We start from the raw sequence: 133,981 nt of genomic DNA on the forward strand, positions 1-133,981 counted from the left end.
ACTAACAAACGTAGTAAGGTAGATAGCTGGGGGGAAGCAGCCGCAAGGCACAGGGATATTAGCTCGGTGCTTTGTGACAGCCTGGAAGTGTGGGATGGGGAGTGTGGGAGGGAGGGAGACGCAAGAGGGAAGACATATGGGAACATATGTATATGTATAGCTGATTTACTTTGTTATAAAGCAGAAACTAACACACCATTGTAAAGCAATTATACCCCAATAAAGATGTTTAAAAAAAAAAAAAAACAATGGGACTTTGGTATCAGCTTTTTGAGTCTGGGTGTTTGGGGAATTTTATTTTCAATGGTTCTCTTTTGACTGTCATAGTCTACATCAAGGCTGACTTTACCTGAGTCTAAATCCCTTAAAATATGTGACTTGTGATGTCAAAAATTTGATTTTTAATATTAATGAGAAAATTCTTCATTTTTTTAAATTGGAGATACTATAAATCCATTGCAAATTTTATAAATAATATTAAACATGACTCACTCTTGTGTGTATTTGGTGCAAAATTTAAAATTAATATTAAAGTAATTGCTCAAACTTCAAATAATGTTCAAAATGTTTAAAAATTCAATATCATTAACAAAATATGAATAGGAAGGAACTTCCTCAATCTTATAAAGGGCAACTATGAAAAACCTACAGCTAACATCATATTTAATAGTAAATATTGAATGCTTTTCCCCTAATATTGGAAGTGAGGCAAGGATATCTGTTCTTACTACTTCTATTCAAGATTGTACTGAAGGTCCTTCGCTGTGCAATAAAGCCAAAACAAGAAATAAAAGGCACATTGATTGGAAAGGAAGAAGTAAAGCTGTTTTTATTTGCAGGAAACACGATCACCTATAGGAAATCCTACAGAATTACAAAAAAGCCACTAGAACTAATTATTGAATGTAGTAATATTGTAGGATACAAGACCAATATAAAAATCAATTATATTTCTACATTCTAGTGAAGAACAATCTCATCTTGAAATTTATAAAAGTGGGCTTCCCTAGTGGTGCAGTGGTTAAGAATCTGCCTGCCAGTGCAGGGGACACAGGTTCGAGCCCTGGTCCGGGAAGATCTCACATGCTGCAGAGCAACTAAGCTTATGCACCACAACTACTGAGCCTGTGCTCTAGAGCCTGTGAGCCACAACTACTGAGTCAGCGTGCCACAACTACTGAAGCTCGTGCACCTAGAGCCCATGCTCTGCAACAAGAGAAGCCACCGCAATGAGAAACCCATGCACTGCAACGAAGAGTAGCCCCAGCTCACCGCAACTAGAGGAAGCCTGCGTGCAGCAACAAAGACCCACTGCAGCAAAAAATAAATTTATTTTGAAAAAAAAAGAAATGTATAAAATCAATACCATTTATAATAGCACCAAAAAATATTTAGGAATAAATTTGACCAAACATGTTAAGACCTATACATTGAAAACTATAAAACATTTCTGAGACTCAAATTAATGGAGACATGCAGTGTGTTCCTAAATTGGAAGACTCAGTATTGTTAAAATATCAATTCTTCCCAAATTGATCTGTAGATTCAGTGAAATTCCAGTCAAAATATTAGCATTATTTTTTCTATAGTAATTCATAAACGGATTCTAAAATCTGTATGAAAATGCAGCATACTTGGAATAGTCAAAACAATTTTAAAAACAAAGAATAAAGTTAATAGATATACACTACCTGGTTTCAAAATTACTATAAATCTACAGCAATCAAAATTGTGAGGAATTGTCATAAAACAGACATTTAGATCAATGTAATGAAAGAGAGAGTCCAGAAATAGATTCAATTGGTTTTCCACAAAGGTACCGAGGCAATTTAATGAGGAAGGGAAAATGTTTTCAATAAATAGTGCTAAAAAAATAACCCCTAAAATGAACCTCAAAACCTACTTCACATCATGTGCAAAAATTAACTTGAAATGTGTTACAGACCTAAATATAAATGTTAAAACTATAATAGTTCTAGAAGAAAACATAGGAGAAAAATCTTAATGACATTTAGTTTGTTAAAGAGCTCTTAAATATGACACAAAAAGCATGAACCAGAAAAGAAAAAAATTAGTAAATGGACTTCTTCAAAATAAAAAGCTTTTGCTCTTTCGACACTGGTATGAAAATGAAACAGCAGGTCACAGACTGGGAGAAAATCGTTGCAAAACTTTTATCATGCATGGGACTTTAGAATTTTAAAATACCTCATAAACCAATCAAATGGAAACTTTTGTTAAAAATGGGCAAAATAATTGAACAGACACTTTAGCATAGAAAATATATGAGTGAAAAGAACATGAAAATCTCATCATGAGTCATTAGAGAAATACAAATTAAAATCACAATGCAGTATCACTACACATCCACTAAAATGGCTAAAATTAAAGAGACTGACAATATCAAATGTTGGTGAAAATATAAAGCAACTGGAATTCTTATACACTGCTGGTGGAAATGTGAAGTGGTGCCACCACTTTGAAACCAGTTTGGCAGTTTCTTAAAAAGTTATACATATACCTACAATTTGACCCAAACATCCCACTCCTGGGTATTTACTCAAGAGAAATGAAAATATATTCCATATAAAACTTATATACAAATGTTTATGGCAGCTTTATCTGTAACAGCTCCAAACTGGAAACAACTCAAACGTTCATCAACAATTGAATGGAAAAACAAATTACAATACATCCACACAATGAAATACTATTCAATAATGAAAAGCAACAAACCATTGATACATGCAATGGCATGAATAAATCTCAAAATAATTATTCTAAGGTGAAAGAAACATGACCAAAAAAAAAAAAAAAAAACACACTGAATGATTCCATTTATATAAACTTCTAGGAACTGCAAACTATAGCAACAAAGATCTGATTCAGTAGTTGCCTGGGTCTGGGTTGGGAAAAGAGAGGAATGGATGGAAAAAACGGCACATGAAACTTTTGGGGATGGTATGTATTCATTATCTGGACTGTGGTGATGGTGATGGATTGTGAGGCTCAATATGTCAAAACTCATCAAATTTCATACATTAAATATGTGCAATTTATTGTACAGAAAGTATAGCTCAATAAAGCTGGGGGGGAAATGCTTTGTAAACATTGCTCTTTTTACCCCTTTGTTTGTGAATTTTGTAATGTTAGCAACCCAAGCGCATGTGCTTGACCCAACATTTCAAAATTCATACTTAAAGTCTTTGTTATATTTACATAGTTAAGCTAAAGTTATATTTAAGTGTCTAAACATGGTTTAATAACATTTTATTACTAAAAGTTACTTTAGAAAATGTGGAAAATAGAAAGAAATATTAAATATATTTCTGACCACTCAGGAATAACAGCTGTTATTTTGTTTTCAGACTTTTTCATGCATATATGAAAATAATAATTTTTTTAAAAATTGGGATTATGTTATACGTAATGTTTTGTATATTGAATTTAATTTAACATTACATTAAAAGCATTTTACATGTAATTATATAATTTCAAAAAATGCAATTTTTCTATTGTATAATAAATGTTACATTGTATGGATATACCATGATTTATTTAACTTTTCTTGCATAGGGACATTTAGGTTGTTCTCAAATTTGCACTAATTTATATAATGCTGTGTTGAACATCTTTGTATGTGTGTGTGTTAAACCGTGTCCTAATTTTTAAGTATAGATTCTTAGAAATGGATTAATGATCAAAGTGCATGAATATTTTTAGGACTCCTGAACCATGGTGCCAAACTGTTTTTCAGGAATATTGTACCAACTCACATCCCACTGGAAGTATATTAAAGTATATGAAAGAGCTGATCTTACAATATTCTCCAAAGTATTGAATCTTACAGAGCTTTTAAAAATTTTTTTTTTTTCCCGCACTTGGGCCCCTCACTGACGTGGCCTCTCCCGTCGCGGAGCACAGGCTCCGGACGCGCAGGCCCAGCCCGCCATGGCTCACAGGCCCAGCCGCTCCGCGGCATGTGGGATCTTCCCGGACCGGGGCACGAACCAGCGTCCCCAGCATCGGCAGGCGGACTCTCAACTGCGCCACCTGGGAAGCCTAGAGCTTTTAAATTTTAACACTATCCGCCCCCTACCCATTGTCTAAGGAAACAAGGAGATTCCTTCAAGGAAATTATTATTTTGATATGACATCCTACTTAAAAGACATGAGTCAGTTTTGCAGAAAAGTAAAAACCAAAGCATTACATTTATGAGACAAGTAGTGTCAAATTCATCAACACTGCATTGCATTGTAACTCATATATCTATAGTTTCTGATTCTGATACACAAATAAGTAAAAATTTAAGGCATAATTTGTGAAATGATAAATTTATTTTTCTTTTTCTTAATGTTTTATTATTTTCCAGCAGAGAATTGTCACTTGGCGAGAAGTAACAATTACTTAGCTATAGATATCAAGTATAAATTTTATGGACTATGAATATGAATATAGACTATGAATAGGTAAAGCCATGAAGAGTCATTCTAGGATCTGCAATCTAGAAATATTTCCTGTTTTTTTCTTAAACTGCGTTATATCAGGAAGAAAACTAAGACAAAGATCAAGTGCTAGGGCATTTTCATTTTTTGCATTCTATAGAATGCTGAGTCTTTTGGGTCTTTGACAGCTCTGACCTTCACCCAAATGATTGTCCTTGCTGGTCCAGCACTCAGCAAATGGTGTAGGCTCAGTCTGTGGTGCTGGTGGGCAAGCACTACAGAGAGAATCCAGGCTGGGCCAAGGTCCATGGGTCCAGTGTCAGTTTTTGGTGGGGTATTCAGAAAGAAAAATGGTAAAGAAGCAGACAAAAAGTTATACTATTTGAGGCCAAAGAATAAATAAATATACTCTGAATGAGGTCTACAGAAACATGCTTAGAGAAATTATCTAAAATGTGATTTAAAAGTAAATAATGTGTATATTCATCAGAAATTGCAGTATGTTATAAAAGTATGTTGAAATGATGAAGGGTAGTATTGAAATGATAGGTGCAAGTAACTTACCCCTGATGCCTTTCATGGTGCTTGGTGCTTTGCAGGTTCTTTACAAAAGTTTGCTGGATGAACAAATGATTGTTATCTCAGAGTCAAGAAAAAAGGTGGAGAATAAAACAACAATAAAGGAGATTGACACCTTGGGTTTGGATGTTATGCTCAGAATAGCCCTAGATGATTTTCTGTGTGAAGAAAGAAGAGATGAATGTGAAGATGAGCAGTCTGAATTTTCTTTGAAGTTTAAATAAATCACACTTGAGCCTTTGTCAACCTCATCCCTTCCTCAGTATTTCTGTTCTTTTCCATACAGATTTATAGAGGAGATTTGGTTGAGTGGAAAGAATGATGTCTTCCTTAGCCAAGGAAGGAGGCCTCAGAGGCTCCAGTGCTGAGGGTAGATAAGAGATCAAGGAACTGGATTGTCTAGATCCAATTTTTACCAAAATGTTGGGCCAGAAAAGAGAAGAAACCTTAGACAGTCTGACCTAGTTAGGTTTACATTCTAAGGAAAAATGAGTGAGTAGTATAAATATCAAGTTTTAAGGCTGCTTATAAGTTTGAAATTTCTCTGTGATGCTATTTTAACCACCTCCCCCCCAGATTCTTTTCTTCTTTTGAAAGCTGTAAAACTCCTTAGAAACACTTTTCTGAGTCATTTGCTGGCATATAGACAAGGAAGGGAGGAAATAAACAATTATATTGTTTTCAGAGTCAAAGAGGGAAGAAAATTCAGGCTGGGGAATGAGGGGTGTTGCCAGAAGAAAGCTATGGTCAGACTTGGATCATCGGGGAGAAAAGAATGAATAAAGGACCAGGCCTGGAGAAGAGACATGTCCTCAGGCATTATCACTAGCATGGAACTTTGCTACCAAAGGCACTGCTAGTTTCCGGGTAGGAATAGATGGATGTACTCTACAGCACAGAAGAAAAAATCATTAGTTTTTTTTTTCTATCATCAGATACTGACATGTGTTTTAAGATCATAAAGTTTCCTTTCCTGAAAATATCTTCTTTTAATCCCTCACTGATTTTGCAACTTTCTCATTATTAATGCTCTGCCTCAGAGAAGCCCTGCCTCAGGAGATCACCCAAATAAGCCTTGGATGATTTCCTGTGTGTAAATCCCGGCCCCACCAATTACTAGCTATGTTAATATGTCCATTCATTTCCTCATATAGAAAATTAAGAGCAAAAAAAAAAAATAGTAAAAGAAAAAGAATACTACTTTACATCTGGGTTTGTTGTGAGGATTCAATGAAATAGTACATACGAACCTCTTAGCAGACTACCTGGTCTAGAGCAGGTGGTTGCTAAATGTTATTGTTGTTACAAATTCAGTTGTATAAGTATTTCATTTTGGGGCATGTGTACCAGGGACTTACTGGCTTTGTCAGTGAGAGGTTAACCCCAATTTAAAGTAGTGCGGCAGAGAGACTGTTGGATGTTTGTTGCATCAGATGCCCCTTGAGATCTGTCAGTCTCACTTGTCTACAGGGTTTCGACTTCTTGTTTGGCCCCAGCTCTTGCTGCAGTACCAGCTCTGCATGTACTCTGACTTTATGCAGATGCCGTGTGATGGTGACTCCCTTCATGCCCATGCACACGCCTACTGACTCTCTTGCTGAAGCTCCACTATTGATGCTGAAGCATGAGATGTCATGGGACCCATACAGCACGCAGGCAAACAGCTGGAATTGCAAGGAGGTTAATACCTGATGGGATGAATCTCAGATGACAGGAGATAGGAACCGGAGGTTGAATTTCTCCTTCTTTCTCACCTCGACACACTGTTCTGAGATGTGGTCATTCACACTCTTCTCTGAGGGCTACCATATAAGATCAAGTGGTTAGTTATGCTTGATACAAAGTGATGGCCAATTCAATAAGGACTCTGACATTGGCTCTCCCTCCTTCCCTGCCTCACTCACCCTCTTTTCACTCCTTCTCTCCTGGCTTTGTCCTCCACGGTAAATGGGAGCCCATTCACTTTGTCTCAGCCTCTGCTTTCTGGGGAACCCATGTTAAGACACTTATCATATCCATTGTTACTTCCTTTATATAAGATAGTATTTTTAATTTGTAGCTAAATACATGGTTGCCCAGAGTAAACCCCGTAGTATGCAACTTCTCTTGCAGCTATACTTGGTCATATGACTAAGTTCTGACCAATGAATATTATTATTTATATATAAATATAATAATAATAACATATATTACATTATAATAATATGTAATGTATATAATAAGATCTAATAAGATGCACACACACATACACTTTGGAAAATGCCTTTAAAAGAATGGGAGTGGCTTTCTCCTTTCCTCCTGGCTTTAATGTAAATATGATGGCTGGAGCTGGGGCAGCCATCTTTTGCCAAGAGTTGGAAGCCACATGTTGAAGATGGTGGAGCATGAAGATAACAAGGCTGGGGTTGGGGCTCCTGGTGATTGGGAAGACACCACATCAGCTTTAGAACGCCTACCTGGATATCATTTTAAGAGAGACGTTTCTATCTTTTTAAAACCACTGTTATTTGGGGCTTTTAGTCAGTTTCTGCTGAGCTTAATCCTAACTGGTCCAGTAGAAAATTGACTTTCTTTGGAATAAAAAAAAGAAAAAGGAAGAAAAAATAGCATCAAGTGTCATTTTATATTCCTTACATGGCAGCACTGGACTCAAAGGCCAAAATTTTTACCGTTACATTATACTACCTCTCGCAAATTTAGATTATATAAGCCAGATATCCAGTGACCCGATCACCTTTGAGTTACCAGAATGTTGACATTCCAGACTAACATAAAACAAATAGAATGCTATCCATTCAGAAACCTGGCCTGTCAATGCTTCTCATCTGCATGAATACATGACATTAATTACAATAGTACTTACTGTGGGTCAGGCCCTGTGCTAAGCTCTCTAGTTAGAAAACGTAAGAAATAGCACTCTATGAAAGATATGTTTGAGAAAGAACCCTAGTCTGGGATTTTAGTTGGGAGGCTTGCCAGTATCCTGGATTCAGACAGTGGTAGGTAGCAGAGTTAGAGAGGAAGAGTGGGCTAGAAGACTCTTTAAAAGATAATGTTAGTAAGACTTGATGACTGATGGAATGTGGGGGTTGAGTGAATTCAGGATTATTCTCAGGCTTCTATGATGGATGTCTCATCGGAAGATAGTTTCACAAATTGAGATGAACATATACAGAAGGAGGAAGAGGAAAAGAGGGAGGAGGAGGGGGAAGGGAAAGAGGAAAAGGAAGTTTAATGAAGAAGATGATGGGTTCAGCTCTGGGCATGTTGAGTTTGAGAGATTCCTGAATACCAAGTAGAGCTGTTAAGCGGGAAATGAATATATAAGCCTGGGAAGAGGGCTTAGCTAGAGTAATTTTCAAATTATTTTGTAATTTTCTGCTTTGACATTACCCCTTCCAGTAGACTGACTTTCTTGGGGGTAAAGTAGTCTTGTTAATCTTGGGTTCCCAGCACCTAGAACAGAGCCTGCAGCATAGCCAATGCTCAATAAATGTTTGTTCAGTGATTGAGCGACAGATTAAATAAATGAATGAATGAATTTCAATCTGTCAAAAAAGGGACATGTTTTTTTCATCTCAAGTTGAAACTCCAATATACATTCCAATGGAAACATGATTACAAACCTCAGTTGGTTGCACATTACTGTGGGTCCAGTTACATTACGTTTTAATAAGCTTCTGCAGACTAGCCTCAGAATTGAACCACCCTTCAAAATCATTTCCATGGGGGTGGGGTGAGGGACATTTTTCAAATTCCAAATTAGTTACACCATACTTTTGAACCAAAGGTCCTTCACTAGTTGGGAATGTCATTCTGTTATGTTTCCCATGAAGAACTTACATAATGCCCTGTACCTGCACCCTGGAAGCCATCATGTTTACCCTACAACTGAGAGTCGGTCAGAGTGTGGAGTGGTCACTACCTCAGTGCTTCAGTGCCACCCTAGGTACCCTTTTTTGGAATCAGGTCACTACAATGCCTATAGAAGGTGTCTTGAGGAAGGGAACAGAGGCACAATCCAGTGACTTGAAAAGCACTCCAGAGACTAATAATTGGACTAGATCAAGGACTTAAGTGGATTTGCAGAGGGCCTAGAGTTTGTCCCTTTTCTTCACACATAATTATCATAACAGCTAGATATTTATCAGCAATAGCCAACTCTGATTCAGACAGTCCCTCCAACTTTTCTGTAATCATTAAACTTATATTGTATGTTAGCTTCTTGCGTAAAAAAAGTGTTCATACATTCAATTACTAACTTAATAAATCTCATATTGTGTAAAGCAATTTGTAGTACAAGTTGTGCTTTAGTTACTTTAAGTAATGGTTGTTGTATTGCTCACTCAACGTTCTCAGAGAAACAGAACCAATAGGATATATAGAGATATGTATAAGAGCAGGGTTTTTTTGTTTGTTTTTAATAGGAATTGGCTCACATGTGATTATGGAGATGAAGAATTCCCACGATCTGCCACCTGGAGAGCCAGGAAACCCAGTGTTGTAATATGGTCTGAGTCTGAAGGCCTGGGGACCAGGGGACTGCTGGCAAAAGTCCCAGAATCTAAAGGCCTGAGAACCAGGAGCTCCGACATCCAAGAGCAGAAGATGCACCTCCAGCTAAAAAAAAAAAAAAAGAGAGAGAGAGAGAGAGAGTTCACCCTTCGCTCACCTTTTTGTTCTATTTGGACCCCCAATGGATTGGATGATTCACCCACATTGGTGAGGGCAGATCTCTTCACTCAGTCTATCCAATCAAATGTTAACCTCTTCCAGAAACATGCTCAGAGACACACCTAGAAACAATTTTTTACCAGCTATCTAGACTCAAGTTAACACATAAAATTAACCATCACAGTTGTATTTCAGGAAATAAGTGGCAAAGTCACAAAGTAAATAAGTCTACATGACAGCTTTGTCATTATAATACAGTAACTATGCCTAGATATTGTATACCACTAGTGTTGCCAAAAACAATATTTGAAGAATGTCAATGATTTTCTTTGCACTTAATAAATGTATTGTATTGGTACTTAGAGTTGAATACGTCAAATTGAGAGCAGCAGGTGTTGTAAATAACATTAAACCTTGGAGTCAGGAAACCTGGATTTTAGTCCCACACTAACTTCTTGGGTGATTTCATTCATTCATTCAACAAATATTTCTTGGCCACCTTATAATGTTCTGGACATCATGCTAAGTGCTAGGATACAAGAGTAAAAAGAAATTGACATTGTATCTACATTTTTAGACTGGTAGTTTAAGAGGACAGACGTCAAGTTTGAAAAAAATCTATGTGTTAACAATGTACCTGCTATTAAACACTGTGAAGAAAAGTTACGTGGAGATTGGACCAGGGTAGTAGGGTGGTCAGTACAGGCTTGATTGTGATGGACATCTAAAAGATGGTTAGGTGTCAACTAGGTGACTGGGGCAGAAGGAACTGCGTATGCAAAGTCTCAGTACCCTGGGTGGGACATCAGGCATATTCTAGGAATTATAGGCCAGAGTGGCTTGAGCTCAGAGAACAAGTGCAAACCAATGACCAGCAATAGGAATCAACAAATGAGTGTGGGGTAGGGAGGGGCAGGGAGATGGGAAGAAGTGAGATAATCATAATTTTTTCAACAAATTAACTCTGGATTCAGTACTGAGAACTAATTGTAGGAGGCACAAGTAGACGTGAGAAGACCAGTTAGGGGGCTACTGCTGGAGTCCAGAAGAGATAACTGTTGTGTGACCCGATTGGGAGTGGGATAGATATAAAAAGGTGGACAGACACAAGAGGAGGTAAAAGCAACAGGATTAAATAGTAACAGGCTGGGTATGAAGGAGGTGAGGAAAGTGTTAGGACGGCTCCTGCATTTCTAGCTGAGATAGGGAATAATGGAAGCATACCAGACTTGAGTGAGACAAACTCTGCAGAGCTTAATTTCTGTTTCTGCAAAATAAGAGGCAAACTTTAAAGTCCTGTCCAGTTCTACTGTAAAATTGTGTGATTGTGTTATGTAATTCAATCATTTTTTGAAAATAAGGAGTGGCCTAATTAGAGTAGAAATTCCTTATAGGTAAATACATTAGTTATCTGTTGTTGATCAAAAAAATTATCCCAAACTTCAGTGACTTAAAACAACAGACATTATCTCACAATTTCTGTGGGTCAGAGATTCAGGAGCAGCTTAGCTGGTGGTTCTTGCTCAGGGTCTCTCAGGTGGTGGCATTCAGAATGTCGGTAGTAGCTACAGTCATCTGAAGGCTTGACTGGGGCTCGAAGATTCATCTGCTCCCACAGTGGCTCACTCACAGGGCTGTAAGCAGAAGCCCTTACTTCCTCATGGGATCCTGGCAGGAGGCTCCATTTCTCACCACATGGGCCTCTCCACAAGGCTGCTTGAGTGTCCTCATGACATGGTGTCTGGTTTGCCCCAAAGCAAGTGATCCCACAGAGAACCAGCCAGAATGAAGCTGCAGTGCCTTTTATAATGTAGTCTTGGAAGTCACATGCCATCAATTCCACTTTATTCTTTTGTTAGAAGCAAGTCACTAAGTCCAGCCCACATTCCTGGGAAGGGAAATTAGGCCCCATCTCTTGATGGGTATCAAATAATTTGTGGTTATATTTGAAAACTACCACAGAAAAGTTTAAATCTTGACACTTTGCAAAGTGCTGGGTACCTTTCCTTGACAGTAAATAACACTGTTGTATAGGTTTAAATTAAAATAAAACTACTGTGTTATAAACTAGAAAACAGCTGCCTAGAATACTCAATGCTAAGTTAAGGGCGAATATTTATCATTTATTTATTTATAGCTCTGTAATGAGGCAAGGAAAGTCTAACAATGTACAAAGCTTAATGGGTCATAAACTAATGGATATTTGAGTCAAAAACTGTGAAATATCATGGTAAGTGATCCTCCATGTAAATGCTTTATGTTGTAAAATACATAATGAATTCTAGAAATTACTCATTGTTATGTATGAGAATCAAATATTTTATATGTGAATCACAGTAAGAACTGAAGGATTTTAGAGCTTGAAGAAAGCTTACAGATTGTCTGTCTAATCCAGCTCCCTTATTTAGTAGATGAGAAAACTGAGTCCATTAAAAAAAAGAAAAAGAAAAAAAGAAAAAGATGTTCCTATAGTCTCACATAGTCAGTGGCAGGAAGCCACTGCTGATGGGATGGATTGGCCATTTCACAGTAATACCGGGGAGGGGATTTAGTGCTTTTTGAGCTCCTTGTCTAGTTCTGAAAATCTACAATGCCTTAAAACAATCTCTGGGACAGGCCCAAAAGGTGTATGTAACATTCTCCCTCTTTTAACATTGTTTGCAAGTAAAGTACAGACTAGTCCATTGGCTCTTTCAAGGTCACTTAGCAACTTGTTGGTAGGAATTGGGAATAAAGCCAAGGTTATAGATTTCCTCACTTGGACACTTTCCACTCCATTTATTACTTACCTCTGAAATGTTATTGCTGTTTATCATGAACTAAATTGGCTTTATTACCTAAGCAGAGAGGATTAAGCAATAACTTTTACCTTGTCTTTGTTGAAGACTACATGCTCATATCTGTAATCACATTATGAATTATGTACCTATGTAATTTAATCTTAGATAGGGAGAGAATAAAGGTAGGAATCCACCTGTGGTTTCTTGACTCTTAGTTTGGGTACATTGGACATGAAACCTCTATTGACTGTACTGAAATTTTATAGCTTATATCAGCAGTTAAATTTGTATGGCTTACTAGGCATACAAAGCAGATGATAAGATAGTTTTATTTACTTTGCCTGTTTTTACTGAGGTCTGTTATATTGGTGAACACATTGTGAATATGTACTTAAATATGCAAGATAGTGTGAATAGTATGAAATACCACAGTTTACAACAGAAGATTCACATTTGTATTTTTTCTATGTATAGGTTTTAAAAATAGTGATCTTACATTGCTGTAGCTTTTAAAAAATAGTGAATACATTTTTAAATTAATTAATTAATTAATTTGGCTGTGTTGGGTCTTTGTTGCTGCACGTGGGCTTTCTCCAGTTGTGGTGAGCAGGGGCTACTCTTCCTTGCGGTGTGCGGGCTTCTCATTGAGGTGGCTTCTCTTGTGGAGCACGGGCACAGATGCTTCAGTAGTTGTGGCACGTGGGCTCAGTAGTTGTGGCACACGGGCTTAGTTGCTCTGCGGCATGTGGGATCTTCCTGGACCAGGGAAACCCATGTCCCCTGCCTTGGCACGAGGATTCTTAACCACTGTGCCACCAGGGAATTCCTGTGAATAAAACTTTTTGATGGAAAAATATTTTAGTATGTTATGGTGCTCCAGATTAATTTAATTCTAAACTGTAGTAAAATCCTTGGCTTGAACGAAACTATATTTTCCAAAGAAATAGTTGGAAATGAAAGGCCTATTTTAGCATGTTATCTATGTTCATTTCATTAACAAGTATTTATTGGATATCACATTTGCTGTACTTATAGTTCATATATTTCCAGTTACTGAGTCCTAGAGTGCCCGTAGACACTTAAAAGTCAGCATCTTCCTAACCTGCCTAATTATCTTCATCTCTCAGTTCTACTTTTTTTACAATCCGCATTTATCTTAATGGTACCCATCAGAAACCCTGAAAACATTTTCACTTCTCCTTTTCTCTTACCTCTCAAATCTTTTGAAAGATTCTATTTCCTCTTTTTTCATCCTCACAAACCTCCCAAGTTCAGACCCTCATCCTCTTGTGCTAGAGGCAAAACTGTCTACATAAGGCATCCCTCAGAATCTCAACATCCACTTTCACTGTCATTGAACCTCTCTCCCAAGCAATCCACACGGCTGCCAGTTACTTTGCTAACATAAATCAGATCACATTATTCCTCTTCTTAATACCTATTATGGAAATTCCCTGGTGGTCTAGTGGTTAGGACTCTGTGTTTTCACTGCCGAGGGCCCAGGTTCGATCCCTAGTCTGGGAAATAAGATCCCACAAGCTGCATGGCATGGCCAACAAACCAACAAACAAACTAAAAACAAACAAACAAAAAAAGAATACCTGTTATGGACTCCTATTTCTTCAAGGATGAAGGACAAATTCTGAACTTCTCGAACGGACCTCAACTTACCTTTCTGAAGTCTCTGGTAAATATGCTTATGTCTAAATATCAATGCCATCTTTCCACTGTGTCTCCCAAGCTAATTGCCTTTCCCCTCACTTCTTTTAGGGAACTTCTACTCATTCTTTTACTCTCCCCTTCTCTGCTTATCTTTCTCTTCTCTATGCAGAGTTAATTACTCTCTCTTCTGTCTCCTTGACAATAATGTGTTTATCTTTATTATGGTGCATATTACACAGCATTGTTTGTTTGTCTTTCCCATTACTGAATCTAGAGGGAGATGAACAAGTGTTATTCAAACTAGTAAAGGCCTGGAACTCAATGTTAGTTCTAGATAAAAAACAAAACAAAACAAAAACTTCCATTTATAAACCATACTTGCAAAAATGAATTTTCTTCATTTTTAAGAAAGACTTATACGTGCTAGTGAGACAAATGCTTTATAACTAATCATTGGAATCCCAGAATTCAGAATTAGCCAATATATTGTGGTGGAGTAGAGCAGGATTCTAGCATGGAAGACTTAGTAATAGCTTGTTCATCAGATTTTTTCTAAAAAAAAGTAGTTTTAGCAAATGTGATTTTACCCCTTAAAATCTGAAGTGTTGGAATTAAACTGAGAAAGAAAAATTTCAATTAAGCCTTATATATATATTTTTTTCCACTGCAAAAGTAATACAGAAAATACTGAAGAATAGAATAAGGGGTGGGGGGGAGGGGTGCCCATAGAAACATCATCCTGAGACAACTCTGGGTTTCAATTTTTCCTTTTTTCTAACACTTCATAGTTTTGTTTTGTTGTTTTTAAACATAGATGTGATCATACTACATGGTTAGTTTCATAACTTGTGGGGTTTTTCTTCACTTAATACTATACTTTTTAAATTGTTACCTAAAATGCTACAAAGTACTTATGGTTACTTTTAAGACATTTAGTTTCCATAATCTTTATTTTTGCATCTTATAAATAATATTGTGACATACAGCTTATGAACAAAACTTTTGCTCTATTTCAGATTATTTCATTCAGATAAAATCTCAGGTACAGAGTATGAATATTTTTTTAGGTTGAATCACAGCACCAAACTGTTTCTAAATAGGTTGTTTCAGTTTACACTCCCACTCACAATGTCTGGGAGCACCCTTTTAATCTCACCAGCACTGAATATTATCCTTTACTTAAATGTTTACTAATATGATAGCTGACTGAAGTATTACAATTTTTGGTCTGCTTGCTGTTGAAGAGTATAGGATAAAATCAAGGCTTTGGAGTCAAATAATACTGGGTTTGGTCACAGCTCTGCAACTTCCTAGCTGTGTTATAATACATCAAGCAAATTACTTAATTCCTTTTTAAAAATAAATTTATTTATTTATTTATTTTGGCTGTGTTGGGTCTTTGTTGCTGCCCGTGGTCTTTCTCTAGTTGCGGCAAGCAGGGGCTACTCTTTGTTGTGGTTCCCGGGCTTCTCATTGCGGTGGCTTCACCTGTTGCGGAGCATGGGCTCTAGGCACGTGGGCTTCAGTAGTTGTGGCTCGCGGACTTTAGAGCTCAGGCTCAGTAGTCGTGGCACACTTCCCAGACCAGGGCTCAAACCTGTGTCCCCTGCACTGGCAGGCAGATTCTTAACCAGTGTGCCAACAGGGAAGTCCCTACTTAACTACTTTGAGGCTCTCTTTATTCATCGGTTTTTTAAAAAGGTCAATAATAATATTTACCCCAAACTCAGGGTTGTTGTAATTATTAAAAGAAATAGTCATGTAAAGCATTTCACACCAGTGCCTGGCATGTGACAAACGATAATGAATGCTTCATTTTCTGTTGCAAAAGTATGTTTGATTAGTGTACTATCTAGGAATTCACACAATACTTTGACTATCTTTATCCACGCAGCTTGTTGTGGAAGGCTGGACAATCACCTGGATAATTCTTGCACTCCAGGGAGGTCAGGGAGTAATCTTATAGTTAAAAAAAAAGTACACACCTGGTTCCCATTCTTGAGGAATCTAAAGGCCTTTGAGTTAACTCTTGGGGCTTTTAATTGTTCAGAGAGGTCTCAAAGGGCAATGGTGGAAACTCACTAAAGAGTAAATTTAGTGAAAGTAATCAGGGGAGAGAGTTCCTGGAAAAGCTATTGTCTCAGGGAAGGCAAATGCTAAGGCAGGAAGTATATGAATTATTTGTTCTATAGAAGTTAAGTACACTCGTGAGGTTTTATTTGAATCTAAAGTTTATTAATAAAAAGTATATAAAGCACTGCAAACAGAGCAAGCTCGGCGAATCTGATTTTGTGCTCTTTCTGTTTCTATACTCAGAGCAAGTTTTGCTCTTTGAATCCCAGCAGAAAATACCAGGGGCTTGGAAGTAGATGACAGAACATCGACCAGAAGTCTATCTAGTACCGACCACTAAAGTCAGTGGGCTAGAGTCACACCATGATCAAATGCCTAACTTTCACAAAGTCTAGGATAATTCAGGTTTGGCTGCTCTTTGGGGTCCCACTTGCAACATTTTCCTTTTAACCGACTTCTTCCAACTGCAGAAGAATGCCAGAGATAATAAAAATTTATCAAATATCCTTGCCTGGATAAAAATCTGCACTCTCGATTGGGGCCATATCCATTGAGGTTTCGGTGGCGGTTTAAAAATTGCCCCTGAAAAAGCAAGTTTTTCTAGTTGGGTAAATTCTGCAAAAATAATGTAAAGTTCTTTATTGCATGCATAAATTCCTCTAAGGCAGGTCTTTTGCTCTCTCCAGGTCCAGGATTTTCAAGCTGAACAGCCAAGTAACACGCTCGACTCGGTTCTGGATTCCCTCGGGGAAGAATTCCTCTTTGGGGGCGATAGAAACGCCCTCGGTGAGTTTTCTGGCACCAGCGGGAGTTTCAAGTTTCCACCCATCGAAGGGAGGCGGCGGGCCCACTCACAGCTCCGGGTTGGGCGGCTCTTCTTCCCTGAGCATCGGGCTTAGCTCAAGCCCAGTCCTCCCCGGAAGGAGTCCCCCACCCCCGCGCTCTCCCTCTTTCCCTCGGGGCTCCGGAGCCGCAGCCCCGCCCTCGCGCGTCCCCGCCCGGGACAGGGACCCCCGGCGACGCTCCGCGCGGCGGGCGGCCGCGAGCCCGCTGGGCTGGGAGGGGCGGGGGCGGGGGCGGGGCGTGGGAGGTCTGGCGGCGGCGGCGGCGGCGGCGGCGACTGCGGCGTTGCTGCTCGGGACGCAGCGCGAGGCCGACCGGCCGGCAGGGGGAGGCGGGGGGCGTGGGGCAGCCCCGCCTTTCCCCCGAGGAGCCGCCAGGCAGCCATATTGCGGAGCTGTCTGCGGTGGCGGCGGCGCCTCTCGTCTCTCGCGGCCCATCGCTGCCTCCACCGCCTCTCCCTCCCTGCCGCAGCCGCGACACCCGGCGCCGCCGCGCAGCGCCCCGGCCACACTCAGGGCGGGAAGGAGCCGCCCACTCTCGGGGTAAGCCGCCGGCGCCCTACCTTCCCCCACTCCCGTTCCCGGGCTTCGCCGGAGACGCTGAGGTGGCGGCGAGAAGTTTCGGGGCCCAGTGCTGCCCGGCGGCCGCGCCGCGAGGGCCGCGGTGTCGCTGCCCTAACAGCCCGGCTGGCCAGGCCGCATCCGGGGCCGCGGGAGCCGCGAGGCTCTGCCCGAGTCGTGGCTGCGGCCTGAACACGCCGGTGCGCGCTTCTTCTCCCTTCGGGCGTGGGTCCGCCTTCAGCGTCCGCCCCGGACCCCCTCCGCCTCGAGCTCGGTCGGGTTCCCGCTGATCGGGTGCGGCCCCGGGCTCGGCCTGGCTCGTCCCTTCTAGGCAGTTTGAGAATACAGATTTAAGCCTAGGAAAAATTACGTTTTGCCATGTAGGGAAGGAATTTATTACAACTTCTTCTCCCCGGCCTCCAGTTTGAAAGTAAGGGTGTTGAATTACTAGAGAACGTGTGTTCCGCCCTGGTGGCAAAGGGATGTAGCATTACGGGGTTTGGGGCGCGAACCGCCCTTAGCCACCCGCACCCGCGCGGCGAGGGCCGCAGTTCTGGCCCCGGCCCTACCTGCTGCTTCTACTGCTGAAGGCGGCCTCCGAGCCCCATAACTTTCTTCGGCCTTTGAGGCAGCCCAGTTTAGTATCTTAGACCCCAGTAGACTAGTTGAGGACATTACAGTCCCCCCTTCCTTTAAACGGTTGTAAACTTAATTCCCGGGCTAACTTTGAAAGCGGGGGTGGGGGGCACTGCATTATTGCAGTTTAAATAGAGCACTTCACTTTTTATACAGATGTGGCATGGTTCTTTAACCATTCACAACATGTATTTAGCGTTCTTTACCATTAAGGAGTGGTTATTAATGAGGCTGGAAGTAGGTTAAAAGTCAACTTCATCAAAGATACATTTTAAAATACAGTTGAGATTTGTGTAGAAGACATTTTAATGAGTTCTGTGGCACTAAGGACGGGCATGATGTAAATGTAAAAACCCAAGATAATAAGGATTTATTTGATAAACGAGCACTTGGACTTAGACATTGCAATCTATTGTTTATGGAGCATACATTTTTTAGAACACTAAATACTCTCTTATATTTCGGACAGAGCTCTGAATGAACAATTGCCCCGTTCATTTTTCTGGATAAATAATGGCTTAATCCATTTGCCATAACAGCATTATTATCGATGTATTTAAGAAGAGGGACTAATATTCAGGATTGCATTTAAAAAAAAAAATTTCAGTATTACATTACTTTAACCAGTGGGCTTTATCTTCCAGAGACTAATTACCTCAAATGTGGTAAAATGTATTGAATAAAACATATTGAAGTTAATGGTATCCTGTAAAGTTGATTGCACTGACTTTGTTTCTTTTGCTAAACCACTTTTTTAAATATATGATGGGATTTAATAAACAGTACATTATTAGTGAGGAATGAATAGACATGCATTGGAATTCTTTACAGTTTTATTTAAATGAGACAAAATTTGTGGCATTTAGGAATGTTAAATTCTTGCCCTAGTGGATTATACATTGTTTTGTTCACTCCTGTATTCCCAAGCATGGCAGAGCATGTAGGAGAGGCTCAGAAGTTAAATGTAATTAATTTCAGCATGGGGAAAGTATGTTTAGTCTATCCTTTGTTTTGGACATTTGTATTAACTGGAAATTAAACTGATATCCTTTTTTCTGTGGCGGTGAGAAATGACAGATTCTGCTGTTCTTTCTCTCTTTTGTTAAAACTCGGTCTCAGGGAGAGAACAAGGCTTATTTCTTCTTTTTTTGCTTCACTATTCCCAAGAGCAGAATTGGATTTTATTATTCATTTTTATCTTTGGCAGGCAGTTGAAATGAAAGTCTTTATGTACTTTTATCTTAATTTCAGTTCTCAATCTTCTAATGTAATCTGTGTATAGTCTAATACAATGGAGCCTAAAATCTTGAATGATGATTGGAGTCTTGTTTTTTCTTCCATTTTTAACTTGATTCAGTTCAACTTGTACAATTTAAAAATGGCAAATTTTAACCAATATTTCCCAAAGACCAAAGCCTAAAAAAATGTGTTCTATTAAGATTGTGAAGATAGCCATGTTGGTGAACATAACTTGATAGGGTAGAGTTAATATCATATCGTGCTATTGCTGTGAATCTGGGAAGTTGAGGAAGTCACCGTTTCTTGGATGGCTTGGACCTCCTGCAGACCAGGAGCTAGTGGGCACTTCTCACGACCCTGATATTATCCTTGGGGTACTGGATTTAGTGGAACTGGATTGGGTTGCTGTAGACTTCAGCTTTACAAGGTTATTTTAAACCTCATGGTGTTAAAAGGCCTTCAGGGAACTTCCCTAACTTATGCAGCAAGTATATCCTCACCTGTTGCGTGATGGAATGGCCAGTCTGACCCCAGAGAGTTCCTGAATTTCTAGCCTCTTTCAGAAGAATCCTGCCTTTACTGTTCATATTAGTTCCTGGTATATTTTTCAGTATTAATTTATAATGAACATATTTTAAACCATTTTTAAAGACTATAATAAATTTTATGACAAAGTTAAAAAAAACCAGAAATATGTTAAGGAAAAAGTAAAAGTTCTCCCCAGCTTCCCAGAACCCTCCCCCCACCACCTCTCCCAGTCCCGGTCCCTGTTTTTCAGAGGTAATTACTATTAGCTATTCCTTGTAGTATATAGAAAATGCCAATATTTATGCAAGGGTAAACATATACTTTATATATATCCCTTATTTGCAATTTTAAAGTCTTTGAAAATAAGGTTATTTTGTAACAAACATTGAAAGGGTGTTTATTACTGTGTTGAGCATTAAGTAATTAGTATTTCTCGGATTTTCATCATTTGAATGAAATAAAAATGGAATTTCTGGTAATCTCAAGTGTTCTGTACATGTGCAAATTTTCTTGATTAATGATTGAAGATGAATTCACTTTTTTTTTTTTCTTCTACGGTATGGTATATAACTGACAGTGAAAAGTGGTGTCCCTTAAAAAAGGGTTTATGATTTTGGGTAGTGAAATGTCCCTATTATATATGTAGCTTTTTACCTGGGAACTGTTTGGAAAGGAAATATGGTCCATATGATTCAGTTCTTTGTTTCTTTGTTCCATTTAATGGTGAATCCTAGCTTTAACTTCCTGGAAGAGAGGGGTTCTTTCAGGTTAGTAGTTGTATAGGTTTTTTTTTTTTCTTTGAATAACCAGTATGTATAGAAACTCTTGCAAATTCACAAAGTTATTTTTTTCCTATTGCAGTATCAGTTACCTTTTAGAAGAATTCTAAAGTACATTTTATAGAGGCTAGTTATATATGTAAATACGGTATGCATATGAATAGGATGCTCTAGTAACACTGGTTCCTTTTCTGCTTTTCTACATAATTTACAAACATTTGAAATAAGAAACTTTTGGGTTCTAGTAAAGTTGATTTATTTGAAAATGATATTCTCTTTACTGTTAACCATTTGGAGAAGAGGTCAGCAAACTGGTTTGAAGGCCACATTCAGCCTACTACCTTTTTTGTAAACAAAGTTTTATGTGAACACATGATGGCTCATTGGTTTACATATTATCTATGGTTGCTGTTGTGCTACAACAACAGAGTAGTTGCGACAGAGGCTGTATGAGCCACAAAACCTAAAACGTTTACTTAACTTGGCCCTTTACAGAAAATATTTGCTGACCCCTGCTTTAAGGTATTATTCATACATTCAGACATTTATAATCATATGCCAGATATTCTTTGCATTTGTTCAGTAAGATAATGAGAACATCACACTCTAATGGGAATATACTTGTGCCATTTTGTATACCATAATCTGTTTTTGCTTAAGTGCTCTTTGTGTGTATAAACTGGAGTTCATATTCAGTGTAACCGTGTTGTAAGCATAGTCTTCTGTGATGTGAATTCTGGGTGTTTCTTGTTTTGTACTTTAAAAAAAACCCCAAAACTTCTTGTTGTTTCTGTAAATTAACTAATAACCTTTTGATAAATTAAATTGTAACTGAAAATCCTGTTAGTACTCAGAATGATGTGGGTACGAGTATAATAGAGGGACCATTAATAAAAGGGAGAATGGGGACATAGGAAATCTCAGCCATGGTTAATTGAATCTAATCACCCTTTGGCTTTTATTGAGTGTGTGGGATGGACTAAACTTTGTTAGACATCATGAGCGCTCTTGATATTTAAGCTGTCTCTAGAATCTAGACTTAAGGAAACTATAAAAACCTAGTTTGGTTATTAAGCAAAGTTGGTACATACAGTTGACACTCCACGTCTGTGGGTTCTGCCAACCTTGGATTGAAAATATTTGGAAAAAAATATTCCAGAAAGTTCTGAAAAGTAAAACTTGAATTTGCCACATGCTGGCAAGTATTTACATAGCATTTACATTGTATTTACGATTGTTTACATAGCATTTATATTGTATTAGGTATTGTAAGCAATCTAGAGATAATTTAAAGTATATGAGAGGATGTGTGTAAGTTATATGCAAGTATAATATTTTATATTTATATATATGTATGTATGTATATAAATGTACATATATTTTGTGTAAGGGATTTGAGCATCCCTAGATTTTGGTATCTGCCGAGGGGTCCTGGAACCAATCCCCTGTGGATACCAAGGGATGACTATATACCTAAAGTGCTTACTATTTACATCTAATCATCAAGCAGCATGATAATTATAGATATTATTAAATGTGTCAAATTAGGTGGCCTTTAAATTTAATTTGATTGTCAAAGTATTATTTTTAATTTTTTAATTTTTATTTTTTACGGTACGCGGGCCTCTCACTGCTGTGGCCTCTCCCGTTGCGGAGCACAGGCTCCGGACGCGCAGGCTCAGCGGCCATGGCCCACGGGCCCAGCCGCTCTGTGGCATGTGAGATCCTCCCGGACTGGGGCACGATCCCGTGTCCCCTGCATCGGCAGGCGGACTCTCAACCACTGCGCCACCAGGGGAGCCCTGATTGTCAAATTAAATGAGATTATTGAAAGAGACTTAGGTAGAGACGATAAAGGCCTGTATTTGGGAGACCTCATTGGGAGTTGTTTTTGTTTTTCCTACCACGTTCATGGTTGCTGTCTCTTATAGCCTATTGCTTTCTAGTTTGCTCACTTTACAATGTAAAAGATGAGAGGAAAGTATTACCCTTGATAATAATCAAGTGAGTATTATATATGAACTTAATTTACCAACAAAATCAACAAACATCTGAGGCCTTACTGTGAGCCAGACACCATTCCAATTTCTCAAAAGGGGGATTGGATATCTCAAAAGTTAGAAACTTAATGATAGAACTGCCATATAGCCTTATTGACTGCATGAGCGAATACTATCTAATTTTAAAGATATTTAAGAAACATATTAACTTTATTCTGTTTTGAAAATAAGCTACTGTAGTATCTAGTGTTTCAAAACATATATAGAATTGTGAGAATTCCTCAGGTCAGTTTGAGACTTTTCTTCTTTCCTTCTACCTAAGTGACTTACATGAACCTATCTTTGTTTTTCCATTTTTAATCATTTCTTATATGAATTTTTGATGTTTCCTTAACTGTAAGATGAAGAAATTGGACTGGATTTAGCTTTCTTACCTTTTAGCATTTAAACTTAATTTTTGCAAATGATAATGTATTGTTTTTATACCCTCCTAGGAAGCAATACAGGTATAGTGTTTCTTTTAAGTTTACAAAATTCATTTAGAAAAGAATTTAAATTCAGCATAAAACTTTGTGCCTTATATTTGTTTTAAGTGCTGGAAATTTGCTTTGCATTTCCAGTAACGTGTGTATTGCTTTTAAATGTTGAATATGGGCTTCCCTGGTGGCGCAGTGGTTGAGAGTCTGCCTGCTGATGCAGGGGACACAGGTTCGTGCCCCGGTCCGGGAAGATCCCACATGCTGCGGAGAGGCTGGGCGCGTGAGCCATGGCCGCTGAGCCTGTGCATCCGGAGCCTGTGCTCCGCAACGGGAGAGGCCACAACAGTGAGAGGCCCGTGTACCGCAAAAAAAAAAAAAAAGAAAGTTGAATATTTTATTTCCTTGAACAAAAGTCAGTTCCTACAAAAGCAAGCACTTAATACCTTATTTAGAACTGCATGTCACCCTTACAGGATATTAATTTACAGAGGTGACTATACCAGTATTAATGGGCACTTACAAGAAGTCTTTAGAGGTAGTCTTTTTGACCTGAAAACAACAGAGGATAGAGCTTTAACTTCTTGAAAAGCTCTGGTAATTGGAATGAGCTTGTCTAAAATGATGTCAGAGGAAGGCAGAGTAGGATAGCCAAAAGAGCACAGGACTTGAATTTAGAAGGACCTATGACTTTGTTGACTAGCCTTATTACTTTGGGCAAGTGACTTATCTGAATCTTAATTTCCTTGATTAGAAGAACAAGGGATTGTGATACTTATCTTGGGCAGAGGGAGGAAGGGCAGTTATTAGGAAGATTAGATAATGTAGGTAGAGTGGCTGAAGAGTGAGCATTCTACAAATAATTCCATTTACTACCCTTATCCTTGCTTTTGGCCTTATTTCTTTTTTGCAAAATGGAACTAAAAATTCTTGTCCTCTGCTTCACTTGTAGAGTCACATGGCATTATATAGGTAAAAGTACATTATTATTGCTATTAAATTGAGTACTTAACAGAGCTAAAAAATTTAATAAGCATAATTCTTTGTATATTCGAGGTCTTAAAACTGCGGGTCTGTGAACTTGAATAGTGAAAAAATTGCATCTTTATTTACACGTTTTCTTCTATTACGAATGTGGGCAGCAGTAGCAGATACTGTTTCTAATAGAAATTGCAGGTATTTTCATGATGCATAACTGTTATTGCAGATCTCAAATTGACATTTAATACTCATTATTACTTAAAGTTTAATTATTAGATACACTGGTAGATATTGTGATTTAAAGGTTAACAAAGAAGCATATATATTACTGTATTATAAATTTGTGCTTTTTATATTTTTGATATTATAATTCAGTATGATTGATTTTTTTAATGTAATATTGTATATTTTATTTTGTGCATTTAAAAATACTTTTCTAGGAAGGGGTTCATAGGCTTTACCAGAGGGGCCCATGTTGGAGAAAATAATGATTAAGAACTTTTTTTTGTAGATGCCATTATTTTGTTAATTTGACCGCCAGAATTACCTTATTAATTCAGTTTATACTTCTCTTTGTTACCCTGCTTCCCAAACCCACAGTAAGTTGGCAGAGGACTGCAGAGAGACCACTATTATGTTCAGAGAAAGTGTCTCAAAAGACAGAAAAATAAGTACAGTTAGGCTTGGGGAAAAGAAATTCTTAAGAGTAAAATTAGGCAGCCTGGTATAAATTATTGAAGCATCACTGTAGGCCCAGTATGGACAGACTTAACACCTGTTTTACCACCTGACAGGTGGGGAGAGTCTGTTGTTGTGTCACTGACTAATAGAGCTCAAGGTGTTAAGCGTGAGGCTGTTTTTTTCCATTGTACTGCAGAAAAGAGGCTGTTTTAGGGTCACCCTTAGAGTTAAAGGACAAAGAGAGTGTTTTATGTGAATATTTCGTCTGAGAAATGTGGCACTGTGTTTAAGTACGTATTCATACGTTTTCTGGAAATGGGATATATATATGCTGGTGGCATCTCTTAATACTGCTTGCCGTGACTGTGCTTCATTGGTTGTGCGGGAGTCAGTGTGGAAAAGAGGTAGGGTAAGACCACTTTAAGAAATTTAGGAAGAGTGGGGAGGAAGGAGTAAATTTTGTTTCAATAATTATTTATTATGAGGGTAGAGGGGAGAAGAGTTGATATTTATTATATATGTTTGATATACAGCAGTTTAGGTGATTATGGTGTCATTTCTTTAGAGAAGAAAAGAAGGCACAGAAACACAGTTTTCAAGATGAACCAGTTAGAGGTACAAACTCAGGACATATACCTAGGTACCTTGGCTTTTCATGTGACATTTTATTAAATTGTCCATTCTACTACTAACAGATGCCATTTTCAAGGAAAATAATATGCTAATACAATCAAAGGAGGACTAGAAATGTACTATTGAGGTTAAATAATATTATCGTGATATAAATATTTTTTAATGATCACTAAATTGGCTAAAAACTTAGGTTTTAACTACATTTATACACAGCTTCATCCTAAAAAATTTAAGGTAGAATTCTTACGTATGTCATGAGATCTTATGCATAAACTGATATATAGACAATTTAGTGAAATACATTTTTAAAATTCTTACCTGATTTTTAAAATTAGTAACTTAACAAAAATAAGACCCTGATTAGTATTAAGTGCTCAGTTCTGTATATCCAAATATCCTTTGTAAGGGTACCTGTTTTTTTACTTTTCACTTATCCTTATGTAAATGTTGACACAGTTTGTCCCCCTTGTTATCACATAATTTCAGCATTAATTGTGATTTTGATTTTAATCATTGGCTGTTATAATATCTTTGTACTGCTGAGAACATCTTGGTACAGATTACTTTGTTTTATATTTATTTATTTGTGGTATATTTAGGAGAGAACACTGGTCTGAAAATACACATTTTTAGAAGCTTCTTTTTGTTAGGCCCCTCACTTCCCCACAGTTCATATAGATCATTTAGGCTTGTTGGAGATTTTAAAAGCTTAATGTGTATAAACTTGGTTTTGTATATGTTGGCCTGGGATATATTTGTACTTTTCACCAGAGCACTCATATTAAACCTAAAACTTTAATGTGGATTATTTTGCTTGAAAGGTCCTTTTCTATAGAGTATAACTTGAAGTAACTCTAATATAGAAAACTGGGATAAATTATTTCTTAAAGGAAAAGGAAAAAACTCTACCTTTATTTAGTTCCAGTATTTGAGTAATACAAAACTTAAGAAATTCTGTGAAACCTGACATACGTGATGCTTATTTACCTGCCTAACTGGTCCTATGTTTGATGAGTACTCTTTCTGTAATTTGAGTGCTGTAACTTAGTTTATAGTCTGGCATCCAGTTAGTGTTCACGTTTTCCCTTTGTTCTTCCTTACCAGTGAGAGATGGCACAGGAAGGGCAGAGCAGCCAAATGGTTTAGCAAACAAGAATGATCAGTACATGAGCAAGCTCTCTTGAGTATCTGCTAACTTCTCTAGGGTGTGGCCATGGGACCTGATATGGTAATGGAATGCTAAATCAAGAAGGTAATGTAAAAATTGATCTAGGACAATTAAAATTCCTGGTACTGTACGCTGGTAGGAGCAAACCTGAAATACCTCTATAGGGAGACATAAACAGCTCAGGGCTTGCAGGAATCCCACACTGGGGAGTGGGTTAGGGACATGAGCTTTCTGTCCAAAATTACAAACTCCATAAAGAAGTCATAATGAACTGGAAATAGAAAATTTTATAGTGACATAAAATAAACATTATAGGGGTAAAAGGAGGATTCAATACAAATTATAAAATATTATAGGAGTAAAAGTAGGATTCAGTACAAATTATAAAATAGTATAGCATTAAAGTTTTTTTTGAAAGACCAAAAGTGAATTTCTAGAAATTAAAATATATAATCACTGAAAATTTAAACTAGTGGATAGGTAAACCATTAAGAACACCTGCAGAGAATTAGTGAGTGGAGGAATGTTGAAGAGAGGTAGATAGAGGGAAAGTGTGAAAGAGTAGGCATGGATTGGAGAATAAGATATCCAGTATGTATCTAATAAGAATTGCTGAATGGGAGAGACAATGGCTAATAATTTTCCAGAATTTAAGAAAAGCATGAGTCTTCAGAATAAGGAAGCTTACCAAATCTTGAACAAGATAAATAAAAGCAAATCTGAAGAACACACACACACATACACACACACAAAATCTTAAAGGAAAGCAGAGAGAAAAGGCATATTACCTCAGAGAAATTAGTTAAATTGCCAGCAGACTTCTCCTCATCAGTAACAGATGCCAGAAGAAAACTAATATCTTCCAAATGCTGAAGGAATAAGTTACTTTAGAATTCTATATGCAATTGAATTATTACTTAATGAAAAAAGGAAATATTCATTAGATATAATAATTCTAAACCTTTACTCACTTAATAACATAGCCTAAAAGCATATAAATTAAAAACTGGCAATTTATAAGAAGAAATTAACATCCACAATCTGAGTTGGGAAAATTCAATACATTTTTTCTCAATTTGATTAACTAGACTAAACTTTGAGAGTAGAGAGGCTATAAACAAAACATTAAATACTTACTCTGGCTTGATCTAACTTATTAGATGCAAAACATACATTATTTTCATTTATAGCTGGGAAAATCAAAAAAGAAATGAGGGCTTCCCTGGTGGCTCAGTGGTTGAGAGTCCACCTGCTGATGCAGGGGACACGTGTTCGTGCCCTGGTCTGGGAAGATCCCACATGCCGCGGAGCAGCTGGGCCCGTGAGCCATGGCTGCTGAGTCTGCACGTCCGGAGCGTCCGGAGCCTGTGCTCCACAATGGAGAGGCCACAACAGTGAGAGGCCGGTGTACCGCAAAAAAAAAAAAAAAAAAAAAAAAAGAAAGGAAACTGACCAAGCACAAAACATAAAGGAAATCTTAATGAATTCTTTGACTAGAGTATATAGTAAACTTAGAAATAAATAATAAAAAGACAGCACTCTGCCCCCAGGCCTCTGACCATTCTATTTGAAAGTTTAAAACTTATTAGCAGTGAGTAGAAATCATAATTGGAAACTGAAACACCTAGAGCTAAACAATAATGAAAATATATATAAAAACCTATGTGGGAAGCCACTAAAGTGATACTTAGAAAAGTAGTGGAGTGTTTTTTTTTTTGGAGTTTTAAATATAAGGTATTTTTTCCCAAAATTATTCCCTCCAAAAGGAGATTTATATTTGTTTCATAGGAACTGTCTCGTTGCAAGATGTTCTCTTTCTCTTGAGCATGGAAGTACTGTTTAAGAAAGGCACATTGACCTGAAATGCCTTTACTACATGTCAGTTTGGAAAGCTCATGGTGCTCATCTGATAAGTGATTTAAATGAAAAAAAGAGGCTAAGAAGTCTAGAGGAGATCCGGTTTTAAGTCACTTAAAAATAACCCATCTAGTTATACTGTGGGTATTAAAATATATTCCAACAATACAAATAGGAACAAATAACATCCTACTAATGTTTTCTATAAATGGGTAATTGTGGCTTGGGATAAAAATGTTAATTTTAGTGATAGATTCAAAAAGTACTTTATGTAATCTGGAAAATTTACTGTGTTTCAGAAGTTTGATATAGATGCTCATGTCTGGTGTGTGAGGAATTTAGATTATTTTACATAATCAGATGATAATTTCTTGAAAATAGTCTCACTGGCAAAATGGGGAGATCATTTCATGTTTGGAATTGCCTTATGGTGGGACATATTTAGTTTGTGACCTTAATGCATGTTATTAGAAAAAAAGATTGGAAATTACTGAGGTAAACTTTCAAGTTCAGGGATTAGAATATGAGCCTCAGAGTAAAAGCCAATTAATGAGAAGAAAAATGATGAGAAAAAGGACAGAAATTAACAAAACAAAAGAAACAAGAATATCAACAAAAATGAAGCAAACTTCTGGCAAGGTTAATCAAGCAAAAGCTAAGGCAAAAATTAACAGTATTAGGAATGGAAAGGGGATCATAACTGTAGATGTAGTAGAGATATAAAAAAAATCATGAGAGAATACTATGAATAACTTTATAGAAATACGTCACCAAAACTTGTGGAAAAAGCAGATTTGACTCTGGGGTGTAGGGATTTAAGCCATGTTTTAGCCATGTTGTATTTGAGGTATCATTTAGATATTGAGCAAGCCAAGTTAGCCAAGCAAGTCTGGAGATACAGATTTGGGAGTTACTAGTTTATAAATGATGTAAAATGTTGGTTTTTGAGGCTGATTTAAGACCTGAGATGAATTTGATAGTAGGGGTGAAAAGAGGATTTGGAAGTGGAAGATAGGACTGAAGTACAGTTAGGTTCATGAAGGTAGGTGATTGTAGGTAGGGAATATTTATCTATCATTCCTAGTTAAGAGTTAGGAAATGAGGAATTTAATACTTCTAACTGAATTTCATAGCCCATTGTATTAGATGAGAAATTTCTCTTGATGCAGTTCCCTGTATGGGGAGAGGTTCATTGACATGTAACTGGCTAAAATTTAGAGAAATGACCTTACTTCGATCCTTTGTTTTTATTTCAATTTGGAGAATTTTCAGTTTTTTTAATAATAGTATCTTAAAAAGCAATTGATAATATATTTTTAAAATACAAAAGTAATTCTATATTAATTTAATTGATAGTGTAATGAATAAAAATTTCTTGGCAAAGATATTACTTATATAAGCTGATTTTCAGGTAATTAATATATTTCTTACTATAGGTTTTCAAAGTGGAATGATAATCATTTTTTTCTGGACAAGTAAATGGTTAAAAATGTTACATCTTTTGGTAGGTTTGTAGGGGGAAAATCCAATTTTGTTAGATGTTTGTGAGAACATTTACCCTGAAATAGTCCATTGTTTTTCCTGGATTAAGATTTACTTCTTTTGCCTGAGCGTGAGAATATATAATTTAACATTGGTCTTCAGGACAATTCTGTATTTCCGTGAAGACCATTAGCTTGCTGATGAGTAGCGTGCAGATTACTACTGTGCATACTATGGCTGTTTTATCTACCTTAGGTGAAAAAGTTACTCTTAATGTTATTTGTCTCTACTTGGACTTTTAAACTTTCAAGGAGGAAAAATAATTTTCTTTAAAAAGTTATCTTTTTGTAGTTTACATTAATCAGTATTTACTTTTTTGTCTTTGGCAGTACAGAAGAAGAAAGGTTGAGAAGTGTTCCTGAATTCATTTCTTTAGAATCTGAATCCATCTGTTCTCTTCTTTGCCGTCCCTCTTCTCTACCAGTCTGGGTATAATAGGGGCAAACTTGACTCAGAAAGAGAAAGCATTTGGCCCTTAGTAATCTTTCCTCTGCTATGTGTTGTCTGTAATTAAATTAAAACTTTTAGTTGATGATTGAGATGCTTTATACTATGTTATTTGAGATGTGTGCTGTTTTAAATCACAGATATAAGTATTTTAAAAGAATGTGAATAATAGAAGACATTGAAAATTAGAATAAAATGAGCTCCATGTTAATTGTAACATTTTAAAATGTTAGTTTAAAGTTTTCTTTATACAAATTATATTGTTAAGCAAAAACATTACTATATAAAAAGATAATAGATCAATTATGCTTTCTTTTCTTTAACAGAAGAACAACAGAATTCATAAAAGTGAAGAATTTTTAAAGAGGGTGACAAAAAGAGAAGGAAAATGCCGAAACCAGTAAGTGTATTTTATTACTTCTGACACTGCTTACTTAATAAAATATCAGTGGCATTAAGTTCCTTTCGAAACAAGGCAGAGTATTATGGTAGAGTTTTGGGGGGGTAAAAAGCACTGATATTACTGTTGTTTGTTTTAGATTAATGTGGCTAGATCTAGTATGGTGTTATGTGGGCCAGTGATGAAGAGGTTTAGGTGACACTGTAATTAAGATTACTACAGGTTGTGGGGTCAAACTTAGTTCTTATCCTTGCCCTGCCACTTAACCTGACTGACCTTTGTTAGATTAGTTCAGTCTCTCCAATTCTTAATTTCTTCACATATAAAATGGAGATATAATTAGTTACTTACTGGAGAGTCTGGTGAGGATTAGAAGATCCTGGTACATATACATTCAGTGCTTAGTAAAAAGTAACTTAGTGTTAAACAGGAGAAAATAATGAGAGGTCAGAAGGATCCATGCAGTATTAATTTTCTCATAATTCTAGCCTTGATGCTAGTGATACCAGTGCTGATATTATATATAGTCCTAGATTTTTGATTTAATGGTATATATGTGATCATTTTATTAAGTTTTATAATTATATAATTTGTGACTAAGGTTTATTCTTTTATCTTAGGATAAATGTACTTTTCTTCATCTAACAAAATCAGGGTTTTTTTTTCAAGAATTTTTTGGCCAGTTATCTTTTTAAGAAAATAATTGGTTGTGGTTATTTGAATTTTCTGGCATGAATGTCACTTTCGAATTACTTTTAAACATTTAGCAGGTAAAAAAGTGCATTGTTGGAGGGAGAGAAGAATAAAAGAAAGTGAAAGGCATAATCAATACAAAGCAAAAATTAAATTTTTCTATTTGCAGATGACATAATTATGTAAATAACCTGGAATTTACAAAACAACGATTAGAACTAATAACAGAATTTAGCAAGATTGTTGGACATAAGATTATATTTTTTAAAAATCAGTTTTCTGTTTTATATACTAGCAGCAAAATTCAATAAATGAAATAATTCCATTTGTAATAGCATCGAAAACATAAAGTATTTAGGAATAACTTTACAGATGCTGTACAAGATCTCTACGCCGAAAACTTATAAGTACTTAAAAAGACCAAAATGTATACAAAAATAAACGTTGGTCATAGATATGTCTAGAAAATATTACTACAATGTCTGTTCTCCCCAAATATATTGGTAGATTGAATGTGATTCTAATCAGTTGAATCCCTTTGGTTAAAATTGACTAGCTGATTATAAAATGTTTATGGAAGAGCCAAAACTTACGTGGAATAGCTAAAGCAATAGCTAGTGGGAAGCAGCCGCATAGCACAGGGAGATCAGCTCGGTGCTTTGTGACCACCTAGAGGCGTGGGATAGGGAGGGTGGGAGGGAGACGCAAGAGGGAGGGGATATGGGGATATATTTATACATATAGCTGATTCACTTTGTTGTACAGCAGAAACTAAGAAAACATTGTAAAGCAATTATACTCCAATAAAGTTGTTAAAAAAAAAAAGTAAAGGGTGGGGTTTCCCTGATGGCACAGTGGTTAGAAGTCCGCCTGCCAGTGCAGGGGACACAGGTTCGAGCCCTAGTCTGGGAAGATTCCCCATGCTGCGGAGGAACCAAGCTGATGCGTGACAACTACTGAGCCTGAGCTCTAGAGCCTGTGAGCCACAACTACTGAAGCCCACGTGCCTAGAGCCCCTGCTCCATAACAAGAGAGACCACTACAGTGAGAGGCCCACACACTGCAACGAAGAGTAGTCTCCCACTCGCTGCAGCCAGAGAAAAGCCCTCACGGAGCAACGAAGACCCAGCACAGCCAAAAATAAATAAATGAATTTATTTAAAAAATAAAATAAAAAAAAAACAAGGGTGGAGCACTTATACTCCTGGATTTCAACACTTATTTTCAGGCAACAAAAATAAGACAGTGTGGCATTAAAATATTAGATAATAGGATCAGTGGAACAAATATACATCTCCACACACAATGTTGTCACACAATTCAATAGGGAAATTAAATTCTTTTCAAGAAATGATGTTGGAACAAAGAGTTATCCATACAGAAAAATACGAATCTTGACTCTTATATCACAGTTTACACAGACAACTAACTCTGAATGGATCACAGGCCTAAATTAAAAGGCCCAAACTATAAAACTTCTAGAAGAAAATAGAAAACATTTTTGCAGTCATGGGGTAGGCAAAGATTTCTTTGATAGTACACAGAAAGTTTGAAGCATTAAAAAAAAAAATTGAACATCAAAATTAAAAAGTTTGCTATTTGGAGAAAGGAGCCCACATTTCCGTAGAGCAGGAACTCCTGGCTCGGGGTCTCTTCCCTCTGCCGTGACGGAACTGCCCCGGAGCCTGAGGGGAGGTGGCCTCCCTGCGACTGCCGGCTCTGGAGGGGCCCTGGCGGCCGAAGCCGCGACAGTCGTCGGCACCACGGGCAGGCCATGTGTATGAAAGTCTCCTGGTGCTGCAGCCAGGAGTCAGTGCTGTGCCTCTGAGGTGGGAGAGCCAACTTTAGGACACTGGTCCACAAGAGACCTCCCAGCTCCACGTAATTTCAAACAGCGAAAATCTCCCAGAGATCTCCATCTCAACACCAACACCCAGCTTCACTCAACGACCAGCAAGCTACAGTTCTGGACACCCTATACCAAACAACTAGCAAGACAGGAACACAACCCCACCCATTAGCAGAGAGGCTGCCTAAAATCATAATAAATCCACAGACACCCCAAAACACACCACTAGACGTGGACCTGCCCACCAGAAAGACAAGATCCAACCTTATCCACCAGAACACAGGCACTAGTCCCTTCCACCAGGAAGGCTACACAACCCACTGAACCAACTTTAGCCACTGGAGACAGACACCAAAAACAATGGGAACTACGAACCTACAACCTGCAAAAAGGAGACCCCAAACACAGTAAGATAAGCAAAATGAGAAGACAGAAAAACACAGCAGATGAAGGAGCAAGATAAAAACCCACCAGACCTAACAAATGAAGAGGAAATAGGCAATCTACCTGAAAACGAATTCAGAATAATGATAGTAAAGATGATCCCAAATCTTGGAAATAGAATAGAGGAAATGCAAGAAACATTTAACAAGGACCTAGAAGAAGTAAAGATGAAACAAGCAACGATGAACAACACAATAAATGAAATTAAAAATACTCTAGAAGGGATCAATAGCAGAATAACTGAGGCAGAAGAGCAGATAAGTGAACTGGATGATAAAATAGTGGAAATAACTACTGCAGAGCAGAATAAAGAAAAAAAAAATGAAAAAAACTGAGGACAGTCTCAGAGACCTCTGGGACAACATTAAACACACCAACATTCGAATTATAGGGGTTCCAGAAGAAGAAGAGAAAAAGAAAGGGACTGAGAAAATATTTGAAGAGTTTGTAGTTGAAAACTTCGCTAATACGGGAAAGGAAATAGTTAATCGTCCAGGAAGCACAGAGAGTCCCATACAGGATAAATCCAAGGAGAAACATGATAAGACACATATTACTCAAACTGTCAAAAATTAAATACAAAGAAAACGTATTAAAAGCAGCAAGGGAAAAACAAGAAATAACACACAAGGGAATCCCCATACGGTTAACAGCTGATCTTAGAGCAGAAACTCTGCAAGCCAGAAGGGACTGGCAAGACATATTTAAAGTGATGAAGGAGAAAAACCTACGACCAAGATTACTCTGCCCAGCAAGGATCTCATTCAGATTTGATGGAGAAATTAAAACCTTTACAGACAAGCAAAAGCTGAGAGAGTTCAGCACCACCAAACCAGCATTACAACAAATGCTAAAGGATCTTCTCTAGGCAAGAAACACAAGAGAAGGAAAAGACCTACAATAACAAACCCAAAACAATTAAGAAAATGGGAATAGGAACATACATATCAATAATTACCTTAAACATAAATGGATTAAATGCTCCCACCAAAAGACACAGACTGGCTGAATGGATACAAAAATAAGACGCATATATATGCTGTCTACAAGAGGCCCACTTCAGACCTAGAGACACATACAGATTGAAATTAAGGGGATGGAAAAAAATATTCCATGCAAATGGAAACCAAAAGAAAGCTGGAGTAGCAATTCTCATATCAGACAAAATAGACTTTAAAATGAAGACTATTAGAAGAGACAAAGAAGGACACTACATAATGATCAAGGGATCGACCCAAGAAGAAGATACAAAAATTGTAAATATTTATGCACCCAACATAGGAGCACCTCAATACATAAGACAAATACTGACAGCCATAAAAGGGGAAATCGACAGTAACACATTCATAGTAGGGGACTTTAACACCCCACTTTCACCAATGGGCAGATCATCCAAAATGAAAATAAATAAGGAAACACAAACTTTAAATGATACATTAAACAAGATGGACTTAATTGATATTTATAGGATATTCCATCAAAAAAAACCCAGAATACACATTTTTCTCAGGTGCTCATAGAACATTCTCCAGGATAGATCATATCTTGGATCACAAATCAAGCCTTGGTAAATTTAAGAAAATTGAAATTGTATCATGTATCTTTTCTGACCACAACACTATGAGAGTAGATATCAATTACAGGAAAAGATCTGTAAAAAGTACAAACACATGGAGGCTAAACAACACACTACTTAATAACGAAGTGATCACTGAAAAAATCAAAGAGGAAATCAAAAAATAACTAGAAACATGACAATGGAGACACGACGACCCAAAACCTATGGGATGCAGCAAAAGCAGTTCTAAGAGGGAAGTTTATAACAATACAATCCTACCTTAAGAAACAGGAAACATCTCGAATAAACAACCTAACCTTGCACCTAAAGCAGTTAGAGAAAGAAGAACCAGAAAACCCCAAAATTAGCAGAAGGAAGGAAATCATAAAGATTACATCAGAAATTAATGAAGGAAATGATAGCAAAGATCAGTAAAACTAAAAGCTGGTTCTTTGAGAAGATAAACAAAATTGATAAACCATTAGCCAGACTCATCAAGAAAAAAAGGGAGAAGACTGAAATCAATAGAATTAGAAATGAAAAAGGAGAAGTAACAACTGACACTGCAGAAATACAAAAGATCGTGAGAGATTATTACAAGCAACTCTATGCCAATAAAATGGACAACCTGGAAGAAATGGACAAATTCTTAGAAATGCACAACCTGCCAAGACTGAATCAGGAAGAAATAGAAAATATGAACAGACGAATCACAAGCTGTGAAATTGAAATTGTGATTGAAAATCTTCCAAGAAACAAAAGCCCAGGACCAGATGGCTTCACAGGCGAATTCTATCAAACATTTTGCTAACACCTGTCCTTCTCAAACTCTTCCAAAATATAGCAGAGGGAGGAACACTCCCAAACTCATTCTACGAGGCCACCATCAATCACCCTGATACCAAAACCAGGCAAGGATGTCACAAAGAAAGGAAACTACAGGCCAATATCACTGATGAACATAGATGCAAAAATCCTTAACAAAATACTAGCAAACAGAATCCAACAGCACATTTAGAGGATCATACATCATGATCAAGTGATGTTTATTTCAGGAATGCAAGGATTCTTCAATATACGCAAATCAATCAATGTGATACACCATATTAGCAAATTGAAGGAGAAAGACCATATGGTCATCTCAGTAGATGCAGAGAAAGCTTTCGACAAAATTCAGCACCCATTCATGATAAAAACTCTCCAGAAATTAGGCATAGAGGGAACTTTCCATATAGGCCATATATGACAAACCGACAGCCAACATCATCCTCAATGGTGAAAAACTGAAAGCATTTCCACTAAGATCAGTAATAAGACAAGGTTGCCCACTCTTATTCAACATAGTTTTGGAAGTTTTAGCCATAGCAATCAGAGAAGAAAAGGAAATAAAAGAAATCCAAATTGGAAAAGAAGAAGTAAAGCTGTCACTGTTTGCAGATGACATGATAGTATACATAGAGAATACTAAAGATGCTACCAGAAAACTACTAGAGCTAATCAGTGAATTTGGTAAAGTAGCAGGATACAAAATTAATGCACAGAAATCTCTGGCATTCCTGTACACTAATGATGAAAAACCTGAAAGTGAAATCAAGAAAACACTCCCATTTACCATTGCAACAAAAAGAACAAAATACCTAGGAATAAACCTACCTAAGTAGACAAAAGACCTGTATGCAGAAAATTATAAGACACTGATGAAAGGAATTAAAGATGATACAAATAGATGGAGAGATATACCATGTTCTTGGATTGGAAGAATCAACATTGTGAAAATGACTCTACTACCCAAAGCAATCTACAGATTCAATGCAGTCCCTATCAAACTACCATTGGCGTTTTTCACAGAACTAGAACAAAAAATTTCACAATTTGTATGGAAACCCAAAGACCCCGAATAGCCAAAGCAATCTTGAGAATGAAAAACGGAGCTGGAGAAATCTGGCTCCCTGACTTCAGACTACAGTACAAAGCTATAGTAATCAAGACAGTATGGTACTGGCACAGAAACAGAAATATAGATCAGTGGAACAGGATAGAAAGCCCAGAGATAAACCCACTCACTTATGGTCACCTTATCTTTGATAAAGGAGGCAGGAATGTACAGTGTACAAAGGACAGCCTCTTGAATAAGTGGTGCTGGGAAAACTGGACAGGTACATGTAAAAGTATGAGATTAGAACACTCCCTAACACCATACACAAAAATCAGCTCAAAATGGATTAAAGACCTAAATGTAAGGCCAGAAACTATCAAACACTTAGAGGAAAACATAGGCAGAACACTCTGTGACATAGATCACAGCAAGATCCTTTTTGACCTACCTCCTGCTAGAGAAATGGAAATAAAAGCAAAAATAAACAAATGGGACCTAATGAAACTTCAGAGCTTTTGCACAGCAAAGGAAACCATAAACAAGGCAAAAAGACAACCCTCAGAATGGGAGAAAATATTTGCAAACGAAACAGCTGACAAAGGATTAATCTCCAAAATTTACAAGCAGCTCATGCAGCTCAATAACAAAAAAGCAAACAACCGAATCCAAAAATGGACAGAAGACCTAAGTAGACATTTCTCCAAAGAAGATATACAGACTGCCAACAAACACATGAAAGAATGCTCAACATCATTAATCATTAGAGAAATGCAAATTAAAACTACAATGAGATATCATCTCACACCGGTCAGAATGGCCATCATCAAAATATCTAGAAACAATAAATGCTGGAGAAGGTGTGGAGAAAAGGGAACACTCTTGCACTGCTGGTGGGAATGTGAATTGGTACCGCCACTATGGAGAACAGTATGGAGGTTCCTTAAAAAACTACAAATAGAATTACCATATGACCCAGCAATCCCACTACTTGGCATATACCCTGAGAAAACCAAAATTCAAAAAGAGTCATGTACCAAAATGTTCATTGCAGCTCTATTTACAATAGCCCGGAGATGGAAACAACCTAAGCGCCCATCATCGGATGAATGGATAAAGAAGATGTGGCACATATATACAATGGAATATTACTCAGCCTTAAAAAGAAATGAAATTGAGCTATTTGTAATGAGATGGATAGACCTAGAGTCTGTCATACAGAGTGAAGTAAGTCAGAAAGAAAAAGACAAATACCGTATGCTAACACATATATATGGAATTTAAGGAAAAATGTCATGAATAACCTAGGGGTAAGACAGGAATAAAGACGCAGACCTACTGGAGAACGGACTTGAGGATATGGGGAGGGGGAAGGGTGAGCTTTGACAGGGTGAGAGAGAGTCATGGACATATACACACTAACAAACGTAGTAAGGTAGATAGCTAGGGGGAAGCAGCCACAAGGCACAGGATATTAGCTCGGTGCTTTGTGACAGCCTGGAGTGGTGGGATAGGGAGAGTGGGAGGGAGGGAGATGCAAGAGGGAAGACATATGAGAACATATGTATATGTATAACTGATTCACTTTGTTATAAAGCAGATACTAGCACACCATTGTAAAGCAATTATACCCCAATAAAGATGTTTTAAAAAAAAAAAAAAACTACCATATGACCCAGCAGTCCCACTACTGGGCATATACGGTGAGAAAACCATAATTCAGAAAGAGTCATGTACCAAAATATTCATTGCAGCTCTATTTACAATAGCCAGGAGATGGAAACAACCTAAGTGTCCATCATCAGATGAATGGATAAAATAGATGTGACACATACAATGGAATATTACTCAGCCATAAAAATAAATGAAATTGAGTTATTTGTAGTGAAGTGGATGGACCTAGAGTCTGTCATACAGAGTGAAGTAAGTCAGAAAGAGAAAGACAAATACCGTATGCTAACACATATATATATGGAATCTAAGAAAAAGAAAATGTCATGAAGAACCTAGGGGTAAGACAGGAATAAAGACAGAGACCTACTAGAGAATGGACTTGAGGATATGGGGAGGGCGAAGGGTAAGCTATGACAAAGTGAGAGAGTGGCATGGACATACATACACTACGAAACATAAAATGGATAGCTAGTGGGAAGCAGCTGCATAGCACAGGGAGATCAACTCGGTGCTTTGTGACCACCTAGAGGGGTGGGATAGGGAGGGTGGGAGGGAGGGAGACACGAGGGAAGAGATATGGGAACATATGTATATGTATAACTGATTCACTTTGTTATAAAGCAGAAACTAACACACCATTGTAAAGCAATTATACTCCAATAAAGATGTTAAAAAAAATTATACCTCATTTAAGCCGTTGAACCTAAAAAAATGGGTTAATCAAAAAAAAATTTGCTATTTGAAAGACAACAATAAGAAAGTAAAAAAGGCAAGGCAGATTGGGAGAAAATGATTTCAGTATAGCATTCTTTTAGAATTCAGTAAGACAACCCAATTTTTAAAAAGTGGGCAAAAACTTTGAACAGCTACTTCACAAAAGAAAATATATTAATAGCGAATAAGCAGTTGAAAATATCCTCAGTATCTTTGGTTATCAGGGAAACATAAATTAAAAATACAGTGAGATACCACCTTATATTTACCAGAGGAGCTATAATTAGACTGATAATACCTTGGCTGTAAGGATGTGGATCAACTAGAGCTCTTATTTCTGATAGTAATGTGAAAGTTAAAAGTAGTTTGGAAAACTGTCTGAATAATTGAGTGGAGAACATTTATTTTTCCTAAGAGTAAGGATTAAAAATTATATATAAGGCTTCCCTGGTGGCACAGTGGTTAGGAATCCGCCTGCCAATGCAGGGGACACAGGTTCGAGCCCTGGTCCAGGAAGATCCCACGTGCCGCGGAGTAGCTAAGCCCTTATGCCACAACTGCTGAGCCTCTGCTCTAGAGCCCGTGAGCAGCTACTGAAGCATGCTCACTATTTATGACTAGGCTGAAAAGTGGCCTTATATCTGTCTCTTCTGTTCATATTCTGTTGGTGAGACCTTAGTCACATAGCCATACCTAATTGCAAGAGACATTGAGAAATGTTCTTGTAGCTCAGTAGCCATGTCAAACGGTAATTCTGTTAGATTTTGGTGGTCAAACAACAAGTAGTCTCTGCTACAATCATATGGTTAGTTTTAAGGAGAAAAATCATATAATAAATTCAGAGCAGTTGCTAAAATTGAACAGCTATTCATGATTTAAAAGTAAAAACCAATACTTCTTAAGCTAAGTATTGAAGAAAACCTATAACAAACGTAATTCTTAATTTGTTAACAGTGGAAGCTTTTCTTTTAAGATCGGGGACAAGACAAAATGTACACACTATCACTGCCGCTGTTCAACATTGAACAGAAAGCATGTGCAGAATAATTAAAAACTCTAGTACTGGAAAGGAAGAAACACTTTGAAGATGTTAAGGTATTTATTTATATTGGGTTGGCAAATTATGGCCCATAGGCCAGAGCCAGCCCACCACTTGTTTTTGTACAACCTTCAAGCTAAGAATGATTCTTACATTTTCAATGGTTGAAAAAAAAATCAAACGAATAGTAATATTTCATGACTTGAAAATTATATGAAATTCAAATTTCAATGTCTGTAAAGTTTTGTTGGAACACAGTATGCTCATTGTTTATTATCTATAACTGCTTTTCTGCTATAGCAGGAGAATTGACTAGATGCAGCAGACAGTATGGTCTGCAAAGCCTGAAATATTTACTATTTGTACCTTTACAGAAAAAGTTTTCTGACCCCTGGTTTATATAAATACAAGAATTTACATTTTAACAGTTGGCAAGGGAGCTGATAAAAGGATCAATATAAAAATCAATTGCATTTCTACAGAAGTAAAACCAGAAAAAATTTTGGAAAGATACTTCATCATATTTATGACCCTATGTTTGAAACGCTTTAAGCTAGATGAGTTTCAGTAGTTGGAATTCTTTGGATTTTAGAAAGATGAATATACAATGTATTATGTGCATAAGTAGTGTTATGAAATTTCCATCAAGGTCTGTTGCATCACATCAGCATTTCTGTAGATCGGTGTGTGAATATCCATTTGAAGTGGGATAAATTAATTCACCAGGTGGACTTACTTCAATTGTTTTTGCTAGAAATTAGCTAATAAACTAGAGTTTTCAATGCATTTAGGATGTCTTGGGATTATGAACCTATACTTATAATAGCTATAAAACCATAGGAGAAAGATATCTTAAATGATTAATATGATTTTTCTGGAGGAAATTATAAACATTTTTTAAAAAGATCTTAAAGAAGACCTAAATCAATGCATAGAAAGAACCATACACTTGGATAGTAAGAGTCAATATTGAAAAGATGTCATTTTTTACCCCAAGAGGCTGATGAATTTAGTGTAGTTCCAATTTAAATCATAATGTGGTGTTTTGAAAAATTTATAATTATATGTGGAGTCAAGAGCAAGAACAAAGAGACAAGAATAGCCAAAACAGTTCTGAAAATAATAAGGGATGACTTGCCATACCAGATATCAAGGCTTATTTAAAGATACAGTAATTCAGACAATATGGTATTGGCAGAATAGTTCAATTGAACAGTACAACAGAATAGCACAAAATAAGACCCATACCTATGGACATTAGATTTGTGACAGTGCAGTCTTTGGAGAGTGAATGAGGTAATCAATATACAGCATGTTTGGATGTTTAAAATCACTGTATTATTATCCCTCTGGGGATTAGGAAATGAAATTGGATTTCTACCTTAAATCATAAGCAAAAATCATTGAAGACAAACTATGAAAAACAAAACTTTGATAGGAAATATAAGAATATCTTTATGACTCCAGACTCGGGAAGGATTTCTTTGCTTTTTAAAAAAAAAAAAAATTATTTTGTATTGGGGTATAGTTGATTTACAGTGTTGTGTTAAAGGTTTTCTTAAATATGGCAAAAAATTGATATCTGCATGTAAAACATTGATAAATTCAACATTAAAATTTTAAAAATGTTTATCATAGAGAGGGACTCTTCATAAAATAGAAGGGCAAGCTACAAACTAGTAGATTTCTTTGTAATGCACGTAACTGACAAAGGATTAATATCTAGAATATATAAAGATCTCCCACATATGAGTAAGAAAAAGACAACCCAATAGAAAATAAGCAATACATGTGAACAGACATTTTGAAAGATGGGGAGACTGAGTGGTCAATAAGCATATTATATTACTTTTCTATTGCTCTATAACAAATTATCACAAATTTGGTAGCTTGAAACAACACACATCTATTATCTCACAGTTTTATATGCTGGAAATACGGGATGATATGAATGGGTTCTCTGCTCAGGGTCTCACTACCCTGAAGTCAAGGTGTAGCTCAACTGCATTCTCATCTGAAGTTTGGGGTTCTCTTTCAACTTCATTCCTATCATTGGCACAATCCATTGCCTTGCAGAATGATCTATCCTTCTTTACTGGTGAATGAAGTCCCCATTTTCTTGCTAGCTGTTGGCCAGGGGTCTCTCTTAGTCGTAGAGTGTGGTGTGTGTGACAAGTCCTTTGCTCATGCCCCCTCCAATTCAGCAGTGGAGAACCTCTTTAATGTCAAAGTCCTCTCACACTTTAAATCTCTCTGACTTCTGCACCCAGTCAGAGAAAACTCTTTGCTTTTAAAGGAATCATGTGATTAGCTCAGGCCCACCCACAATGATTTTCCTATCTTTAGGTCAACTGATTAGTAACCTTAAGTACATCTGCAAAATCCCTTTTGTCTTGTAATGTTAACATAATCATGGGAGTAAGGTGGGGGTGGGGGCGAGGAAATCATGGGGGCTGTCTTATAATTCTTCATATCACACATAAGAAAAAGTTTCCAACTTCATTAGGGATCAAGAACCTGCATGTTAACACCATATTGAGATATCATTTTGTACCCACTAGATTGTTAAACATTAAAAAATCTGATTATATCTACTATTAGTGAAAATATAGAGCAGCAGGAATTATTATTTATGGGAGTGTAAATTAATACAATCATGTTGGAAGACAATTCAGCATTACATTGTAAAGTTGAAGCTATGCATATACTTTATCACCCAGGAATTCTGAGTTATACTCCTAGAGAAACTCAGACACATGCACTAGGAGACATGTAGAAGAATGTTCATAGCAGTATTGTTCTTAATAACCAAAAAATTGGAAACAATTTAATGTCAATCGATAGGAAAATGGTAAATGAATTACTGTCTAGTCATATAAAGATGAATGAATTGCAACTACTCACAAAAACATCAGTGAATCTTAGAAATATAATTGTGAAAAGGCAAACTAGTGTAGCAAAATTTTTGTTTAAACCTTTTATTGAAATAGAATATACATATGCAAAAGAATATATGTGTGTAGTTGATGAATTTTCATAAAATATACATATGTAATCATTGCCCACATCAAGAAGGACTTTATTAGCAAGTATACAATTTTAATACAGCTATGCAGCTAAAAATCAAAAACTAAACAATATTTTACATATAGATACCTACATTTGTGACAGAAATATTGTTTTTTAAAAAGCTAAGGGGATGACAAACACAAAATTTAGGTTAGTACTTAGCTGTGGGCATTGGGGTCAGGGAATTCACAAAGAAGAAATACACTGGTGACATTTTTTATCATTTCTAGTTTTTAAGTTGAATGGTAGATTTATGGGTAAAGGAGAACCTTTTCTTTGTTCAAAATGTTCTGACACCAAAAAGGAAAACATTTTCTTTATTCAGAATGTTCTGATACCACATGTGTGGGTTTTCCATACCAAGCAGTTCTCCAATTCTATGTGGATACCAGTTGTGTGTCCTGCAATTTAATTTGTTCTGACACAACTACCCAGAATTAGCGCAGACCCACCGGACTGCTCTGGACTTCTGAAGCAAATCACAGATAGTGCAAGTGGCTCACACTTCTGTCTAACTTGGCTAACGTTTGGGGATTCCCACGATCCCCTCTTCAGATTCTATAATTTGCTATATATAACAGCTCACAGAACTCAGGGAAACACTTTACTTACTATTACTAGTTAATATGAAGGGTACTATAAAGGATACAAACGAAACAGATGAAGAAGGTGAGGTCCCGAAGGGTGCTGAGTGAAGGAGTTTCTGTCTTTGTGGAGTTTGCAGTGCAGCACCCTCTCAGCAGGAAGAAGCAGGGAAGCTCTCTGAACCCTTTTGTTTAGGGTTTTATGGAGGTTCCATTTCATAGGTGTGATTGATTAAATCATTGGACATTGATGATCAGCTCATTCCCCAGCCTTTCCCCTCCTGGGCAGTCGGGGTGGGTGTCTAAAAGGTTCAATCCTCTAATCATGTGATTGGTTTCTCTGGCTACCAGCCTCCATTCTGAAGCTATTAGGGCCCATCTGGAGTCACCTCATTAGCATAAACTCCGTTATGGTTGAAAGGAGCTTATTATGAATAACAAAAGATCATCCTCTCACATCTATCACTCAGGAAATTCCAGCGATTTTAGGAGCTCTGCCAGGAACCAGGATGAAGACCAAATATATATTTATTGTTATGTTACAGTGGGTTTTATTTTGTTACGCTTCATTGTCTGTATATGTTACAAGTATTTTATGTGTATTAATATTTCCTAAAAGATTATTTTAAAGAAGGAACTCTATAAGATTTTGATTAGAGAAGGTATTTCAGATAAAAGTACATGTGTGGAGGTACATGTGGTTGTTAGCATGAGTAAAACGTAAGGGGAAATAAGTCTGATTTAGAGTTCTAATAGTGTGAGTTAAAAGTTAAGATAGGTTTTTACCATATCATGGTGAATTCTAGGTGAAGATGCTATTCTGGAGTAAAAATTATTTTGGTTAAGGCATGTTACGTTTTTGGTGAGATATCCAACTAGAAAGGTATTTACACCCAAAAATTGGAATTTAAAAAAGTTTAGCAAATAAAAGGCAATAGATGTATGGTTTTTATAAAGTGAAGAATAATACATTTGCAGTATGAAACTAAATATTTGATTTTTATGTTGAAAGAAATATGGAATAGTGAATGACATTCAAAGAATTTGGAGTTATACCTCTGCCCTGCCATTTGATAGCCATGTGTCCTTGGGCAAATGATGGAAACTTTTCTGTAGAAATGAACTTTTCTATAGAAATGCACATATCTCCTAGTATTGTTGCAGAGGCTAAATAAGAAAATGAAAAGCGCAGGTCCTCGTGCCTACTGTATGTTAAGTATTCAATAAGTAATCAAAAACAAATATAAATAAATCAAACTATCACTTTAATAAATAAATATTTAGAAAATATTAGGTACATTATAGAGTTTCTTTTTATTGCCTATATATGATACCACTTTATTTTATAAATCAGATAAAAGTATTTTTCTCTTTTCTACTGATTTTCCCTTTGTTTTTTATTGCAGATCAATGTAAGAGTAACAACAATGGATGCTGAGCTGGAATTTGCCATTCAGCCCAACACAACTGGCAAACAGCTTTTTGACCAGGTATCATTTACCAAATGAAGTAATTTTGACACCATAGTGTGGATGCTACTGCATACTTCTTTCTGTGTTTTTTTACCCTAACTTATAATGCAAAAATGTAGCACTTGGAATATTTCACAGTACCTGTTCAAATGTCTTGAACAACTTTAGGGGATAGTTTTTCTCATTCCTAGATTTTGAGAGATAGGACTTTTTAAAAATAATTATTAGCAGGTATTTAACATCGGTTATGCAAATCATTGTAACAAGGACTAAAAGGAATTCAGATATATTCTCCAGGGCTTCCCTGGTGGCGCAGTGGTTGAGAGTCCGCCTGCCGATGCAGGGGACATGGGTTCATGCCCCAGTCCGGGAAGATCCCACATGCCATGGAGCCTGCACGTCTGGAGCCTGTGCTCCGCAATGGGAGAGGCCACAACAGTTGAGAGGCCCGCGTACCGCAAATAAAAGAAGAAGAAGAAAAAAAAAGATATTCTCCATAGTCCATGAGTGGAATAGGTGGAGATCCTAGACAGCGGGTGTAACCAAGCAATGGGCTTGTGTTCCCGCAGCATAGAAAGCCAAACTCTTGAAAGTGAGAGTTTGCAGCAAAGTAAGGGTTTATTTCAGGGCACCAAGCAAGGGAGTGGGAGACAAGTCTCAGATCCACTCCAACCTGGTCTTTGAGTTAGAGGGTTTTTTTAAAAGGGAAAGAACAAAGAAGCTGGGGTTAATCATCATCTTGTGACATTTTCTGTGACATTTCTTAATCGTAGAAGAAAGGATGTCTCTGGTTTATGATTCGCTAGACAGGTGGTCCATGACTTGGTGGTCTGTTAGCTTATCTAGCCCTGGAGAAGTAAGCTGTACATTAATGATGATATCTGATGATACAACAGCAATTTTAGTACATTAATGATATTATCAACAACAGCAGTTTTGGTCATCTGACTCTGATTATTAGTGTTCATTTAGCACAGGATTAAGGTCAGAGGGGACAAGAAAGGGAATAAAGTTGGATAGAGAGGTTAATCCTAAACTCGGTTTTAGGGGAACTTGGTTTCAAGGGGATGGCAGGAGCAAAGGCACAGGCTATAAACAGGCACCTGACAGCAGTTTGATGTTGTCGGCTCATAATATGCTAGCCTGGAGTTAGAACATGTTAAAGAACTTGGACTACTGATACTGTCTTTTTTTTTCTCACTCTTGAGAGCACATTTGAGCCACCTTGGGGAGCTTTCAAGAGGAAAAAAGAAAAGCAATGCTTGGAAACCACCTCTAGAGATTCTGTTAGTCTGGGACCTGCTCTAAACTATTAGTAGTTTTATTTAGGCTCTCTAGGTAATGCTGTATATAATGTTGTAAGTAATCAAGGTTCATTGAGAAAAGGAGGAAAGAGATTGGTGACCAGAGGTCAAGTGGTTAAGAAGTGAATTGATTGCAAAAAGGAGGAAGGTAACTTTTACATAAACTTTTATTGATACATATGAGCAGGAGAGCAATAGTCTGTGATCAAGCTTACTATTGACCTTAGAATATGGGAGAGAGAGTTTCTGGCATTACAGCAATAAATAACATATTAGATAGCTACTGATCCAAAATACGATGAAATAGAATTTTAAAACTCCTGGAAAGTTGTTTCTTCTCTTGACAAAGTAGTAAACTTAATCTCTTGATTAGATAATTAATGAACTTGAACGCCCTGATAAAGTCTGTTTGGAAGATGAAAGGCTTTTTTTTGGTGTGAGTGAGCAAATTTTTAAGAAAACAACATAGGAAGCTGCATGCACCATACATTATAGATATTTTACTTTTGTGAACTAATATTCACTTCTGTTGATTCTTCTAGGTCTCCTGTTTTGTAAATACATAGTCTATCTTATTTGAATAAAAATGTAGATGCAGTTAGCATTTACTACTTCATAGCATATTGAAATGTTATTTATAGTGAGCAAAATGTTTTGTGTTAGTCAAAAACGAATCAGCAAGTGGGCCTTTTTGGTATTGGATAGTGAGAAATAAAATCTTTGTTTTTTTACTAAGCAGAATTGCTTTAGTTTGGACACGAGGGAAAATTAAATTACATTTATTATAATGCAGTAATATGTAGTAGTTGAAAAGTGTGGGCTCTGGAACCACACTGCCTGTAGTAGAATCGCAGCTGTAGCTCTTTGACTTCACGCAAACAAATACTTTCTTTGCCTCATTTTTCTCATTTGTACAATTAGGATGATGATAACATTACTCCTTCAGAAGGTTTTTGTGAGAACTAATTGAGACTCTGTTTAAAGTACTAGAACAGTATTTGCTATACACATTTCATATTGTAAATGAAGAGGTCTAAGTTAAAGAGTATTGTTGTCTCGTATGGGCTCTCTCAGCAATTAATTCTTGTAGTCCCTGTTCTATTTCCTGATAATGAGAGCCAGAATGTTAGGATCTAAAAGCAGGCGTTTACCTTGGGTGTAGTGAGTATATGGGTGGCCTGTCAGGTCAGTAGGTTCAGGATCAGGCCAGGAGCAGACCTAGGGGTAGGAGTTCTCTCAAATGAATCCACCTGTAACAAAACCTCACTTCTGATTAGGATGTCAGCTTGAGGCCATCTGCCCTGTGGAGGACTCTAGTTGAGTGCTTGAGGTCCTTTGGTTTGCTCCCTGCTGACTCTTTCTTCACTGGCCTCCTCTTCCAGCTTCTGCTTGTGGAATTAGAATAGTAATATCCCCAAGGAGTACTCAACATGATCTGTTAGGATGCAAGAAAAAATATTAAAATGTTTGTCTATATTTTTGTCTTTCCTCTTTCAAATTATTTTTTTAAAATATGCTAATATATTAGTGATAGCATTGTATAACTTCTAAATAAATATACATATAATGTAGTTATGTGCCCAAGTATGTTTTTACTTGTAAGTTCATGATCTAAAGTTTCCTAGAACACTTTTAGAAGTAGGGAAAGATGGGACCTCTTAAGGAATTTCACAACTCTGCTCTCATTTTTCCTGGTTTGTGTGTGATAGTCTGAAGTTCGCTAAGAGACTGTCCCTTGTGCCCCACTGTGGCAAATCCCCCTTTTACTTAGCATTGTGAATCACAAAAAGCCTAGAAACAGAAGCTGAAGCCTGCGCGTTGGTACACTTCTCTCTGCTGCTCTTGACATTTCCTACTCCTGCCACTCTGAGCTGGAATGTTTTCTGTGGAGCTGTTGGGACAACCTATCTTTTGCCAAAGTTGAATTATCTGGGGTCTCTTTTGTCCACATTAAAGTTTTGGTTGTGACTTCCCTGGTGGTGCTGTGGTTAACAATCCACCTGCCAATGCAGGGGGCACAGGTTTGGTCCCTGGTCTGGGAAGATCCCACGTGTCACGGAGCAACTAAGCCTGTGCACCACAGCTGCTGAGCCTGAGCGCCACAACTACTGGAGCCCACACTCTCTAGGGTCCACGTGCCACAACAGCTGAGCTTGCATACTGCAAATACTGAAGCCCACGCGCCTAGAGCCTGTGCTCCGCAACAAGAGAAGCCACGGCAATGAGAAGCCTGCGTACTGCAACGAAAAGTAGCCCCGGCTCGCAGCACCTAGAGAAAGCCCACATGAAGCAATGAAAACCAGATGTGGCCAAAAAAATAAATAAAAATTAAAAAAAAAAGTTTTGGTTGTTTGGCATTGATTGGCATTTGCCATCAGTATGGGTCTTTATATCCTATACCATTCAGAAATTTCTCAGTTTTTTTTTTTTTTTTTTTTTTAAAACGTGGTAACCTTTCCTAGCACAGCTAAATGTTTTTTCTTGTTTTTAACTTTTTGCGTATGTCATGCCAGTGAAATTTTTAAACAGGGAAAGTAAACTGAAGGGTTCAGTTTGCTCTCTTGAAACCAAAAGCCTGATATGTTTTTAGATTTTTGACATATATACACTAATATGTATAAAATAGATAACTAATAAGAACCTGCTACATAAAAAATGAAATTAAAAAAATATATATATTTTGAGCCTAGACCCTGCCCCATGCTCAAACGTCACCCCTCACCCCAACTAGGCCCCTGCTCCACCCTAAACCCCACCCCTGCCTAAGTTCCACCCCCCATCTAAACTCTGCTCCCCATAACCAAGGCTTTTTTTCTTCGTTTTTTTTTTTTTTTTTCTTTTAGATTGGGGTTCTGTTTTACCTTGTTGTTGACGCATTTTTATTTTTTCTAATTTTATCTTATTCTTTATACTTTGTTATTGTTCTGATCCTTTTGGCTTGTTCTCCCCCACCTTTTTTTTTTTTTTGCTGTTGTGGTTTAGTTTTACCTTGTTGCAGTTGTTTCAATTATATTATTATTTTTCCTAATATATTTTTATCTTTATTCTTTGTTATTGTACTGCTCCTTTTTCTCTCTCTCTCTTTTTTTTTTTTTTTGGCCATGCCACCCAGCTTGTGGGATCTTGGTTCCCAGGCCAGAGATTGGGCCCGAGTTCTTGCGGTGGGAGTGCTGAGTTCAAACCACTGGACTAACAGAGAACCTCAGACCCCAGGGAGTATTAATTGGAGTGAGGCCTCCTGGAGGTCCTCATCTTGGCACCAAGACCTAGCTCTATCCAACTGCCTGCAAACGCCATTGCTGGACGCCTCAGGCCAAACAACCAGTAAGACAGGAATACAGCCCTACCCATCAAAAAAAAAAAGAAATGACAAAAAATATGTTACAGATGAAGGAGCAGGGTAAAAACCTACAAGACCAAATAAATGAAGACAAAATAGGCAACCTACCTGAAACAGAATTCAGAGTAATGATAGTAAAGATGATCCAAAATCTTGGAAACAGAATGGAGAAAATACAAGAAGTGTTTAACAAGGATCTAGAAGAACTAAAGAGCAAACAGACAGTGATGAACAACACAATAACTGAAATTAAAAATACTCTAGAAGGGATCAATAGAATAACTGAGGCAGAAGAATGGATAAGTGAGTTGGAAGATAAAATGGTGGAAATAACTGCCAGGGAGCAGAATAAAGAAAAAAAGAATGAAAAGAATAGAGGACAGTCTCAGAGACCTCTGGGACAACATTAAATGCACCCACCAACATTGGAATTATAGGGTTCCCAAAAGAAGAAGAGAAAAAGAAAGGGTCTGAGAAAATATTTGAAGAGATTATAGTCAAAAACTTCCCTAACATGGGAAAGGAAATAGTCAAGTCCCATGCAGAGTCCCATACAGGATAAACCCAAAAGAAAAACGCTGAGACACATACTACTCAAACTATCAAAAATTAAATAAAAAGAAAAAATGTTAAAAGCAGCGAAAGCAACAAATAACATACAATGGAATCCCCATAAGGTTAACAGCTGATCTTTCAGCAGAAACTCTGCAAGCCAGAAGGGAGTGGCAGGACATATTTAAAGTGATGAAAGGGAAAAACCTACACCCCAGATTACTCTACCTGGCAAGGATCTCATTCAGATTTGATGGAGAAATCAAAAGCTTTACAGACAAGCAAAAGCTATGAGAATTCAGCACCAGCAAAGCAGCTTTACAACAAATGCTAAAGCAATTTCTCTAAGTGGAAAACACAAGAGAAGAAAAAGACCTACAAAAACAAACCCAAATCAATTAAGAAAATGGTAATAGGAACATACATATCGATAATCGCCTTGAATGTAAATGGATCAAATACTCCAGACAAAAGACACAGACTGGCTGAATGGATACAAAAACAAGATCCTTATATATGTTGTCTACAAGAAACCCACTTCAGACCTAGGGACACATACAGACTGAAAGTAAGGGGATGGAAAATGATATTCCATGCAAATGGATATCACAAGAAAGCTGGATTAGCAATGCTAATATCAGATAAAATAGACTTTAAGGTGAAGGCTATTACAAGAGATAAGAAAGGACACTACGTAATGATCAAGGGATCAATCCAAGAGGAAAACTTAACAATTATAAATATTTATGCACCCAACATAGGAGCACGTCAATACATAAGGCAAATGCTAACAGCCATAAAAGGAGAAATCCACAGTAACACAACAATAGTGGGGGACTTTAACACCCTACTTACACCAGTAGATCATCTAGACAGAAAATAAATAAGGAAACACAAGCTTTAAATGACACAATAGACCAGATAGATTTAATTGATATTTTTAGGAAATTCCACCGGAAAACGGAAGAATACACTTTCTTCTCAAGTGCACATGGAATGTGCTCCAGAATAGATCACATCTTGGGTCACAAATCAAGCCTTGGAAAATTTAAGAAAGTTGAAATTGTATTAAACATCTTTTCCAACCACAATGCTATGAGATTAGAAATCAATTACAGGAAAAAAAACCAGTAAAAAACACAAATACATGGAGGCTAAAAAGTGTGCTGCTAAAGAACGAGATCACTGAAGAAATCAAAGAAATAAAAACAATACCTAGAAACAAATGACAATGAAAACACGATGAGCCAAAACCTATGGGACGCAGCAAAAGCAGTTCTAAGAGAGAAGTTCATAGCAATTCAAACTCACCTCAAGTAACAAGAAAAATCTCAAATAAACAATCTAACCTTACACCTAAAGCAGCTAGAAAAAGAAGAAAAAGTAAAACCCAAAGTTACTAGAAGGAAAGAAATCATAAAGATCAGAGCAGAGGTAAATGAAATAGAAATGAAGAAAACAATAGCAAAGATTAATAAAACTAAAAGTTGTTTCTTTGAGAAGATAACCAAAATTGATAAACCATTAGCCAGACTCATCAAGAAATGAAGGGAGAGGACTCAAATCAATAAAATTAGAAATGACAAAGGAGAGATTACACCTGACACCGCAGAAATACAAAAGATCATAAGAGAGTACTGCAAGCAACTATATGCCAATAAAATGGACAACTTGGAAAAAAGGAACAAATTCTTGGAAAAAGTACAACCTTCCAAGATTGAACCAGGAAGAATTAGAAAATATAAACAGACCAATCACAGGTAATGAAGTTGAAGCTGTAATTAAAAATCTTCCAACAAACAAAAGTCCAGGACCAGATGGCTTCACAGGCGAATTCTATCAGACATTTAGAGAAGAGTTAACACCTATCCTTTTCAAACTCTTCCAAAAAATTGCAGAGGGAGGAACGCTCCCAAACTCGCTCTATGAGGCCACCATCGCCCTGATACCAAAACCAGACAAATATATCACAAAAGAGAAAATTATAGACCAATATCACTGATGAACATAGACACAAGAATCCTCAACAAATACTAGCAAACAGAATCCAACAACACATTAAAAGGATCATACATCATGATCAAGTGGGATTTATCCCAGGGATGCAAGGATTCTTCAGTATAGGCAAAAAAAATCAATGTGATACACTATATTAACAAATTAAAGAATAAAAACCATATGATATCACTAGAGGCAGAAAAAGCTTTTGACAAAATTCAACACCCATTTAATGATAAAAACTCTCCAGAAAGTGGGCATAGAGGGAACCTACCTCAGCATAATAAAACCCACAGCAAACATCATTCTCAGTGGTGAAAAACAAAGCATTTCCTCTAAGGTCAGGACCAAGACAAGGATGTCCACTCTCAACACTGTCATTCAACGTAGTATTGGAATTCCTAGCCATGGCAGTCAGAGAGAAATAAGAGGAATCCAAATTTGAAAAGAAGAAGTAAAACTGTCGCTGTTTGCCAATGACATGATACTATACATAGAAAACCCTAAAGGTGCCACCAGAAAACTGCTAGGACTAATCAGTGAATTTGGTAAAGTTGCAGGGTACAAAATTAATGCACAGAAATCTCTTGCATTCCTATGCACCAACAACGAAAGATTAGAAAGAGAAATTAAGGAAACAATCCCATTTACCATCGCAACAAAAAATAAAATACCTAGGAATAAACCTACCTAAGGAGGCAAAAGACCTTTACTCAGAAAACTGTTAAAACACTGATGAAAGAAAACAAAGATAACATAAACAGATAGAGAGATATACCATGCTTCTGGATTGGAAGAATCAGTATTTTGAAAATGACTGTAGTACCTAAAGCAGTCTACAGATTCAGTGCAATCCCTACCAAATTACCAATGGCATTTTTCACAGAATTAGAACAAAAATTTTACATTTCGTGTGGAAACACAAACGAACCCAAATAGCCAAAGCGATGTCGAAAAAGAAAAAAGGAGCTGGAGGAATCAGGCTCCCTGACTTCACGCTATACTACAAAGCTACAGCAATCAAGACAGTATGGTACCAGCACAAAAACAGAAATATAGATTAATGGAACAGGATAGATAGCCCAGAGATAAACCCACACACATGTGATAAAGGAGGCAAGAATATACAATAGAGAAAAGACAGCCTCTTCAATAAGTGGTGCTGGGAAAAATGGACAGCTGCATGTAAAAGAATGAAGTTAGAACACACTAAATTAACTCAAAATGGATTAAAGACCTAAATGTAAGGCCAAACACTGTAAAACTCTTAGAGGAAAATATAGGCAGAACACTGTATGACGTAAATCACAGCAAGATTCTTTTTGACCCACCTCCTAGAGTAAGCAAAATAAAAACAAAGATAAACAAATGGGACCTAATGAAACTTAAAAGCTTCTGCACAGCAAAGTAAACCATAAACAAGACTCAAAGACAGCCCTCAGAATGGGAAAAAATATTTGCAAATGAAGCAACTGACAAAGGATTAATCTCTAAAATATAGAAGCTGTTCATGCAGCTCAATATCATGAAAACAAACAACACAATCAAAAAATGGGCAAAAGACCTTAATAGACATTTCTCCATAGAAGACAAGCAAATGGCCAACAAATACATGAAAAGATGCTCAACATCACTTATCACTAGAGAAATGCAAATCAAAACCACAATGAGGTATCACCTCACACCAGTCAGAATGGCCATCATCAAAAAATGTAGAAACAGTAAATACTGGAGAGGGTGTGGAGAAAAGGGAACCTCCTGCCCTGTTGGTAGGAAAGTAAATTGATACAGCCACTATGGAGAACAGTATGGATGTTACTTAAAATACTAAAAATAGAGCTACTCTATGACTCAGCAATCCCACTACTGGGCATATACACTGAGAAAACCAAAATTCAAAAAGAGTCGTGTACCACAATGTTCATTGCAGCACTGTTTACAATAGCCAGGACATGAAGCAACCTAAATGTCCATCAACGGATGGATAAAGAAGATGTGGCACATACAAAAAATGGAATATTACTCAGCCATAAAAAGAAAGAAATTGAGTTCTTTGTCGTGAGGTGGATGGACCTCGAGTCTGTCTTACAAAGTGAAGTAAGTCAGAAAGAGAAAAATACCGTATGCTAACACATATATATGGAATTTAAAAAAGCAGTACTGATGAACCTTGTAGCAGGTCAGGAATAAAGACGCAGATGTAGAGAATAGACTTCAGGGCACGGCGGGGGTTGGTGGGGGGAAGCTGGGATGAGATGAGAGAGTAGCACTGACATATATATGCTACATGATGTAAAATGGATGGCTAGTGGGAAGCTGCCGCATAGTACAAGATCAGCTCGATGCCTTGTGATGACCTAGAGGGGTGGGATAGGGAGTGTGTGAGGGAGGCTCAAGAGGGAGAGGATATGGGGATATATGTATACATATAGCTGATTCACTTTGTTGTACAACAGAAACTAAGACAACATTGTAAAGCATTTATACTCCAATAAAGATGTGAAAAAATAAATACAGAAATAAGATAGAAAGGGAAAAAACTAAAGAGAAAACTGTAAGAAAGAGTTAACATTAAGAGAGATATACCGTGGCTTCCCTGGTGGCGCAGTTGTTGAGAGTCCGCCTGCCGATGCAGGGGACACGGGTTTGTACCATGGTCTGGGAAGATCCCACATGACACGGAGCGGCTGGGCCCGTAAGCCCTGGCCGCTGAGCCTGCGCGTCCGGAGCCTGTGCTCCGCAACGGGAGAGGCCACAACAGTGAGAGGCCTGCCTACCGAAAAAAAAAAAAAAAAAAAAGATATACCAATCAAATAAAAAGTGTGGAGTTTGGATTGCGGCTCAAGAAGCCAACTATTAAGAAAAATTCATAAGAAAAACTTGTCTAGATATTTGATAGCAAGAAATAACTGCTAATTTTTTTAGGTGTGAATAATGGTATTTTAACTATGGTTTAAAAAATGAAAGATTCTACAACTCTCTGAGGGTATGAATGAACAAAACATGGTTTTAAATTGTTATAATACAAATTTACTACAACATAAAACAATTTTAAAAAATGACAAAATGATAAACAAATGCAATTTGTAAATCTCATTCGTATCCTAAGTGGAATAAATTAACTGTTAAAAAATACATATTTTAAAAGTAGCCACAGAAATTTCAGCATATTAGGGAACTGTTAAGTCTTTCTGGTGTGATAATGGTATTGTAATGTTGTATTTTTGTTTTTATAAGACTCCTTATGTTTAAGAATTTTAAAATAAAGTATTTACAAATAAAATGGTGTATCTGGGATATGCTTCAAAACAATCTGAGAGGGGAGAGGTGCTGTAGATGAAGCAAAACTGGCCATGAGTTTCTTTCTATTAAAGCTGACTGATGAGTACATTTACACTATTGTACTATTCTGTTTATTTGTATATGTTTGAAGTTTTCAATAATAAAAAGGTTTTTAAAGCCAAAAAAAGTAAAAAGAAATATTTATTGTCTATTTTAAACCAAGAATGTTTATTAAGAACTAATGTTGAATCTTTTTGTAAAGCTTTTAAAATCTTAATAAACTCTCACCTCCCTCATTTTATTTTAAAAATAGAATTAAAAAAATATTTTTGTTGGCCTCATCCTAGGTGTAGATTAATAATCCTAGTTTACCACTTTATTTACCCTAATACTGCTGAGTACCTACCACAGGCTAATCATTCTTGGAGATGACATGGATATTAAGATGAATAAGGCAGTAATCTCTGTCCTTAGTTTTAAACAGTCAAGGAGGGTAAATAGACACTCTACTAAGAATAGTTAATTATGATAAAATAAATGTTCAAATAGCAGTATAGGTAAAGTACTATGGGATTATCAATGATCAAGTGATTAATTTTATCTAGATGATAGGAAAGCTTCATTCACGGAAGCATGTTAGTTGAGCTGGGCCTTGAGGAATACATTATTTAACAGGTGGTAAAAGTACAGAAGAAACATTCTAGACAGGGGAAGAAACACGACCAAAGGTGTAGAAGTGTAAAATTTATGGCATGTTCCAAGGATGGTTTTTTGCTCAGTGAGGGTGGAACATAGAATATATGATGGTGAATGAAGGGAAGTAGGAATGGGGGTGAAATCAGCAGCTGGATACCCTGAGGCGTGGCATTTACATGTCCTCAGAGACTCTTATCGCCAAAATGATACTATTGTCTGGGCTACCTAATAGTATAGTTTTGGGGGTGGGGTGCTAAACTGAAATAGGAAAGGTGGGATTATGACAGCTCTGTGTCTGTTCCCCAGATTCTTCTTTTTATGTTTGGGTCATGATGGGAGATGAGAAGGAAAAGGACATACAAAACAGTGGATCAAATAAGATTGAAATGACACTACAAAATTTAATAAACAAAACCTGAATTTAAATTTTCAGAAACATTCCTTTAATTACTATGTTAAGTTTAGGAAAGATCTTTTCTGTAGCAAAAGAATAAACCTATAATTTCTATGTAGTTTTGTTCTTCTTTTGAAGTATAGTGCCATCCAGTTATAATGTGAGTGTTGAACTGAAATTGGCTTTTTTTTTTTTTAAGGTGGTGAAAACGGTTGGTTTGCGTGAAGTCTGGTTTTTTGGGCTGCAGTATGTGGACAGCAAGGGCTATTCTACGTGGCTTAAGCTAAATAAAAAGGTAAAGCATGTATGATAACATCCAGCTAATAATTAAGGTTCTTTGAAGTTATCATGGTCATGAATTTGTGCCAGAAAAGCTCAGAGTCTGACTGAATTCAAGCTTCTTTTTACAGTTATCTCTGTGAATCATTAGAGGTGTCATGTCTTTTAATTTAGTAAGGTACCATCAACTTACCATCTTCGAAAACAGAAATGTTCATTTTTGCTATTTGAAAACTCAGAAGTAAAAAATACTATGAGGTGTTACTTAGTACTTTGACCTTAATTTAAACATCTTAAGGATAAGCTTCTCAAGAGAAATTTCAATTTAGTTATTAGTTAGGATCTGTGAACTACCGGTCACATTCATGAGCATAGAATCTTTTTCACACATACATTTTTTACGGATTTAGAATCTTAATAGATTTAGAATCATACTTACGTTTTACATCCTACTTTGTTCCAAAGAGAAGTTTATGTGACTGTGGTCAGTTATTGTGAACTTAATATTTTTGACAGTACTTGAAATTACTGTTTCAGGTGACACAGCAAGATGTTAAAAAAGAGAATCCTTTGCAGTTCAAATTTAGAGCTAAATTCTTTCCTGAAGATGTTTCTGAGGAATTAATTCAAGAAATAACCCAGAGACTTTTCTTCTTGCAAGTTAAAGAAGCTATCTTAAATGATGAGATATATTGTCCACCAGAAACTGCAGTTCTTTTGGCTTCCTATGCTGTCCAAGCCAAGTATGGAGATTTTAATAAAGAGATTCATAAGCCAGGCTACCTGGCTAATGATAGACTCCTACCCCAGCGGTAAGTGAAACGTGCTTTTATGTTATAGTCTCTGAAAAATCATATTTTAGAGGTTTGTAAATGGTTGTGTTTTTTGTTGTTGTTGTTTGTTTGTTTTAGATTTTTAAGTTGCCAGCTGGATCAGAGAGTATAGTTTTAAAAGTTATGACCCAGAAGTTACATAGATTTATATACTCTGTAATTAAAGTTTCTGCCTCTTCTCATTCCCACAAGATAAGCAATAAATGGAGGCAGTGATAATTTGGGCTTGAGGAAGACATGACTATTGTTGCTCATTAGTAAAAATTCTCACACAGGTAGATAGTTGCTTAATAAATGCTTTTGAAAATAGTAAGTGCCAGGCTATATTTCCTCCATAGAATTAAAATTAAGTTTCTAACTTTTCAAAAGGCTTTTAAAACTCGGTTTTCAGACTCCTAGTCTAGGGCTCTGTTCTCATCTGCAGCATACTGCTGTCTCTGCTGAACTTGGGTCTGCTCACCAGACCAGGCAGGAAAGCCAGTCTACTGACACCTGGTTGTGGTGAAGGAAAGTGTAACATTTATTGCAGGGTACCAAGCAAGGGAGTGGGAGACAAGCCTCAGATCCACTGCCACTTGGTCTTTGAGTTAGGGGATTTTTAAAGGGGAAGAACAAAGAGGCTAGAATTAATCATTGTCTTGTGACAGTTTGGGAGTCAGAAGTCTGTGGTTTAAGATTCTCTGGCCAGTGGTCTGTGGCTTGAGGGTCTGTTAGCTCATCTTGCCCTGGAGAAACAACCTGAGTTTGTACACTAATGATGATATCTATAATAGCAACTTTAGTACATTAACAATGTTAGCGACAGTAGGACAGTAGCAACTTTAGTCATCTGACTTGGTTGATTAGTGTTTACTTAGCACAGGATTGAGGTCAGAGGGGACAAGGAAAGGGAATAAAGTTTTGGATAGAGAGATTAATCAAAAACTCAGTAAGAGAACTTGGTTTAGGGGGACTCGGTTTCAATATAACAGTTATTTTAAAGTAGCATGGCATAGGAAAACATCATTAGCAGACCTAGATTTTGAATGCTAATTCTACCCTTTGCTAATTATGTGGCCTTAGTACATAACTTAAACTCTCTAAGCCTCAGTGTCTGAATCTGCAAACTGGGGATAACAGTTGTGCTCTGTCAACCTTACTGTTTTTGATTACAGTTCGTGAACTGTATGCTTTACAATTTTAATTGTGAATACAAGTGTTAGTTGGTAGTATTATTTATAAAATCTAGAAAGTACATCAAATGTTACTTTTAAATATCTCAGTTCTGAATTATAGTAGTGTACATGACCCTGATATTAGAATGTACATGGGGATTTTTCTTTAGAATCCAGAGAAGTTATTACAATTCTTAGCTCAGATTCCTGAATTTCAAATTTTCTATTTAAAGGCAAAACTGTATATTAACCTAAAATTTCAGTTCTCTATCACTTCCTCATAGTATTTAAGCCCTTAGGTATAATTTCTTTTTCATAAGTACTAAATATGAAGGAAGACAAAACTACTTTGTCTACTTTTAATTAATTTCCTTTGGTTGTAAGCATTAACGATTATTTTTGCTAATAAATTATACTCTGTTGTTATATGCTTTATAGGTACCCTTAAGTACAATAGCTTTAATAATTGATTATTAAATGTTATACTGTTCTGCTCTTTTTTTTTTTTTTTTTTGCGGTACGCGGGCCTCTCACTGTTGTGGCCTCTCCCATTGCGGGGCACAGGCTCCAGACGCACAGGCTCAGCGGCCATGGCTCACGGGCCCAGCCGCTCCGCGGCATGTGGGATCTTCCCGGACCGGGGCACGAACCTGCGTCCCCTGCATTGGCAGGCAGACGCTCAACCACTGCGCCACCAGGGAAGCCCTGCTCTTTTTTAATATTACAGCAATAATAGTTATCTTAGAAGGTAAAATAATGCATGTTGTTCACTGAAAGAATCAGGAATATGAGATACTTATTAGTCTCTGTTTGTTTTTGATGATTATTCCAGCCCAAAATTCCTTTTCTCAGATTTTTTAAGCACTAAATTGAGTAACTGATTACTGGTACAGTAGAATTTCATTTCAGTTAAAAGTTTTTATTTTAATTGAGGTATAATTTATATATAGTAAAATGCCAGCAGATTAGCTTTTAAATCAGAACATAAGGTAACTGTTATATATAATCAAAATTACCCTTAAAATTCTTAATTGTTCATAAAATAGTCATGTTTTATCTCAACAAGTATAACATAGTTGTTCTTTCAGTGTTAGATCAGATTGCTGTTTGGGTGAGTACCAGATGAAGTAATTGGCTTACATTTAATAGTCATGTGATTAAAAAAAATATTTTTTGATACTGGAATCACGTAAACACAATTAATTTAACTTCTTTTACATGCATATGTGCTGTAACCCATTATATTTAGAAGAAGGAAGATAGCACATGCTGTTCAAGATTTGGTCTTTAGGGCTTCCCTGGTGGCGCAGTGGTTGAGAGTCTGCCTGCTGATGCAGGGTACATGGGTTCGTGCCCTGGTCCGGGAAGATCCCACATGCTGCGGAGCAGCTGGGCCCGTGAGCCATGGCCGCTGGGCCTGCTCGTCCGGAGCCTGTGCTCCACAATAGGAGAGGCCACAACAGTGAGAGGCCCGCGTACACCATAAAAAAAAAAAAAAAAGATTTGGTCTTTAACTTTGAAGGTCCAGTCAGGTGTCCTTCAAGTTGTTAGTCTAAGGAGGACTAATTCAAGCTATCTAAGTTTAAAAGAGACTTATAAAGTCAGAATACTAAGTTTTTGGTTTAGAATGGAGAAGATACCTTCAGTCGTTGATTTATTCCATGTATAGTATATAACAAACTTTTATCACTAAGTATCTGGGGGAAAATTAGTAATCAGCTTATTTGGTGAACCTAAATCAAACACAATAATTTGATGATTTTGTTGGATGTTTATAATTCTTGTATTGAAAAACCCAGATAAGCAATCTGTTCTCCCACAGTAGAGTTTAGCAGTCTGCTGATAGGAATAATCAGCTCCACCAGATAGTATCCCTCTCTTTGAGAAAGAGCTAGATATACGTAAGTTTTTGTGTACCAGGTTTCTGACTTGGGCATTTGGGTGGTTTGTAATACCTTTTCAAGGTAAGAGGAGAAGGAACACATTTCAGAGGAGGAAGATTTCAGTTTTGAACCTATTGAGTTTGAAATATCCCTAGTATAAGAGCAGTTTCAGCAGATTGTTGGGGGTTGAAGCCAGATTGTGGTGGACTGGGGGTGGTGGTGTGAGGTATGGAAATGAAGGATGGTGAATATGAACAATTCACGAAAGAAATTTGGCTGTGATAAAGAAAAATACTAAGAGGAGGGAAGCATGAGTTTATAGACATGTTCTTTAAAAGATGGAAAAGAATTAATTCCTTTATTCACTCTACAGATTTTTGCCTCTTTTGTTCTGGCACTGGGCATAAGTGGTGAGCAACATGGATGTGATCTTTGCCCTCTTAACACAAATAAGTATATAGGCATACCTCCTTTTTTCGTACTTTGCTTTATTGTGCGCTTTAGGTATTGTGTTTTTTACAAATTGAAGGTTCATGGCAACCCTGCATCAAGCAAGTCTTTTAGCACTATTTTTTCCAGCAGCTTTAGCTCACTTCATGTCTCTGTGTCACATTTGGTAGCTCTCACAATATTTCAAACCCTCCACTAGCAAAACGACTATGACTCCCTGAAGCCTCAGATGGTAGTTAGCATTATTTAGCAATAAAGTATTTTTAAATTAAGTTATGTACATTGTCTCTATGGATGTAATGCTATTGCACACTTAATAGACTACAGTATAGTATAACCATAACCTCTATATGCACTGGGAAACCAAAAAATTTGTGTGACTTGCTATCTTGTGGTGGTGTGGAAATGAACCGAAAATATCTCTGTGGTATGCCTGTATCTGGTAATATATGTAGGCAGGGGACAATAAATGATGGAGTGAAGATCCTGAGAAAATAGAGGAATAAGTCTTTTAAAGTTCCAAATAGACAGATTTAAAGCCAGGTGGGACAGATTAGCCTTACCATGAAGATCTGCTTTTTCCTGGACAGAAGGAAAAAAAAAATGGGATTTTTTTCCCTTTTTTTTTTAGTTTTTCTCTCTTTTTTTTAAAGTTAATTTTTATTTTGTATTGGGGTATAGTTGATTTATAATGTTGTGTTAGTTTCAGGTGTACTGCATAGTGGTTCAGTTATACATACATATATATATCCATTCTTTTTCAGATTCTTTTCCAAAGTGGGAATTTTTGGATACCTGCAAACCAGTCATGCAGATTAATAATACAAGCACATTATACAAAATGCAAACGAATGAGATTTGAAATGCAGAATATAAAAAGCTAGAACATAAATCTTAATGACATTTAGTTTAATTAATCCATACCTTCAAATTTAGTTAACATTGTAATATCTGCAATTGGCTGCACTGATTATGCCCTCAAGGCTTGCCTCTTGGTGAGCACAGAGGCCAGATGGCAAGAGAGAGTATAAAGACAAGAAAAATGTGGAAACTTAAATGCTGTAAAGAGGAAGACAAAAATCTCCTCAAAAGCAAGAGCTTAAAAGAGGATACATAGAGAAAATGGTGTGTAGTAAAAACATCATGGTCTGTCTGAGGCCCCATTAAGGAATTCACTCTAAATAGTGAGTAACTTGTCCAAGGGAAGATTATATCCCAAGATTCCTTTATGCTGCTAAGAAATCTGTGGGTTTACCTTAAAATTTTTACATAGTAAAAAAATAATATTTTAATACTACAGCTTTTGCTATCAGTATAATAGGATCTGAGTGTTCATCAATAAAGGTGGATAATTATCATCATAATTCCCAAGGAGAATAGAAATACATAGCGGGATAGTGAACACAGCAGGTAAATTATATGCATGCTGAATTTGCTCATTTGGTGTTAAAATATTAGTCGTTGAAAATGAGAATGTTTGCTTACATTTGCAGAAGAAACACTGGAAGGATACAAAAGAAACTAATAAATTATTTGAAGTGTTGAGGGTGTGGTGAAAAAAATGCCTTTTCACTTGTATACTTCTTATATAAAAGTATTACCGATAGAAAATAACAATTAAATTTAGCAGCAAAGAAAGTAAATACATAGAGTCATAGAAGAATTAAGACCCAAGAATTCTGATTTTCAGTCTGTTCTTGTCTAATTTTTTTTATTAATCATGAGGATGTCATTTTCCCTTTTTTTGGCCCAATATTTTACTCATTTCAAACATTTGAATTCCCATAAACTAGCCATATAACTATCTTAAAAGCATATATTATGTAAAATAGTTTCAGGATCATAGAATCTTTTTATTTTGAGATAGTTGTAGATTCACACACAGTGGTAAAAAACGATAGTGAGGTCTGTGTCTTGAGTATCCTTCTCCCAGCCTTCCGTAATGGTAACATCTTGCATGACTTTAGTACAGTATCATAACTAGGATGTTGACATTGATGCAATCCACTGACCCCATTCAGGTTTCATCAGTGTTACTGCAGTCATTTGTGTGTATGTATATATTTGTTAATTCTGTGCAGTTTTATCACGTGTATAGCTTTGTGTGACCACCACAGTTAAGGTACTGAATGATTCTAGACTTTTAAAAAGAATATTTGAATCTTAGAGGCATTTTCATAGATTTTTTTTTTTCCTTGCAGTGTTTTGGAACAACACAAACTGACAAAAGAACAGTGGGAAGAAAGAATACAGAACTGGCATGAAGAACATAGAGGAATGCTAAGGTATTTGGGTGGTTATTTTCTTAGTATTTTTTCTCAAATTAAAGTTTTTTTTCCATAACATTTATTATCACATTAGATTATCCCCAACAGATTATTTGACTTATATAAATAAGTACAAAGCACTAAATTTTAATCCAGAGTGTTTTTGTAATTTGTTTGGTATTACTTTTACTTATATATATATTAAAATTAGCTTTATTTCAATAGGGAAGATTCTATGATGGAATACCTGAAGATTGCACAGGATCTAGAAATGTATGGAGTCAACTATTTTGAAATAAAAAATAAAAAGGGAACTGAATTGTGGCTAGGTGTTGATGCTTTGGGTCTGAATATTTATGAACATGATGACAAGTAAGTAAATTAGTTGCATAGTGAACTAGTCATTATTCGTTGCTCTATATGGCTTTGCTCTTATGTTTGTAAAGTTCTTTTTAGGCTAAATTACTCTTAACTGCTTTTTTCCCTCCCAAATTAAAAGATTCATTAGTGCCACATAGGCTCTCAGATAACATATATCTGTTTTCTCAACATCTTGCAGTTTCAGAGTTCTCGAGTGTATTTTTTTTTTTAAATAGAATGATTGACTTTTATTTGAAGTGTGCTTCTTGATGTCTTGTGAGTTATGTCTAGTAACTTAATTAAAATTTGTTCTTGCATAGATAAAGAGTGATTCCGTAAATGTTATGCCTGGCATGTAGGTTGAAATTGAAATGTATACATCAGGAGCAGTGAGACAATGAATAGGTGTATAATTTATTGTATTTTGTAACACTTTTCTTTGAACATTTATAGGAATTGTTTTGAATATTTTTAGACATCAGTGAAGTAGAATATTCTTCCTGTATCATGCATAATAAACAGTGTAATTTTACTTTGAAATTGACCAGGAATATATATGTCAGGCTCTTAGAGCACTTTTCAGTAATGATAGCTACAATTGCTTTATTCCTTTCTTTAATTTACCATATCACATAAGCGTCCAAGTCTGTGCCAGTAATGCCTTCTCCTAAGACGTTTCTTTTTATGCTGGGTTGGCTCCAGAATTTTATTTTCATTATTTACAAGTATCTAATAAAATACACATTCCTAAGCAAATAGAATAACTCCAAAAGAGAGGATTTTACTAATTTTACTCTGATATATTTTTTCATATATTACAAAGCAAGTTAAAATGCTATATCATTCAGAAGAGAAAATTTTGAATGAAAAGCAAAAATGACTTCAAGAGTAATTTTTGTGGATGAAATCTTTTCTCCTTTTTCTTCCTTTGGAAAATTTTTGAATGAGTTTCTGTAAGAATACCTATTATAGTTATGACTACAGATAAAGATGGGGAATGTGAAAGAGGGGTTAGCTCCGGATGGGAGGGATTGGGATTGGGGATTATGGACAAAGGGGACTTTGGACTTAACTGGAATGGTTCAGTTTCTTTTTATAATGAGAATACATTCATCTTAAGGAATGCTTTCATTTTTTAAGGTTAACACCTAAAATTGGTTTTCCCTGGAGTGAAATCAGAAATATTTCATTTAATGACAAAAAATTTGTTATAAAGCCGATTGACAAAAAGGCTCCTGTAAGTAAAATTCTTTTATTTTATGTATTAACTCTAAATTTCTGCCACTTTGCTATGATACCACTTGAAGAATGGCATTGTTCATTTATTGAATTGCTTCTGAGGAATATTCTCTTTTCATAGTTTAACTTTCCCAATGATGAACTAACATTAAGAATACAAGGTTTTAATCTTTTTACAACATGTAAATTACTAGAGTTTTATTTTAACTGAGATTTAACTATAAGGTAGGTAATATTTATTAGGAGGTGGTTGAAAACAATCAGCATTCCTATTTTACAAAAACATGTTGGTGGCTAGAATTAGTAGAAGTTGCCCTACTCTAAATTAACTTGTTTATAGAGCTTTGCATTATGAACTTTGTATTTCCATAACTTGAAACCTTGAACTTAAGAAATCTTTATATTTAAATAGATTTTTTGATTCTTCTAGTGTCAAGTATACTCCAGTATTTTAACTCAGTTATTGGAAAGACAAAGATATGGAGAACATTTCTAGGTTAAAAAGCTTAACAGCCTTGAACAAAGGTCCAGTTTTGAGATAATGGCAAAAGGCAAAACAAACAAAAAATCCTCCTCTGAAGGAACTGATGCTCATAGTTTCTTTGGAGAAGAAAAAAGAATAAATGACATTTAATGCACTGAGATGGTAAGAACATTAGCTTCTCCACAAAACTGGTAGGGAATGAAAAGGTGAGAAACCAGTTATGTGAAAGTATGGCATATACATGAGGAGTGAAGAAATTTTATGATTTCTAAACTATATGGAATATGACATTAGAAGTCATAGCACAGGTTGAAATTTAGTACAGGTTATTGTGAGAGTGACTGTCCTTCATGAAGATTTTAAATTTGGGCTCCTTTATGTTTAGGATTTTGTTTTTTATGCACCTCGTCTGAGAATCAATAAGCGGATTTTGGCCTTATGCATGGGAAACCATGAACTATACATGCGAAGAAGGAAGCCTGATACTATTGAGGTACAACAGATGAAGGCTCAGGCTAGGGAGGAGAAACATCAGAAGCAGTTGGAAAGGTATGGAATTTATAGCCTTTCATTTTTAATTGATAGGAATAGGTTATCTAAAAGTTAAGAATCCTCATCAGTTTCTTTGACACACTCTAAATTGACATTTTTACATTAGATTCATTGTTATTAAAATTGAATGACAGGGACTTCCCTGGTGGTCCAGTGGATGGGACTCCCTGCTCCCAATGCAGGGGGCCAGGGTTCGACCCCTGGTTGGGGAACTAGATCCTGCATACTTCAAGGAAATCTCCTGTGTGCTGCAACTACCACCCAGCACAGCCAAATAAATAATTTTTTTAAAAAAATTGAATGGCAGGATGTATTATCATTATCCTCTTTTAAAATGAGTATGTATAATTTTCAAGTTAGAAATCTTTGACAAATATTTCTGAGAAAATGACTTTTCATGACTCTATAGATGTGCTTTTCTTTTATCGTGCTTGCTTTTTACTGACAGACTGTGGTATGGATGTAGTAGTTTGAAATTTTCAAGTTTGTTTTGCTTGTGATTTGTGTGTATTAATTTTTCAGGGTAAGAATGTGCTGAGTATTTGCTTTGAAACAGTGTCAATGACATTGTAGAACTGAAGTGAACAGTTACTATACAGAGCTGAATAACAATAGCACTCCCTACCAATGACACTGATATTTTTAACCATGGTTCACTTAGACTTTTGAAAAAGGTGTTAAATATATTAAATTGAGATTTTTGAAATGTAAAAATACTGAATAAAATCCTTGTCGACCCTGGAACCACATTACTGGGTCCAGCAACATAATTCCTAAATCTGATTCTATATTAATTTAGACTTTATGCTTTATTTGAAAAAATTTAGAGACCAAATTAAAGTTAACCTCTATTGAGGAAATCTTTGGAGAATAACACAATAATCTAAGAATAGAGTAGGTCCTAAAGAAAAAAAAACTGATGACCCCTAACCATATATATATTAAAACATATGTCATGTTGACAATAACATGATTTGAATTCAGCAAGTAAATTGGCCCTCTGCCAGATATAATTTTGCTACCTATACTTTTAGTGTTTGTATTAGATATATTTTTTTCTTAAATGTTCTGTGTATTTCAGATATTTTAGTAATTCACATTGCTCCCCTCAATTTGTCTGCCTTAGAGAAGTTTACTGCTTCACAAAACATTTTTTATACAGGCATGAAACTTTCCAGTAATTCCTGACCCCACCATTAAAGATGCTAAGTTGGAATGTTACTTTGGGCTCTATCATTTTTCACTGCTCTCATGTAGCTTAGAATCACATTGCAGTTCTAGTCTTACCTATTTTTTAAAATAGTGCTGTATTGGGCTTTACTTTCTCTCTTTTCTTATCCAGCATAGCCTTTCCCTCTCTCTCAAAGGCAAAACTTTTTCTTTCTCTCGTTCTCTCTCTTCCCCTCCCCCTCCCCCTCCCCCTCCCTTTCTTCCTTGCTTCCCTTCCCACCCCTCTAAGGTCTCCTATCTGAGTTAAATGAGAAATTATATCTCATACTCATCAAGCTGTAATATGTCCTGACCAATCTACTTGTCTATGATGTTGATGTATTATTTACATTCTTAACGTAAATATATTTGTCTATTTGTCTTTTGTTTCTCACACATAGAGAGGAGTGTAGTATAATTAATAAACACCATTTGGTGATGGTGCTATATTTTAGTTACTCTAAGGCCTAGATGAAAGTGGAAGATTTTGTTTCTTTTTTTTTTTTTTTTTTAAACAGTAACAACCCCATGGTTCCTTTCTTGGATTCCATGAAAGGTTCCAGCATTTCATTAGCAAGCATTTATTGACTGCTTTGTACAGAGTAGGAATTCAGTAATTGTTTAATTCATTTGAATGCCTAGAGGATGTTTTTTATTAGTCCAGCCACATAGGGATTGGCAGTGTTTCAGAAATGGCATTCCAAGTCTTCATTTATTCCCTGCTTTACAGGTCAGAGAGAAATGACAGCTGTGTTTGTGGAAACAATTTTGGTCAAGCCCAATGACAAAGTAGCCAGCAGACATACTTGGGGGAATGCTCAGAGGTATGCTGCCTGTGCTGCTGGAATCTCTTGGGCAAGAACAGTAGCTGGGAAGGGGCAGCAAGAGGCCTCTTTCCCTACAGTACGTTGGCATATGTGGCCATATTCTCTCCCCATAACTCTGATAACTTTTTTTCTTATAGTGAAAATGATCTTATTTTCCATGGGTTATTGGTCCCTGTAGTCTGCGTTCTTAAGTTACTTACATCCAAATTGAATTGAGTTTACAGTTTAGAGCCAGATACCTACATGTCAGTTGTAGGTTAGCTATGGGATATTCTGTGTCATGGCTGGCTGCCTGTATCACTAGGACTCAGCTGGTGTCATGCAAAGAATACAGGCTTTGGAATTAAATAAATCTGGGTTTGAATTCTCTTCTGACACTTGTTGAAAAAGTAACTTCTGACCCACTGTTCTCTTGCCCTTACTATGAAAATAATAGTCCTACTTTCAGGAGTTTTTGTGAGAAATACTAGTGTCAGTATAGAAACATTTAGCAAAGTACCTGATGTTTTTAATAAATAGTAGCTGTAAATAATTCTTAATATTATTAATACATAGTCTGAATAGAAGTTAGTTTGAGAAGTTAGTCTGAATATGTTTTAATCTTCACTTTAAGAAAAATGTAATTGAGGCCATCTGATATTCTTTAAAAAGTAGTATATTTTAAAATACTTTTGGCATATTAGTACAGAGAATTGATAGTTTATTAATGTGTTATTTATTTCTTAAAATAGAACAGCTTGGTCAAATGAGTGTTTCCAAATCCAAACTCTAAGTAAAAATATTTACATCTGTGGTTTAGAGTAATCACAAGGCTTGCTTCATGGGGAAAGTGGGACTTCATTTTGAGAGAGACAGGGGTAAGATATTTTCAGAAGATGAAGCTAACCTAAGCAAATGTGTGAAGATAAGGATATGCACGGCATGCCTAGTGGCCTGTGAATGGACCAGTTTGTTCCTCCAACAAGGTTTATGGGAGAAGCAAGCTTTTTCAGTTTCATAAAGGAGACAAGACAGGCCTGCAAAAACTAGGTATCACTAAGAAATGTGGAGAGCCAAAGGCATTTATATTAATTGAATGGGATTAGTTGGTGATGGCTGTAGCCAGGTGAGAATTCTTATTAAGATATGAGACACGGGCTTCCCTGGTGGCGCAGTGGTTGAGAGTCTGCCTGCCGATGCAGGGGACGTGGGTTTGTGTTCTGGTCCAGGAAGATCCCACATGCCACGGAGCGGCTGGGCCCGTGAGCCATGGTCACTGAGCCTGCACGTCCAGAGCCTGTGCTCCGCAACAGGAGAGGCCACAACAGTGAGAGGCCTGTGTACCGCAAAAAGAAAAAAAAAAAAATGAGATACAAGCCTCATAAGAGCACAGCAGAGTAAACTTTGCAAAATGCTTTAAATATTATAGTCAAGTTAAATATTGGCTATACATTTATTCCCTTTTTCAGTACAAAGACTAAATTTTCCCCCCAAGTTGCTTGTTACCTTCTGTCTTATTTCCTGCTTCCATATCTCCTTTACCTCTGTCCTTGAGGATGAACAAATGAAACATCAATAGGGAAAAGCTAAATAACACCAGTGCCTATCTCCGGAAGGGGCCATCTGTGTGCCAGAGCTGTACCTGAAAGGTTCTGAGTTCATGGAATATTATTACAGCCTTTGGTCTTGAGATCTGTTTTGTGGTGTAAGTCCTCATAAAGTGTCTCAGGGCCTCAGGGAGGGAGGGAGGAAGGTAACTAACTGTCTTGGAGAACAGTGGCAACACTGGATTTGATTGAGCAGAGGCTGGGGAATGTTGGGGGTAGGCTATTCAACATCTTAGAGTAGCAGCCTGGCACAGAAAAAAGTAGCTCTTGGCTATACTTAGCAATTCCTTGAAAAGTACTATGCTCTTGCTTTCACAGACAAGCCTGCCTTTTCAGCTTTCTAAAGAATACAGAAAGGTCAGCAGCCTCTGCGGAGGCCACCAGGCCCTTGCTTTGCTCATGGAAGTTGGGAAACTCAAACATTTCCTTAAACCTCAAGCACCCCTGTCTTCTAGAGGGGTGGGGGCTCCCAACTTCTTATGTCTCTTTACCTGTGTATACTCTTACAGGTTGAATAGGATAGGAAGAAAGAGGTGAATGTGCTGCAGAGTGAGTCCAAGTCTTGGCGGCAGAGGGGTGCTTAGTTACTGACTCCTGGCTGTTGAGAAAGTACCTTGTAGGGAATTCTAGAACAGAGGTGGAGCTCCTCTCACATAAATGAACTCCAAGCCCTAGATTATTAAATGCTGTGAGGATTTATTAAAACCAGCTGGAGAGGTATGATCACCCTTACACTTAAGGGTCTATCTCTTGCCAACTTGCCACAACTGTACCTGTTTATCCCAAAACTGGGTTGATTCTCTTTTCATGTTGGAGGCATATAGTTACTAGGAGCTGTAGGAATTTTTAAGTTTAGATTTATTGAGTAAGGAATTGATAATAAAACTTCGCTGGTAAGCTTATCAGAGACGGCAGGTTGAGAAACTACATGGTTTGGGCCTGAAATTCAGAATTGACATCAAATGGCAGCACTGTCTTTTAGAAATATTTAGGTATATTCACATAAGTGTCAGATGAAGTCATAATCGATTTTTTTTTAATGAGAGAAAATTATTCCCATTAAAGTAGACAGTATTATCTGATAATTAACATAGGGTCTCTTATTCATCATTATACTTCTGGCCCTCAACATAGAGTCCGACCCACAGTAGGCCCTTGGTAGATGTTTGATGAGTGAATTTGGCTATATTTAGATATGTACTGTCATTCTAAGGGATTTGTCAAAGGAGATTAAACTGGTTTGTCATCTTGTATCTAAGCATAAGTTGGTACTACCTTAGAAATTAAACTTCTATTAATTAATTGTTAATGGTCGAAAATTGTTGCCCTCCCAGGTTATTTTGCTGTTTAAAGTGAAACAGCCTTGTTTACTCCCTTCAAGCCTTTGTTACTTCCCCCAGTGGAGGGCTCCTGCTAATCTAAAGAAGGCATGTCCTTGGGTATAGCAGCTGTGCAGTTAACTCCTTTTGTGCTGACATGTAATTTACTGTCAAGAGTTCATTTTAAACAGTCATTGACTAAACTTTTTGCAACCTCACAATTGTGTATGTAACAGTGTAGTCCTATATTCTTAACTATATGAGTTTTGAACAAATCTGAGTATAATGAGGACTGTTAAAATATTTATGCTGTAGTTTCTTAGTTGATTCACAGCTAGTACTTAGGCTTCATATGAATATTTGCATATATTAATTTGTAAAAGCACAATTGTAATTCCTTTTAAGGGCGCAATTAGAGAATGAAAAGAAGAAAAGAGAAATAGCAGAAAAGGAAAAGGAAAGAATAGAACGTGAAAAGGAAGAGCTAATGGAACGTCTGAGGCAAATTGAAGAACAGACATTGAAAGCCCAGAAAGGTAAAAGTTTCTTTTTGACACTGGATTCAAAATTGTTGCTCTGTCATCAGCTAATAGTATTTCTTACTACTGTTAAATCTTATTTGTCTTATCTAGAATAATTACATTTAATTGCCAATTTAATACTTGGTGGAATTACATCATAAACACGTTTAAGGCACATTCAACTATACAAGGCTCATATATTCTTTGTCTTTCATTTACTTAAGCACTCAAGTATTTTTATGTGTACCCTTATATATTATGAATGCCTGTATGTAGTAATTTATTCCTATCACTATTCAGGGTTCCATAAACAAAAACACGTTTTCAATACTCTCTGGTACTTAAACAAAAGCATTTTATGGATATGTAAGAACTTCAAGGCGTCTAGGTAATTAAAAGCATTTTAAGCTATTCTGACTATTTAAACTCTTCTGGAACTGTCTCTAAATTTAATTTCAGTATATTAAAAAAATGCACAACACATAGTAGAAGTGTTTTGTTTGTTTGTTTTCGGTAACATGTTTGGAAGAACCTATGACCTAGGCAGTAGGTAACCAAAATGCTACAGTGTATATATAGAAAGGATACATTGGATTTAGAGAGTGTGGTTTATATAAAGTAACTCTAGAATATACTAATTTCAAACAAGAAATAGTGGGGAGAACACAAGAAAAAAGATATTGAGTAAAATAGGATGTTATGTGCCTTCCTAAGCAGTAAGATCTAGGGGATAACATGAAAATCTACATTATTTATAAAATTAAATTAATACCTGCTTTTCTGACAACTAGTAGGACCAGCCATTCACTTCTGTTGGAAATAGCTAATGATCTTAGTTAAGGTTTATTTTCATTCCTTACATTAGCCTACCGTGGTGGGGGGATGCTTTTGAGCAGTGGGTAGAATAACTTGCAGATGGGTAGCTAGAGGAGGAAGTCACAAAGACTGTTATAAATCCACAAACTGATCATTCCAATTGCAAGATGATTGGAAATAATATTTCTAAGAGAAGAAATAGAAAAAAAAAAAACCTGGATTTTATTCTGACTCATTAGAAGCCTCATTTCTCAGAGCTAGAAAAGACCTAGAAAGTATTTAGTTTAAAGCCCAGAGGTAGTAAAGAGACTTATTTGCAAACCATAACACAAGGGTAGAACTTGTTTCCTGAATTCCAACTTGATGCTGTTTCTCCCACTCTAGGTGCTTTTTCATCAGTTAAAAAAGCAGACATTTGTGATGCGCCTACTTTGTGCTGTGTTTTTGAAAGACAGATATATAGCATGCATGGGAGTGAAGCCTGTGTGGTTGACAGAAATGAGATGTATACATTAAAAATATTAATAAAGTGAGGTAACATGTACTAAGCACCATGTGAAGAGTATGAGCAATACTCTTAGAGGAAGAATAGTGTAAAAAAAAAAATCTGGAGTATACTAAAGTGTGTTTTTTAAAAAAGGAAAGTTTAGGGCTTCCCTGGTGGCGCAGTGGTTAAGAATCTGCCTGCCAATGCAGGGGACATGGGTTCGAGCCCTGGTCCGGGAAGATCCCACATGCCATGGAGCAACTAAGCCCGTGCACCACAACTACTGAGCCCGTGCTCTAGAGCCCGTGAGCCACAACTACTGAGCCTGCATGCTGCAGCTACTGAAGCCCACGTACTTAGAGCCTGTGCTCTGCAGCAAGAGAAGCTACCGCAATGAGAAGCCCGCACACTGCAACGAAGAGTAGCCCCCCACTCAACGGAGCTAGAGAAAGCCCGTGCGTAGCAACGAAGACCCAGTGCGGCCAAAAATAAATAAATAAAATATTTTTTTTTAAAAAAAGGAAAGTTTAAAGAAATGTATGATAGTGCTCTGATTTTAAAGAGAAGATTGAAGGATAGTACTTTTTCATTTACATAATACATTTTCTTAGAGAATAGCTATTTACTAAATCTTTCAATCTTATTTATTTAGGATGTATAATAAAAATATTAATGATTTACATACAGAAAAGTACTCAAGTAAAGAAGCACCAAAGAATATAAGGAAGATAAAATATAAGAAAGAATATAGAGCATGCCTGTCAAGACAGTTTCAAATCAGTCATCCTAAGGCAAAGGACATCCAGTTTGTTTTTTTGTTTGTTTTGTTTTGTTTTTCTAATAATACAGCTTTTCCAGGCCGTCCTAAACTCTGCACGGTTGTCTTGTAATTTATGCTAAATTCTCATTCAAATGCAGTAACTCTGGTCATCTAAATCATGATATTTAGTAGATAAAACCATAAGTGTTTGTGAAAAGAAACTTCCATACTTCATTATTGTCATTTTCTTGAAAAAAATTTTATTGAAGTCATTATTTGAAATGTCATAAATCATTAAATAGAACCATTCTGACATTTTGCATTGCCATAATTCATCATTGTTAAATTATTTAGCTTCCTTTATCATTCTTTTAACCATCTTTAAGATATATTGGTGACTATATTTGAGATACAATACAGCCAAACTTGCATTTAGTCACTATTGCAACAAAAATCAAAGTGAATTTCCACCTTCACAAAGACAAACCACAGGAAAGAGTTGGGGGTATAGTGATTTCATTCATTCTGGATACTTGTTAAACACTTAGTACTTAATAAGTACACCCAGTACTGTTCTAGGCATTGTTCCAGGTATTGGGGATATAGTATTGAACAGATAAGTTTCCTACTCTCATGTAGCTTACAGTTTATTGAGGAAAGACAGAGTAATAAAATTAACAGATAATAAAAATCATCTTATGTAGTTCGAAGTGCTGTGAAGGAGATAAACAGGATAATGTGATAAAAGTAGTAATAGTAAGTAGGAGGGGGTTTAGGTATGCATTGTTTACAAACAGGAGCCAAGCTTTAATTCTGTCATTAACTTATGACCATAAGGAAGTCATTTTAGCCTCTAGATTTCCTTATGTTCCTAATTTCTAAAATGGAGGTAAATAATCCCTAATTTAGCTTTTTGAGATTTTTTGATATATAAAGTTATATTAAAGTTTTTTGTTGTTGAAATTTTTTCATAGGTATAATAATGTGCATACCTCTTAAGTGTAAGGCTCAATGAATTTTTACAAAGTGAATTTATTTTTGTAACTACCCAGAACAGGATAGAGAACATTACCTGCCCTCAGGGAACCCCACCTTGTGTCCCTTTGCAGTCATTTTTTCACCCCAGATGTATATCATTCTGATTTATATCATCATGAGGTTTAGTCTTACCTTTTTTTCTAATAGCTCTGTTGCGATATAACTTACATACCACACAGCCATTTGAAGTGTACAATTTAATAGCTTTTAGTATGTTTGCATAGTTGTGCAGCCGCCATCACAGTTTTAGAACAATTTCATCACCCCAGAAAGAAGTCGCATACCTGTTAGCAGTCGCTCCCAGTTATTCCCAGTTCTCCCTCCCTCAGCCTTAGGCAGCTACTAATTTACTTTTTATCTCTATAGACTTGCCTTCTGGACATTTCATGTGAATACAGTCATGCAAAACGTGATCTATTGTGACTTGCGCTGAGCATAATGTTTTCAGGGTCCATCACGTTTTAGCATGTATCAAGGACTTTATGCGTATAATGCTACATTTTACTTTTTCATCAGTTGTGTCCACTGTTGGCCGTTGTGAATATGCTGCTATGAACATTTGTGTACAAGTTATTGTGTATCTGTACGTTTTCATTTCTTTTGGGTATAAGCCTGGGAGCGGAATTGCTGGGTCATATGTTTAACTTTTTGAGGACACGTGCATCTGATTTCTAAAACAATTATATGTCATTTAACATTCATACCAGCAAGGCATGTTTTCTCCACATCCTCACCAACACTTGTTAATATTTATCTTTTGGATTATAGTCATGATAATGGGTGCGAAGTGGTATCTCATTGTGGTTTTGATTTGCGTTTTCCTAATGGCTATTGATGTTGAGTATCTTTCCATATCCTTATTGGCCATTTATGTATCTTCTTTGGAAAAATGTATTTTCAAATTTTCTGCCCAATTTTCAATCATGTTTTTTTTTGTTGTTGACGTATAAGAGTTTTTTTTAATATTTGTGTGTAAATCCCTTATCATATATCAGATATATGATATGCAAGTATTTTCCCCTGTTCCATGGGTAGTCTTTTCACTTTGTTGATGGTGTTAAATTTGGTTTTAAATTTGGATGAAGTCCTATCTATTTATTTATTTTGGCTTTTATTGCTTGTGCTTTCAGTGTAATGCCTTAGAATCATCTTGCCTATGTTTGAACTACATAGAAATGAATTCATGTGTACTTTTGGCCTCTTTTTGCTCAAACTTATGCAGGTAGCTGTAGTTTGTTTTTTCACATTGTTGTGTAATATTCTATTGCATGTATTTACCTCAGTTTATGCATTCTACTGGTGATGGACATTTGTAATATTTCCAGTTTGGGGCTATTATAAAATAAGGCTTCTATGAGCATTCTTGAACATAGCACTTGGTGTACATACCTACTAGTTTGTGGGATGTACACATCTAGGAGCGGAATTTCGGGATCACAGCTGTATAGAGCTATGGTAGATACAGCCACCAGTTTCCCAAAGTGGTTGTATCAAATTTCATTCCTACCACTGCTCTACATCTTCATCATTACATTCACCACTCATTATTATCAGGGTTTCTTTTTTGTTTTGTTTGTTTAGCCATTCTGGTGGATACAATGAGTACAGTGCATTTTCTTGATGACTGATGATTTTGAGCACCTTAGCAAATGCTTATAGCTGTCTGTGAAGTGCCTTTTCACTTATTTTGCCCATTCAAAAAAAAAATTGGATTTTCTTCTTTTTCTTATTGATCTGTAGTAGTTCTTTACATGTATTGTAAAAACATCTCTCCGTGGTTTACCTTTTTACTCTCTTAATGGTGTCATTTAATGAAAAGACAGTCTTAACTTTAATCTCCATTTATCACTCTTTATCACTCTTTATGGTTGTGAATGTATTATTGTTTACTACCTCCTAGAAACTTTGTTTTACCTTTCACATTTAGGTCCACAGTCCATATGTAAATGATTTTTATAAGAGTCAAGGTTTGTTTTTTCCCGTACATATTTCTAACTGACCCAGACCCATTTATTGCAAAGACTTTGTACCATACATAGCATCATCTTTGTCACAAATCCAGAAGTCTGTATGTATGCGTCTGTTTCTAGACTCTTTTCTGTTCCACTTATCTATTTGTCTATCCTATTGCCAATGCCACAGTGTTCAGTTACTAGTTGTACCTAAAAAGATTTTTAACTGACGTGTCATAAATAAGTCATAGGTATATAATAAAATGGTAGGAAGCATGTTTCAAAGACAAGGCAACTCTTGGGCTCCCATGTTACTTAACTTTATCTTTTATCTTTAATCTTTTATGGTATTAGTTGTTAATTGTTACACATTATATACTTTCATAAATTATAATCCTGAAATTGAGAAAAGGAAAATAATTACTTGATGAAGTTAATACAGAGAGCCATTTAGTTTATAACAGAACAAAGTCTCCAGAAGAGTTTAATGTCTGCCAAGACTGGACTTATCCATTTAAGTCAACAGACTGAATATTCTGCATATTTCACAGAATAAACCCTCTCCTCCCATGGTATTGCTAGGTGATGCACCTCCTGGATCATCCCTGGGTTGGTAGTTTTCTCTTTGTTTGCTGTATTAACTATACTTTTCCTTTCTTCCCATCTCTGGTAGCTTCCTTTTCTACTTATTCACAATCCTTTTCTTAATAGAGAGCTCCTGGAGAGGAAGTTCTGGGGATGGAAAATCCAGGAGAGGAAGATCAGCTGTTGAAATGTCTTTGCTGCAAACCTCTGTGGATTGAGGATGTGATAACAGTTTCTCAATGTGATGACAAGCTCTGTAACTCTGATTTATCTTCTAAGTTGGCATTTATAATACAGCTTTTCTGTTGGGTTTCCCACCGCTGCCCAAGTCTGGTCTTTTCAGATTTTCTTCCTTTAAGCTTTCATTCTCAGCCACAGGAGGAGCTTCACATGCTCTTCACATTTGCAGTATTGCTGTTTATTTGGTGGTTAGAAATGTTTTATCTTTTTTGAGGTGGGGAGGGGGCTTTTTTTTTTTTTCCTTCAATGCATGATTCTAGTGCACTGGCTTACTGTTTTGCTAAAATAAAATTAGTAGTGTATTTGGGTCCCTTGTCAAAGAGCTCCTGAATTTTTAGCTGGTTTTTCTTTATAGAGGGCCTGTGGATTGTGAACCTAAATGTTAAAGGTAGAATGAAGTTTCTAGAAGGTAGTAAAGGAGAGAATGTGTTCATAACCATAAGGAAAAGATTGATAAATTGAACTTTTATAATTATAAAGGGGACTCTGGCCCTTGGCATCTCTGCAGAGGGTTTGTAGGACTCCTGAACATCTGTTTCTACATTATTGTCAGTGTTCCTCTGGCCGTTGATTCTTTCCCCATGCTTTGCTTTTTTTCCACCTCTCCTAGATGAGCAGTGTCAATCATAGTTATTTTAATGACCTTGCTTGCAAACTCCAATGTCTGGATAATCTATGGGCCTATTCTATAGTCTGTATTCCCTTTATGGGGTGGGGGGAGGGGCTCAGGGGCTCATTTGGTCCTGTCTGGTATACCTGGTAATTTTGATTGAATGCCCAACATTGTATATGAAAAGTTATAGAGACTTTGGATGGTGTTATTTTCCTTTAGAAAGGATTTAATTTGCTTTTGACAGTCAGAATATGTGCAGATCACCTGGATAGAGTTGAGCTGGGTTTCAGGCTTTGTTAACGTTGGTCTCTTTCTGGTTTTCCCATTGCTAGTCTAGCCCTTTGGGGGTGTCATCCGGAAGACTGCATATTTACTGGGGCCCTTCTGTCTTAGAGGGCCTTGAACTCCAACCTTTGACTCCCAAGCTGCAAAGAGTGTTAATCTGTCTGGTCACCTCTTTACCCTCTTACAGCTGCTTTTTGCTTGTTTCCTTATGTGTGCATTTTAGGAGTTGGCAAATGTCTTGAGGGGAAATACACATAGATTTTGAGACTTTTCTGTTTACTCCTTTTCAGGATCTTGTCCTTTCAAGCCTTGGATGCTTTGGCAGCCCCAAAGTCTAAATCTCTGTTTTCTTAGCCTGATAGAATACTACAGGCTCTGCCACTATTCCACTCTACTGGGAATATTATATACCTGTTTCTTTTGCATATAAAATAAGCAAATACATGATATACACACAAAGATATGTTTTTCTTTCCACTTCTTTCTTTTTTTGTTGGCAATAATCTCAGATTTTATTCAAAAGCAAGACCGCCCACCCCAATTACTCTGGTTATCCCTTCATAATGAACGTATCCTACTTTTACAAAATTTTTCCTTGTGCCTACTTCAGTGAATTTAAAAATTAATTTATTGTCTCAATTATTTTCTAATTGTTTGGCTGTGGAAAATTGGCATATTAGATTGTACTGCCTGGAACAGCAACCAGAAGATCCCCTATAAACTTGTTAGAAAAGTAAATTCTCTGGCTCCATCCCACATCTATTGAATCAGAACCCGTAGGGGTGGTACCCAACAATCTAGTTTAACAAGTCAGCCAGGAGATTCTGATAGAAACCATTTGAGAAACACTGGCATATGAGAAACATGTGCTATTTACTTAATGGACAGGCAGACATGGAAGTGAGGGAATATATCAAATAAGAAAATAAGCAGTGACCCAAGTGCTTTGACTCTAAATGGGTACAGAATAAGAATAGCCATGAATGAGACTCATAAACTGGTTCTATTCAGATACATATGAACTGCCCCTCTCTTCTGCTTGATTTCCATGAGCTTATGTTAGTGTAAAACCCCAAGTACATTTGTCTTGGGCAGATCTGTAAATTCTTCAGCATATGGACACTGTAGAGAAAGTAGTAGGATTGACCATTTCCTAATCATCTCCCAGGCTGCATTACCCAATACGCAGTCTGTCTACGCACATGTTTCTGTCATCTGCCAAGCAGGGGCAGAAAAAAAAAGTAATATATAAATATATTTATATAAATAAGTACATTTATATAAACATAGATTTTTATATAAATAAATATGTAAAATCTTCATTTTGAGTAATGTTTTTTAAAAGTACCAAAATGGTCATTAGAAAAAGCAAAACATTTTTGGCCTTCCTTATATCTTTTTATGACTTTGTATTGTTTTTAGTTTGATTGCTGGGACTAAGGCTCTAGATATAATTTTTCAATGCCTGAGGCCTTACAGGGTTTTAATCTGGCTCAGATTCTCCACTTCCACTTCTTTCTTAAACAAAAGGTACATATATCCTTTTGCACCTTGCTGTTTTCAGTTACCATTGCTTAGATGTAGTACAGGTATTCTAAAATTGCTTTTTCAGTAAGTAATTTGTAATCATATTCTTAATTCTATGATTTCTAAGAATTTTGATAATAGAACTTTTATTTGCTTTTTTTTTCTTTTTTTTTTTTTTGTAATAGTTCTTTTCCCAGGGTAAAAATAAACTATTGCCCTAGACTGGAAAGAGGAAGAAAAAAATCTATAATCTTCTGAGATATTTTTTTATTATTTTTTTTTTTTTTACTAATACTGTTACAATTTTTATAGCTTCCAATCTTTGCCCTTGGGGGTGACATAAGAGTTGATTTGGCTTGCCAAGTCTTAGACCTGTCAAAATCAAGTGATGCTTGTGTTCAAACCTGATTGAGAAAGGGAAGCTTTCACAAATTTTATTAGCTTGAACTTAGAATAACTTCCCTGGTCTACACTTAATTAACTTCCATAACCATCTACATCAATATACTGTGTACTGTTAATGAGAGAAACAATTTATTCTTGTAACCTTTCACCTTTGTCCTGAAAGAACTGAGATTCTAAAAGAAGCCAGATTTCCTTCGTACTCTCTTCTCACATGCCAGACCTCAAAAATTGTAGGTTCTTGCTTTTTTTGACCCAGATAGGCAAAACATTGATACTATTCACATTTCTCATCTAATCCTTCTCCTCAAGGGCTTCTAACTGGATCCAAGGTCTGGAGGGATGTTTGTTTCATATAAATATATATATATTTTTTGGCCATGCCACGGACCTTGAGGGGTCTTAGTTCCGTCTTAGTTCCCCTGACCAGGGATTCAACCCAAGGCCACAGCAGTGAAAGTCCCGAGTTCTAACCACGGGACCTCCAGGGAACTCCTGAAATATTCTAATTTGTGGGTTCACAAACTTTTTCTTAAAAGGCTGGATAGTAAATATTTCAGGCTTTGCAGGCCACATGGTCTGCTACAGCTATCAGCTCTCCCATTGCAGCATGAAAGCAGTCATGTGCAATACCTAAACAAATGAGATTGTGTTCCAGTAAAACTTTATTTACAAAAATACGGCATTGGGTTGGGTTTGGTCACTGAGCCATAGTTTGCCAATCATAGTTAACTGGAGAGGAAAGAAAGAGATCATTGTGGGATATATGGCACTTCAAAACCTTCCTTTCTAGACTAGAGACTAGAGTAGATTTGAAGCTTTCAGTTCATTTTCAACATTAAAAAAAATTAGAGTTTTGTGTAATTCTTAATATACCACAAAACAACCATTGCTCTGTCTACTATTCCTCAAATTAATACTTAGTACAAAAAAACTGTTAGAAAATAAAGAATATTTTGAAATTTAACTTTGTAACCCAGGCTTATTTTTCTTTATTGGCTCATAGTACAGAAAGAATTTTTATTATGAGAGAAAATAAGGCGTTTTTATTTGTAAACTTTTCTTATTATTTGTTTGCTTGTTTAGAAGGAGGATACAGCTGTGAACTTTGTGAGCTTTATTTTATGTATTAGTCAGCCAGATGGAAAGAATGATCATTAAAAAAGTTAGATGGGCTAGCTCTGATGTCCAAGTTTTAGAAGACATATACTAAAATGAATAATCCTAGAATTTAGCTTCAGTAACATCCTTCATTATACACATTTCATCTTTATAGCCAAATAGTCACGTAGAAGTTTTACATTTTATCTAGAGTTTAAAGTCATTTTTCTTCCCAGTCTTCTCAAAACCTCCCAAGTCGTAACTGCAGTTACTTAAATTAGTTCTGACCAAGAACAACAAAATGGAGAACAGTAAGGTGACTTGTACATTACAGTTAGCTTTCAAATCTTTTGACATACAGATTTTCAGTTTTTCCTTTTTTCTAAAGTATACAGAAAGGGAGAGTCATTCTTTGTAGAACATTGCACCCATCTTAATAGATGACATTCTCTTGTCTTCTGTCACAGATGTCCTTGCTATTGAACAAAGATTGTCAGAATAATACTTAAAATTAGTACTTTCAAATTGATTTCAAATCTTTTGGCTTTGTGCTAGTAATATTTTCCTTTCTCAACTCATTAGAATAAGAAAAGAGAATTAACTTTATGATCTGTACATTTATGGATTAAAATTCACCTCATTTATCTCCAAATATTACTTACTTGTCTTCATGCTTGAGGAATGGATATGTACTAATAACTCTAAATTTTCAGTAATTCATATAATTCCCATCAAAATTCCTGTTTGAGTCAGTAAGTATTCAGTCTTAATGTCTTGGGTTTACTTACCTAATACTTAGTTTAGGTAAGTAAAAACTTATTTAAATTTTAAAGTGTGTTATTTTATAGACTTTTGAAACAGATGGCAGTTTGTTTAGGTAAAAACTTCAAAGAGGTTTTTTTAAAAATTTTCATTGGTGTATAGTTGATTTACAATGTTGTATTAGTTTCAGGTGTTCAGCAAAGCAAATCAGTTATACATATACATATATCCCCTTTTTTTTAAAGATTCTTTTCCCATATAGGCCATTACAGAGTATTGAGTAGAGGTCCCTGTGCTATACAGCAGGTTCTTATTAGTTTTCGATTTAATATATAGTATTGTGTATGTGTCAGTCCCAATCTCCCAGTTTATCCCTTCTCCTCGCCCCGCCCCATCCCCTGGTAAACATAAGTTTGTTTTCTACATCTGTGACTCTGCTTCTGTTTTGTAAATAAGTTCATTTGTACCTTTGTTTAGATTACACATATAAGCAATATCATATGATATTTGTCTTTCTCTGTCTGACTTACTTCACTCAGTTGCTGCAAATGGCGTTATTTTGTTCTCTTTTATGGCTGAGTATATAGGTACCATTGTATATTCCATTGTATATAGGTATCACATCTTTACCATTCATCTGTCAATGGACACTTAGGTTGCTTCCATGTCCTGGCTGTTGTAAATAGTGCTGCAGTGAACATTGGGGTAATATATCTTTTTGAATTATGGTTTTCTTTGGGTATATCCGCAGGACTGGGATTGCTGGGTCATATAGTAGTTCTATTTTTTAGTTTTTTAAGGAACCTCCATACTGTTCCCCTTAGTGGCTGTACCAACTTACAGTCCCACCAGCAGTGTAGGAGGGTTCCCTTTTGGAGAGTTTTTTTTTTTTTTTTTTTTTGCGCGATACGCGGGCTTCTCACTGTTGTGGCCTCTCCCATTGCGGAGCACAGGCTCCGGACACGCAGGCTCAGCGACCGTGGCTCACGGGCCCAGCCGCTCCGCGGCATGTGGGATCTTCCCGGATCGGGGCACAAACCTGTGTCCCCTGAATCGGCAGGCGGACTCTCAACCACACTGCGCCACCAGGGAAGCCCATGGAGAGTATTTTTTTAAAAATAAAATAAAGGATGTGCTTCTAGCTTTATGACATAACTTGAATTACAGAGAATTTTCATTTCTTTGCATTTTTGAATTGTGTAATAGAGTTTTAAAAGTTATTAGGTTTTTGCCAAGTTAAAAACAAGGTAATGTTCATTTGCATATGTGCTAATTTTAAGAAACTGTACAGATTAGATTCCTTGCTACTATTTTGACTTCTTTTGATAATGAGAAAATTAGAATTAATCATTGTTTTGGGGGGATACATATATTTGACAGAACTAGAAGAACAGACTCGAAAAGCTCTAGAACTGGACCAGGAACGAAAACGAGCAAAAGAAGAAGCAGAAAGGCTTGAAAAGGAGCGTCGAGCTGCTGAAGAGGCCAAATCTGCTATAGCAAAACAGGCTGCCGACCAGATGAAGAATCAGGAGCAGCTGGTAGGGAACCTGGGTTCTGTTAGGGGAAAAGAAAAATTCAGACAAAAGCATGGACGAAATCGGTTCCGCAATTTCAGAGTGTTTATTCTCTGAGCACAAAGGTGTTGGTTAATTACGTTTTCAAATCCCCTCACTGTGGTATGTGTGCACTCACTGCAAGGAACTTATATCTTTTTATTCGAATGTATTTTAAAGCAGTAAGTAGAATAACAAAGAATTATGAAAACCATAGACCACATGGACCATTTTCTGTATTCAGAGGAATACCCATCATGACAAATGAAATACCAGTGTAAAAATAGACAATTTGGAGGTTGCAGTATTTAGTACAGTAAATAAATGATCAGTATTGTGCAGCCACTACCAAAAGTGTGTTGTAATGTATCCAAAATCAACAGTAAAATTTTGTTTGCTAATGAGTGCCAGTAAAATAAGTTCAAATAATGGAAACTTAAAAAAACCTTTGTAAAATTAAGTATATTATACCTTCTGGAAAGCAAACCAACGAGACAAGTGTGGAAATAACAAAGTGTGGAAATAAGCCTAAAATGTTTATTTCTTCTTTTAAAAGGAAACCTAAAAGTAAAACCATAAAAGTTACATAGAGCCTGTTGCTAACAAAAGATTCTGATTTGCTTAGATTTTGTATAAGCCACTGGCATGTTTTGCTTTAGATAAGTTGACAATTACGTATATTCTAAACCCTATAAGATAACCATAGGCTAACTATAAGATAGATCATAATTGATTGGGGTTTTTTGTGTATTTAGTGGACTGGCAAATAATGAGGAGTAGGCATGACACCTAGAAGATTTGGGATTTAAATATTGGTTTAGGCATTTACTTGCTATGTGTCTTTGGGTCTTTCTGAGCCTCAGATCGCTCCCTTTGAAAAAAGGAATAATACCACCTAATAGTATTGTTGGGGAATTAAGAAAGTGCTGTTTAAATTATAAAGTGTTATGTAAATAGAATTCTTTTTCCTTCTGTAGCCTTTAACAGATAGTTTATTTTATTTTATTTTATTTTTTGCGCGGTATGCCGGCCTCTCACTGTTGTGGCCTCTCTCGTTGCGGAGCACAGGCTCCGGATGCGCAGGCTCAGCGGCCATGGCTCACAGGCCCAGCCGCTCTGCGGCATGTGGGATCTTCCCGGACTGGGGCACGAACCCGTGTCCCCTGCATCGGCAGGCGGACTCTCAACCACTGCGCCACCAGGGAAGCCCCTAACAGATAGTTTATTGATGAAAGTTTAAAAATAGCTCCTAGGTTCCTGCTATGAAAACAGGAATTACTACGTGTATATAGAATAATAAATTTTTTTTCACTTTGTCTCATTAGCTCATTATACCTAGTACAAGTAAGATATTTATGCTCTTAAAGAAATAGTTCCTTTTTTTAAACAGAAGACTATCTATGAAAAACATATAACATAGTCCATGTGGGAATTCCCTGGCGGTCCAGTGGTTAGAACTCTGAGCTTCCACTGCAGGGGGCACAGGTTTGATCCCTGGTCAGGGAACTAAGATCTCAGAAGCTGCACGGCATGACCAAAAAAAACAGTCCATGTACATTAAAGCTTTTTTGACTTAATATAAATGACTGAAAATATATTACTTTTTAGTATTGGTAATTGTTTTGTTTATTTTAGGCAGCAGAACTTGCCGAATTCACTGCCAAGATTGCGCTTCTAGAAGAAGCCAAGAAAAAAAAGGAGGAAGAAGCTACTGAGTGGCAACACAAAGTAATCATTTGCTCATCACTATAAATTATTGAACATCTATTTTGTACCCAGCCATATGTGGAAATTATAGAGATAAATATAAGTTGCTGTCATGATTTAGAGGGGAAGAGGTACCTCTGTATGAATGTGTATGTACTGTAGTAAATACTAATCTAGTGATAATAAGCTAAGTACTTTGGGAACACAGAAGAAATGTTTAATTTCTGAGGGAATGAGGCAGGTGTTGGGGAAACCCTTATAAATTTAAGCCGGCTCTTGAATAATACATTCAATTTGGGGGTAGAAAAGATGGAGACTGAAGAGGAAGTCATTCCAGATCGAGGGAATTGAATGAGCATAAGAAGTATAAAAGCACATGACAGATTTGAGGTCAACTAGTAAGTGAGCAAAACTTAGGGTCTGTTTTCAGAAATTTTGAGAGTTGTGGCTAGAAAGTTAGAGAGGGAATTAAGTTGTGAAAGGCTTTAAATAAATGCCCTGCTAAGGCAAGATGCTGAGAAATATCTGTAGACGTTGGGCTCTGAAGACTTCAAAACAGGATTGTAACATCATCAAGCATGGTTTTATAAAAACAGCTTAGTAATCAGCATGAAGGATGGATTGGGATAGTGGGCAGGATTACTTAAGAGCTAATGACTCACACTAAGGATGTGGCATTGAGAAAAAAGAGGAACAGGAATTATTGAAGGACATTTTGTGGTAGACTCAAAGGGGCATGGCAACCAAATGATTGGATGTAAAGTTGAATTAGAAGAATGCAATGAAGATGATACTGAGATTTCTGAGTTCCTAAGTAGATGAAACCACTGATGTCTGAAATGGCATAAAAGTGAAAAATTAGGCTTTATTTGGAGGGGTAGGGAATATAAGATAATGAGAATTTAATTCAAACTTTAATGTTAACTCTTCAATGGAACTATAATAATAACAATTTTTTACACTCAAAGGTATATAGTTCTCTGATTTTTCTCCAACAAAATGTACTTATTACAGAAAGCAGTTTTGTTTCCCTCTTAAATTTTCTTTGTAGCACTTCGGATTTCATAGGGAAGTTTTTGGTATTGAGAGTTATGTATATATGTATATGTCAATAGAACTCTACAAAAAGAAAAACACTTAACTTTTTTGTTAACACTACTTTATTAGAATTGTATAGATCCCTTTTAGGGGTGATTTATGAACTTCAGGGACACATTAACTTATAAAGATAACATATCACAGAGGCACATCCTGTGAATTGTAGAAATTAGAAAATGCATGCAAAAGAAAAATCACATTCTTGCTAACTGGGATCACTATTTTAACACTGTAGTGCATATCCTTCCAGGATATTTTCCTATTTGCATATGTGTATACATACACATTTATATGTCCAGAGTGAGATCATACTGTACATATTGTTCTGTTTTAGTCAGTTTTCATCTCATCTAATATTAGACTATATCCAAAATTTTTTCATTTAGATATAATTGACATATAACGTATTTTTAGGTGTACAGCATGATGATTCAATATTTGTATCTATTGTGAAGCGATCATCACAGTAAGTGTAGTTAACATCCATCTCCATATATAGCTACAGAAATTTTTTTCTTGTTATGTAAACTTTTCAGATTTACTTTCTTAGCAACTTTGAAATATAGAATATAGTATTATTAACTGTAGTCCGTATGCTTTACATTATGTCCCCATGACTCATTTATTTTATAGCTGGGAGTTTGTACTTTTTAACTCCCTTCTCCCATTCCTCTTCCATTTATGCCTCTGGTAACCATCAGTCTGTTCTCTGTATCCATAAGCTCGTTTTTTTTTGTTTGTTTGGTTGGTTGATTTTTAGATTCCATATATAAGTGAGATCATATGGTAATTTGTCTTTCTCTGTCTGACTTATTTCACTTGGCATGATACCCTCAAGGTCCATCCATGTTGTTGCAAATGGCAAGATTTCCTGGGACTTCCCTGGTGGTCCAGTGGTTAAGACTTCGCCTTCCAATGCAGGAGGTGCAGATTCAATCCCTGGTTGGGGAGCTAAGGTCCCCCGTGCCTTGGGGCCAAAAAACTAAAACATAAAAAAGCAGAAGCAATATTGTAGTAACATATTCAATAAAGACTTTAAAAATGGTCCACATCAAAAAAAAATCTTTAAAAAAATTCCTTTTTTATAGTGGAATACTATTTCACTATATATTAATATTTATACCACTTTTTTTTTATCTGTTCATCTACTGATGGACACTTAGGGTGCTTCCATATATATCTTGGCTATTTCATTCTTTTGCATGTGGCTCTCTAGTTTTCCTAGCACCACTTATTGCAGAGACTGTCCTTTCCCCAACCTATATTCTTGGCTGCTTTGTTGTAAATTAATTAACCATATATGTGTGGGTTTATTTCTGGGCAGACTATATTCAGAATTGAACCAAAAAGTCTTTTATAGCTAATTTGCCAGGCCAGTGTCCAGAGTAGGACTTTGCATTGCATCTGTTTGCTCTAAGTCTCTTTTAAAGTAGGACAGTTCTTTTTTTTATGATATTGGATTATTAAAAGGACCCACAGACTGTTCCTCCTCCTGTATTTGTCTAATTCCTTTCTTATGGTGTCATTCAGCCTGTCTTTTTATCATCAATATTTCTTGTAAGCTGGAAGATAAACCTAAAAGTTTGAAGGATTCAAGTTAAAAATTTCTGGCTATGATGCCTCATAGGTGAGACTTTCAGATAATTTATCATCCAAACTAGAACACTTTTGAGAGTGAAAGGGGGTGTTGTTAATAATTACACCAGGACAGGGGCTTCCCTGGTGGCGCAGTGGTTGGGAGTCCGCCTGCCGATGCAGGGGACACGGGTTCGTGCCCCGGTCCGGGAGGATCCCACGTGCCGCGGAGTGGTTGGGCCCGTGAGCCATGGCCGCTGGGCCCGCGCGTGCGGAGCCTGTGCTCCGCAGCTGGAGGGGCCCCAGCGGTGAGAGGCCCGCGTACCGCAAAAAAAAAAAAAAAAAAAAAAAAAAAAAAATTACACCAGGACAACAGTGTAAAGCAGTACTTTTCCAGACAAACCAGCACAATAGAATTACTCAAATAATTGGTGACGTTGGATACTTCCTGTTGTATTATATCAGAAGACATTTAATATCTCATTAACCCACCATTAGTTGTTTTAATTGATCGTTGGACTAGAGTAATAACAGTCTGTTTCCTCCGTTGTCTGGTTATATTTTATCGTTGCTAAAACGTAATCTATTCGATGTGGAATTCTTTGGCATTATACTTATGTCCGTTTTCTCATCAACCATTTGTATAACAATTTTAGCAACAGTTGATAATCCTTGCCAGAATTAATAGTTTTATTAGGGTTTTGCACAGTGGTGTCTTTAATTCTGTCATGTAATAAGCTTTTATCAATAGCGCCTGTTTTCATTACCCTGAAATATAGTTTATATTAGAAAGAAAGGATAATAACTTGATTTTTTTTTTTTGATGTGGACCATTTTTAAAGTCTTTATAGAATTTGTTACAATATTGCTTCTGTTTTGGCTTTTTGGCCACGAGGCATGTGGGATCTTAGCTCCCTGACCAGGGATCAAACCCGCACCCCCTGTATTGGAAGGCGAAGTCTTAACCACTGGACCGCCAGGGAAGTCCCAAGATAACTTGATTCTTTTAATTACCAATTTTCAAAGTAACTTGCTGATAAACTTATTTTTTATGTTCAGGCTTTTGCAGCCCAGGAAGACTTGGAAAAGACCAAAGAAGAGTTAAAGACTGTGATGTCTGCCCCTCCTCCACCTCCACCACCACCAGTCATTCCTCCAACAGAAAATGAACATGATGAACATGATGAGAATAATGCTGAGGCTAGTGCTGAATTATCAAATGACGGGGTAATGAACCATAGAAGTGAGGAAGAACGTATAACAGAAATGCAAAAAAATGAGCGTGTTAAAAAACAACTCCAGGTATTTAAAATTTGCAGTTGTATGCACATTTAAATATAATTTGCATTTTCCCCATTTGCTAAGGCAAACTTATTAAAAAAGAAACATTTGATTTTTGGAAGCCTTTACCTCTAGCTGGCCTTGTGATTGGTTTGTAAGTACTTGGCCTACAGTCACGTTATTTCATTTTTTCTGTTGTATGTCCTTGTTACCAGATGTTTGTTAGCCTTGTGTAATGAGGCCTTAATTAGTAAGCTATTATTTAATTATAACTTGAGCCATGTTAAAAGTAGAACATAAAATACTGTGTTTAAAAAACAAATTTCTTTTTTAAACAGTATACATTAAAAAGAAATGATAATTTGATAGACTACCTGTATGACATTACATAATCTGATTTTTTTTTGTTGAGATTTTGTAATGGCAAAAGGTCAGTATATTAAATGTACATAATTAGATTAAAATAGTAAATTTTAATATTATACCTATTAGAGAACTTAATAGAATCAGTTCTCTAATTTTTAAATTCATGAAATCTTTAAATATTAATAAAAGAAAATGGGGTGATAGTTGTAATAAATGTATTAAGACTTTTGGAGAAAACTTCTCTCATGGTGTAGAATTTAGAACTTACAGTAACATTCAATAACAGCTATATTGAACCTTTTGTAAGTCATTTCAAGTATTAGACGAGAAAGTTCAAGGAAATTTAGAATAATACACAAACTCATCATGGTTGCGGAGTGTAGAAATGAAAGGCCATGGGTATTCCTCTCTAACCACTACCCCCCACCATTACTAAAAGTACAACAAACGTAAACACTTTAAAGAAAAAGATTTCACAGTGGAAATTTTAATATACTAAAAAGTCAGAGATCTGTTATATTGGTATTTTGTGTCTTTAAACCTCTTTCATAGGTTTTTAAAATCTAAAAAAAAAGTTAATAATGGTCATACTTTTTATTTTTTAAACATAGGCATTAAGTTCAGAATTAGCCCAAGCCAGAGATGAAACCAAGAAAACACAAAATGATGTTCTTCATGCTGAGAATGTTAAAGCAGGCCGTGATAAGTACAAGACTCTGCGACAGATTCGGCAAGGCAATACAAAGCAACGTATTGATGAGTTTGAAGCAATGTGAGAGCTGTTATTTTGCATACATGTTCTTCATAAGCTGAACCACCAACAGAGAAAAGCAGGCCTTTGCAGATGTGATGGAATGCATCTCACCTTGCCAAAGCACTTAAACCAGTTTGACTGTGGTAGCTAAAAGACATTTAAGGGGAGCTTTTCAACATTAAGGCAGTGTGATATCATGCTTGGTTTTCTTTTTCTTTTGGGCCAGGGAATGGAGAACAGTGTTCCATCACCTCCTTTTTCACATTTTTCATTTTCCATTTTTTTTTTCTGTTGAAGATTAACACTAATTATCATGTCTGACAAATGTGTATGTATGATTTAAGCACTTTGTACATTTTAAAGGATGGTGGTGACTTAATGAGTGTTTAGGTAGGGCACTCTGTTTTTTCTTCTTCCATATTTTACCTGCATGTATTTCCACATTCTCTCTCATTCATGTTTTCTCAGTGTGTACTTCTCATACCTTGATATGCCCTGTAACCATAGTGCTGCCACTATACAGATTATTGGCAGTGATTAAAATGAGCATAGGTGGCAGGGTGGACAGTCTTTCATCATTGTGTAGAAGATAGCTATGAATCATGAAAAGGATTAGAATGTTTAACGGTGTAGTGTACAGCTATTGGTTAATTTTTTAAATCCCAATTTAATAACATTATTGGATATTTGTTATTTGCTTACTTAATTACGGTCATCTTTGACAGCTAAATTGATTGGTGTTTCATCTCCTGTCATCATTTGGTTTTCTTTGCCCACTGATCTTACAAAGGTATAGACAGCAGGTAGTGAGTAGTTCCCTAGGAAAGTTTACTGATGAAACACTACTGCAAATAACAGTTGTCTCTGAAAGATTCATTCATAGATTGATTTAGAAAAAATAGATGTTTAATAAAAGAAAAAGCACATTTGTTGGTAATTGATTATCATCATTAATAAAATCCTGGACCTTGCTAGAAGGGCAGCATATGAAAACAGCAGTCCCGAGGAGGGGACAGTAATACTACCTCACTACTATACCTGTGATGACTGGTCATTCAAACACAGTGAAGTGTGTAAGCTATATGTTTTATAATACATAGTGATACTGTCAATCATGAAGGAGTATTTTTGAGATCTCCTTTTCCTTCAGAATATCTTAGAGTGCTAAATTTTAACTGCCTTTTTGTTGAACTGAACTGTAGGACTCTGATTTGTATTAAAATTGTTAGTGCTCACTGGTATACTATCTTCCTGGAGGGGTGTTGTATGTCTAAGGAAGTGTGTGTGTGTGTGTGTGTGTGTGTGTGTGTTTGAGACAGAGAGATTGCCCTTGGAGCATATGACGACGAATGTTTGTACCTTCATTTCTTGATGTAATTATTACATAATCATTTTAGCATATTTGGTTTCTAAATCATTGTGCTTATTTTTTCAATCTAACTAAAAATACTTAAATTTGGTTAGTTAATTCTATTTTAGAAATTATAATTTTATAGGTTATATTAATTTCAGTTATGTTTTACAAAGAAATCTTTCCAGTTTGAAAGATGTTCAAATATTCACAGGTTCTAACATTTTCTTTATTATAAAACATTTAGATTTGGAGATAAGGAAAGCCTTGTTTTCTCTGTGTGGTTCAGCTACTTTCCATTTGGTATTATGCATTCAAATTTACATTTATCTATTAAAATTGCCATTTTGTTAGACATTTTTCATGCACAATAGATTCAAATTGTGTCTGAAAATATCTCTGTGCTTTTTTGATTTTGCTGACTTTAAAAGGATTAATCTGGGCAGACATTATGAAAAGGAAAGGTTGCATTTAATATATTTTTTGGATTTAATAGGACAAAAGATAACTGGTTAACCTTGAAGTGACTGTTGTACGGTGGTTGTGCACATGCTTCAAAACACTGTGGAAGAGGACATTTCTCCTTGCAGCACATTAGAGGAACAGATGATAAGCCCTACTATTCATGGTTTAAAGCATGTGTTCACTCTTCCAAAGCATTAAAGTAATTGCCATAATAGGTGAAAACTTGGATTTTTATTGGATTTTTGTTAATTTGCTTCATTTTGAATTGTGTGCACTACCATTCCTACATCAGTTTGATATCAGTGTTGAAAAATTACCAGTTATATTTGCTGTTTATAATCTATTTGTAGATTAGAATTAAAATGGATTTAATCCATTTTTAAAACTGTGTGAATTTTTCTAAACAGGAACAACTATTTGCAATATGGGTTTTCATTAAACCAATTATAACTTTTATTATTAGCATTTGAGAAGCACATGTTCATATAGCAATGTAAAAATATATTAATGAGTATTTGGTAAATTCCAGCAGGCTTATACTATTAGCATAATTTTGTGTTGTACAATTAAGTTACATCTATAATTTTGGATAACATTCATTGGTTAACAATAAAGTGACAAAAGCTCATGTTTCATGCTTCACTGTTGTTATTTAACATGGATTTCTTGTATATTTCCTGAATATTATAATCTCTGTTAGATCCATAAATCATTACATCTTAAAAACAAGAAGTGGATAGGAAAAAGTTCAGAATCCTCATACATTTACTCGTTCCCCCAAATTATATATCTCTTTTGGTATGGAAGTAATAGTGATAATTCTCCAGAAAAGTTAAATCATTAAATTAAATTGACTCTTTTCATAATAGAAAATCATTTAAGATTTCTAGTCATTGCTTTTCTTGTGTAGTGTTTAGTTTTCCTAAGGAAGAAACAGTTTCATTGTCCTTGATTAATCTCACTATTAAAATGCTAATGTTCTTTAAAGAATTGTATACTAAGTGCTTCTTACTAAATTTTATTATAAAGATTATTCTTCTTAAATAACAAGTGATAAATCTGTTCTAAGCATAGTAAAAGCCAGTTGTCTTCTCAGTTTACAGTAATATTGAACTGTCACTTTATTGTTTCTATTCTCAAAGACAGGTGGTGATCTCTTTATTCTGGTCCTGTTAGAAAAGAAAAGGGAATTCTGTAGTATAATATTTTGCTTTATGTCTAATTAGAGTTCTTTTTTTAAGAACTAGAATTAGCACTTAGAAAGTTATATCTTACACTGTATTGGAACTCACTCCTGGTTATCATTGGAAAGAGTTCCAATGTTAGTGCTGTGATTAAAAAAAAATGCACATCACTTTCTGTCTCAGTTCTTATTACCTGTTGATTGCTGATATTTTTAGAATTGAAGATAAAAGATTTTTTAGATCCCACAGTATCCCATTTTATGTATGCATAATGAAAATAGTCTTTTAAAATCTAAAACTTAAAACTGAAGTATAGGAATTACTGCCTTTAGAATTAATTTAGTGAACTGATTAGTAAACCGAAGCTTAGATGTATTTAATAAGAATAAGGGGAAACATTTAAATATAGAACTACACTGGTAGACAGTCCTCTTTTCTTTAAGCTTGTTCTAAATGAACAGAACTTTAGCTTTTCTTATTCTGTACTTCATTCTTTTTTAACTAGGAGGTAATCTATTAAATATTCTAGTGTGGTTTATCATGTAGAATGACAATATTCTAGTACATTTCAAAAGCACAGTGATTCAGCAGATATGATAACTTCATAAAATGTCAAGGCAGTATGACTCCTCACATTCTACACTGTTCGCAAGGAAAACTTGGCTCACGATCGTGTTTCATATATTAAAGCTCCCTTCCGTGGCTTTTCCAATTAAATAATCTTAATTCCCACTTTTTCCTACTGGACCCATCTTTTTTTTAAATTTAATTTTATTTTTTATACAGCAGGTTCTTACTAGTCATCAATTTTATACACATCTGTGTATACATGTCAATCCCAATAGCCCAATTCATCACACCACCATCCCCACCCCCCTGCGGCTTTCCCCCGTTGGTGTCCATAGAATTGTTCTCTATATCTGTGTCTCAGCTTCTGCCCCGAAAACTGGTTCATCTGTACCATTTTTCTAGGTTCCACATACATGCGGTAATATACAGTATTTGTTTTTCTAACTTACTCCACTCTTTATTACAGTCTCTAGATCCATCCACGTCTCAACAAATGACCCAATTTTGTTCCTTTTTATGGCTGAGTAATATTCCATTGTATATATGTGCCACATCTTCTTTATCCATTTATCTGTCGCTGGGCATTTAGGTTGCTTCTATGACCTGGCTATTGTAAATAGTGCTGCAGTGAACATTGGGGTGCATATGTCTTTTTGAATTATGGTTTTCTCTGGGTATATGCCCAGTAGTGGGATTGCTGGATCATATAGTAATCCTATTTTTAGTTTTTTAAGGAACCTCCATACTGTTCTCCATAGTGGCTATATCAATTTACATTCCCACCAACAGTGCAAGAGGGTTCCCATTTCTCCACACCCTCTCCAGCATTTGTTGTTTGTAGATTTTCTGATGATGCCCATTCTAACTGGTGTGAGGTGATACCTCATTGTAGTTTTGGCTTGCATTTCTCTAATAAGTAGTGATGTTGAGCAGGTTTTCATGTGCTTCTTGGCCATCTCTTTCTTTTCTTTGGAGAAATGTCTATTTAGGTCTTCTGCCCATTTTTTGATTGGGTTAATTGTTTTTTTAATATTGAGCTGCATGAGCTGTTTATATATCTTGGAGGATAATCCTTTGTCTGTTGATTCATTTGCAAATATTTTCTCCCATTTTGAGGGTTGTCTTTTCGTCTTGTTCATGGTTTCCTTTGCTGTGCAAGAGCTTTGAAGTTTTATTACATCCCATTTGTTTATCTTTTTAAATTTTCCATTACTCTAGGAGGTGGATCAAAAATGATCTTGCTGTGATTTATGTCAAAGAGTGTTCTTCCTATGTTTTCCTCTAACAGTTGTATAGTGTCCGGTCTTACATTTAGGTCTCCAATCCATTTTGAGTTTATTTTTGTGTATGGTGTTAGGGAGTGTTCTAATTTCATTCTTTTACATGTAGCTGTCCAGTTTTCCCAGCACCACTTATTGAATATCTTTTCTCCACTGTATATCCTTGCCTCCTTTGTCATAGACTAGTTGACCATAGGTGTGTGGGTTTATCTCTGGGCTTTCCATCTTGTTCCATTGATCTGTGTTTCTGTTTTTGTGCCAGTACCATATTGTCTTGATTACTGTAGCTTTGTAGTATAGTCTGCAGTCAGGAAGTCTGATTCTTCCAGCTCCGTTTTTTTCCCTCAAGACTCCTTTGGCTATTTGGGGTCTTTTGTGTATCCATACAAATTTTAAGATTTTTGGTTCTAGTTCCGTAAAAAATGCCATTGGTAATATTATAGGGATTGCATTGAATCTGGGGATTGCTTTGGGTGGTATAGTCATTTCCACAATATTGATTCTTCCAGTCCAAGAACATGGTATATCTCTCCATCTGTTGGTATTGTCTTTAATTTCTTTCATCAGTGTCTTATAGTTTTCTGCATACAGGTCTTTTGTCTCCCTAGGTAGGTTTATTCCTAGGTATTTTATTCTTTTTGTTGCAGTGGTAAATGGGAGTGTCTCCTTAATTTCTCTTTCAGATTTTTCATCATTAGTGTATAGGAGTGCAAGAGATTTCTGAGCATTAATTTTGTATCCTGCAACTTTACCAAATTCATTGATTAGCTCTAGTAGTTTTCTGGTGGCATCTTTAGGATTCTCTAAGTATAGTATCATGTCATCTGCAAACAGAGACAGCTTTACTTCTATTTTTCCAATTTGTATTCCTTTTATTTCTTTTTCTTCTCTGATTTTTGTGGGTAGGACTTCCAAAACTATGTTGAATAATAGTGGTGAGAGTGGACATCCTTGTCTTGTTCCTGATCTTAGAGGAAATGCTTTCTGTTTTTCACCATTGAGAATGATGTTTGCTGTGGGTTTGTCGTATTGGCCTTTATTATGTTGAGGTAGGTTCCCTCTATGCCCACTTTCTGGAGAGTTTTTATCATAAATGGGTGTTGAATTTTGTCAAAAGCTTTTTCTGCATCTATTGAGATGATCATATGTTTTTTCTTCTTCAGTTTGTTAATGCGGTGTATCACATTGATTGATTTGCGTATATTGAAGAATCCTTATATACCTGGGATAAATCCCACTTGATCATGGTGTATGATCCTTTTAATGTGTTGTTGGATTTTGCTTGCTAGTATTTTGTTGAGGATTTTTGCAACTATATTCATCAGTGATACTGGTCTGTAGTTTTCTTTTTTTGTAGTATCTTTGTCTGGTTTTGGGGTCAGGGTGATGGTGGCCTCATAGAACGAGTTTGGGAGTGTTCCCTCCTCTGCAATTTTTTGGAAGAGTTTGAGAAGGATGGGTGTTAGCTCTTCTCTAAATGTTTGATAGAATTCACCTGTGAAGCCATCTGGTCCTGGACTTTTGTTTGTTGGAAGATTTTTAATCACAGTTTCAATTTCATTACTTGTGATTGGTCTATTCATATTTTCTCTTTCTTCCTGGTTCAGTCTTGGAAGGTTATACCTTTCTACAAATTTGTCCATTTCTTCCAGGTTGTCCATTTTATTGGCATAGAGTTGCTTGTGGTAGTCTCTTAGGATGCTTTGTATTTCTGCAGTGTCTGTTGTAACTTCTTTTTCATTTCTAATTTTATTGTTTTGAGTCCTCTCCCTCTTTCTTGATGAGTCTGGCTAAGGGTTTATAATTTTGTTTATGTTCTCAAAGAACCAGCTTTTAGTTTTATTGATCTTTGCTATTGTTTTCTTTGTTTCTATTTGATTTATTTCTGCTCTGATCTTTATGACTTCTTTCTTTCTGCTCACTTTGGGTTTTGTTTGTTCTTTCTCTAGTTCCTTTAGGTGTAATGTTAGATTTTTCATTTGAGATTTTCCTTATTTCTTGAGGTAGGCTTGTATAGCTATAAACTTCCCTCTTTTGCTGCATTCTATAGGTTTTGGATCATCGTGTTTTCATTGTCATTTGTCTCTAGGTATTTTTTGATTTCCTCTTTGATTTCTTCAGTGATCTCTTGGTTATTTAGTAACATATTGTTTAGCCTCCATGTGTTTGAGTTTTTTATGTTTTTTACGTTTTTTTCCGTGTAATTGATTTCTGATCTCATAGAGTTGTGGTTAGTAAGATGCTTGATAAGATTTCAAAATTCTTAAATTTACTGAGGCTTGATTTGTGACCCAAGAGGTGATCGATCTTGGAGAATGTTCTGTGTGCACTTGAGAAAAAGTGTAATGGGTTTTGGGATGGAATGTCCTATAAATATCAGTTAAATCTGTCTTGTCTCTTGTGTCATTTAAAGCTTCTGTTTCCTTATTTATTTTCATTTTGGATGACCTGTCCATTGTTGTAAGTGAGGTATTAAAGTCCCCCACTATTACTGTGTTACTGTCGATTTCCTCTTTTATAGCTGTTAGCAATTGCCTTTGTATTGAGGTGCTCCTGTGTTGGGTGCATATATATTTGTAATTGTTATGTCTTCTTGGATTGATCCCTTGATCATTATGTAGTGTCCTTCCTTGTCTCTTGTAACATTCTTTATTTTAAAGTCTATTTTATCTGATATGAGTATCGCTACTCCAGCTTTCTTTTGCTTTCCATTTGCATGGAATATCTTTTTCCATCCCCTCACTTTCAGTCTGTTTTGGGTCTCTTGTAGACAGTATATATATGGGTCTTGTTTTTGTATCCATTCAGTAAGGCTGTGTCTTTTGGTTGGAGCATTTAATCCATTCACGTTTAAGGTAATTATCGATATGTATGTTCCTATGACCATTTTCTTAATTGTTTTGGGTTTTTTTTTTTTTTTTTTTTTTCAGTATGCGGGCCTCTCACTGCTGTGGCCTCTCCTGTCGCGGGGCACAGGCTCCGGATGCGCAGGCCCAGCGGCCATGGCCCACGGGCCCAGCCGCTCCGCGGCATGTGGGATCTTCCCGGACCAGGGCACGAACCCGTGTCCCCTGCATCGGCAGGCGGACTCTCAACCACTGCGCCACCAGGGAAGCCCTTGGGTTTGTTTTTGTAAGTTCTTTTCTTCTCTTGTGTTTCCCACTTAGAGAAGTTCCTTTAGCATTTGTTGTAGAGCTGGTTTGGTGGTGCTGAGTTCTCTTAGCTTTTGCTTGTCTGTAAAGCTTTAGATTTCTCCATCGAATCTGAATGAGATCCTTCCTGGGTAGAGTAATCTTGGTTGTAGGTTCTTCCCTTTCATCACTTTAAGTATATCATGCCACTCCCTTCTGGCTTGTAGAGTTTCTGGTGAGACATCAGCTGTTAACCTTATGGGAGTTCCTTTGTATGTTATTTATCGTTTTTTCCTTGCTGCTTTCAATAATTTTTCTTTAATTTTTGACAGTTTGATTACTATGTGTCTCAGCGTGTTTCTCCTTGGGTTTATCCTGTATGGGACTCACTGCTTCCTGAACTTGGGTGGTTATTTCGTTTCCCATGTTAAGGAAGTTTTCAACTGTAATCTCTTCAAATATTTTCTCAGGTCATTTCTCTCTCTCTTCTCCTTCTGGGACCCCTATAATGCGAATGTTGTTGTGTTTAATGTTGTCCCAGAGGTCTTTTAGGCTGTCTTCATTTTTTTTTTTTTCATTCTTTTTTCTTTATTCTGTTCCACAGCAGTGAATTCCACCATTCTGTCTTCCAGGTCACTTATCTGTTCTTCTGCCTCATTTATTCTGCTATTGATTCCTTCTAGTGTAGTTTTCATTTCAGTTTTTGTGTTGTTCACCTCTGTTTGTTCTTTAATTCTTCTAGGTCTTTGTTAAATATTTCTTGCATCTTCTCAATCTTTGCCTCCATTCTTCTTCCTGGATCATCTTCACTATCATTATTCTGAATTATTTTTCTGGAAGGTTGCCTATCTCCACTTCATTTAGTTGTTTTTCTGGGGTTTTATCTTGTTCCTTTATCTGGTACATAGCCCTCTGCCTTTTCATCTTGTCTGTCTTTCTGTGAATGTGGTTTTTGTTCCACAGGCTGCAGGATTGTAGTTCTTCTTACTTCTGCTGTCTGCCCTCCTGGACCTATTTCTTAATATCTCCATCTTTAGTGATTTTAAGAGCTGCCGTTTTCCCTCTGGAAAGATGATGACTTTTTGCTTTGTTGCCTCAATACTTCAACCTCTCTTAAACTGTGATAACAAGAGTTTTCTGATTTGAGGTTACATATGCTGCTTTAGGAGTTGAAGTATCTATCCATCACTATTCCTCACAAAATTTTAAGGTTAATGATTGTGACTAAGATAATTAATTACCCCATGGCACATCTTTTAAATTCATGTTTATATTTGGCTTGAGTTCCCTAGCTACTAATGGTTCCAGGTTCTTATTTAATGACCTTCATTTAGCCAATACACTTTTATTAAGTATGTTCTATATTCTAGGATATAGAAGCAAGATTAGAATGACTGTGACCCTTTGTTTTGGACTATCTTAAAAAGTGAAGCTTCAAATATTTATCTTATTTCTTGGATCATTTGCAATAATCTGTTACAATACTAGATTTCTTTTAAGATGGCAACACATTTTGTTGACTCATGTTATTTGTATGCCCAGATTCCTCTGTGCTTATATCTAGTCAGTTGCTTCCATCCTTGTAATTTATTACTCTGTTTTAATTATTCACTTATATTTAATGAACATTTTTAAAATTTAGGTTCGCTTTGGTAATTATGCATGTCAGTTAGTTTGCTCCTAAAAGTAGTTTACTGGTTTTAGTTTATCTTTAATAAGTCTATATAGCTAAATGTACATCTTGGTAACATGGGATCAGAATTTCTGAGATTTATGTAATAATCCTTGGAAAAATTCCTTTTGATAAAATGTGGATTTGTTATATCAAATTCTTCTTGTGCTGTGTTACAGTGTATGCTGTGATAGCTCTTAACTTTTTGCAACTTAAATTAAAATGTTTTCCCTTTTGTCTTAGACCTAGAAATGCAAGTATGTCTTAGACTCTTAAAGCAGTACTACCTTCTCCCTCCCTTTCCTTTTGTTTATACTGAAGTCTTTGTTATTCAGATCTAGCATTTGAGTCTTATATGCCATCATTCCATTTATGTAATTATTTGCTTTTAAATTTTAGCTAATTTGGATAAAATGATACACTGTGTCATGAAGGAGACTACTACAACATAAAGAGCAATAGAGGAAAATAAGCAACTGGTAGAGAATAAGAATACACAGCAGTTTCTCAAGTATGCTTGTTCTCTGATAAATTGCTTAATTTTCATTTTATAGGTCAAATTTTAAACACTGATCAGTATTTAAAGATATCCCAAAAAATAAAGTGCCTAATTTAGAAGTTTTTCTAACTTTATAGAAAGACTCATTTTATACCCAATTGACAAACCAGTCAGTATATAGTAATTAGTAACCTGTATTAAGTACTGTGAAGTTCAGTGGAGTTGGGAGATTTCAGTTGAATCTTCATTACTGTATTGTGTTAAAATATATGTAAGATTTACCATTTTAGCCATTTTCAAGTGTTCAGTGACATTAAGTATATTCACATTGTTGTGCAACCATCACCACTATCCATCTCCAGAATATTTCATCATCCCAAGCAGATTCTCTGTACCCATTAAATACTAATTCCCCATTCCTCCCTCTTCCCAGTCTCTCGTGACCACTATCCTAATTTCTGTGCCTTTGAATTTGACAATTCTAGGTACCTCACATAAGTGGACTGACTCCTATATTTGTCCTTTTGTGTCAAACTTATTTCACGTAACATAATGTTTTTCAGGTTCAGCCACATTATAGGACGTATCAGAGTTGTTTTTTTTCTTTTTTTTTTAAGGCTAAATAATATTCAGTTGTATGTATATACTGCATTTTCTTTATCCATTCATTGGTTAATGGCCATTTGGATTATTTCCACATTTTGACTATTGTGAACAATGCTGCTATTATGTACATTGGTGTACAAGTATCTGTTCGAGTTACTGCTTTCAGTTCTTCAGTATATACCCAGAAATGGAATTGCTGAATCATATGGTAATTCTGTGTTTAATTTTCTGAGGAACTGTCAATACTGTCTTTCTCAGCAACTGCATTATTCCCACCAGCAATGCATAAGGGTGCCAATTTCTCCACATCCTCACCAACAATTTTTATTTTTTGTTTGCTTGTTTGTTTTTTGGCTGTGCCACTTGTGGGATCTTAGTTCCCCGACCAGGGATTGAACTCAGGCCACAGCAGTGGCTGAGTCGTAACCACTGGACCACCAGGGAAGTCCCTTTATTGTGTGTTTTTGATAATAGCCATCCAAGTGGGTGAACTGGTATCTCATTTTGGTTTTGATTTGCATTTCTCTGTGATGCATTTCTCTCTGATGTTGAACATCTTTTCATATGCTTATTCACCATTTGTATCTTATTTGCTGAAGTGTATATTCATGTTTTGACCATTTTTAAATTGTTTTTTGTTGAATTGTAGGAGTTCTTTGTATGTTATGGATGTTAGTCCCTTATCAGATATGTGAGTTGCAAACATTCTTCCATTCTGTGAGTTGCCTTTTTATTCTATTGATAGTATCTTTTGATGCACAAGTTTTTAATTTTGATGAAGTTTAATTTTTCTGTTTTTCTTTTGTTGCCTGTGCTTTTAGTCTTGTGTTTTTTAAAGATACAGAAGAGAGATTATGTACAATGGTCGAAGTCTAGAGAGATGAAAAGTACACTGTCTTGACTACAATAGAAAATGTAATTTCCTGTGTATTGACTGCAGGATGATAAAGCTAGATAGAGTAGGTTGGGTCGGGAATTTATGGAGTCTTTAATCCTCTGCTGAGGTGGTTTAGTTTGATTTGAAGACATCTGGTGCCTTTGGGAATGCAGTTACAAAAGGGAATAATAACTAAACTTTGCTCCATAGGAAAATTCATGCTGCTATGTAAAGTATACTAGAAAGTGCTATAATGTAATTAGCCTGAAGAAAATCTGTGGTCATGGGAATGATATTACTACCTTCTGAGTAAAGGAAATATGTAGATGTATTTTGCTCTCATGTTCACTATATGTAGTAATGTTTTTCCTTCTGCTTATTTTCCAAATGACCTCTTTTGAGGACAGTTAAGACCTCTGTTTTATCCGTGACCTTTTAAGGATGGGTTCTTTAGTGGCACAAAAAGAGAACTAGAAATTAAAGACACCCAAGAACAAATGGATTTGATTCTGAGTTCTAATTGCAGGTCGTTGTACTCTATTGTGCTCTAGTTTTATAAGCAGTTTCATAGTTCTGAATTAGATTGTCTGTTTCAGAGCATTTCTCTGGAATCAGATACAGACATTTAGATTCCAGATTCAGTTTCACTAAAATGTAATGACCAAATGTTAATATCTATGTACTTTTGAATTATTAATACTTGTTTATAGTTGAAAAACTATTACTGCAGAGTGTGCTTACAACAGTTCTATCAACATCCTTTTGCTCTCAGATGATTCTAATAATGTAGTGACTGGAAGAAACTTGAAGGGTTTTTTGAAATAGGTTTTAAGAGGTTGGGGAAAAAAGTTCTTTCAGATCATTATGAAGGGGTGTTATATTCATCAAAACACAATTCAATGAAGATTATCTCAGAATATATACACACAATTAACTATTCACTGGCTGTGACAGCTTTGAACAAATTACTTTGGAAATTTCTGTAGGTTTTAAAGTTGAGAATCATTTGATTATGCTCATCAACTTAACTTTCTTGCTAGATTCGATTCATGTGCTTATGCCCAAATGATATGTTAGGGTTTTTTTTCCCCTTATTTTTGCTTATTTTGCCTGTTTTCCTCAAGCAATTTGGTAATCTCAGTTACAGGTGAATGGTTTTCCTCCCCACTAACTTTAAAATATGGTGGTTTATCATTGGTATGTAGATTAAATGTAGAATTTTGCAACTTCTTAATTTGTGTGTTTTAAAAGTACTTTCCATCAAAAGACAAAATCAGTGTATGCAAAAGGAAATCATAATCAAACATGTTTACTTTCTCTTAAATTCTTTAATTAATGTTTGCAAATGTACTGCATGATAGCACATTTTAGTTTCTTAGAACTTTTACATTGATTAAGCTATCATTTTTTTCAAGAAATAGTAAAATCTTTAAAAAGTAGTTGATTATAAGTATGAAAAATGTTTTTGTTGGTAGGGTCAAAATCAAATCACATCACTACTATTTAGCAGTTTATATGTATTCTTAAAATACCTTAAGAGAATACCTCCATTTTGTAAAAATTAGAGTATCAAACAGTATAAAACATGAAATTAGAACCCAGAACCTAACTATCTGAATAATTTATAATCTAGTTTAATGTGCTGGGCCACATTACATTTCAGTATAAGCTGATGTTTTACGAATGTTTATAATGAACTGGGGGGACATAGGCTATATCAAAGGCTTTGAATCAAAATGTATAGAAAATATATCCATTGGAGAAATAGTTTTATCTTTAGAGGAGATTATTGGCATTAATGTTTTAGGAATATTCTCAAGCATTAGGAAGACTGGAAACCAATATGTCTTCTAGATTACTGATGTGATGTATACAGGTAGGAAAGTGTTCTCCACTACCTTATTTTTGAGCAATTATGCCTTAGTTCTTAGGCGTTACAAGAATTTATGGATTTTTTCCCATAAAGTAATAAGATTAATACCTACATACATATGCATTCATAGATGCAGTCCTTCTTCCAGTGATTTACAGAGCAGTTGCTATTTATGCAAAGCACTGGTAGAGTTATGGGAGATAGATGTGACCCTGTGACTGTGTCAAGGAAATTGTAGTTAGGGACTTGGGACGTGGACTCAAATTAAGGTACAGAAAGTAAAAGTAGTAAAAACCAAAAGAAAAATTGAGATAAAATGTTCAGGAGTTAAAATGAGAGGTTATTAGTAGGTGCTAATTAGCATGCAAAGAAGCATGATATTGACTTGATTAATGAGGCTGGGAAATACATTCTTCATTTATAAAATTACAGCTGCTGGGGAGCATCAAAATTATAAATTAATCACTAGGTAGGCTAGCTAATGTTAACTTGGTTCTCTGCCACTAAGGAATTGCATTTTCTTTAATATCAACGTGTCTGGTTTTCTTATAATAGAATTTATTGAATGTAAGCAACCTTAACAATAATGGTTTATATTAGAATAGCCAGTATTGAAATGTAATTTAATATTAAAGTTTTCTTATAACCCTTTTGTTAATTACTTATTTAACTTGCCACTAAGTTTACCATGTTTTTACTATAAATTATTTTTTTACTTTAAGTAAATATCAGGATACCCATTACCTCAAACAGTACAGGTAGAATTTCCTTCTCAGACACTGGTTAATTGTCTGTGTTGATTTTTGTAAATGTATATAGCAATAGTTTGTATCATAGCAAAGCTTCAGAAAACTGGGATATTTAAGGATTGTTCTTTTCCCCTTTGGTTATTTTCTTTCTTTCTTTTTTAAATATTTATTTATTTATTTATTTGGTTGCACCGGGTCTTAGTTGTGGCAGACGGACTCCTTAGTTGTGGCTCCATGGCTCCTTAGTTGCAGCTTGCCAGCTCCTTAGTTGTGGCATGCAAACTCTTAGCTGCAGCATGCATGCGGTATCTAGTTCCCTGACCAGGGATCAAACCCGGGCCCCCTGCATGGGGAGCGTGGAGTCTTATCCAGCTGCACCACCAGGGAAGTACCTGGTTATTTTCTTTGGAGATTATTTTAAGCATTAAAATAACTATTATTGCCAGAGTCCCTCCTTTTTTATTAAAAAAACAACTTTCAGCTATGCATAAAGAAAATTGTTTTTAAAAAACTAGAAATTAAGTATTATAGCTATTTTAAGAAAAGCATATTTTTCATTGGCTTCCAGTATTATCATGTTATGTGTTGAAGTTGCCAAATACTAAAGGTGCTTTAGGTCATACTTAGCTACTTTATGACTGAAGTGTAATTTTTTTAAAAACTTGGTTAAATCATTAAAATTAAGAAATATATAAGTGAACATGAAACAAAATTCAATAGATAAAAATAGGGTAACACAAAAAAGTAAGCCTCCTTGCTTTGTCCTCTAGCCCTGCAGCTCTCCCCAATGGTAACTATTTTTTTCACCTTGTGCCTCCTGGAAATTACCTGTACATGTAGAAGCATGCATATGTTGTATACTTATTGTTGTTTACATAAGGTATAACATTCTGTATACACAGTGTTGTGCTTCTTGCACTGAATGGTATATTTTGGAAATCGTTATATATAAGTACAAAAATACCACAGTATTTAATTATGTGGATGCCCCTTAACTTCTGATGAACATTTATATTTTTACTTTGCTTTATATACAATACTGCCATGTATTGTTGAACAAACACTGCTTTTGTTTTATCCTGTTTAAGATATTGTGTTAGGAAGTTTTTACTTAAATGATGTAGGTGCACTTTTTACATTTTAAAAATTTAAATAGTAGTATGTGCTTATTGAAGCACCTTTATAAGAAAAGTAGGCACTTTTCCTTTTCATAAATTGGCTTTCTGTATTTCAGGTTTAAAAGGTGACATAGCTCTAATGGCTTTAATGTTTCACTTTTGAGGGCTCAAGTGTAAAAGATCTGCCAGTATATAAAAATTCTCTGACTTCAAATTTTATAATCAGAAAATGCTATTTTTAAAAAAGAAGAAAATCAGTACCTTTCTAAAGGTACTTTGGTAGCTTTTTGGTTTTTAATTACCTTTGAGTACCACCATTTCCTCAGTGTAGAGTTTTCATTTGCTTACTTTTATTAAAATGGAAAATGACAAGCTCAGATCATTGCAAAACACTCGACCATGACACCAAGCAACAGGAAAATTATTTCAAAGAATATCGAAGTTTTCTTTGATTTTTAAGGAGGTAGATCAACTTAATTCATCCTATTATGTGATCTTTCTTTCTGACTTTAAGAAAATGTCCTTTGATTTCACACCTCACTTTTCAGATCAGATATTGCTCTTGTACATACAAGCTTTTGGTTCTTAAGTGATTTTCTTGGGCACCAAATATTTTGGGGGGTACAGCCTAATTAGTTTCAAAGTGCTAATGATATTTCATGTTAATCAGATAGAAGAAACACTGATATTAGTGGTTTGCAGTCTCCCTCTCTTCCCCTGTTCCCTGAGATTCACAGTAAATTCTAAGCTGATGTACCAGAGAGGCTCATAAAGTCTAGGTCCTCAGTCTGTAGTGTTCACCATCCCTCTGTTGCTCTTTCAGCTGCTTGGTGCTCCTGAGTTCTGATCCCTGCTGTTTCTGCATAGGTTTTCAGGCACACTCAGAAATTGTCAAGTGAAATTATGGACTTCATAGCCCATGGTTATCCACGTTCTAAGGGTTCAGGGATCCTTTCCCAGATTCTCTTGCTTTTTCAGCCATTGTTTTTGTTTTTTACAGTAGATACTTAGATCCAGGTTTTATTGGTCCAGAGCACATTAGATACACAGGCAGTCTGACTGGCATTTAGAGTGTTTGGAATAGATGTGAAGCAGCACGATGTAGAGTTAATTGCATCTGGGTTTGAATTGTGGCCTGGCCACTTTCTTAGATGTGTGACATTAGGAAGCCACTCAGCCATTTTGAACATCAGTTTCCTCATCTGATAAATGGGAGTAATACTATAGATTTTATGAGCATTGACTGTAATAATATACATGGAATACTTTGTTTACAGCTTGGCATATTAAAGGTGTTTATTAACTTCTGTCATTTTGTTTTTCATAATATTTTTGTTCATCTGTCAGTATTGTGGGTATTAGTATTTATACTCCAGTCCTTTGGATTCCAGTTTTTATGTCTTCTTGCCTTTTAAGGATTTTATTTGTGATTCTCTTTAGATGGTATTGCTCAGCATATGTTTATTGAGTGTGTGCCAGGCCCTCTGCTAAGTATGTAGAGATAAAATAGACATGGTTTGTTCTGAGCAGTAAAGAGTTCATGGTCTACTCCCAGTAGACGAAGTAAATAATGTGTGTGTATGAGTAAGTAATGTTCCCTCCTCAACCTGTTAATGTTGGAGTGTGCCAAGGCCCAGGTCTGCCCCATCTACACTTGGTTCCCTTAGTGTCCTCCTCCAGTGTTGTTGCTTGAGATACCATCTGTATGCTAAAAACTCAAATCTCCAGCCAAAACCCTCTACCTTGAACTCCAGATGTGTATATCCAACTATCTACCTAACATGTCCACTTTGATATCTAATAAGCATCTCAAACTTGCTATGTCAGACCAAACTCGAGGTCTTCTCCCACCCCCTGCCCACTTGCTCCTGTCTCAGTCTTCCTCTTCGTCTTCCCTCCTTTCAGTGGGTCTGGCCCAAACCTTGACTGTAATGTGATTCTTCTTTTTCTCTCATAACCCACACCCAATCCAACCACAAACCTGTTGGCCCAACATTCAAAATATATAATATATTCAAAAAATGACCATTTCATACATCCTCCACAGCTATCACCCTGTTCCACACACCAGGATTGCTTGTATTATTACTAGAGCCTTCTGATGGATTTTCTGGATTCCTCTCTTGATATTCTACAGTCTATGAAGACAGTAGCCTTAAAAAGGTAAGTCAGATCCTGTCATGCTCAAAAATTCTCCAGACCTTTTCCATCTCAGTAAAAGCTATATCCTTCTCAGTGGTCATTCAGAGCCCAAGATCATCTGATTCCTTGTCATTCTCAGACCTCATCTGCTGATTCCCGCTTTTCTCACTGAATTGAGGTCAGCTGGCTTCCTTGTTATTCTCTAAACTAGCCAGTGCTCCTGTTACGTCAGCCTGGAATGCCTTTTCTCCCCAGGTATTTTTATGATACACTTCCTTGCCACTTCCAGGATTTTGCTTAAATGTCACCTCAATGTGGCCTTCCCTTACTACCCTATTTAAAATTACACTTTCCCCAGTATTCCCTACCCATGTCTCTTAATTATTTTTCTTTATAGCACTTACTATCCAACACACTATATATATTTTTAATATTTTAATATATATATACTTGAATATTTTTTTTACCTATTTGTATTGTTTATTATCTGTCTTTTCCCACTGGAATGTAAGCTTCATGAGGGCAGGAATTTTGCTGTTTTGTGCAATGAAATGTGCTCAGTACCTCGAGCAATGCCTGGTGCATGATAGAGATCAATATTTTTTGTTAAATGAATAAGGTGGGTGAATTCTGGGAGCTCAGAGGAAGGCATCTAGTCTTGGTGGAAGGCTTCCTGGAGGAGATGACTCCTAAGCCAAGCCTTTAAGAATGAGTTATTCTTAATGGTGGGAGGGCGTGAGGGGCAAAGATAGGAGGGCTATCCAGACAGTGGGAACTATGTATGTAAATACCTTCAGGCACAAAAAGACTTGGAGTGTGCTGGAACTACCTGTTTGTACTGAGAAAGTATAAACTTTGAGATTCAGAAGGTGGTGCTATGAAACACTGGAGAATCATGAGGTGTGGATGTGCCTGTGATGCTTTTTTTGGACAAGTTTGGAATGCTGATGGGATGTCATAAGAGTTCCCAAGGAGAAAGTGTAAGGAAAGAACAGCTAGTACAGAGCCCTGGTGAGCACCAATATTTAAGGGCTGGCCAAAGCAAGAAGAGTACGTTCAGGAAAGAGCTGCAGAAACACAACAGGGCAGAGTTAAACATCCTGGGTGACCACCAAAGCCATAGGAAACAGGTCTGTTATAATGTTTCAATGTACACTGGCTTTGGCAGTAAGAAAATCATTGAAGAGAGCAATTGCTTTGGAGTTAAGACTAGTTTTTTGCTTAGCTTAACTGTATAGTATCTTCTGGGAAGTGTTTTCCACAAACACAGAACAGGAAAGTGCTCTTTCTAGTAGTGTCCTCCGTCAGCTCCAGATGTCTGAAGCTGACACTGGCATGAACCCCACCCCACAGCCCTGCTCCAGTCCATGAAATTGTACCTAGTAAGTGAAAATCTGTATGCATGTTTACCTTTTAGGGGTGCACCATGTAGCATTTGAATGATTTAATCCATTCAAATAATTTCATTCACTAAGCACTTGTTAAGTACTTGAAGTTAGGTCCTGAGGATTCATAAATAATTTTTAAAAACTTTCATAGTCTAGAGGAAGAAACGAAGAGTTAAGATATAGTGTGACAGACAAGTAGACAAGAGATACATACAAAGATCTGGGGAACAACAGACCCCTTGCTAACATCTCCAAGGATGTAGAGGTTATTGCAATTGTCAGCATTTATCTCAGGAACACGTACAGTTTTCCCCCAGCTTCCCTTTAGGGCTGAGGGAACATCTCAGTGGATGTCCAATGGTGGTCTCAATGCTGGTTTGCACAGGGGTTCCAGGAAAAAGTCATACCTTAGGAGTAATTTCCAGTGCTAGAACCAGGGGTGTCAGCTATGTAAGCAGAGGCTGATGGAAGTCTGGGCCTAAAGCCAGCTCTAGAGTTGAGCAGGGGATAGTAGGACTGCCTTGGGCTGTGGGTTAGGAAAGTCCACTTATAACTTGGGCTACTTCTAGGTACCTCAGGATAGGTAAAAATGGGTTTTGTGTATGTTCTGGAGCTACTAAGGAACTTTTGGTAGGAGGAGTCCTTGCATTTATTCATCCAAATATTTTAGTGCCTAGTACCTTCCAGGTACTGTTTACCTACTAATCATTGAGAATATAATAGTGAAGAAGACTAGATCCTTATTAATGGACTTACTTTCTATGGTAAGTCATGAAACACATGCAGAATAATTTAAAAGTTGTGAATCGTATTAGATTGAATCATGTATAATTGCTAATATTCAACCATCTTTGACCTATAAAAGCAGCAGACTTGTATCAATGCTGTGAAAGAAACAACGGACTGAGTTGGGGAAAATAGGATGATAATCGGGGATAGGAAGGTCGGAAAAAGTCTCTGTGAGGAACTGGCATATAAGTTGCCACCTGAAAAAAGAGAAGCCTAGCTTTTTAAATTTAAATCAAGATGGCAAATGCAAATGCCCAGAAGGATCAAATGAGCACACTGGGCCTGGTGGGGGAATCTTCACGCCGGGTCTAAAGAGGGTGGCAGCTCCTCAAAGCAGTGCTATTTTGATTTTCCAAGATAAGCCAGCAAACAGCTTTTTTAAAAAAGCATCCAAAGAATAATGCTTTAAATATTTAAGTAGAAATGTAATTTTATGTGAAGTCTCTCAAATTTTACACGTCAGCTATTTAAAAAATTTTAGATAATGTTTTGCAAGCCAAATAATATATCTGCTCTCTTGGAAGTGGCCCACTGGACACCAGTTTACAAGATTCGCTTTAAAGCATTCCAGGTAGAGAGAACAGCATATGCAAAGACCTTGAGGCAAGAAAGGGCTTACTGGTTCAAGGAACTGGAAGGAGGGCAGTATGTCCAGAGCTAAGTGAGCCCAGGAGAGAGTTATTTGTGAGTTGAAGTTGGAAAGGAGCCAAATCTCAAGGAGCTCACACAAGCATAGTGGCAGAAGTGGAGGGACAGACCTACAAATTTAGTGTGTACCAGATAAGCGTGCACCTTGGGACCCCACCTGTGCCTGGAGGAAGGGACACACTTTCCTAATCTGTACAAAGATATCATAAATGCTGCAGGTATCCTTGGAGGTAGGTGCACTATCCCATTTTAGAGTTCAGTAACCTGCCCAAAGGCCACCAGAGTGGCAGAGTCTGCATTTGGGTTTGGGTTTCTTTGAATTGAAATCTTCCCCCCACCCTTTTTTAAAAACTACAAAACGCCAACTTTCCAATTGAGACACGTTTACATGGCGGTGCCCTTCAGAGGATTTTCTTGTCTGCATAACTTAAAGTGAATGTATTCATTAGTTTAGAGGCCAAAGAAGAATGCTCTAAATATTATGTTGAATACAGAGTAACAGTGACCTGGAGATCAAACCCCATCAAATTGGGGACCAGGCTTATTCCACTGTTTGGTGTGGGCTAGTAACGCCAACCTGTGAAGAGTTTAGTGCTCTCATTTTCAAGAAAAGGTGAGTATAGCTTAAAGATTTGAAGTTGAAATATACGATTTATACCATGGGGGTGAGAAAGCATCCTTTTCTTTTTATTGAGTGTTAAAGCCCTCGAAATCAAATGAAGGGTCTGTGCTCAAGGGATCTTAGAAATCTAGAAAAAAATGCAATTTGAGAAGTGAAGATGGATATGTATAGAAATAGACTGTTTGAGTTAGTTAATAGATGTTAAATAAAATATTTCAGAAATTTGGTGAGCAGGACTTCAGTGATAAGAACTGAACTTGGTCTAGAAAAAATTCAGGAGGTTGAGGATCAGATTGCCTGGAGAGTTTCAGCCTGGGACAGAGCCAGGGAGGAAGGTGGCCACAGCTTGAGGCCTGAGAAATAAGTCACAGTGCAGCCTTGAGACAGGCTCACAGTTTAAGTGAAACACCTGAGGAAATGCCTGTGGAGGAGATTGCTAAACTAGTTTACAGAACTAAATGTGATGGAGTATTTCATTAAAATTCACCAGTCATTTTTTTTGTCACATTACAATATTGAAGACAGAGAGAAAGTAGCATAATTAACAACTTTCTCCAGATGCTCTGTGTGGGTTATTTGATTTACCTTGTAGATAAAAATGGTTCTGCTTTGACTTTCCTAAGAATTCTTTTAAACTATTAGATTTTTGCCTGTGGAATTAAAAGGAAAATTGTACATTTAAGAGGAAATCACTATGATTATATTTTGCTTCAAGGTTAGTAGATTGTAATTACTGAATAAAGTAGGAGTTGGCAAACTTTTTCTCTAAGGGTAGGTCCAGATATTAAATATTTTCAACTTTGCGTGCCAAATAGTTTCTGTCACAAGTACACAGCCCTGCTGTTTTGGCAAAAGAGCAGCCATGGGCGTATGTAAGTGAAGGAGCCTGGCTGCCTGCCTTCCAGTAAAACTTCATTCATGGACACTGAAATCCGACTTTCATACAATTTTATTTTATTTTTTATTTTTTCATACAGTTTTATATGTCATAAAATTATCTTCTTTTAATTTTTAAATCATGGTCTTTACAAAAACAGATGGGGAGCTGGATTTGGTCCATGAGCTATAGTTTGCTGACCTCTGAATTAAAGGATTTTAAAAACAGTTACGTTCTTCCAAGGGCCAGCGGTGTGGCTTTCTCAGCTGTCTAGATTGTATATTTCATGGTAGAGGGGTCTTATTTTGTAGTAACAAAGAGATTTCCCTACACATTTGAGAAACTTCTAGCAGTGGTTCTCAAACTAGCATACATTATTATCACCTGCAGACTTTGTTAAAATGCAGATTGCAGGGCTCCTCCTGAAGTTTCTGATTCAGTAAGTCTACATGGTGCCTAGGAACTTGGATTTTTAACAGGTGAGGCTAATGCTGCTGTTCTGGGACCACACTTTGAGAATCACTTATTTAGAGATGAGGGTGTCAGACACAGTGGGAATAATACAGTTGCTTCTTTTACTCAGTGTCCTTGGAGTAGCTATTGACTTCTCTACCTAGATGATTTGAGACCTTCAAAATTCTAATGGTTCAAAGACCAAAGATAATTGGAACAAAATTTATAACTTCCCTGTCTATTGTAGTATTTTTCCTCCATCAATTTCTGAAAGTTTTAAACATTTACAAACTAGAGATTGTTTTACAACAGTGTCTAGGAGAAATATAAAGAAATCTGTTATTATATATAGTATATATTCTTATGTAGTATTATACATGTAAATATATATATAAGTACTCATGCATCCGTTTTAAAATAGTACATTGGTGGTAACTTTGGCATTCTGTATTCCTCCTCTATCATGTCTCCCTCTTCTTTGATTTTAACTGTTTGTACCCACAATATAATGTCTCCTTTTGCATGCCTACTTTACATACATGCGCACATACACATCCATTTTGATGAATGAGGTCGTGGTTCATTCATTTTCGCTGCTGTGAGGGTGTCTGTTTTATGAATGCACTATAATTTATCCACTCCCCTGATAATGGACACTTGGATTGTTTCTAGTATTTTTTATTTTACAAACAATATAGCCTGAAATCTTCTTGAACATATTTCCTAGTAGTGTGAGCAACAGTATCTCTACCTAGAGAGGGGAATTGTTCAGTTACAGGGGCATTTCAACTTTTCTGTGTAACCAGCAACTTGTTTTCCAAAGGAAGGATATACCCACACTGACTTCAACACACTTGAATATCACTAGCTTTTTTAACTTTCTGCCAATTTGATAGGTTTAAAATGTGCTTTTAGTTTGCATTGTCTTGATTACTAATATAGTTCAGAATTTTTCTTAAATTTATGGGCCTTTCATGTCTCCTCTTTGAAGTGACTTCTTATTTCCTGTTTTCTTTAAAAGTTTCTCCACCTTGTTTTGATAGAAATGTATTAATAGATTAATTTGGAAAAAAATTATATCTGTACAATATTTAAGTATTCCTAGTCATGAATATGTAATATCTCTCCATTTAGTTATGTCTTCCTTAATACTTCTCAGTAAAGTTAAAATTTTTCCATTTAGATCATCTATTTCTTTTGTTAGATTTATTATTAAGCATCTTATTTTTACTATCTCTTTAGTAGTTAATTTTAAAACTATTGGTGGCTGATATATAAAAATGAAGTTGATTTTTGTTTGCTGACCTTATATTCAAGAACCTTGCTCAATTCTTATTTTTTCTCATAATTTGTGAAGCCTTTCTACATAAATAGTCATCTACAATTAATACAGTTCTTTGTCTTCTCAATCCATATAACTTACTTCTTTTCCTTATCTTACTGAGTTGATTTGACTAAAGCTTTCAGTACAATGTTGAACATAAGTGCACCTCATTTCTGATTTAATAAGAATGCTTCTAACATGTGCCATGACATAAGTTTGCTGTTTTGGCAGATGACCTTTATCAGGTTAATGAAACTTTCTTTTATATATATACACCTGTTTTTCTAAGAGTTTTTTTAAAAATCAAAAGGGTGTTTAAAATGTATCAAATGCAAATTCTGTGTATGTTGTGATAATATGTGTATGCTTTTTTGTCTGTTAACATATTGAATTAATAGATATTTCTAATATTAAACCAAGTTTCGTTCCTGGGATAACTTGATATGATGTATGTCCTAACCTGTGGTTTGGCACTCCACGAACACTGAGTCACCTGTATTGTGAATATCCTGCCCCTCTGATTTGTATGTATCTTCCACTCACCACCCCTCCAACAAGGGTTGCTGTTTTCTAGAGGTATTTTAATTTCATGGCGCCACCTGGTGGCAAACTTTCAACATTTCTGATGATGTCTCTGCTACCTTTCTTTTAGGCAACTGCATGTAGTTTCCTCTGTTACCACTGTAACCCCTCATTTAACTTTATTTTCTCTCTTATACCTTAATTTTTATTCACTTTACTCCCCCATCCTCCTTTCTCTTGCTCCTCCAAATATTTTTCAGTATACTCCTGCCAATCTCTTTTCCTTCCTTTTTCTTCTCTCTCCCCTTTTGTTCCTTTATGGGTACTGCAAATCTACCTCAATTATGGTTAAGAATGATGAGAATAGTGCTGGTTACTAGGGTAAAAGATACAGCAATACATTTTAAAATGACAATTGGTACAATAAAGTGCCAGCTCTGCTAACCTTCAAAGGCCTTGAAAATACTTAAAATTCTCTTTAAAGTGTTCTTAAATTCAAGTACTACTTAGTCACTTTCTAATTAATTCTGCCCATTTAACATCAAAGTTCACTATTAAGGAAAAATTATAAAACTGCTTTGTTTCAGTGTTCCTTTATCAAAATGTGAGGGTTCTGCTGTATTTTGCTGCAAGACTCAGTTTTTCATTATGCATTAAACTGCTTGGAAACCAAACTAATCATCTATAACATGGTTTCCATAGGAAACAGCCCACCACAGATGCCCTTTTGATATGTAACCCATTTATAAGATAGAGATTACCATTTCCAATTGCTTAACTCTCAAGCATAGAAAATACTGTAAAAATATTCTCCCCAGTCAGAAAACTAACACATGTATAAGCTTCATTGGTTTAGCAATTTGTTTTTGGAGTTAATTGTGACTTTGTCTTTGGTGTCTCTAAGGGCTATGTCTGAGAATGGCAGGTGAGTCAGCTGAAGAAGACAGAACAGAGAAAGTAGGGCTGAAATTGATCTCTTTAGCCGCTGCAATGCTAACATGGCTGCAGGGGAGGTGGTTTTGATTGTGTGTTTGTCTTACTCACCGTAGTCTTAGTAGGCAGGTATATTGAGCCTTTGCTTTATTCATAGATAGCAAGTGTTGATTTTAAAGTAGGCACCAGGAAGTATTTTGGTACTAAGTCTGGTTGGTGCCTGAAAGATATTTTAATCAAGAGAGAACCTCAAAATATAAAATCTGATCTTCAGCATTACTCTAATACTTAAAAAGATTTTGATGGCTTTGAGATCTGGTAGTCTTATGAAAATGACTAGTTTGTACAGAGCTGCTGCAACTATTAGAATTCTAGCATCTTTTCAAAAGGGAGATTTAAAGTTATTCTTATTTCCACATTGTAATAGTGGAGATTCAAAAGTGATTGAAAAAGAAAAGTTAGAGGTTAAAGATTAGGAAGGAGATTACTTTGGCAATTTGGTTACGTAGAAGGCTCTACATAATGCAAGGTGACAGGGGTGCTTCTGGCTTCTGTACTACAGTATTTGGCTTCCTTCTGTGTTCTAAATGCTTTCTAACCTTTTGATGTCTTTTTTAAAAGGTGGGGACCCAAACTGTATGCATTGTTCCAGATGCGTTCTTGCCAAAGCAGTATAAAGCAAATGTAACAGTTAGGAAGAAGGCTCCCTCCCTCACTGGGTAAGTACAGCTGGCAGCCTTGACCAGGGCTAGCCCACCTTCCCATTAGACCTGCCATACCCTCTCCACTGCAAAAATGCTGGCGGGACCCCGTAAAACCTGAATCTGTTAATCCACAGCCCAGAGCCTTTCATCTAGTGAAATGCCAGTCAAAAGAGCTGACCCAGAGCCAGCCCTACCATTACAGCACCTAATCCCACCCCCTCCAGATTTTTTTTCAGTTGTTTGCATCTCTTTGGCTCTTTGCCAATCAAGAACACTGAGGTCAGATAGAGTTTATTAAAATGAAAGTTTACCTATAATCTTGGTGAGCTGATTAGACGTGCTGCTTTAGACTGTTCACTTACCTTTGTGAAAGAACCCCCTTGATGTAGAGTGTTAGAGTGCAGGCTCACACATACGACACTTGTCTGCTGCCAGAAGGTTTTTTTTTTTTCTTATTTAAAAAAATGTTCAGATCTACTTAAAAATGAAGTGCCATACCTATATATTAAGTAGAAAAAATCCAGAATTGGTTCGTAAGCCAGGTTAGTATTATGCATTGATCTCAATTTGGAAATATTTAAAAATCGTTGATCAACGTGATTACCATGATAAGAGGTTGTTTCAAAGTTCTTTAATTGATTTTTTGACCCATCCCATTTCTAAATAAAACTACAGCCATGTGGTTTATCTTGTAGATCTTGAATGGTACATTTGAGTTCCCCCAACTTGCTGATTAAACCTCCCACAATTCTATAAACCAATCTCTAGCTATATGGGAATATATTTTAGATAACACTTTAAAATGTGGAATAACTCTGTTATAACAATATTATTTTTGAGGTTCTTTTCATGTGACATAGAAAAATGGTGATATATGTTCACTTAGGCTGGGGAACTTTTAGAAATGATTTGCTTCTTTGGCCTTGACTTTATTTCTGTATTTCTTTATTTTCTAATCCCAAACTTCCAGTACTTCCCTGCCCACCCCCCCTCGCCCTTGGCAACCACAAGTCTGTTCTCTATGTCTGTGAGTCTGCTTCTGTTTTGTAGATAGGTTCATTCGTATCATATTTTAGATTCCACATATAAATGATGTCGTATGGTATTTGTCTTTCTCTGTCTGACTTGACTTCACTTAGTATGATAATCTCTAGGTCCATCCATGTTGCTGCAAATGGCATTATTGCATTCTTTTTAATGACCTTGACTTTTGGTCTGCTGTGAAACAAGTTTAAGGTCATGCAAGAATCTCTGACATTCCATGACATCACCAAAATATTTTCATTGTTTCAAAATCCACTTGAAGTCCTTGTGACACATCCATCATTGTTTGCTTTCACTCGTTTTGAAAGGGGTGTTTGTGACTCCATAGAATCCAGTTAATCTTATTCTTGATATTTGAGCTAAAATCCTTGGTTAAAACATGTTCTTAATGATCCATAGATTGCCACAAACAATACTGTTCTTAGCTATTCATCTTTAAATCATTTCTTCCAGTGCAGGCATTTATGTAACTCTTTCTATTTTGTTTGCTGATTGGTAAGATCCTTCCAACTGAAATTTGCCTGATGTTTTGCAATTTTTCCTCATTGGTTTTCACCCTTAGTGTTTTTGCTTTTTAGAGCAAATCCTTGGAGTGAGTTTGACTCTGTTGTTGCCATCAGAAGTAGGAAAAGAAAGTTTCTGCATGACTTACCAGAAAAGTCAAGATCAAATGACAGAGGTTTTGAATTGTCCAAAGATGAATTTATTAAAGGATCAAGGGAGTTGGCAGTCGCTGCATCCTTCAGCTTGAAAAGTCACATAGTTGACAGCCTCAGAACAGCTGGGCCCCCCCTCCTTAGTTGATTGTAGTGTTATTGACCCAAGAAAAAAGACAGGAACTTTAGACAGTTTTCCGGTCCTACTCCCACTGTCCTGAGGGTTTCTCCATCAGAATCCTCCTACTCCCACTGTCCTGAGGGTTTCTCCATCAGAATCCTCACCCTCTTGCTTGTGATTGGGCAGGCCCGCGAGATTATGGTGGTGAGGAATTACGTGGATAGCCATGGACGAACTGCAGCTGGCTGGTTTCTTCAGGGATAGAATACCCTACAGCCTCGGGTGTCAGGCTGTATCCAAATCATGAATCAACCCCAAAGGCCTCTGGTTGTCTGGTGCATCCAGACCCACAGGCTTCTTGCTTTCAACCTTCAGGCCTTGTCATTTCTCTGAGGTGCTAGGCTGATTTTAGCTTAGGAGGCTGAGTTAGACCTGATCTGATGACCTTCTTTCCTACACCCTGGGGTTGGGGGGTTGAGGAGGAAGTAGCCTGAGGTGGGTAAGACAGAGCTGGTGTAAATAAGGTGACCAGTTCCTTGGGGACACCTGCCTCACAGGCTGCTTACTTCTCTTGTGATTCACGTCACAAAGGCTTATAAGACTGTGACATGAAGGGGAGTATGTTTATACCATGATCTCATATCCACATCATGATTCTGGATCTGAACATTGCAATATCTACCATGTTAGATTCCTTTTGAGACCAAAAATAGTTTTAGCAAGGCTGAGGTCAGAGTGTAGAGCCTGTGGAACCACCTTTGTTTTGATGCAATTTGTATGTCATCGTGTTTCCTTGGCGACATTCCATCCCCCTTCATAATTCAGTAGTAAACTCTTGTCTTGGCTACAAGTTACTGGAAAGGTGATCAGGGTCATGCCCTTTTCAACCCTATCATGGTAATATTTAAAAGTTCAGTTTTCTTCTTTCTTGCCTAACTTTCCTGTTCACTTTCTGTGTCTTCACGCAGGTCCCTGGCATCTGACGCACATGGCGAGCTTTAGGATAAGGTCGTACTAAGACATGCCTGATGTTCTGAATGTCTGTATCCCCCAAAGTCCATAATCTCAGCTGAAACCCGATGGATGAATGTTCCCTCAATCAGGGCTCTTGTTGATGGTTCTTTCCACACCTCAGTCGACTGTTGGTTTTCCCTTTCTTGCTATTCTGTCTCTCTCCTCACCCCTCTCGATTGCCTTTCCTAGGGACAGACCTTAGAGAGACGGGCCAGGACGTGGGAACTCGGCACTGCACCCGGCAGTCCTCAGCCAGCATCCTCTGCATCCTGTCTTCAAGGCACCATCCCCGCAACAGATGCCTGAAGGCCCAGGCTTCTGAGAACCCACTTGTTTTCTGCATGACTAGCTTGTAAAGAGGGATATGTGGAGAGAATTTCCAAGAACTTTCCACTTAAAAAAAATGTATGTGACTTATTTTGGGCTTCGAACTGAGAGCAAAATCAGTGGTATGCAGCTCTGTTTCCTGGCACACATCTGTGGCATCTGGAGAAATTGTTGCAATACTCCCTCTCCTGTCTCGGCTGTTTGTATAACTGTATATAAATGTAGCAATAAATATATTCTAACATCAGCCTGGGGCATTTAGTTTCCGCTTGATTCTGCACACCGATGGTAGGCAGTGAATATCACATTCTAGAGGAATTGCCCTACTGACCAGCGGGCTTGCCTGCCCCTTCTCAGTTTCTCATCTTCTCTGATTTCACAAAGTGTTAGCTTGGAATTGGCCAGTGTTTGGAGAAAGAAGGTTGAGGGGTGCGGTGGCAGAGCTGGGACATGAAGCCACATTATTAATTCACTAGGTTGCACTATTCCTGACGCTCTGAGGTGGCTTGAATGTCTGAGGACTGAAGCTTAGAGGATTGGGTGACAATTTGCAACAGGAGTCAGCTATTTTATAGTCACTCTTAAATCCTTCAGGAATGTATTGTGCTTGGATTATATGACAGGTACTCACCTGCCAGTCACAAAGTTACCCCTTAAAGATTTTCAGAAAAACCACACAAAATATGCCGACATGATATTGAATTTTCCATCTGTCCCTGATGTCTTTCAAGGGCACTAAGTAGGTCTGGTTGTTTTAGAAACAGTGCCCTTCTAAAGTGGACACATAAGCAAATAAACTTTTTATTTGGCAGAAATAATGCTGTTTGTCTACTATCAAGAAATATTTGTTCCCAAACTGCTCTCATAATTTATTTGAAATGTTTGCTTATCAGGCATTTTTATAACTTAAAAGATAACCACACAACTTTGTGTGATTCTTATCAAATTGCTGTTTGCCAGGCCTCTCCTCGATTATAAGCGGCAGGTGGTATAGAACCATTCAGCCCTAAGGCCTGGGGATGCAGTGGAGCCAGAAGCTGGTGTCCTGTGGCCAAGGTTCACAGGCAGCACCCGAAAGACTGCGTGTTATGTATTAATACAGACTGGAAGCGCTTGAGGAAATCATCTGGTTGGGGCCCTTGAACCACTGATCAGGTAACTGTCTGAACAATCATGCCAGGTGTGTTCTTACTTTCACCTTTGAGCAGATCCATCAGAGAACCTGAGGCTCAAGGTCAACAGGTAAAGAAGGCACAGCGTGGGCTGCTGCCGCCACAGCAAATTTCCATGTGCTACCACCGTACAGACCTCTTCCACACACAGACTGGTCTGGCCCGGACTGGTAATACAGGGGGAAACTATTAAAAAAGAGACAGGACATGGGCTTCCCTGGTGGCGCAGTGGTTGAGAGTCCGCCTGCCGATGCAGGGGACGCGGGTTCGTGCCCCGGTCCGGGAAGATCCCACATGCCACGGAGCGGCTGGGCCCGTGAGCCATGGCCGCTGAGCCTGCGCGTCCGGAGCCTGTGCTCCGCAACGGGAGAGGCCACAGCAGTGAGAGGCCTGCGTACCACATACACACACACACACACAAAAGAGGACAGATTATCACTTGCTTCTGGTTATAGTGCGATGATATAAACATAATTATAGATAATGCCGTATAACGAGCAGTTCATAAGCTTGTTCGTGGAGCTGTGGAGGGTTGAGGGTTTTCAGCCAGTGGGTGTCAAGCCTGGGCATGGGTCATGACTAAGACCCTGGATAGGTCACTTCAGTGCCCTGGGCCTTTGATGCGTCTGCTGGAAAATGAGGTGTTTGGCCTAAATGATTCCTAAGATCCTTTCTGTTCTTTGAGTCTCCTCCTTTGGAAAGGGAAGGGAGTTAGCCTACTTTCAGTGCTAAAGAGGAAGGTCATGGGATGGCATAGCTGGGCAACTGAGAGGCAGAGGGGAGTTATGAAGATCGCTTATTTTCAGGTAACAAGAAATGCATGAAGATAATGACAAGTTAAAGCACCATTTTCGTCGCACCCCTTCTGAGGAAACATGTTTAGCTATCACTTTCCATGGGAGAGGAAACTGGCTGGATTTCTTCCTGGGCTCTCTTTTGCGCTGGGCAGAAAGGCTGCTGTCTACACTGCGTGCTGGGACGGACAGGTGGGGACTTGAAGCCTCAGAACCAGAAGCCACTTTTCTTCAGGAGCTGCTCACACCCACCAGGCCCTTGTGAACTGCTGGACTTCAGTCCTGGTCAAGCGAAGCTGACAGGGGTGTAGCCATCCAAAGGGAGAAAAGCTGATCTCTTCCAGTCATGAATAATCCACATTCACTCTTAGGAGCGCATTGGTGGGCAGACACTACTCTTTAGCACAACACTCCCGTCCTCTTGGCCCCCTCGGCGCCCTCCTTCCTTTCCAGGCAGGTGGGACAGGTTGCTTGAGCAGTGAGTTTGGAGAGGAGCCGTGTACCCAGTCCTGTTCTCTGTCCACAGGAAGCACACATGACTGTCAGCTCTTCCATGCCCTAGTTCTGCTGAGGCAGGCCCGGGCTCCCACAGGAGAGGGGTGGCTGTCTCATTTGGGATTCGATATTAGGGAGTCCAGTTGCCTTAGGCATAAGCCTAGATTCCCAGCATTAGCTTCATCAATGATAAAGGTGATCTTGTGGGCTTCACCTGCTCATTCTTTTACTTTAATTCTGAATTGATTTCACCCAGTGGTTTTTACTTTAAACTTTATGAGCGTGATTATCGTCCGGAGGGTTTGTGAAACCACAGATGCTGGCCCCACCCCCAGAGTGTCTGATTCTCAGGTCAGGGGTGGCGCCCAAAGATGTGCACCTCTCCCAAGTACACAGGTGAGGCTGCTGGACCGAGGACCACACTTACAGACCTGGGGGGCGCCGGAATGGGAGAAGGAGTTCTGTTTACTGGTCCTGTTAAACCCCAGAACTGAATGTTCTCAAGGCTGTCTGGGTCAGCTGGGCGCCCTTCACTCAACTGGGGCCAGCAAACACTCTTCGGTCTGTATGAGTAATTCTCGCAAATCAGTGTCGTCTTCTAGCCCACAGCCTTGGGCAGGAACAAATGGTTATGGATTATACTCGTTTCTGTTCTAAGTAAAACACAAGATGAATCAATGCCAGCCATAAATCAGCCCTGAAATGCAGATTTAAAAACAATCCAAGATGTGTGTGTGGTTCTCCTTTGATAAAACCTTGCAGAGTGCCGTGCACAAATCAGCATTTAACTGGGACTTTTTGTTAATGCTGAAGCTACTGCATTGAAAAAACTTTTCACTGAAATATAAAGTAAAAACATTTGCAGTTTAGTGGACAGTGTGAAGAACCTTCACAAAGTGAATGCATTAGTGGAATCAGCACAAGACCGGAAAGAGAATATTTCTTCCCTCCTGAGACCCTTGTGCTTCTCTGTTACGAGATTCTCCTCCAAGGGTAAGTGCTGTCTTGAATTCTAACAGGAGAGCTAGGTTTTACTACTATGTTCTTTATATGAACGCAGTCATTCTGCTCATACTCTTCAGTGAATGGTTTCTTTTACTCAACAGACGCATGGATTCTTAAAAATCACATGCGTCCAGTGTGCCTTGTTGCTTACCTCTCGGCACTTCACTCTGGCCCCTCCGGCCACTGTTATGGGACTGTGCCCGCTCACCACCGTGCATTCCCCTCCTGGCCCGCCCTCACCTGTCACAGCTGGGCTTCTCACCCCCAGGTCTTCCCGCAGGCTCTTGTCCCCGTTTCCATTAGTCAGAATGGGCGGTGCTCAAGCCTGGTCCCCTACAACGCCCAGGCCTCTGAGGCTTGTCCCTTGCTCTGTGTGCACCTGGGGGCACGTTGCTCCCCGCGGCTCTTCAGGCACCTGGTTTTCCCTGCACCGTGCAGAACACATGGTTTCTTAGGCACTGTCGCAGGCGGGTAGAGACTGGGGACCCCCATGTGGGCTTCCCACCACCTGCCCCGGTGTGACACGTGTCTCTTCTGTTCGTATTTCACTGGTCAGAAATAGCCACATGGCCCCTCTTAGCTCCAGGGGGCCTGGGAGAGGTAGGGGAGCCCAGGGAATATTTGGTGAGCGTCACTATCTCTGCTACGCTGTTCGGTTGGACTCTTCCAGGCCAGAGTCTGTCCTCCTTTGCCCTCGGGCACTCACCACGCTCCCTCTCCTCTGCATTATCCTACAATATTTATATTCTCTACACCACTGGTTCTCAACCAGGGCGATTTGCCTCTCAGGGGACATTTGATAATGCTTGGAGACTTTTTTGTTAGGACCTGCGGATGTGTGAGATACTGGCATCTAGCAGGGAGGGACCAGGGATGCTGGTAAACATCCTACAGTGTGGTCCCTCAAAGAATCACCCAGCCCCAGGAGTGCCAGACCCCCCCTGCTGAGAGCCCCACTGTCCCTGGTGCTGCTTCCCTTGTCTTGCGTTACTCCCAGCAGATCACAACGGCGTGGGAAGACAGCCAGGCTGGACTGTGGCCTGTGGCCTGTCCCTTCGAGGGGGCCACTAAAAGAAATGAAGTAGGTGACCAGGGTATGGAGTGGTGGTGGAGAAAGAAGGGGACAGGAACAGTTTACCCAACCTCCTCCTCAAGGACAGCAGGTCTGGGTGGAGCCCCTCACCTGCAGACCCTCACTGCACACAGGGCAACACTGACCTCAGGGGCCCCTGAGAGGAGCCGGGGCCCTGAAACGTGAACACACAGAACTCTTGCACCCTGAACCTCTCGCATCTCTTTGGCACCACCTTTTTCCGGTGTGGTGGCTGAACGAAGGAGCCCATGTTAGCAAGTGTAAGTCATTACTCTTCCTGTCCTCACAGTGGACTGGCCTCTGTGGCCTGAAGTGAGACTCATTCTAATTCCAACTCTGCCATCTTCTGCTGTGTGATTTTGGGTAACTCGTTTAACCTCTCTGGGCTTTACTTTCTATAAACAATAGAAAGTACTTTTTTTTTGGCTGTGTTGGGTCTTTGTTGCTGCATGTGGGCTTTCTCTAGTTGTGGTGAGTGGGGGCTACTCTTCGTTGCAGTGCACGGGCTTCTCATTGTCTTGGCTTCTCATTGTCGTGGCTTCTCTCTTGTTGCAGAGCATGGGCTCTAGGCGTGCAGGCTTCAGTAGTTGCAGCACGTGGGCTCTGTAGTTGTGGCTCACAGGCCCTAGAGCATGTGGACTTCAGTAGTTGTGGCATGCAGGGTCAGTAGCTGTGGCTTGTGGGCTCTAGAGCGCAGGCTTAGTAGTTGTGGCACATGGGCTTAGTTGCTCCATGGCATGTGGGATCTTCGTGGACCAGGGCTCGAACCCATGTCCCCTGCATTGGCAGGCAGATTCTTAACCACTGTACCACCAGGGAAGTCCCAGAAAGTACTTTTTATAAAAGAATAAATTGATTTTTACAACACATTTTTTTCTCCACAAATAAAGTCTGTGGGTCCTCAGAACCCATTTTTGGTTCTTTTTGGCTTAATTTAATGCAGCAGTGCTAGTCCTATCACCCTGGGGAGCCTGTTCACTTGGCCCAAAAGGTGACCTGAAGGTAGAAATGAAGAATTTGGGATGAGTGTCGAGGAGCATTTGTGCGTGACAATGGGGAACAAGGTCACCTGAGAGAAGGCGGCTTGTTAACTCATTCATCTGACAACTGTTTAGGATCATCCGCTGGGTCCCCCAGGCAGTGGTCTCAGAATGAGTGGTTGAAAGGGGTCCCTGGCCTCCCACTTCCCCTGGCACTAGGGCCAGGCCCAGTGGTGCCTCACTCACCGATAATTCATGGTGGAATTGGAAGCTGCAACTTCGTCCTCCAGGAAAGCTGCTCAAGCAGCAAGCCCAGCTGCTGTGCCTTATCCCACCAGCTACCTTTCCCATGTTCTGTCCTTGTCCTGAAGCCACCGGGAGTGGGGGGGGGCGGGGAGAGTGGGCTTTGGGAGGGCAGGAGGGGGCCTAGAGCCTACAGATGGCCACGGGGGGAGTGTTTGTACTCAGTCATCAAGTTCACTCTCACATGTGCCCGTTGGTCCAAGGTGTGAGGTGACTAACAATGCCTGGGAGTAAAAGCTGCCCTTTTCTTCAGGCTCCTGCTGGGGATGCTGGAGCTGATGGAAAATGACTCTGCTGGGGCTTCCCTGGTGGGGCAGTGGTGAAGAATCTGCCTGCCAATGCAGGGGACATGGGTCCGAGCCCTGATCTCGGAAGATCCCACATGCCACGGAGCAACTAAGCCCGTGTGCCACAACTACTGAGCCTGTGCTCTAGGGCCCATGTGCCACAACTACTGAGCCCACATGCCACAACTACTGAAGCCCACGCGCCCAGAGCCCATGCTCCGCAATAAGAGAAAGCACCGCAATGAGAAGCCCGTGCACCACAATGAAGAGTAGCCCCTGCCTGCTGCAACTAGAGGAAACCCGCGCACAGCAGCGAAGACCCAACACAGCCCCAAATAAATAATTAATTAATTAAAAAAAGAAAATGACTCTGCTCTGGTAAATGTCACCCTCGTCTGTGTGGTGACCAGGCCTTGGACACCTCCCTTTCCTTGCTCTGTTGGGAGATGATAGCTCAGCTCTGGACTGCACAGCTGTGTCCTAACTTTGTCCATTGAAGGGTGAGAAACCCTTCAAATATACATATCGTAACCCCGGGGCACAGAGCCCTTGACCTCACTGCTGGCCAAGCCCTGAGGCTCCAGCTCCCCGACCTCCTGTTCCCCCAAGACCAGGGCAGTGGAAGGGGTCAACCTCAAGTAGCTCATGGCTTCAGAGTTTGGACCTGCAGCCCCGCACCCCTGAGTGTGTGCAGCCTGGGTCCCAGCCACCACCTGAGCAGTGCTCACTCAGGTAGAGCCAGGCTCCCTCCCAGGTGATGCCTGCAATGTGATCTGTTCCTTCATCACACACGTATTGAGCAACCAAACATATCAAGCCCTTGCCTTCCTGGAATTCTGTTTCCAGCTGAGGAAGATGAGTAGTAAACATGCTACATAGTGAGAAGTGCTGCACAGAAATGGAGATGGGCCATGTCCCTGAGGGAGCGCCGGGGTTGCAGTTCTACTGGTGGTCAGGAAGGCCTCCCTGGGGAGGCGACACTGGAGTAGAAATTGAGAGAAGGATCCATGCAGGTAGCTGGAGGATAAACCAGGCAGAGGGAAGCACAAGTCAAAAGGCCCTGAGATAGGAGGGTACCTAGTTTTGAAGCTATAGAAGCAGCTAGAAGGCCAGTACAGGGGCTGCAGTCCCACAGAGCAGAGCCAGGGTGATCGTGGTGCTATTTGTTGTCCAAGAAGTGGCCTGGGGAGCGGGTGACAAGGGAGGATGGGACCTGCCATCCCGGAGGTGATGGGAGAGCATGCCAGCCGGGAGCGGCCTCAGTTCTGGCCCCCAGATTCTGGAAGGTGCAGTGCGGGAGGAGCAAGTCCAGGCCCAAAGCTGGAGGTGTTCAGGAAATCCTTGGCCATATTGAGGGGACTGGGTGTAGTCTGACCTGGCTGCCACACAGAATGATGGGACCCGAAGGACAAGGCAGATCTACACATTTGACCTCAAATTTTGCAGCTGGGTAGCTTTCGTCAAGAGCGGTATGCAGAAGCCTAAGGATAAAGGGTGCTAGGGAGGGTTTTCAGTAGGGAAGTTACTGTCTCTATTTATAATATATAGAGAGAATATTCTGGCTGCTCTGTGGAGAGCAGGTTTGTGGGCAAAAGTGGAATTGGGACGATGAGACCTTAATGTTCTAGAGAGAATTTATAGGCCAGGGAACTGACATTTGCTGGGCAGCCGCTCTGGGCCAGCGCAGGACTTTAGGGTGTGGCATTAGTCACTACTCTGCCTCAGGCGCAGGTTTACTGTCATGAAGGCCCACGCGGCAAAGCCCTTGTCAGCATCACCCGCATAGAGGGCCCAGTTTGATTGGGCTTCAGAGGCGTGTCCAGCCGTCCTCAGCTCCCGCCCACTGAACGGGCCTTGTTTCCACCCTCAGGCGGCCAGGCAATTGCAGCCAGCAGTCTCCCCATTGCCGACCTTCCCATCGTTTCATCCTTCTCCCCAAGATCGTGATCCTGTGTAAAAACCTTCAGTACTTCTACTGGCCCAGGTATTGCCTGTTTGCGGGGACCTCAAACACGAATGGCTTCAGGAGCCAGGCATGACCTGTTTAGGGGGTACGGCCCCGGCTGGAGGCAGTCAGTGGAAAGCACCACAAGAAAGCTGTGCCCACGCGTGTGCATCCGCCATCCCACCAGGCTCGCGCCCCCCACTGGCCATTCTCAGTTTAAAGGCCCCCACCCTGAGTGTCTACAAGCTGGCCTCCCATTCTCCTCTCCATGAACTCAGTCCTTCGGCCGCTCTGAACCTCTCTGTTTCTGTCCTCGGAAGTTGCTCTGTCACGTCTCCCCGCCCGGTCAGTTTCTTCTGACTTTTATATTTTCTGCTTCCCCAAAGCAGTCGACCTCTGGGACCCAGGTGCAAGGCTGCTTTCTTTGTGAAGCTTTCCTGTCTGCTGGGAGGTTGTCCAGGTGGAGGAGCCTGCAGGACACAGCCCAGAGGAATGAAAGCACTTGTAGTACATACTTTGCAGGGTCAGTGGTCACGGCGGGTGTCGGGGGACAGAGGTGCACTGGATATCACTGTGACGGGGGCTCTGAATATTGTAAGGAGTTCTGGCTGCGTCACACAGGAAGTGTGTGCCTGTCGGGTATGGGGCTTCAAGGGCTTCTAAAGTGCTGGTTAACTCTGGTCTGGCTACAGGGAGGGGGTGGATCTGAGAGGGGCCGCATAGGGAGGCCGACCAGGGAAGCGGGGTTACTAGAGGCTGAGCCAGCACAGTGGGGAGGCTGGGCAGGAGGTGATGAAGTGAGATCTGGAAAGGGTGGCATGGAGACCTTGCAGAGCTGCTATGTGTGCCCTGCAAGCTTTTGGGGGTGGTGGGGGAGGCAGAGGGAGGCTGGGGCCAGGCTCAGGGCTCTGGCTGGAAAGGGAATTCACATCTTTCAGCCACTATTATGTCCCAGGTTCTAGTTCTTATTTGATTATACTGACACCTCTGGAAGGTGGGTAAAAAGATCCCCCTTTTTAACAGAGGAAGTAGCTGAGCTGCCTCGAGATTAAGGACCTGCTCAGGGTTGTAAGTGTGGCAACGGGGCACTAGGTTGGCAGCCAGGTCTGTGTGTCTCCAAAGCTGCTGCTCTGCCCACGCCTACCCTCCCCGCACCTTCCCGCGCAGGACTTAGCGCCGCTATTCCCCAGGCCAGAGTGGCTGGACTCTCACCATTCCCTCTCGCTGGTTCCCTCCACCCAGCTCTCTGTGCTGTTAGCGTCTCTGCTTTGCCCCAGGCCCTAGGCACAGTATTACTGCGAACCACAAGTTTTTGTTTTACAACCCAAAAGACCCAACGTGTCTCAAAACCATTTCATTTCCCCTGGGACCGTACAGTTAGCCTCCGAAATGTTGGGTCTCTGGGAGGGGAGGGCCGTGTGGACAGAGCTTACCGGTGGTAGCTGGGGAGGTGGTGCACTTTGACCCCAGGCAGAGCAGGGGAAATTGTCTTGTGCCTCCCATTCAGCAAAGGAGGCTCAGCAAGGCAGTCTGATGACACTGCTACCTGTTTAAGTGAATACACAGACCTGCAAGATGGGCTGCAACTTTGGAACCACACCCACAGGGCTCCCCAGGACCTGAGCAAGCGGGCTGTGGCGACTGCCCTCTAACTTCTGCTCGGGCCACTAGAGCTGGGTTGCTCGATCCTTGAATGCACATATATTTTAACGACAGAACTAGAGCCTGCGGCTAGATTCAAAGGTTCCCTGCACCTTCCCTTTAACCACCTGGCATTTCCCACTCCCAATCTGGGAAGTGGCATCAGAATTCTGTATATTAAATTGTTCGAGGGATGGGGGGGATCTTTCAGAGCCAGTCGCCATCCTCTTCTTTCTTCCTTCCCCAGGCCCACGGCCACCTGGTGATCTCAGTCTCCAGGCAAACTCTGGCTGGGGAGGGTGAGGGGGCAGAGCTGAGGATGCTCACCTTTCTGGGTGACTCAGAAGCAGGAAGAGAGGGCAGGGCGTGTGAAGGCAAGAGCTCTGCTCCAGGGCCCGTAAGAACCTGGGACTGGTGGCCCTATCACCCACGCTGCCCGTTGGGCCGGTGGCCTCGTCCAGGCCCTCTCTCGCCCCTCCCACAGCTCCCCGCCTGCCCGAGCTCCACATAATCCATGAAGTTAAGCTTGGACTAGGAAGTGCATTTTTCTCCACCCCCCTCCCTGTGATTTCAGACTCAAGCAGCAGTAAGCGGCAGCTTGCAGCAAGTAACAGTGAGCGGTAGCTGGAAGCAAGATCTTAGTTCCAGGACTGGGAGTCCTAACAACTAGACCACAGGGGCCAGCAGCTAGGGCCTGGATCTCTAGTTCATGCCTGCCTTGTCAAGAATGAATTCAGGCGAGGAGGCAGAAGGTAAAGAGAAAAGTAAAAAGTTTATTGGAAAAGCAGAGTACATGCGGAAAGACACACGGGTGAACTCAGAGAGAGTGGCTCCTTTGGGAAGTTTAAGTCCTTTATAAGGGGGCATCTTCTCGGGTCTTCGTCTCCCTTCTGGCCAGTCATCTTGCTTTGTCCGCGAGCCACCGCCCCACGCCCCCCGCCCCCATTTGTCTCAGGACCCTCCCCTTAGGTGCGCACACACCTCTCAGCCAAGATGGATCCCGATGTGTAGGCGTCTGAGAGAGGCAAGAGTCACCACGGCCTGGAGCTCTTCCCTGACCCCCAAGGAGTCTTTCTGCACATGTGTAGTGTCTCCCTTGCACCAAGGAGGGGGGAAGCGGAGATCCTTTGATCCTTTACTCAAACAAGGTTTTGCCCCTCTTTGTTCTCGCCATGACTGTTATCTTAAGGTGTCTACCAGAGACAAAGCTTGGCTATTTACCCTGTCTCTGTCCTTGCTTCTATCTCAAGAGAGCAAACAGGAGGCTGATTTTAAATGTCTGACCTGGAGCCCACCTACCTCCTGTGTCAGGAAATGCAAGCAGGGGGCTAGTTCTAAGTGTCCGGCCTGAAGCCCACTTTTCCTGCCCCATGAAATGTAAATAGAAGGCCAGTTGTAAACCTCTAACCTGGAGCCCATCTATCTCCTGCCTCACCCGCTTTATAATTTGCAGCATTGTAACTGTGCAAGGTGCTTTGTCATGCTCTCGTTAATTTAGTAACAGACAAAGCAAACCAATAAATCTCTGGAGTTTATTGAATGGCATTTCATGTACTTACAAAATTGTATTTGCCATCTCCCTTACTCTTTTCATATGCGTATTTGAAACAATTATTGAAATGAATGATAATTACATCTTTGGAGAGTGGAGGGGGAGCGGAGAGCTTTGAAGGCTGAGGTGGTGACAAAGCCTGTGCCCGGGACTCGAGTGTCTGGTGCCAGCGGCCCGAGGGTGGAGGGCGCCCTGTGCTCTTGAGCCTAGCCGCTCCGGCCTCGGGACCAGAGCGCGGGAGGCCAGGGGTCGGGCAGACCGGAAGTGCATAGCAATATTTTATTTCCCCTTCTTTCAGTATTCTGTCCCTCATCTGGCTCTCCTGGGGACCTGGGGAGGGAATTTGTTCAACCACCTAATTAAACTTTTCTGTTTCTAATCTCATGCTGAATTTGTGCAAAGAGAAAGCATGGGAAATGCAAATGGCAGCTGCCTCACATAAAAGGTGCTGTGTGTGCAGAGGGCATTGTCAGGAGTCTGAAAGCTAAATGGGGCTTCTCAAAAGACACCCGCGAAGGGCTCTGTGCACGACTGGAAACATTAGAAATGAATGTACTGCCTTTTACTCTCGAGGCCCACAAAGAGCACCAAGGAGTGAAGACAGGGGTCCAGACTGTAAAACAGCTTCCTTCCACCACAGAACCCATTAGTCTTGCTCGTTGGAGAGGCTGCAGGTCTGTGCGCTGAGCCTGGCAGCTAGCTTGGGTCCTGGGCCAGGGCTGTCCTCACAGACCTCCGGACAGGCAGGTCTCCGGGTAAACTTCCTTCCCACGCAAGAGCCATCTTTGTCATTAAGCTACACGAACGAGCGTGGAAGGTGGCCGGGGTCGGGGGGGTCTAGTGAAGCAGAGGAGCAAAAGTTCTAGTTCAGTTTTCCGGGTCTTGCCCTGCCCCCAGGTAAGTCAGCATGTTTAAGAATGTGCACCTACAGTGCCACTGGTGATCGTTCCTCAGATCAGACCCAAATTCTAATAAAATACACACCAAGGATGATCATGGGCCCATTCCTATTACTGTCTTCCAGCAGAGTAAAAAGAAAAAAGGATTTTGGAAGCATGCAGAGAGGCATTTGCCTTTGAGCAAGTGCTTTAAAGTCAGTCTTCTCATTTCTAAAATAGGGATCATGCCTATTTCATGGGATTTTAGTTTAACTTATCCATAGTTAATCTAAAACCTTCACATGTGAGTGGTCTCCCCACCAGCCCTATCTCTCCAACTTTAAGAGCAGCAGTTAGTTATAAACCAGGAGGAAATAAGTTGAAAACAATCACCCAATTTCATCTGACACCTCCCTGGAAATGTGCAGCATCCACCTGAGACCACAGAGCACCGGCTTCTCTGTCCAGACTGGCTTTGCAGATGCTGATAGTGAGGGACCAACATCCCCTTCCACTCAGGTCAGAGGAGAGGGGTGCACACACGTCTGCCGAGTGTCATCTTCAGGAGCAAAACTGGAGCTCAGAGCGGGGTCAGTCATGCAGCCCACAGCCTACTGAACTGTGAGCTTCTAGAAAGGTTGACTTCTGTCTTATCATTGTTATTTTTGTTATTCCATTTATTTCCCCATTAAGATATTATACAAAACCCTTAAGCCAAGAAGGGCCTAACGACAGGGGTAGCAAGGACATGGGGTGCCAAGAACTCTTGAAAATGTCACTCCTGAAAGGCATGTGGGCATGGAATATATATTACACTGATGGCTAAAATCCAGCTCCTCTGCAACGTAACGTATAGATAGGAAGGCTCTCATGAAAACATCTGAAAACGACTATGTATAAGCACCTCGCATTCACCTAACAATGACTGTAATTTATTAAATGCACACTATGGATCTACCTGTTCAGAGGGTTGACTCATTTAGTCTTAACAAACCTAGGGTTTGGGCCATTATTACCTCCGTAACTTGCCTGTCTCTGCCTGTAGGATGTGTGCAGTGGGATCAAGCCTCCAGAGGCTGTATTCTTAATGCCCAGGTTGATGGTTGCATGTAGAGAGAAATACATTTTTTTAAAAGGTTCCTTTAAAGGTCTTAAAAGAAAACCTTTGTTGAAAGACTAAAAAAAATCCTTATAAAAGCCTTAAAACACCAAATGAACATCATTAACTCAAAAACAGCATCAAAGACTGAGGGCATAAATGCTATAAAGTACATACTTTAACTAATGAGAGGCCCAACTAGAAGCATTTTGTTTTGTTTTGAATAAATTCACCATTGCAGTTGCTTTTTACAGTCTCCTCTTCCCAAACGTTACTTGATTCATCAATGTGTATGAATCCTTCCTCTTTAGACAAAGGTACTTACTAGGTGGGGGAGAAATAAACTATTAGCTCTAGTCAGCACTGTAGCCTAATCTCATATTCTCCGAGATTCTGAGCTCAGATTCTCCC

At 37.9% G+C, this 133,981-nt stretch overlaps 1 protein-coding gene across 2 annotated transcripts; it reads left to right on the forward strand.

Annotated features, from left to right (window-relative positions):
* Window positions 1-17,389: 17,389 nt before the first annotated feature.
* Window positions 17,390-117,148, forward strand: RDX (radixin). Of its 2 annotated transcripts, XM_032640165.1 has the most exons (15): window positions 17,390-17,599; window positions 30,911-30,984; window positions 45,888-45,971; window positions 57,719-57,814; window positions 58,336-58,610; window positions 64,320-64,403; window positions 64,611-64,757; window positions 65,886-65,982; window positions 66,854-67,017; window positions 72,367-72,497; window positions 84,431-84,591; window positions 86,242-86,334; window positions 90,046-90,288; window positions 91,245-91,405; window positions 117,082-117,148. In XM_032640165.1, exons 2-15 carry the CDS (start codon window positions 30,973-30,975, stop codon window positions 117,146-117,148), a joined length of 1,815 nt encoding a protein of 604 aa, XP_032496056.1. In that variant the 5' UTR covers window positions 17,390-17,599; window positions 30,911-30,972. The 2 variants fall into 2 exon arrangements, with proteins under 2 accessions (XP_032496056.1, XP_032496055.1); XM_032640164.1 differs by lacking the exon at window positions 117,082-117,148 and having other exon boundaries at window positions 91,245-93,831.
* Window positions 117,149-133,981: the final 16,833 nt, after the last annotated feature.

This window comes from Phocoena sinus, chromosome 8, assembly GCF_008692025.1.
Source record: "Phocoena sinus isolate mPhoSin1 chromosome 8, mPhoSin1.pri, whole genome shotgun sequence".
In the NCBI taxonomy this organism is placed as follows: Eukaryota; Metazoa; Chordata; class Mammalia; order Artiodactyla; family Phocoenidae; genus Phocoena; species Phocoena sinus.

Excerpts from the sequence above, each read along its gene's own strand:
- RDX (XM_032640165.1), top strand. Across the intron at positions 64,758-65,885 it reads ATTTATGAACATGATGACAA|GTTAACACCTAAAATTGGTT; the intron begins GTAAGTAAATTA and ends TCATTTTTTAAG. Across the intron at positions 90,289-91,244 it reads GTGTTAAAAAACAACTCCAG|GCATTAAGTTCAGAATTAGC; the intron begins GTATTTAAAATT and ends TTTTAAACATAG.